The sequence below is a fragment of the Culex quinquefasciatus genome, chromosome 2, assembly GCF_015732765.1.
Source record: "Culex quinquefasciatus strain JHB chromosome 2, VPISU_Cqui_1.0_pri_paternal, whole genome shotgun sequence".
Lineage (NCBI taxonomy): Eukaryota > Metazoa > Arthropoda > Insecta > Diptera > Culicidae > Culex > Culex quinquefasciatus.
This window is the reverse complement of record NC_051862.1, coordinates 188,076,005-188,209,587: the sequence shown is the minus strand read 5'-3', so window position 1 is coordinate 188,209,587 and position 133,583 is coordinate 188,076,005. Positions and strand designations below refer to the sequence as shown.

The 133,583-nt window shown below is 35.6% G+C and overlaps 4 protein-coding genes and 1 long non-coding RNA gene across 6 annotated transcripts in view; 3 read left to right on the top strand and 2 right to left on the bottom strand.

Annotated features, from left to right (window-relative positions):
* LOC6035239 overlaps nt 1–1,367 on the top strand; it is a 16,077-nt gene extending 14,710 nt beyond the window's left edge. The window contains exon 5 of the mRNA XM_038250998.1: nt 1,347–1,367. Within this exon, the coding sequence (XP_038106926.1) occupies nt 1,347–1,367 (21 nt within the window). The remainder of the gene's footprint in view (nt 1–1,346) is intronic.
* A 30,402-nt stretch (nt 1,368–31,769) lies between these two features.
* On the top strand, nt 31,770–111,381 carry LOC6035234 (dnaJ protein homolog 1). 2 transcript variants are annotated; one of them, XM_038253002.1, is made up of 5 exons: nt 31,770–31,865; nt 91,186–91,503; nt 91,576–91,798; nt 91,872–92,229; nt 110,416–111,381. In XM_038253002.1, exons 2-5 carry the CDS (start codon nt 91,281–91,283, stop codon nt 110,650–110,652), a joined length of 1,041 nt encoding a protein of 346 aa, XP_038108930.1. In that variant the 5' UTR covers nt 31,770–31,865; nt 91,186–91,280; the 3' UTR covers nt 110,653–111,381. The 2 variants fall into 2 exon arrangements, with proteins under 2 accessions (XP_038108930.1, XP_038108929.1); XM_038253001.1 differs by lacking the exon at nt 31,770–31,865 and adding an exon at nt 84,359–84,617.
* LOC119766842 lies at nt 94,128–94,752 on the top strand. The gene is made up of 2 exons (XR_005277169.1): nt 94,128–94,372; nt 94,468–94,752. It is a non-coding gene; the product is annotated as an uncharacterized LOC119766842 (long non-coding RNA).
* Nucleotides 102,152–103,116, bottom strand: LOC6035237 (collagenase). The gene has a single exon (XM_001845410.2). It carries the CDS (start codon nt 103,078–103,080, stop codon nt 102,259–102,261), a length of 822 nt encoding a protein of 273 aa, XP_001845462.2. The 5' UTR covers nt 103,081–103,116; the 3' UTR covers nt 102,152–102,258.
* Nucleotides 111,382–122,449: 11,068 nt separating the features above from the next.
* Nucleotides 122,450–123,057, bottom strand: LOC119767692. The gene has a single exon (XM_038256873.1). The coding sequence runs from the start codon at nt 123,037–123,039 to the stop codon at nt 122,578–122,580; it is 462 nt and encodes a 153-aa protein (XP_038112801.1). The 5' UTR covers nt 123,040–123,057; the 3' UTR covers nt 122,450–122,577.
* Nucleotides 123,058–133,583: the final 10,526 nt, after the last annotated feature.

Sequence of the window (133,583 nt, the reverse complement as noted above, 5' to 3'; positions counted from 1 at the left end):
TTATGCAATTGTATTTTCTATTCTCAAAAACAAATTTGTGGCTACAATTTGTCGGAAATACTATGAATTATATTTATAAAACTAAAAATAGACACATGTTTTCAATATCATTTCACCTTGGATCGGTGAGCCATGGTTCGTTCGCTTTTTTTAGTGAAGTGGATCTTTGAGCGACTCGCTCTTTTTTTGCCCAGCTCTATTTTTCATTTTCTTAAAACTTAATTTTTTTGTCAAGTGCAATGCAATTTATTATTACTAAGGAATCAATACTGAAAAAAAATTCATCCCATTTTTCTATTGTTTCCTCCAATCAAAATTTACTGATTACTGATCTGATAACCAAATTTTGCCAAATGGAATTCATAAACCTTGATCATAACATCCAACTTGTTCAAATGATATCTTCAACATCTGAACCACTCCATCAAACAGTACCAACGCTAAGCCCCCTGAAGATATCGAACATCAGCATCCACACTGCCTCGTAGGCGCAGCCTATTCCATCCACGTTATAGACAAAAACGGAATTATGAACCAAATTGAAACTGACAGCCTGCCTGTCAATCCGCCGAGCGGGACGGCCGCCCGAGTGTGGTGGATGGAATTTAAATGTCCGCCCGGTTTTGCGCTGCCCATAAACTACTACTTCCACATGAATATCACATCGCGCATGTGTTTCGCCTTTATTTCGGTCAAACGGCTCACCCAGAATCTGAGCCGGCGAGAGATTGTTATCAATGGTTGGCAGGGTATCTACATTATGCGATCAGGCGCACGTGAACCATTACCATGGGCAATTAGCAAGTGACCGGGCGGCGTTGAAGATTTATTTTTATTTTATACATTTTAACGTGTGTGTGTGTGTGTGTGTGTGTGTGTGTGTGTGTGTGTGTGTGTTCCCCTCGAGGGACCCCTCCTTGGGAAGGGTCGTCTGGTGTGCTAAATGGCGTTGTTGTTCCGTGGAGTCTGTTATTATGTCGGATGACTTGCTTGGCAGCAGGTTTTGCGTTCCGTCATGCCTGATTGAGGGTTCCACGGCCAAAGGGTGATGAGGTCGCGCAGGTTAAGGTGCGATAAGATGACAGGTTGTGGCGGTCTTGGATTAGGTCTTAACTTGGATAGATTTTGTTCAAGAATTGGCACGATTGCAGTTCACATAAATCATCGTTCTGCACTGTGCAATTGCGTTGAGTCATTTGAGAGCACAATTACTTTAATTCTATATTCCGTTCAATTTATAGCCATATTGTTGCGAAAACCTTGCCAAATTAATGACCGACATTGTTCGGCGTTTGAATCATACACAACTCGCGTATCCCCGTCTAACCTACAAGTCGCATTCACAGCCCGTTGAGCACCGTCGCTAACGCTCAGCTCCGATTAGCTGTCATTTGTTGACGTTTTCATAGCTCGATAGAGAGTTGGCGCAATGATATATGACCGCCAGGAACGTCACTTGACGTGTCGCGAGTGCAGGCAGGCAGTTGGTGTCACTTCATTAATCATACATCCAGCAGCATCCAGTGTCAAACGAGGGTGTGGAGTTGCAAAGGGATTCATGCAAAGCGGATGTGTCAAAGGTTTAAGTAAATTGAGTAGATTTGTGGACAACATCAACAACATGCGGGTTTCCCAAAAAAGGAATTGTTCAAAATCAGAATATGGACTTCAATGTTGTACCTATCCTAATACATAGTGATAACTGCCTTTGGTTAGCTTATTATCATTTTTTTTATCAATTACAATTCCATGAAATAAAAATTAGTCAATTATAAAATCTCAATACACGGAAAAAGTCAATTATCGAAATAGTTCATGAATTTGAGAACCACGAAGGAATATATTCACGACTTAAGTGACGTTCATAAAGTAAAATACTAAAATAAAAAAAAGCTTTTGAAAATGGCCTCCTCAACACAAAATTAAAATAAAACAGAACGATATTTTGAGAGCACATCGAACATCCCATATGAGCAATTCTCTGAGATTTCGGTCATTCGATTTATTTGTATTTTTTAATCCGGCTGAAACTTTTTTGGTGCCTTCGGTATGCCCAAAGAAGCCATTTTGCATCATTAGTTCGTTCATATAAGTTTCCATACAAATTTGGCAGCTCCAAAAATGCAGTCCATACAAAAATGATATGTGAAAATTTAAAAATCTGTATCTTTTGAAGGAATGTTTTGATCGATTTGGTGTCTTTGGCAAAGTTGTAGGTATGGATATGGACTACACTAAAAAAAACATACACGGTAAAAAAATTGGTGATTTTAAATTTCACTTTTTGTCACTAAAATTTGATTTACATAAAAACACAATTTTTTTATTTTTTTATATGATTTAGAGGACATCGAATGCCAACTTTTCAGAAATTTCCAGAATGGGCAAAAAATCTTTGACCGAGTTATGATTTTTTGAAACAATACTGATTTTTTTCAAAAAATCGAAATAGCGGTCGCAAAAAATTTTCAACTTCATTTTTCGATGTAAATTCAAATTTGAAATCAAAAAGTACTTTAGTGAAATTTTCATAAAGTGCACCGTTTTCAAGTAATAGCCATTTTTAGGTAACTTTTTTGAAAATAGTCGCAGTTTTTCATTTTTTAAATTTAGTGCCCATGTCTGCCCACCTTTGAATAAAATATTTTTGAAAAGCTGAGGAAATTCTCTATATTTTTCATTTTTGAACTTGGTTGATACGACCCTTAGTTGCTGAGATATAGCCATGCGTTTGACACACGTTCATGCCCGACTACCGTAAACAAGTTTAATTTGGCTTTAGGTATATATTTTCGATTTCTTTTCGTTTTTTTTTGCATTTTAAAAATACTTCTTGCAAGAAAAAAAAAACCATGAAAAAATATTTTTGGAATTCTGAGAAAATTTTCCTACAATTTTCTCTCTGGATAAAATGTGTTTGTTATTGTCTACATTGCATGTTCTATTTTTTGAGTATTCAAGGTCAATTATTAAAACGCGTTTTTCTCGGAACGTCAAAAAGCAACGTGCGACAAGATAACACGACAACGTTCATCTTCATGGACGCTTTTTCACACATCTTTAGTCTGAAATGCTTACAAATCCAAAATAAAATTCCTAATTTCACCCAAAGTAACCTCCAATTTCCCTGCAAATTTCCATGTCCCTTTTTTGGCCACCGGTGACCGGCCACCAGAACGAGGTGTAAGTAATTTTGCCAAAACCAATTTGCACCCCGAAAAGCCACTTAAGGCGAAACCCCAAACCAAAGCGTATATCCCCTTAAATTACGACACTAATGGGTCCCCTCCAAAATACGCGGCGCCGCTCGCTCACGTTACCGTTTCAATTATTCTGCCGATTACGACACCACGGCGAATGTGGTATACTTTTGTACCAACATGGTGCGATTTAACAAGATTTTCGCTCAGATTCGAGCAGTGGCAAATGCAGCAGCAGCAGCAGCAGCAGCAAATCAGCATAAAGTATCGACGAGTCGGCAGAATTGCATATCTCAGCATCTCTTACGTGATGCACTTTGCATTGGCGGTCGTCGGAGACGACGTCAAGAGCTGGGGCATAACGAAACGATCCGACTTTTCCGTAAATGGATCTTTTTGCATCGATATTTTATTCATGGGGTCTGGATGCTGTCTGGGTTGGGTTTTTGGAGGGAACGTTCTGGGGGTTGGTTCGGGTGGAAGGTTTAGAGTCCCGGCGAGACCCAAGGATTTGCATGTTGAAACGATGAGAGATTCTCGGAAGAGGCTCTTGATGGGATGATGTGGTTTTCTGAGAAGTGAAATAGGTCGGTGTTTCATTTCAAATATTGGAAGAATTTACGAAGAGATTTGAGGGTAGTAATTTGATATAAATCTATTGTACAAATCAGCCAAACAAAGTGCATAAATATCAACTAGTTATTGAATAAAGCGTTACAATTGGTCGAGTCGAGTTTCAGCGAAATCTATTCATTTCAGAAGCCCCGCAATCCAGCAAAAAAGCTCGAGCAAGTATTAATAAAATAATAACAATAAATCAGACCGATCGAAATTCTCGCGGGAAATTGAACAAAACTAGGAGCTTACGCGGAATGGAATCGTCCAAAATTGCGCGAGTCCTTTCAGCACAGAACCTCCCACGAGTGAATGCACTTTGAATGCAACATTGCTCCCCCCCCCCAAAAGCCGCAAATAATATTGCGAGCGAGCGAATAAAATACCGAAATTAACATAAATCGAACATGAATCGGAACATCCCCCCCCACCCCACTTCCAACTTCACAAAAAGGAGTACAACAGTACACCCTCAATTGGTTTTGGGTGAGCACAATTTGGCCGGGCCCAAAGATTTATGGCGATTGGCATCAATAAATGGCCGGTTTTATTGCCCGGCCTGGCCACCCACTACGAATTTGGTGGGGGCCAATTGTAGCCTCGGTACACAAAAGACCTCCTCGCCGGGAATAGTTTATGCCATCGGTAGTTACATACAGATATACGCGCCAGGATTACGCACACAAGAGTGAAGTGCGCACAGGAGTGATGTGAGAAATGTAGAAATTCATGATATTGGTAATTTTTCCGACTCAAGCTCAATGCTCTTTTTGAACAATTATAAAAAATATTCAAGTTTTTCAACGAGTTGCATACAATATTGTTTGCAATAGCGATAAAAAAATTGGATAAGATTTTTAAGTGAAACGTCCGTTCTCCCCGCTTTTTTTTTTTTGAAAAGTTGAACATTATAGCACGCAAATGAGTTTATGAACTTTCCAGCACTGTTGTTTTTGGTGATGATTAGTAGGTCATTTCGTCAATACAAAATGACAGTAATATTAGGTATTTCAAAAAAGAACTGCAAAAAATATTTTGAAATATGCTCAAATACTGTTTGAATAATCATAGAAATAACTCTTGAAATGGTTTTTAAATATCTTTTTTTCTTAAAATTTTGCTGAAAATATTTTTATTTTTTAATAAGTGTTCTAATTTTCTATCTGTATTTGAAAAGGAAGATATGAACTGTAATTTTTTTTATGGGGAAAATTAATAATATTTTTTTTTCAACATTTTAAGTACATTTAAGCCCTTTCAAGCTAATTTGAAATTTTCATGTCTGCAAAAAATATTAGGTATTGTTTTTTGGAGCATCTTAGAATTTTTAATATGTATATGTTAAAATTTTTAGTCAAATGAAACACTTTCAAGCTGCTTTAATTTTTTAACAGATCGGAAAAGACTCTGGAAAAAAAATAATATTTAATATTTTTCTAATTGTTGGCGTGAGCACACCTGTAATCACACCTTAAGCAAAAGCTAATGTAATGAATGTAAACATATGTTATGCATTCTACAATTCTTTAAACATCATGCTTACAAATAGTTTTGGAAATTTCTTCGTTGTCCAAATCAAGGCATAATTTAATATTTATTTTCGTTACCCCTTCTAGTGTATATGGGAATTATTCAGAGTTGAATTAATCGATTTATTATTAAATTAAGGATTATTAGCAACGACACCTTTTAATCATACAAATATTTTCAAACCCTTTTTTCCGAATTTTCTAAAATAATCTGTAATCACTTTTCCAGTGTAAACAAATGAGCAATAGGTTAAAAATAGTTTAAAATATAAATAACTTCTTTTGTGAATCTGTACAAATATTACTACAATCGTAAGCCAAAGATTTTGAAGTTTAAGCAAATAATACATTTAATGGAGCAGTGTGGTGAGCCGCGAATTACAAACTTTTTTCTATCTCACAAACTACGAGAACTACAGACATAAGTTTTTGTTTATCCGCTAAACCTTCACAGCTACACAGAAAAAAATATTTCTGTAAATTTACATTATTTATCATGTACCAAAAGGTATCATGATAAATGATGTATATTTACATTAATTTCATTGGAAATTTACATGAATTTCATTGGAAATGAGCCTTGGCCAAATCTTTCAAAAACGTGTAAATTTCCAATGAAGTCGATGTAAATCTACACGGACCAAATTTTTTTTCGCCCCGTTGAATCCAGAATCTAAAAGAATATTTAGATTCTAGATTCAACGGAGCAAAACAATAAATTGTTTTTTTTTATGGTTGACGACTTAACGCTGAACAAGTTGTAAGTCGTGCTTCACCAAGCGGTCAAATCTTTCGCGTACCAGAAGCACTCTACTATTGTCCGGACTGTTGGGCACCGACCGATTGTTTTCATGTCGTCGAATATTTACATGACGCCACCGCTGCTGGCCAGCAAGGACAAAGGGTCTTCTCGTTAAACTTGGACCGAAGATCATATGCGCGGACTGGTCGATGGGATTTGTCTTGTCTTGAAAGTTTTTGGCCAAGTCTTTCTAATGCTTTCTTTCAAGCATTCCAAGAATTCCAACTTGATCAAAACGGGGACTACGAGAGCAACGTCTTCTTTTGGAAAATTCGGCTGTGACGTTGCGATTAACTGAACCTGAAATTATTCAAATTAAATGATGTATTTGAGTTGTGAATTGGAAAACGAACTCACTGTTGTGACCTGCTCGGCGGTGGCCACAGGTGCAACTGGTTCTTTATTGATTGGTTTGACGTCGGGGACGACCTGCTGCGGAAAACGCACCGGCACCGACTTTTGCGTCTTAACTCTTCGTTGACCCAAATTTTACTTGTCGTCGTCGTCGTCAATGTACTTGAAGTTGTACCCTTTGTCGTCGTCCAGATCATCGACGATTTCATTCTCCAGATCGTTCAACTCATCATTGTCCGATCCGATTCCATCCGTTTTGTCCAGCAGAATGTTGTCCGAGTCGTAGTACTCGTTCAAGCAGTCGTTATCCTTCAGCGACAGGATCGCCTGCACCTCCCGACTTGGGCTGGCCAACATCTTCGCCGACGCATTGGCGAAACTGGAGGCGTATCCTGCATCGCCGCCACCTTCTGCTACAAATCGAACGACAAACGCACCTTGGCCTGTTTTTGCTTCTCGATAATGGTGCTGTTGACGATGTTCAACATGTACAGCGGCTATGGCTGCAGGGTGTCGTTCGGAGATCTTCCACTGGCCGCGGCTGACGCCGCCGTAGGCGCGTTCGTCTTCAGCTATTCCTGCTTGATGGTGTACGCCAGCCCAAACAGCGTACACAGCACGGATTGACGGCTTCGTTGTCTACGTTGGATATCCCGCTTGTCGCCGCAAACGAATCCGGTGTCATGAGGGTCACCTTCGATTGGGCGCTACCGGCTGAACTTCCGAATTACTTGTTGCGGAGCTGATGTTGAACAGCGAGGTCGTCACGGCGGAAAGAACGAGGTACGGCGAAGTAGGGTCGAATTCAGCCTTGAAACAGAGCGGCTGTTCAATCGACGCAATGAACTTGATCTGGAGCTCTCCCAGGTTTCGCAGCACCAGATTTAGATTTCAGTCTAGTTCTCCGCCCAGGTTATCGCGCGCTTCCAAATAGTTTGACTAAAAGAGATAATTTATGAGACTGATTCAAGGTGATTTCGAATTGAAGATCCTTACTCTGTATAATTGTCCACAAATAAGAAGCTACTGATTGTCTTGCCGCCGTGCGACTTGTACACTCGACCGCCATCGTCATTCCGTCTGCCGAGAAGATCCCCACGTTATCAGCGGCAGCGAGTTCTGGAACTTGAACCAACCCTCGAAGATGTCCTTGCCGGACATTTCCCCCGCGCGGTAGTGCTGGACGACGGTACTAAAAAAATGTATCCGCGGTTCCACACCAGCACCTAGCTGGCATAATCGTCCGCGTTGTGAGTGCTGCTCGATGTTGGTCGTGATGAGCTGAGTGTAGCGCAATTTCAAGAGATCGTGCCGCCGGCAGCATTACCGGGTGGCGATTAACTTACGGACAGAACTTACGACCAATCCACAAGTAAGTCATCGCACGACGAAAAGGCACTGAAAACATCAACATCGTTTAGAACGCTTAAAAACATAGTTTTAAACACTGCTTACCTCTTTCTCCGACAAATGCCGGATTCCTTACTCGAGCTGCTTGGCTAGTTTTGCCGAAAGCTGGCAGGTTCATCAAGGCAACGGCGGACCATTTATTCGTGCCGTTCGACAATCGCAGCCAACTGGGACTGTAATTATGAAAATACAAATAAAATACAAAATTACAATGAATTTCCAGGGAAAACTGGGAAAACTCACCAGAAAGAAAAAAGTTTCAGCGACATGAAACAACTTGTTTACTTTTGAAACAAAACATCACATTGACAACTGTTGAATCGTTGAATGCACTGACGAGGGAACGCCCACTTGCTGCGATTTCGATTGCTCAACTGCAACTCGTTGCATAAACAAAGGCGCATTCAAGTGCATTCAACATCTTACATGAGCCATTTTAAAGCGACCGCTTCCAACCAACATCACGTTCGAACTGTTTTGTTTTGATTTGCTGTCATTCATAAAAACAATGTTGTGTTACAATTTACATATGTTTCGCATTTACATTAAACATTTTTTACATGTATTTTAACTTTTACACGTTTCAGATTCAAGGATGATTGAGAAAAAAGTTTTTATTTGCATGCCATTTATCAATTACATTCAATTTAATTTTACGTTACCGTTTAATACATCATTTTCAGCGATTTACATTTGATTCAAAATTTACATTTTGAGAATTTACATGAAAAACACACTTTACATGACTTGGAAATTTACATATTTTTTTCTGTGTAAACCAAAAGCAAAAAATCCGATGGTAAAATCGCATGCAAAAACATGCACATCACCTTTGTGAGAAAAAGCATGTAATATTGTATGAGATAACGTGTACACAAAAAGCATGTATGTATTTTTTTTTCTTTCGTACATGCTTTTTGTTGTCCTCCTGGCCTTCTATCGGATGGGGAAGTAGAACGTCGGTCCATTTGCGTAAAAGAGGTTTTGGGTGACTCACCACACATAACCTTCGGATGCCTAGAAATGAGCAGAAACTTGCAACAGAGCCAACAAAAGACCCGGGGGTCGTGAAAGTGGATTGCTTTGATTTGGTTAAGTTTACTTTCAGTAAGTTTTTGTTAAATACCAATCTTTTTGCAAAACAAGAGCAGGTAAAACAAGATTTTGAATATATTGACACTGTGGGTAGTTAAAATCTTCCAAATATGAATAAAATAGGTAAACATAACTTTAAGGAGTTGAAAAATTGTTAAGATAAGCATTATTTCAAACTAAATATTTTAAAAAAGCATTTAAACAATATTTTTGTCAGTACATATTTTTTTGTTTCGAACATGAAAATATCGTTTAGAATATGAACAGTTTATTTTCAGTTTTTTTGTTGTATTAACTAACTTTTGTATTGCACGTTACTATATCCACCTTTAGGCGGTTGGTGTCTTCCTTACATGCATAAAGGGAATATACTACAAAGCCTCAAAAAAGTGTATAAATAATTATTATTTTTATCAAAATATCTGCGATCCGGCCTCAAAAGAACTGTATTCAAAACACTAGTACTTATGACTTTTGATAGGGTTGTCAGATTTTCAATCTATTGAACTCATTGGAAAGATCTCTTGATTACCCATCCAACGATAGTTCGCATGGTAAATCCAGACAACATTTTCATCAACATATCTGAGATCCGGCCTCTAAAAAGTGTATAAATAACACATAAGTGGTTATAACTTTTGATAGGGTTTTTGGATCTTCAACGTTTTGGGCTCGTTGGAAAGGTCTATTAACTACCTTTCTAAAATTGTATAGCATGACTGATTTTCTTACAAAAACCACTCTTTTTACAATCTTTCGAAGTTTAATAAAATCGTTTTTCAAGCATAACTTTTGGAGTACTTTTCTAAACTTCATAATATTAACTAGGGGCTTGTGAGACCCCAAGACGGATCGAATGAGACTAAAATGGTCCAAATCGGTTCAGCCAGCCCGGAGATAGTCGTGTACATATTTTTCGGTGCACGGCCTTAAAGACATACACACGCACAGACATTTGTTCAGAATTTGATTCTGAGTCGATAGATATACGTGAAGGTAGGTCTACGAAGTCGAAGTTCATTTTTCGAGTGATTTTATAGCTTTTCCTCATGTGTGTCGTTTTTGATTTCATTTAAAATAAAACTATTATTATTATCTTAAACAGGATTAGTGTTTAGCTGATTTCAAAAAAAAAAATGTTTTACATGATTTAATTACTCTTTATATAAAAAAACTAAAATGTTTCAGATTTTTATTTTAATATTTTTACGTAAAGTGTAATTTTAAGAACTGTTCGATTGCAAATATGAGTTTGCTTCAAAAATTATTTTTTAATAATTGTTTTTTGACCGGATTTCTGATATTAAAAAAAAACAACAATATTTTTTCAAAAAATATCAAAAATCAAAAATTGCGTATTTTGGTAGTTTTTTTTTTACCATCAAAAGATAAATTAAAAATGAGATTTTTTCCAGCAACTATGCCGAAGACACCAAATCAATCAGGAATTCCCTCTTCATGATATAGAAATCCATACATTTAAATACCCATTTTGTGTGATTAACCCCCATTGAACGGAGAATGGAATGAAAAAACTTATTTACTAAAATGACTTCTATTGATGTACGGAATGCATGGACAAAGTTTGATCCAAATAAAAATAGGCAATGAAAAAATCGGGAAAAAGCAAAATCGTAAAGAACTTCTCTTCTTCTAGTTCTTCTTTTAGTAGGTATTGGCCTTAAAATTTCTCAAAACTTTCTTCATACTTTAATTCCTCTTCAGCGTTACCATTTGTTCAGACATCCGAGCTTCCAAATAAATTACGATCAAACAGTTTCAATCCACGGGACATTGGCGGAACGACAAACGCACCGAAGAAAAAAAGTTGACCCATTCACAAAACGACCTCCCCCGTTCTGCACACACATACGCACACGCTCCACATTCAGTAGTTCTCACTAAAAATGGCTCGAAAACAACAAAACAACATTTACAACCTGTTTATGATGAATGGTCACGCGGCCCGGAGGGGGCTCAATTGTGAACTAGCGAGTGAGATGGGTTGAGGGGTTGAAGGGGGAGTTGAGGGGGTGGTACCATCCCCAATTATGCTTGTAAATGAGTGTAGCATAATCATAAATGCAATGTTCGGACACAAGGACATGCGAGCATAAAGTGAATTGAATGTTGAAAAAAAAAAGACCGGAACACGAGAGATTTTAATCGGCTTGGCTTGGTTGGTCGGGGTTGTCATTGGCATTACAATGTTGTTGTCGTCGATGGCCGATATGAGTCGCGCTCGTTCATACAAATTGTTGATTGGGTGCCAAGTGGATATTTATGCTAGTCGGGTTTTGTTACTATTTAGGGTCGTAAATCATGTCCCCTCAGCCCTCCCCTTCTTTCCTCTTGCTGGGCAAGGGCATGATTATTGGTGCTCTGGTTAAATTGATGGGCTTATTATGTTCGAATCAAATCGTTTTGCAATTTAATGAGCGAAAAGAGATAAACAGCTTTTTAAACTCGAATAAATGCATTTATTTTATGTAATTTTATAGCGTAGAACATATTTCTATTTTTTGCATAGCTATTTTATGTTTCAGCATAAAGCCTTAAATTTCACAACTAATTTATAACCGTATAGTCCGGCTCGGTATCAACCCCAAACAATCAAATCTCCATATAAGGATTTTAACGACCTCTGGTGGCGCTTCTTAAGCAACAGTTATATCTTTTACCATTTTTATCTCTGCCCAAATCCAACCAAAAAAAAAAGACCCAGACACCTCCTCGGCTATCCATAGTACCAATTTCAAGCACCCTTTCAGCGATGACCATTCAACAGTTTATCAATCCATCAATCAATGCACGGTAGCGCCAGTGTTGCCATCGGGGAGTGTCTCAACATAGCAAAAAAACTCGTCCACAGCCTTTGGGTCACCACTTCCATATGGAGAGAATCGCTAAATACCCTCACCACGATGTCACACAGCCGTCCAACTCAGTGTTATTTTTTGTCATCGGACTAAATGTTGCCCTCGGCACAAAAGTACCTGCTCTCGGAGCAAAAAAAAAAGTGAACTTCCACAATTCGACCAGGCTTAAACTTGGAAGTCGATAGAAAAAGGAAGTAGAGCGCTGCCAAATTGACATTCATTTGACAGCGGACTATTATTTGATAATTGTTTAGATAAATGATTAGATCTTGACAGCGTTTTAGAGTCGCGCGGAAACCGGGTTCTAATTTGGCTGCGGAAGGAATGCAAACCGGGCTACCGTTTCATTGAGGAATCGTTAATTTGATGAATTGGCATTTGACATACTGGCTCGATTATTTGTTGTATCCATAGCAGTGCTGGATCACAATTCATCTCTTTAAAAATGCAAAACTGTTAAAAAAAAATGACGGCTCAAATTTAAAAAAAATCCGGAAAACCAGAATTTGGCAGGAAGAAATAGCTTGGAATTATACTTCACTTGAAAAAAGTGCATAAATTGGAATGTTACAAATTGAAGATGTAAAATAAAATGGAGATGGTCCACTATATAAAACTAAAAACAATTGGGTTTTGAGCAAATTGTTTTTTAAAAAGACAATAAAAGCATTTATTATTCGATTTAATCGAATATACCAATAATAAAAGTTTCTGAAACTGTCACAATTTAAAATCAATCAAAATTTACAAAGCTTTTTCAAAAACATGTTAGAGCAATTCCATGTCAAATAGGGAATCGGTTGTACCCGACCCTCTCCGATTTTAATGAAACTTTGTAGATATGTTATTCTAGGCATATATAAGCCATTTTTGTGTATATGGAGTCAGTTACACTCGATAACGACATTTGAGAAGGGCGTAAGTGTTTTAAATATTTTTGTATTTCGTAATTTAAATATTGCTGTATCTCGAAGCCGTTGCATCGTATTAAAAAGTGATCAAAGACAAACTTGTAGGAAATTGGACGGGCTTTCCGAAAAAAAATACACTGAAAGAAAAAAACACTCCACTTTTATGAGATTTTTTGATTTTTAAGTTTAAAAGTCAAATTTAAAGAAGAGCCCACGATTTTTTTTCGTTCAAATTTTTTGTGAAAATAGCCAAAGATGTTACAAAAAGACTCACGAAAAATGCAGGATGGAGCAACTGACCTAAAAAAATACAAAAATCATTTACTGGAACTGTTTTTTTTGAAAAGTGCTCCAAACGTCAAAATTTTCAAAAACTGTATACGGGAATCGATTCTCCAGACAATTTTACATAAAAGTCTCCATATTGACCACTGTCCTTAGTCCAATCCTTGTGAAGTTACAGCGGTTTTAAAAATAAAAATGTTGAAAAAATAGGTTTTTTGGTGGTTTTTGGCAATTTCTATATGACAGACTTGATTTTTCAGTCTCGAAAATATTTTTACCGGAAAGCTCGTCCAATTTCCCATAAGTTTGTCTTTGACCACATTTCAATTGGATGTATGGGCTTACAGATATGATCACTTTTTAATACGATGCAACGGCTTCGAGATACAGCAATATTTAAATCACGAAATACAAAAATATTTAAAACACTTACGCCCTTCTCAAATGTCATTATCGAGTGTAACTGACCTATATAAACAAATATGGCTTATATATGCCTAGAATAACATATCTACAAAGTTTCATTGAAATCGGAGAGGGTCGAGAAAAAAGGACCTAAAAAATTCCTGTTTTGGGCTGGAATTGCTCGTTATAAGTTTAGGAAAAAGGGGTCCATAAACGGCAATCAAAAACATTATATAAAAAAAAGTTATTTCTCAGCATAACAGCAATCAATTCAAAAAGCAATTGTTCAAAGATTTCAGATGTTAATAAATGATAAGAAGAGTGCTAGGCGTAATCTAGCCTAAGGCACTCTCCAGGATCCCTTCGAAAGATTGGCTGCGCTAGGGTTTGATTAGATTAGATTAGATTAGTGACTGTAAAAACATAAAAAAAATAGAAAGACAAAATGTAATGAGGAAGTCGTAGAACAGGCCAAATATTATCAAAAACAAACATAAACATAACAAGATAAATTCAAATTGAGGCCGTTGGGGGTGGAGAGGACAAAAAAACAAAAAAAGTATAAAAATTGAAATAACGAGCCATGATTTTAACATTTGAATGAAAAAAAGTGTTAAAAAGTGTTTAAATGCATTTTTTTGTCCAGTTGTTTTGCTATAACTAGTTTTCAAGATATCTAAGTATTGACGAAAATTATATTTTTTGCATTAGTTTTTCGTAGAACAAAATTTGCTCAAAATGACCTCATGAACAAGGGAAAAAAATTGGGCAGCCCGAGCAGACGGAAATAACTTGGGAAGGTCAGTTTTTGATATTGTGAGAAGATCGAAATATGTTATTGGGATGATCGGATTAGTTGTTAAAATAACAAAAATCAATAACAAAGATTTGTTCGAAGAATAACTTAAACTGTTATTATGTTGTTATTGCAATAACAAACCAATAACACAGAAGGAATCATGAAGGAATAACAAGATTTGTTATTTTGTGCGGAGAGGTGGAGCAGCATAATAACAAAAAATGTTATTGCACTGGTATGTCTCCATAACAAAAAAAGTTATTGTTTTGGTTTATTTATAATTTGCAAATAAACCTGCAGTTGCCATAACTCCTCTGTACTAGTCAGGGCTGTAGAGTCGGGTACCTCCAAGCGACTTTGAATCCATACTTTGAAGACAACTCCGACACTGGATGCAGGATATGACGTCAACGACGACTTTAGCTCTCCAAAAATACCCGACTTCACAGATTCCGACTCCAAGTAAAAGTTGCTGAAAATTAGATGAATCCGATGCAGTCTCCGAGGTCACACTCCAGCTCGAACTTCAACGTCAGCTCCGACTTCCTGGCTCTGTGAAAATAATAACAGTTTTGTTATTCACACTTCAAAAATTCTCAATAAATAAATCAATTCCGTTAGCGAATATAACAAAATAAAAAAAGAACTCTCAAAAGTTAATTTATCGGATTAATTTTAGCTTGAAACCCCATTTCATGGTGAAATAATGACCCCGATGAAATTGGTCAAAATTATTTCATAGTTCTAGCCAATTTTAGTAAAATCCCTTAGGGGTATATCAAATAATTAAAAATCAACTTTCAAAATTTCAACTTTTAGAATAATTTTAGCTTAAGGACCCCATTTCATGGCCAAAATAATGACCCCGACGAAATTGGTCAAAATTATCCCATAGTTCTAACCATTTTAAACTAAGTCCTTTAGGGGATATATCAAATAATTAAAAAATCAACTTTCAAAATTTCAACTTTTATAATAATTTTAGCTTAAGGACCCCATTTCATGGCCAAAATAATGACCCCGACGAAATTGGTCAAAATTATCCCATAGTTCTAGCCAATTTTAGTAAAATCCTTAGGGGTATATCAAATAATTAAAAAATCAACTTTCAAAATTTCAACTTTTATAATAATTTTAGCTTAAGGACCCCATTTCATGGCCAAAATAATGACCCTGACGAAATTGGTCAAAATTATCCCATAGTTCTAACCATTTTAAATTAAGTCCTTTAGGGGTATATCAAATAATTAAAAAATCAACTTTCAAAATTTCAACTTTTAGAATAATTTTAGCTTAAGGACCCCATTTCATGGCCAAAATAATGACCCTGACGAAATTGGTAAAAATTATCCCATAGTTCTAACCATTTTAAACTAAGTCCTTTAGGGGTATATCAAATAATTAAAAATCAACTTTCAAAATTTCAACTTTTTAGAATAATTTTAGCTTAAGGACCCCATTTCATGGCCAAAATAATGACCCCGACGAAATTGGTAAAAATTATCCCATAGTTCTAGCCAATTTTAACAAAGTCCCTTAGGGGTATATCAAATAATTAAAAAATCAACTTTCAAAATTTCAACTTTTAGAATAATTTTAGCTTAAGGACCCCATTTCATGGCCAAAATAATGACCCTGACGAAATTGGTAAAAATTATCCCATAGTTCTAACCATTTTAAACTAAGTCCTTTAGGGGTATATCAAATAATTAAAAAATCAACTTTCAAAATTTCAACTTTTAGAATAATTTTAGCTTAAGGACCCCATTTCATGGCCAAAATAATGACCCCGACGAAATTGGTCAAAATTATCCCATAGTTCTAACCATTTTAAACTAAGTCCTTTAGGGGGTATATCAAATAATTAAAAAAATCAACTTTCAAAATTTCAACTTTTTAGAATAATTTTAGCTTAAGGACCCCATTTCATGGCCAAAATAATGACCCCGACGAAATTGGTCAAAATTATCCCATAGTTCTAGCCAATTTTAGCAAAGTCCTTAGGGGGTATATCAAATAATTTAAAAATCAACTTCCAATATTTCAACTTTTTAGAATAATTTTAGCTTAAGGACCCCATTTCATGGCCAAAATATTGACCCCGACGAAATTAGACAAAATTATCCCAAAGATCTAAACATATTTAACAAAAGAAAAATAATAACAGATTGTGTTATGGACACTTAGAAACTTTTCCATTTGTGCGATTTGTGGTAATTTTATTTCTAAGTCAGTATACCGAACGAATAACAAATTTTGTTATTAGGAGAGTTTTTGAAATGTATAACATTTCCTCTTATTGGCGTGTTATTAAACATTTTCAATATAATATCACTTCAATACCAAATATTGTTATTTTATCAGAAACTGTTATTAATTTTTCTTCTTGAAGTTGAACTTCAGGTTAAAATAATAACACTGTTTGTTATTTTAACAGGATTTGTTATTGAAATATTATGAATTTTGTTATTACCGTCTGCCCGGGAGGCTTTTAACGACTTTGAATTCGGTCCAATAGCAGCTGAAGAGCAATTCTCATCCAATTCCAGAAATGGATTTCACTTGCATTTTTTTATTCGACTCAAACATTGTTAGGCCTTCCCTATGACCAAAAAAGCTGTTTCTGTCATTGGTTCACCAACACAAGTTTCCATATAATTTACAATATATACAAAATTGATGGCCAATATTAAAAAATCTGTATCTGAAGGATTTTTTGATCAATTTGGTGTCTTCGGCAAAGTTGTAGGTATTGTTGAGGACTTTTGAGGAAAAAAATAGGTACACGGAAAAAAAATTGAGGATTTTTTTATCAACTTTTTTTTTACTAAAACTCAATTTCCCAAAATACGTATTTTTAGATTTTCGAGATTTTTTGATATGTTTTAGGGGACAAAAATCCGCAACTTTTGAGCCATAGAGAAACATGGTCAAAAAATCTGCCGCCGAGTTATGAATTTTTGAAAAAAATAGTGATTTTTGGAAAAAATCGAAGTTTCATGCAAAAACAAGTTTGACATTATTTTTAATGCAAAATTGAATTTGCAATCGAAAAGTACTGTACATATTTTTTGATAAAGAGCTCCGTTTTCTAGATATAGCCACCGAAAGTTTGATTTTAGCGAAATATTTGCAGTTTTTCAATTTTTAAAAATAGTGACCATGAGTGACCATTTCTAAAAATATTTTTTTTGAAAAGTTCAGAAAATTTGCTATAAAATTGTCTAAAAGACATTGAAGATTGGACCTCTGGTTGCTGAGATACAGCGGCTTAAAGAAAGAAACACGAAAATTGAAGTTTTCTAAGTCTCACCAAACAGCCCACCATTTTCTAATGACGATATCTCAGCAATTAATGGTCCGATTTTCAATGTTAATACATGAAACAATCGTGAAACTTTCCGATCTCTTCGAAAAAAATATTTTGAAAATTTTAAAATCAAGACTAACATTTTAAAAGGGCCAAACATTGAATATTACGCCCATTTAAAATGCTAGTCTTGATTGAACAATTTTCATAATATTTTTTTCGAAAAGATCGGAAAATTTCACGAATGTTTCATGCATTTACATTGAAAATCGGACCATTAGTTGTTGAGATATCGTCATTAGAAAATGGTGGGCTGTTTGGGTGTGACTTAGAAAACTTCAATTTTCGTGTTTCTTTTTCTTTAAGCCGCTGTATCTCAGCAACCAAAGGTCCAATCTTCAATGTCTCTTAGACAATTTTATAGCAAATTTTCTGAACTTTTCAAAAAATATATTTTTAGAAATGGTCACTCATGGTCACTATTTTTAAAAATTGAAAAACTGCAAATATTTCGCTAAAATCGAACTTTCGGTGGCTATATCTACAAAATGGAGCCCTTTATTAAAAAGTATGTACAGTACTTTTCGATTGCAAATTCAATTTTGCATTAAAAAATAATGTCAAACTTGTTTTTGCATGAAACTTCGATTTTTTCCAAAAATCACTATTTTTCCAAAAAATCATAACTCGGCGGCAGATTTTTTGATCATTTTTCTCTATGACTCAAAAGTTGCGGATTTTTGTCCCCTAAAACATATCAAAAAATCTTGAAAATCAAAAAATACGTATTTTGAGAAATTGAGTTTTAGTGAAAAAAAAAGTTGATAAAAAAATCCTCAAATTTTTTTTCCGTGTACCTATTTTTTTCTCAAAAGTCCTCAACAATACCTACAACTTTGCCGAAGACACCAAATTGATCAGAAAATTCACTCAAAAGTTACAGCTGTTTGAATATTTACATACCATTTTTGTATGGACAGCTGCCAAAATTGTATGGAGACTTGTATGGGTGAACCAATGACACAAAATAGCATATTTGGTCATAGGGAAGGCCCCCACAAAGTTTGAGTCAAATAAAAAAATACAAAAAATAAAAATGGTCGAAATCGGCCGATTTCGTAGAGAGTTGCTCATGTTCAATCAAATTGCCACCGTTTTCAAAATAAAGCCACAAAGCATGATTTTAACAAATTTTAGCTTAAATTTTTGGCTCTTTTGAAGTGCAAGTCATGTTTAAAATTTATAGAAGAAAAAATCAAAGAAATTCCATACTTTTTAACATGTTTTTTTTTTAGAATAAAATATTGCTCATTGTTGGTATAAAAATGTTTTATTTTTTAACACTGAAATTTAGATCACAAGTTGCAATGATATTGATTGGCATTAGAAAATGAAGTCTTTGGGTAAGATTGAGAAAATTTAAACTTTCCAGTTTCTTTTTCATAAAATAGAAATAGATATTGAGTATGGTTATTTTACGTAATTCAATTTTTATCTTTAAATATGAAAAAATAACTTTGCTCAAATAGTAAAATTGGATTTTTAAATAATCTCAATTTCAGAGAAATGATCAGATTTATTGGGACTGTTGGAATCTATTTCCAAAAATCGTTTATTTGCCACGTTCTGCTCCAAAGCAGTATCAAATTAAAACTCCCAGAAACCCCTCCGAACAGCGCACCATTCGCATTCGATTCGCTCCGAAAAACTCGCTTCGATTCGCTTCATGAAAACGGCACAATCGATTTATGTTTTCCAGCAATAAAATGCAATAACAAAAAAAAAGCAAGCAAGCTGCACCAAAATGCATTTGCAGCACGCTCGTATTTGTCGTGACAAAAACAGTTTTTTGCACGTTTTTAGCCCAAAAACACTGACAGTACCACGTGGCGTTCACGCGCGCAAAAGTTACGCATGGTCGGTGTGCGCGCCTCGACAAATTGAAATCGACGATGTGCTCGTTTGCCCAATTTCCGCTGGGAAGGCCTCTAGCGTTGGAGGAGGGAAAACCGCCCCTCCTGCTGGGTTGTTGGTTGATAAAAATGTGACTGACATTGTTTCAGCGGAATTCAAATTCACAACTCGAGCAGCAGTGGCAGTAGCGGATGATGCACTGGTACTGTGGTAACGTCATGATTCGAATTCCCGGACGCTTCGAAACCCGGACACCTCATCTTGTTTTATCAATTATTTGAAAATAAGTTCGCATCATAAATGTCAAAAATGGGTTATTTGATGAATTTCAACATCAACTTTCATTTAAAGTTTGTTTGAACGCTGTAGTTAATGTCAAAACAATAAAATAAAATAAAATTATTAGATTACCAAAAATGCGAAACATTTCGCGTGAAATATTTCATAGACGTCCGAAGCATCGGGAAGGCAAAGCAGAAATTTATGGTTTTGATTTCCTTAAATTCAGGCAAATTTTTGTATAAAATATCGATTGTTTTGATGTTAACAGCTTATTGGAGACCTAAAGAATGCTATACCCTAACATTTCAGTCCAAATTTGTGTGATTCATTAGCAAAAACGAGTGTCCGGAATTCGAAGCAAAAGTGTCCGGATTTCGAATCAGCTTTTATCAGTGTCCGGGATTTGAAGCACAACAAGTCATTTTAATTTTCAAATTCTGTTGAAAAATTGTTAGAAAAGACATATTTTGCATGCATTCTCTTAAAACTGACTGTCAATACTACATCCTGATGATATTTCTTCATTTCCAACTTATTACATGATTTTTTGTCAGCTATAACAAAAATGATATGCTACTAAGTGTCCGGATTTCGAATCATGACGTTACTACTGCTGGAAAAGACTATACAATTTTAATGAAGTGGAAATTTGTGCCCCTGGCAGGTTTGGGAACTGTCACCGACAAGCTCCGCAACGTCAGGCGCAGAACGCATCGTCATCAGCAATAGTGGGGACGTGGTATTGTTTATGACTTTTAAAAGGATTGTCTGGTTTAAAGTGATTTCAGAATTGTTCTGTAATTTTTTGAGACTTGGAAAATAAAAAAATAAGGCCAAATCTTGTTGCAACTTGAGCCTTCTAACAAGTTGTTCTCAACATCTGATCAGATCTCAGACATTTCAATTAGCTCACTTGACCAAATTGTTGTCCACCAACAGCACCGCCATGAACTCTCAGCTCAACTGCTACTGCAAGTCTGCTGCTAATCCCCCTGGTCAAGTCCGTTCGCGGTAGATCGCGTTAGTTGTGCGATTAAGTCGCCAGATGTCGTCGTGGCTTATATGTCAAGTTCCAGCGCGCGCGAGGGTCACCCAGAGCGGCCAGATCGCAGCGTTCCGATTGTCTTGTTTTAGAAATATGAATTAATTTGACGAATCAATTCCGTGGCAACATAATTGCGCATACCGTTTAGGGGGAGGTGAATGGAAGTGGGGAGCAGTGCAAAACGTTTTGCTGACTAGTGCTGCGTGTGCTGACCTCTTCACCACTTTGGAGGTTCTCGTGGAAGTTCATAGTGAGCTTGACAGTTGGTGAAGGGGGTTGGGAATGTGGTCAAAATTCAATTTATTTTGGTGTGGAGTTCTCTTTCGCTAAAATCAGCAAATATTTTTGCCGCTCATAATACAAATTTTTCATCAAATTCACCGGCAAACTTGTCCACTGTGAACCAATGCGGAGAGGTCTCGTGGTGAACGTGACAACCGACGAAGTCCGACGTTCAGAGACTAGGGGGCCCATTTTGGACATGTCAAGATCTGTTGCGGTCAGGAACCAACCGGCAACCTGTTTGTTGGCGGTCAACGGTGGCCAAAAAATGTGTGGAAAATGTTGTTGTACCAGCTAGCAAGCCAGTCAGAAGTGGCGTCGTGTGCAGGTGTACAAATTGGGACTGAAATTAAGACTGATTAAATCGATTAATCAACTATTGAGTCGTCGACCATTTCGGGGGGACCCCTCGGAGAAGGGGTTGCGAAAAGTTAAAAAAAAAATGCTCACCACATGGCTTTAATCTGCGCTAATTGAGTGATTAATTACGAAATAATCTATTTAGCGGTCAATTACCGCCAATCATTCAATTGATCGTGGTTTTTCGTGCGGTTGCTCTCAGAGCGTGATTTAGGGAAACAATCGGTGGCGGTTGACTTGGGTGAGATAGCTACTGTGGGGTACTTTATTGAATTTGAAGAGTTCCAACTATTTGGAGGTGTCTGAATCTTGGTGCAAGTTTGTGCATGAGGAACATTTTGCACAATATGCACCAAGGTTACGTCTTTTTGAATCGTTTGAATATTTATTTGATTTTTAAGTTAAGCTTAACACATTTTATAGTTTCTACTGTTAAACTGCTAATTAAATTCATATACAGTCATATACTATCCAATTTTGATGGTTCTTGCTACATTTGATCTCGAAGAACCTTGAGAATAATCCCCATCAAACGTTGATCCGAAATATATACATATGGGACCATCCACAAACCACGTGGACACTTTTTTGGAAATCCCAACCCCCCCCCCCCCCCTTCCCCCCTCGTGGACAATTGTCCATACAAAAAAAAAACTTTTTTGTATGGAGCATGGACAATCGCCATACACCCCCCCCCCTAAAGTGTCCACGTGGTTTATGGATGGTCCCTATGCCCAGAGTTTCAGATGAAAAAACCTTTTTTTATTTATCCTCGTGAATTTGCAAAAAAAATATGAGATGTTTTTTAGTAGCCATCTGGTGTTACAAAAGTGATTTTTTTAGATTTGTAAGCCCAATTAACAAATTTTTTAATGGCTTAAATATAAAAATGATTTCAAGGACTATTTTGTTACACAAAATATATTTGTTCTCACAAATATCGATTATTGAACATTGGTAAAAAATGGGGTTTGTAGTTTGTAAATTAATACTAGCATTATATTTTAAAAATATTGACTGGTTGCAAATATTTTATAAACGTAATATGATTTTCTATTCAACAAGTTTTACTTCATTGAGTAGTAATTTAACAGATAGTTTTCTGGTCTTCTTTGTATTTTTTTTTCATTATTCTATCGAGTAAACCGGTCTATTAAAAAAAGTAGCTGTTACAAACATGTATGTTTAAACTTTTGACAATTCTGACTAATTGTTGTTTTTCTCATGAATAAACTGAAAAATAAGTTTTTTTTAATTGGAAAAATCTAAATTATATATTATACAGAAACCTTTTTCACAAATTTAGTTTGAATTCTCAATTTCCTAAAAGTCTTTTTCATTGGACTATTAATGGTTTGGACAAAAAAAAAACATTGGAATAGTAGTTTATGCATCAAGTTGCAAAATGATGATTTTTTCAGCATGATCCAAAGAGACATTGCCTAAATCAAATTTGGCAACTAGATCATCCATTTTTTTTTTTTGAAATTTCTAAATACAATTGTGAATAGTATTTCTCAGTAAAGCGTTTGTTTTTCCAATTCAGTATGGTGTCCGCGTGTTTTACTCAAAAGACAAATTAGTGTCGAAAAGTGTATCTTTTAGTCATAAATGATATTAAGCACTGAAATGAGTGCTATAACGAACTTTTCATTAGTGTTTTGTTTGGTGATGATAAGTTGTAAAATGACAGGCAAAGCAAATATTTTCAAAACGGATTTGAGCAGTTCTCTACAGAATCGGTCTTTTTTCTTTAATTTTAATTTTTGTATTTTTTAATCAGGCTGAAACTTTTTAGGTGCTTTCGGTATGCCCAAAGAAGCCATTTTGCATCATTGTTTTGTCCATATAATTTTCCATACAAATTTGGCAGCTGTCCATACAAAAATGATATGTGAAAATTCAAAAATCTGTATCTTTTGAAGGAATTTTTTGATCGATTTGGTGTCTTCGACAAAGTTGTAGGTGTGGATATGGACTACACTGAAAAAAATGATACACGATAAAAAAAATTTGGTGATTTTTAATTTAACTTTTTGTCACTAAAACTTGATTTGCAAAAAAACACAATTTTTAATTTTTTTAATTTTTTTATATGTTTTAGAGGACATAAAATGCCATCTTTTCAGAAATTTCTAGAATGGGCAAAAAATCTTTGACCGAGTTATGATTTTTTGAATCAATACAGATTTAAAAAAAAAATTGAAATATCGGTCGCAAAAATTTTTCAACTTCATTTTTCGATGTAAAATTGAATTTGCAATCAAAAAGTACTTTATTGATTTTTTGATAAAGTGCACCGTTTTCAAGTTACAGCCATTTTTAGGTAACTTTTTTGAAAATAGTCGCAGTTTTTCATTTTCTAAAAATAGTGCCCATGTATGCCCACTTTTGAAAAAAATATTTTAGAAAAGCTGAGAAAATTCTCTATATTTTGCTTTTTCGGACTTTGTTGAAACGACGCTTAGTTGCTGAGATATTGCCATACAAAGGTTAAAAAACAGGAAAATTGATGTTTTCTAAGTCTCACCCAAACAACCCACAATTTTCTAATGTCGATATCTCAGCAACTAATGGTTCAATTTACAATGTTAAATTATGAAACATTCGTGAAATTTTCCGATCTTTTCGAAAACAATATTTTCAAACAATCTAAATCAAGACTCACATTTCAAAAGGGCGTAATATTGAATATTTGGCCCGTTTGAAATGTTAGTCCTGATTTTAAATTTTTGAAAATACTTTTTTCGAAAAGTCGGCACCAAATCGATCAAAAAATTCCTTCAAAAGAACCAGAGTTTTGAATTTCATGGCATCTTTGGGCATACTGAAAGTACCCAAAAGTTTCAGCCGGATTAAAAAATACAAACATCAAAATAAAAAAAAAGTACGTTTTCGTAGAGAACTGCTCAATACAAAACTACAAAATTTTCGAAAAAATACATGCTTTTTCTTGGAAGAATTACTCCGCTTTTTTTGTTTACTTATTAACCATTTATTCTTGAAAATTTATTCTAATCTTGACAAATTAGGTTATATGATATAAAAAATGGACGATTAATCTGAAATAACTCGAATTTCGTAATTGCACGCACTGCATATAATTTCACAAGAAATTAATGATTGTGATTTTATATTTGTTGTTTGATTTAAAAATAATAATAAAAAAAAACGATGTTTCAAAAATTGTCGTGGCGTTCAAGTGATTAAGTACTCATGTTTTACATTCAACTCTTGAACAATCGCTGGGAACGAACATTCCCAGAAGGTCTCACATAAGTTATCAATATCTGCCCGAACAACAACATCGATCGCCTAAATGGTTGGCTACTCGGATGTGTCCTCCAAGAGCGGGAGGTCCTCCGCCACCACCAGAGGAATCTCACCTCAGCATACTTGACGCAACTTGTTTGTTTTAGACCTGCTTTCAGCGCGCTCTCATACAATGTAACGAGTCATTGATAGCACAATCTACCCCCTTGGAGAGGTGGTCCTGCTGCATATAGTCAACACCGATGATGTGACCACTTCTCCCAGCAACATGTGTCAAAATATGCCACACCGCGCAAGCTGAAGTCATCGGAGGGTACTTGTGAGGCGGTCCCAACGCGATATGACATTGCCAATAAAGCATTTTTAAGGTCCCACGTCGTTGGTGGGATGCTCGGTTGTCACCATTTGAATTCTCTTCAAAATTAACAATTTTTAATCGAGTTGATTATGGCAAGCGAGCACAACTCTAACATTCCCTGTGTGGTATCGTTTGCTCGGTCGCGTAAGATATGCACGAAACATCTTTTCGAACATCGATCACCTGACTAGGGACGACTGTAACCAACAGCGGGGTGGTTGGAGGTGGGGAAGTAAAAATTAAATACCATTACCTTTAATGGTAATCAACATCGCAGCATCGGTTGGCGTTGAAGTCTCTCTGCGGTTGGTTGAGCTCGCGCGCGCTGGCGATTGTCGTCGATATGGCACTGACGGTGGTTGTGCCTCCCGATTCGCTGAATGGGTTCTCTGCGTCCCAAAGTGGTGTTGATGGTGTGGCGATGGCGATGTTTCGGTTCAGTGATCATTTTGGTGCGAGACCACCTGAAAAAAAATGGTTTGTACACATGGATGACAAAAAATCAAACCATCCACATTAACGACCCCCGGGTCTTTTGTGGTCTCTATTGCAAGTTTCTGCTCGAACCTAGGAGTCCGAAGGCTTGAATGGGGAGGGCACCCAAACCTCTTTTTACTCCAAGGAACTTTCCACCCCAGTGTTTGAACTGACGACCTTCGGATTGTGAGTCCAACCGCCGCCAGCGATTCCACCGGAGTAGGTTTGGTTTGGTGTGTTGTTTGTACTTATGGCATGGAGACGACTCCTACACCTGGAATGACTTAACGGCCTAACAACCAAGGCCGGGACCGACATTTTACTTCCTCATCCGATGGAAGGTTGCAGCAGATGGGAATCGAACCCAGAATCATCCGCTTACAAAGCGGACAGCGTAACCATTCGGCCACGCACTGCCACATGGATGACAAGACGAGCAAATAAGACTGCAAGTGACGAAAGGGACGTCTAGAATTTTCGTAGTTTTTAAAATCAATAAGAAGATATCATTGAAGTTTCGATTTGTAATCTTATACATAGGTTGGTACAAATTTTATTTAAAGTTTTTGCCTCCCCCCCCCCCTTTCAAAGTTGGCCCGAAAAATCAGGGGGCAACATAATATTGTTTTCAAAAAAACGTCAAAATTTCAATAGATATTAAAGTACTATCAACTGAAATCAATTTAAAACGAGTTTCCCTGCGTTTAGAATTACTTTTAGCATGTTTGAGATGATTTAAAAATCTTTTGATTCCCTAAAAGAGCACTCAGCTAGCAAAATCAAAACGTAGAAATATGAAGCTTCCCTGCAAAGGCTTATAAATTGATCTCAGTCGAAAGGTTCTCCAAATCTCTGAATTGCAAATATAACACCCTGGAACAGAACTGCTCAATTTTAATAAAAAACACAAATTGAATTGAAAAAATCTTTTGAATTTTGAAAATTAATGATGTTTAAGTTTTTTTCGCTAAAATTTTGTTTTCGTCCATTTTTTCATTTTTTGAAAATCAAAAATGCAAAACAATTGAACTAGTGTAAAATGCATTTTCAAACACCTTTTCCATGCAAATGCTGAAAATTTGGCTTGTTATTTCAATTTTTATAATTTTTTGCCTTTTGACATTTTTAAGGGGGCATCCTTTACGCCATAGTACATGATGGTGCAAAATCTGGTTTAGGAGATGGGTAATTCTCTACCAACTCACACGAAATCGGGAAAAGTTGCCCCGACCCCTCTTCGACATTGCGTGAAACTTTGTCTTAAGGGGTAACTTTTGTCCCTGATCACGAATCCGAGGTCCGTTTTTGATATCTCGTGACGGAGGGGCAGTACGACCCCTTCCATTTTTGAACATGTGAAAAAAGAGGTGTTTTTCAATAATTTGCAGCCTGAAACGGTGATGAGATAGAAATTTGGTGTCAAAGGGACTTTTTAAAAATTAGACGCCCGATTTGATGGCGTACTCAGAATTCCGAATAAACGTATTTTTCATCGAAAAAAACACTAAAAAAGTTTTAAAAATTCTCCCATTTTCCGTTACTCGACTGTAAAAAATTTTGGAACATGTCATTTTATGGAAAATTTAATGTACTTTTCGAATCTACATTGACCCAGAAGGGTCATTTTTAAATTTAGAACAAAATTTTTAATTTTAAAATTTCGTGTCTTCTCTAACTTTGCAGGGTTATCTTTTAGAGTGTAACAATGTTCTACAAAGTTGTAGAGCAGATAATTACAAAAAAAATGATATATAGACAAAAGGGGTTTGCTTATAAACATCACGAGTTATTGCGATTTTACCAAAAAAAGTTTTGAAAAAGTTACTTTTTGCGTTTCTCTTTGTTTCGTCGTCCGTGTCTGTCGCGGGTGACCATGAATGGCCATGATCGATGACGACCAACTTTTTCAGGCGTCTAATTTTACAAAAAAGTCCTTTTGACACCAAATTTCTATCTGATCACCGTTTAAGGCTGCAAATTATTGAAAAACACCTCTTTTTTCGCATGTTCAAAAATGGAAGGGATCGTATCACCCCTCCGTCACGAGATATCAAAAAATTGACCTCAGATTCGTGATCAGGGACAAAAGTTACCCCTTAGGACAAAGTTTCACGCAAATCGAAGAGGGGTCGGGGCAACTGCTGTGTGAGTTGGCGGAGAATTACCAAGATATGATTAAAAAAAAACTCAGGTTTTTGGAGAATTTGGACAAAAAATATTTAAAATAATTATTTCATGCAAAATTAAATTTGCAATCGAAAAATACCAAACTTTTTTTTATAAAAAAAAAACAGATGTAAATGACCAAAAATTTATTTGTTTATTTGTTAATTGTTAATTGATCATTTATTCTAAACTATGAAATTATGAAAATTTTTGATTTGTAGACCTTTTCAAGAGCAAAGCTTGGTCTTAAAATTTTGAAATAACTAACTAAAAAATAATTCGCTTTTTTAAATCAATGTTGTTTTTCAAAAATGTATTTCTCCGGTAAAACATTTGGCACAATTCTTTTTAAGTTCTCTTAAAAATTTCCCAAACATTCAAATAAAAAAAATGTTTGAACAATCGGTATTTTTTATATTTTTTTCTGAAAGTTCCTGATCAATTAATCAATAAACTTATTTATTTCTCATATCTTTTTATAACATTTGGACTCGTTGCCGTCTAGTCCTTAGCATCGATTTTTTATGTTATCGTTAACCCTCTACTAACATTTTTTTCATTTTTTTTTATTTTTCCCTTTTTTCAGCAACTTTTGTTCTCCGAAAACCTTCTCGTGTTTTCTTATTTAATTTTAAGTATTTCTATTTGCATTTATCTTGTTTGGTTTGTTTCTGATAGCATTTTGCTAGTACTACCACCTCCTATCATTACCTTTTGTTTAATTAGTTTTTCTATGTTTTTACAGTGACTTAGTTTTATCAATTTTTTTGCATGTTTCACATTTTTTACTTTATAACAAAACTATTATCATTTCAATTGTTTTAAAATGCTTATAGGCATAGTCCAGGACAAAACAAAAAAAAAATACTGCATGCTTATTTTTACACATAATAAAGAAAATATTAGTGAAAATCATATCCTTTCATTCAATTTAGAATTGATGTAAAATTACATCATAAAAGAGGTAATATTCAACCTTCAACAAAAATTACACCCTCAAAATTTACACATTTTTTACTGAGTATCTTATTATAAACTGATTTGAAATAAACTTAGTTATTTTCCCATCAGTTTGAATTTGTATTGTGGGCGAAAAAATGAAAAAAGCTTATATTTACAGAAGGTTCGTATATGCACCCATAAACAGAGCAGCTTTCTAATCCCAATGGCATGGAAATCCCAATGTCCTTTAAAAAAATAAGTCTGGTCAGTCAAGGCCTTTGTTAATATTAATTAAAGTTAATTGTGGCAAAAAATCAAGAAACTTAAAAAAATGGAATTGGAACAATCCTAACTGCATTCTTTTCTACGTTGACAATCATATTAAGCATGGTTGGGCCCATTTTGAAGAAGTTTTTTTTTTTACAACTACAGAGTTTAGCCAATTTTTAGATATTTCGGAACCTTCAGAAATTTTCATAAATTCCAAGAACTCTTCTTTCCGATGCTTTTTAAAGATCGAAAATTAGTTGAAAAACTAACTTAATCCACCTATGTGGTTGATGCCTTCCTCAATTTTTACCAAAAATGGGTATATGAGTGGTTTCATCATTTTTTTTTTAGATCCAGAAAAAAAGAACACAATGTATAACTTATGTGGTCATAACTCGAGACAGGGTTGCCAGATCTTCAATGTTTTGGACTCTTTGGAAAGGCCTTTCAATTACCTAACCAACGATGGGTCGGATGATGGATCCGGACATAGTTTACATTAATTTAAATGAGATCCGGCTTCAAAAAATTACATAAATATCACTTAAGTGGTCATAACTCGAAACAGGGTTGCCAGATCTTCAATGTTTTGTACTCATTGGAAAGGCCTTTCAATTACCTAACCAACGATGGGTCGGATGATGGATCCGGACATAGTTTACATGCATTTAAGTGAGATCCGGCTTCAAAAAAGTACATAAATATCACTTAAGTGGTCATAACTCCAGACAGGGTTGCCAGATCTTCAATGTTTTGTACTCATTGGAAAGGCCTTTTAATTACCTTACCAACGATGGGTCGGATGATGGATCCGGACATAGTTGACATACATTTCTGTGAGATCCGGCTTCAAAAAAGTACATAAATATCACTTAAGTGGTCATAACTCGAGACAGGGTTGCCAGATCTTCAATGTCTTGGACTCATTGGAAAGGCCTTTCAATTACCTAATCAACGATGGGTCGGATGATGGATCCGGACATCGTTTACATGCATATAATTGAGATCCGGGTATTTGTGAAAACACATTTTTATGCATAACTTTTGAACTACTTATCGAAACTTCAAACAATTCAATAGCGATGTATGGGACCCTAAACCAAGTCGAATGCAACTGGTTCGATCAAAATCGGTTCAGCCAGTGCTGAGAAAACTCAGTGAGAATTTTGGTCACATACATACATACACACACACATACACACACACATACACACACACATACACACACACATACACACACATACACACACACATACACACACACAGACATTTGTTCAGTTTTCGATTCTGAGTAGATATGTATACATGAAGGTGGGTCTAGGAGCTTTTAATAGAAAGTTCATTTATAGAGCAGGATTATAGCCTTACCTCAGTGAGGAAGGCAAAATTGATTTTTGACAAATTTTTAGATCGAAGCCTGTCTGAGGTTGGGGTTGGGTTGTAGAGGGTTAATTGTTATTTGAGAAAGAGAGCACTTTTTGTTATTCTTAAGGCCGATGCAAATATTAAAAAAAGTTTTTGTCCCTCGGCCCTGGCCGAGGTCAAGGGGGGGGGGGGGGCAAAAAAATAAAAAAAAATATAAAAATTTAAATAACAAGCCTTTAAATGAAAAAAGTGTTTTAAAATGCATTTTACACTAGTTCAGTTGTTTTGCAATCATTAGTTTTCAAAAAAATCTAAGATCTGACAAAAACAAAAATTGTATCGAAAAAAAAGGTATTGCATCGAAAATTTTCAAAAAATCCTAAGATTTTTTAATAAATTCAAACATGCTTAAAAATGATTTTAAACGCAGAAGAATGTATTTTAATTTGATTTTAGCTGGTTGCACTTGAATTTTCATTGAAATTTTGAAGTTTATTGTAAAAATATTTTTTTTGCCCCCTGATTTTTCGGGCCAATTTTGAAGGGGGGGTTAGACAAAAACTTTTAAAAATATTTGTACCAGCCTAAATAGAATAAAAACAAATCAATGATTATCAAGGTTTATTTACTTTTATTTCTAACCATTACCCCCTTTTTTAAGTTTATCTTTAAGTTGCACGAAATGAAAAAAAAATGCAATGGAAATCAGTTTAATGAATGATCTTAAGAAATGCTCCAAGAGACATTTTTTTACGAAGAAATTTAAAGTGTGTCCAAATGCTGAACTTTTTAGATTATGAAATTGTTATCACAAGTTTTTTTTGTTGTAATTACTTTTTTTTAATCAATTTAATTTAAATTCAATTTAATCAATTGATATGATTGAACCCCTTTAAACTTTTTAATGTTTCAATTTTTATTTTAGGTAAAATATGTTTTAAAAATTTCAAAACTGAATTAATTCTTGAAATACAACATTTATTTAATTTTTGATCATCTTCAAGCTCTTTGAATAAGTGCACTCCATTCCTGTAAATTTGCCCCATCGATCATCGATATCGTTGTTGTTGGTTATCGCCAAAAAGTGAATACTTTGTAAGCGAACAATCGCAAGGGGGTTCGGGGTTGAGGGTACTCTTGACTTTTGGCTCGTCGGTCGTTAAGTGCTTACACATCACACGGTGTGCGAGAAAAAGGTGCTTAATTTTTCATTCCCCGAAAACCACGTACGCACTTTCGGCACACAAACTGCTCGTTTGTCGCCAATTTTAATGAAGGTGTTAAAGGTTACCCATTATGGCAAGTGGTTTTTCGGGGAACTTTACCCAAATTTGTTTCGTGGACACTGAAAAAAAGCATAACCACGTCGCGTTTCATTCGCTTTTTACGCAAAGTATTGATTTATTTACGAATGTTCCTCTCCTTTTTTATTTCGTTTCAGAACCAACATAATCGATGGTGCACTGCGGTCAGTTTTAGAGGATTTTTGCTTGGTTTTTGCTCAAGTTGCTCGGGCACACACGCACGGTAGTGAAAGGTAAGTCAAGTTCACGTTTTAAGCGGTGATCGTGCTGATGATCATTGCAATGTTGCACATCTTGTCGCAGCAAGACTTCCAAAGTCGACGGGTTATTGATTGTAAATTGAGGCACGTCTGGCCAACATGACGGAATGCAGGAGGTGCCAATTGAGATATTCGATTCGGGATCGAGGAGAAGGATTGCTTTATTTCCACCGTTTTTTTTTTCTTTCTTGAAGGCTTAAGTAGAATTGAATGTTTCGATTTTAAAGCGCATTAAACTGAGCTGCAGTATGGGCATTAAGGTCACTTTTTTTGTTGAAGAACATGTAAGGTCTTAAATCGCAATTTAAGATTGCTGTTAAGAATTAAGGTAGATAAAAAGTGTCACTTGAAAGACACGGATCGTTGAAATGTCCAGATTAACGCATTAATCACCCTTTTCAAGCAATTCCCACGATAAAATACACATAACCCTGGAATTGTCCTCATTGCTTCGATACATTTTTTGTTTGCATCTCGTTTTTTTGCGTTTGTTTGTACTCAAATCTACGCGAAAACTATCGTGCCGCGAACGCTGAGACAAACAAAAAGCATAATTTACCGACAGCAAAAAATATACTGCCAAGCAGTCGAGAAGGAATTTGGAAAATCATTCCGTAAATTTTGCATTGCTCGCTTGCGTGGTTGGTTTCTGCGGTATTAAGTCGAGTCATTCATCGCTTCTGATTTGTTTGTTTGTTTAACTTTTTTTCTACGTTGATGGAACCAGTGATGCATTCTTTAGTCATTTAATATTTATAAAATAAAATGAATATTGGGGACTCAGCAAAACTCCGGTTTCAATTTATATTTTATTTGTTTTTTTTTCATTTTTTTTCACGTGAAAAAAATGTGTAATTTTACCTCTGAAAACGTGTGATTTTACCACTTTCTGGTGTAATGTATCTGTTTCATTCTAAATTGAGGTAAAATAACATCATTAAAGAGGTAATATTCATTTTGCCAAAATCACACCTTCAAAATTTACAAATTTTTTTGACTGAGTATCTAAATTTGAACTGATTTGAAATTTACATAGTTTTTTCCCCATCAGTTTGAATTTGTATTGTGGGCGAAATAATGAAAAAGCTTATGGGTCATTCCAGGTCAACTGGGTACACTTTTGGACTCGACCTTCACTGATTTGGACCAAACTTGGAAAAAACGTTCATCTATTGATAGTTAACAGAAATCTCAAGTTTGGTCCTGATTGGACCAATAGGGTGTAATATCAAAATCGATTTTCCAGCACAGCAATTTTTCAGTTCCTTTTGGGGTCCTAAACAACTCTTCAAAGTTTGGGAACGATTGGTTTAGTCCTCACTTTGCGCAAAGCGATTCAATTTTCCATATAAATTTGTATGGGGAAAATCATTTTTTTGGATTTTGGTATTTATCAAATCCACGTTTCATGCTATATCAAAACCGGACTCATATTCGGATGCTCTAGAATGTCCTCTACAACTTTCCCGAAGAGAGTATGGTGCTAGCTTGCCTCTAAAAAAAGATACAACGTGTTCAAAACTCGTCTAAAACGTGTTTTTTGCTCGAAAATCACGTTTTAGACGAGTTTTGAGGACGCTATATCTTCTTTCAGGAGCAAGTTAGCACCATACTCTCTTCGGCAAAGTTGTAGAGGACATTCTAGAGCATCCGAATATGAGTCCGGTTTTGATATAATATGAAACGTGGATTTGATAAATATCAAAATCCAAAAAAATGGTTTTTCCCTTACAAATTTATATGGAAAATTGAATCGCTTTGCGCAAAGTGAGGACTAAACCAATCGTTCCCAAACTTTGGGGAGTTGTTTAGGACCCCAAAAGGAACTGAAAAATGGATGTGCTCGCTAAATTTGGACAACTTTATTTTTTTCCATACAACCATATTACACCCTATTGGACCAACCCTCTATTTTTGGCACCGCCCCCTTTTTTGACGATTTTCTATTTTTTTTTCTTTTAACCATAACTTTGCATCTATTTGAGCAATAGACTTTCTAGAGGTTGCATTTTATATAAAATTGTCCAAAAATTTTGATAACAATATTATTTTAACCCTTAACTGCCTCGTAATATTATATTTTAACGTTTGAAGCGTTAAAATTCAGTTTTGACCAATTCCTTTTATTTTTATTTTTTATTTTATCACCATTGTGTTCCCGGACAATTTCACATAAAAAAGAATGTAAACCTCTAACTAAAATTAACTATTGGCGTGATACAGCGATTTTGCTGAAAAAAGTTTGATTTTGCGCATCACTCTATCCTATGAATTCAAATCCGAAATAAGTTTGTCCCATATAAAACCGAGCTATGCGGGATTCATCCCTTTTTGTTAAAAAGTACACCATGTACTTCCGAGTGCGGCGCAAAATCAAACTTTTTTCAGTAAAATCGCTGTATCTCGCCAATAGTTCATTTTAGTTTGAGGTTAACATTGATTTTTATGTAAAACTGTCCGGGGAACACGATGGTGATAAAATAGAAACATTAAAAATATGAGGAATCGATCAATACTGAATTTTAATGCTTAAAACGTTTAATGTAATATTAGGGGGCATTTAATGGTTAAAATTTTATTTTAATCGAAGTCTTGGACAATTTTCTATAAAATGCAATCTCTAGAAAGTCATTTGCTCAAATAGTAGCAAAATTATGATTAAAAGAAAAAAAAAGTTTTTAGAAAATCGTCAAAAAAGAGGGCGTCGCCAAAAATAGAGGGATGGTCTAATCAGGACGATACTTGGGATTACTTTTAACTATCGATGGATGAACGTTCCTTCCAAGTTTGGTCCAAATCGGTGAAGGTGGAGTCCAAAAGTGTATCCAGTTGACCTGGAATGACCCTTATACAGTTTGTAAAAAAAGTATTTACACCCCTTGGGCATTTTGCGCAATTTACAGTTTGATAGAAATCTAGTACTACGTTTTGTTCAGAAACTTATGCAAAACATTTTGCTACAAAAAGCTCATGAAAAGATGATTTCTATAAAAAATTATATAACAAATACTAATACAAAAATCGAAAAAGGTGCAAAAAAAGCTGTTGTTAATATTAAATTTTTGACACGTTTCTTGGGACTTCAAAACATCTTTTGAGGCATTTTTTGAAAAAAAAAAATGTTATTTTTATTCAACATCGAAAATGTGATGAACATAATTTTACTCCGTTTTGAAGTTTAGGTTTTATTTTTTGGAAATTTTAACATTTCTCGCATTTAAAAATACGTTATTTTTTGAGGTTAGATGTTACACCTGCAAGTGTAGTTTAGTTGATCATAATCCAGATGATGATTTTTTGAGTTTCTTTTAGCCGATCTTTCGTGTGCGAGAGAGAAGAGTCATGCTCTCCTCTGATTTTTTCCTCTTGATGAGCGTCGAAAGATTTTCTATTGATGAAGATTAATTCATCACTGCTCCAGAGTCAAGGGATATTAACTTTAAAAAGCATATTTGTATCGGCCTAAATTTGTAAACATTATTTTTCCCTGAAAATGGCAGATCTTTTCAATATTCTTTATTATCTACTGTTTAGAAGAATTGAAATTCTATTCATCCTAAGAGTCCTCCGATCTTCAATCTTCCAAAAAGCTATTAATCCCAAATAACTCAATAAATTGTCACTCTTGAACTTGCTCCGTTCGCGAGCCTTTCGTTGCCTCTACTATGTCGCATCTCCAAGGAAATCCTCCAAACTTGGCCCGTCCTGGGCAACGGTGTCCAACGGGGAATTAACCGGCCTGCATCCGCAAATGTCATCTGTCATCCGCGTGCGTTTTTGCTGCCTTGTTGTTGTTGTTGTTTTGAGCGTGAACGACTACCAAGACGAGACGGCCGCGAGGGGTTTCTTTCTATTTCCGAGCGGCGGCGTGGGCGTCGGCTCAAAGTCAGCCAAATTTAAACCCAGTAAATTATTATTAAATTGTGTGCGCGATTATATAGGTGAGCTGAGGATCTTGCTGTGTGTTTGGGGGCGACTGGTGAAATAAAAACAAACTCTCGCACACATTCATGACGGGGGTTTTGAGGTTGAGGTGGTTGTGTGAATATAAATATTTATGCGATCCGCGTGTGTATTTGGTTGTGGAGATTGATGCGAATTCACGGTAAGAACTTGAGCTTGGAAAAGGATTTCGAGGTTACCCATCGGCAATTCATGCTTGGTGACTGAGGTGAAGTCTTAAGATCAATTTGTTCGCTCTACAACTTTGTCTTGACAGTCTCCAAAACTCTTTTACACCTATCCCCCTTCCACTCCGGGATTTGAACTGACGACTATTGGATTGCGATTCCAACTGCCGACCAGCGCTTATTGACTGACACTTTTTACAGTTTTAATTGCTCCTTCTGACTTGAAGTTCCATTTTTCTCTTGTTTACCTTTCTGTCGTCTGTTGAGCGTTGACAACAGCTAAACTGTCCGGGACTTGGCCGGAAGCGTTGCTCAAATAAATTAAATCAATTTATTGGCCAGTTGCGTCTATTGCTTCTGGATTTGACCGCAAGCGATGCCACCGAGTTATATAACGTATTGAGCTAAAATATTAAGAACGATTGATTTAATTAAAAAACCGCCTGCAATTCGGTTCGTTTCAATTATTTTCTCCGTTTGTTCTGCCGCACAGCTATAAGCTTTACTATCTTTTGGTTAGAAATGGCAATCAATCCCGTAAGAGACAATAAATCTTCTAGATATTAAATCTAACACTCCACGCGATTGAGTGATTTTCGCCTTTTTCCATCTCCAAAATATGAATCACCAAAGTCTATAAAAGCAACTGTTTGCCGAAGAATGGCTTCCAGTTGGCTGCGCGAGGTTCCGGTGGAAATGTTGCTCTCGGTGCTGATACTCTTTTCGGTCGGATCGTTGTCCGTTTCGGCCAGGACCTATTTCATTCCCTCGAGCCAAAAGCTGGTCCGCGAAGAGAGAAAAAGTGATCGAGCGGGATATTACCATCAGCGTGGAAACGAAGTGTATGATGGGTTGGAAGACTACGTGGATTCGGAGGAGTATCCCAGAAGTGTGAGAAAGTTTCGTGACTCGAAGAATTACTACTCGAATGATCAGTGAGTAAAATCAACTGAAATTTTGTGAATGCTCGCCTGATCAAAATCTTCCTCTTCAGCGGCTACGTTGAAGTTCCGTTGCAACGGTACAAACCGGAAGTGAGGGACGTTCAACCAATCATCATCAAGGATCATGCCCCATCCGACCACGGATCGTCAGTGCTTGCATTGTTGAAGACCCTGGCGGTTATCCTGCTGGCAGTTGGACTTCCTACCTTGCTGTTTCTGTTTGTGGTGATTCCGTTCAAGTTGCTGGCAGGGTTGAAGATGTTCGGCATGACCCACCTCCTCACGCTCGCCGCTCTAGCTGCAACCTACTTCCTCAAGCATCACCGAGCCTTGGGAGATCACCATGGAGGATGGGGTGGTGGTGGTGGCGGTGGTGGCGGTTGGGGAGGTGTTTACAGTCCGCTTACCGCGCTCGGAGGATTGGCGGCCATTTCCACGCCAATAACTTCGTCAAACGTGAATCAACCGATTACGCAGCCAATAAGTCAAGTGATTTCCACCCCGGTCAGTCAGAATCAGAACGCGGGCAATCAACAGAGTGGTGGTGGCGGGTCCAACGGTGGTGGTGGTGGTGGCTGCAATTGTAATTGTGGGTATAATTGTGGCTGTAATTGTGGTTGCAACAAAGGTGGTCACGATTTTCCCAGTTGGGCCATTCCATTGCTGATTGAATTGATGAAGAGTTGGAATTGGAACATTCCAAAGTACCCTGGACATTTCCATCCTAACCATCACAACAATAGTCACCATGGCAATAATGGAACCGGTCATGGAAATGGGCCTGGAAACGGAAATGGACCCGGAAACGGAAACATTGCCAGAGGTCTAAGTTCACGTGGAAATAGTCGCACACCACGGAAAATATTTACACTTGAAGCGGAAGACTTTCGAAGCATGAGTGAAGACGAGATATTAACGGTGATGCGGTTTATCAAAAAGAAGATGAATAGAAGTTAAACCAGAGGGGTTTTATTTTTTTTAAGCATATATTTCACGGGTTCATGGATTCACGAAAAAGACAAAAGTCGTTATCCAAAAACTGTTTAGTAAACTAATTATTAATTACAAGTTTTTTTTCAAATTTTTAATAAGGTCGTTGCAAATATTTATATTTTATTTATAGTTTATGTCGACCCTTCAAAATGGTTCGAATAGTCAAAGTGCATAATGAAAAAATATATTCAAAAATAAAAGTCGAAATTTTGAAGGAACTTATGTTCAATCAAAGTTTCCGAGTTCAGAAAAGTAAATTTCAAAAAATATAATTGCATTTTAAGAATTTATCAAATGAGGAAGTTTTTACGAAATTTGGCGATTTTTGTGCGTTTCAATTTTTTGTATTTTTTATTTGGCTCAATCTTTGTAGAACCTTCCCTATGACCAGAGAAGCCATTTTGTGACATTGGTTCCATCATACATTGTCTGATCGATTTAGTGTCCTGAGCAAAGTTGTATTTATTGATGAGGACTATTCAGAATAAATGGATACACAGAAAAATTGCCAGTTTTCTTTGTCAAAATCAGAATTTTCCAATTTATTTTTTTTAATGAAAAACGAGTCAAAAACCCGCGTTATTTACTAAGAGCTTGAGATTGAATATTTTGCCCTATTAAAATGTTTGTCTTGATTCTAAAATCTTAAAATACTTTTTTCAAAGAGATCATAAAATTTACATGTTTTTTGTGACAATTAAAATTCTTTGATGAAATTATAGGTAATTTATTTACAGAAATTGGGACTGACAGACACTATTTAAAAAAAATCAAAAAACTTTTTTTTTTTTGTTAAAATCCAACTATTTTTGGCTTTTTTTTATATGGCTGAAAAGTTGCGAAGTTTGTCTTTGAAAACAAATAAAAATAAATATTTTTGGAGAAATTGATTGTTTTTTTTTTGTAAAAAATGTTAATTAAACCGTTAAAATCCGTAATTATATTTTCTCGAAATAGTTCTCACCAATACCTACAACTTTGCCGAAGATATAAAATCGATCATAATTTTTTCCTCATGATACTGATATTTGAATATTATTGTACCATTTTTTCATGAAAATAGCTGTTTTTTATTAAAACTTTTTTGAATGAACCAATGAAATGAAATGGCTTTTGATCATAGGGAAGGTCCCTTGAAATGCAAATCAAAACCATTTCCTGAATTTGGAAATATATTTTTTGCAATTCCGTCGTGAAACTACTTACTTTTCCTGTCATTCTTGAATAATGGAAAAGCCTACTTTTCTGTACTAAAAATAACAGAATCGAATAGAAAAACTTTTCAAAATAAATGCTGAAAAGTTCTACTTTTCAGCACTGAAATGGATGCTGAAAAGTTGAACTTTCCAGCACTTGTTTCGAAAAGTAATACTTTTCAACATTATTTTGTTTTAAACTGTTAATTGACAAAATACATGAGCATTTGACTTATAATTCCACTCAAAGGGTGTTTTAAGGAATTGCAAAAAATGTTGTATGGAACTCGTTGCAAAAATTGATTTTTTCGGCACTTGTCATATTTATCGAACTCGGTGAACCTCGTTGAATAAATGTATGACTTGTGCTGAAAAAATCTTCTTTTTGCAACTTGTTGCATAAACTACTATTACGCACTCTGTACATAAAATAAAATTATACTAAAAAAATAGGCATACAAAATACGACACACTCAAAATCAAACCAGTTCCTTACTAAGTTTAAGATATTTTTATTGAATGTTTCGAATGTTATAATAAAAGTTATGAGATTTATCATTCGCACAATGTACAATATGTGTTGAAACAGATTTAAAAAAAATCAATGAAAATATTAATAGTTTAACTCTTGCAAAACATCCTGGCATTGAATGTTCATTCAAATGATATTTCTATAAATGCTTTGATTTATGAAAAATAAATGTTGAAGACACTACTAAACACTTAATAAAATTATGTGATTTATATTTTTGCTTCATACCACCATAAAATGACATCCGAAATCCTTTCTGAAACTTAACAGCGTGTTTTTTTTTTTTTAATTTGACTTAGGGATTATCTAAACTGGGTTATGTAAATTCATTGTTTCTACAAACTTCAGTTATCTACTGTTTAACTAGAAAAAATAACCTAAACTGGGGTGATTAGGAACAGTTGTCTTAAAAGAAACAGCTATTTTGAGAGCACCTGAAGGTAATTTAGTTGTGAGACGTGCAATTTTTTTTCTGAGTTTTTTTTAAACCAGCAAGTCCCAATTCCAGTCATATGTCGATTCTCCCCAGTTTATGATGAATATCTAAAATAAACATTTTTGAAATCTGATACTTTTACTTTGTTGGATGAAAAAGTACACTGAAACCCAAACTATCCCAATCACATTCAATCAAAACCACATAAACTGCAATGATTTCTCTTACTTGCACTGACAATCTGCGGCAAACCTCAGCCCTCACCCCTTCCCCAAGAAAATACCCTTTAGCAATCTGCTCCCAGATGCGCTCCTGTCACTTATGCTACCGTCGTCGGTTGGAAAATTGATTTTTGACGAATTTCCCCGGCCATCAAACGCCGTATCGGAAAACTGTGCCCAACCAAAGACAATGTGTCTTATCGCTTGCCACCGATAAAGAGAGCACTGCTCTGGTCTTTCCTCCATGTGTGTGTGTGTGTCTGGAATGGCAAAATGATATGCTAAAATATTCATAGTCACACACTCAAGTCGTGACACCACCCCCTCCCTTGACTTTTCCGCGCGCACCGAGTGTCATGTAACAGTCCCCTCCGGTTCGCTGCCTGCCAGTTTGACAAATATTCTTCTTTGCACTTTCTCTCTGTCTCTGCTGTAGGCTCATGTGTAAGGAATCACATTCATCAAACGCCCGCTTTTCTTCGGTGCTTTACCGAGGAAAAACTGCGAGGTGATCCACCTAGTAGGGTGTGTGTGGGCTTTCATGGTTGTGGTAACTATCGTTTTTTTTTAAATTTTATCAATATTTTTTTGAATTTTTAATTGTTTTTGTTTTTTAAGAATTAATTTGTGAATAAAACTCAAATCTTTTTCTCTAAAACAAAGCGAAAATAACGTCAAACCATTTCTCACAAGGGGCATGTCATCGCGTTCATTTCTCGCAACGCAGTTGCTTCCCCTATGAACTCCTGAAGATCTAGCAACTCCGTCCACGCTCCGGAGTAGATGTCTCTTCCAGACATACGACACTACCCATACGTGGCAAACACCACCGGGTGAACCGTTTATGCAAGTTCCGCTCTGGTGTAATCATATTTGAATTATTGTATTCATGAATATTATTTTTCATCCACATCCATATTCAACCGAGCGTATAATCAGAGTGGAATTTATATCGCTGCCGCTACGCCAAACGGTGGCGGTTTTTTTTCTCTCATTGATTTATTCTTTTTCAAGATTTTCTCAATTTCCCGGCCCATCACATGCATCCATAGAGTTATCTACGTGCGCATGTATTGCGTGTACGTACACGAAAAAAAGTGAGGTTAAATTTTGTACCGACCAGCAAATCAAATGGTGTGCTAGTGTGCGTGAGAGTGGGCATAGATAACTCTATGGCTTTTCCTTACGAGAACACCCACTCACTGGAAGGAGTGTTTGAAAACAAACGGGAAAAGCAATCTTGAATGTGTGCGTTTATCAGCGGATTTTCACTACAATATCCGAGATTGTCTCAAAGTTATGAAAAATAAATATTGACTAACGATTATTTGCAACAAAAACAATTCTTAAAAAAATCTCAGAGTACAGTAGTGACAGTTATGCTTTTCTGGAGTTTTTTTTAAAAGGTCCAATAAACCAAATTTGCAGTTTTTGCGTTTTGGGTGCTTTTTAATACTCATGACTCAAGGCGGTTTCAAAAACACCCAAAAAGCAATAACTGGAAATTTGGTTTATTGGACCTTTAAAAAAAAAACTCCAGAAAAGCATTACTGCCATTGCTGTACTCAGAGATTTTTCAAGAATTGAGCATACATTTTTTGTTGTTGCAAATAATCGTTAGTCAATATTTTATTGTCATAACATTGAAACAATCTCGGATATTGTAGTGAAAATCCGCTGATAAACGCACACATTCAAGATTGCTCAAGAACTCGAGTTTGCTTGTTTTTGCTAACAAGAAACTGATATGTGTTAAAAAAATAAAAAAATTATATGATAGCATTACATTTTTATATTTTTTAAAAATCAATTTGTGTAAATTATGTTAAAGAAATTCTTAAATTCCATGCAAAAAGTTGTGACGTTAGAAAAGTGGAAAAAGCAATTGAATAACACTCAAACGCTCGGGTAGTCATTTGACCCCTATTTTTTTTCTTAGAAATCCCATAACTTTTGATAGAATTGACCAATTTGGATGCTTTCGGTTGCAAAAGATCCAGATTTGTCTATATTTTGAACTGCCAGATGGGGGACAAATGTGGTCCATTTTTACCGGAGATATTCCGGATTCTGTTGGGGTACCTCGGCCCTCCTATATGGGTATTTGGCCAATATAATAAAAACTTTTCAACAGAAAAATTTCGGAAATGATGCAAAACTACAAGGCATCATCCTAATACATCATCCTGCAAAAATAATTGACATGGTTAAGTCCTACGGGGCAGCGGAACAGGTTCTATCCGGAAACGGTTCACTGAGCTGATGTCAATTGTTGCCCGAATGGACTCCTCCGTCTGACAGTTGAAAATATAGACAAATCTGGATCTTTTGCACCCGGAAGCATCCAAATTGGTCAATTCTATCAAAAGTTATGGGATTTTTAAGAAAAAAAATAGGGGTCAAATGACTACTCGAGCGTTTGAGTGATAATTGCAACTACTTAAATGATTCTAGATTGCATACAATGATTTTTGCCTTCCTCACTTTACTGAGGAAAGGCTATAAAATCACTCGAAAAATTAACTTATTAATTTGACCTCGTAGAACCACCTTAAGTAACGTTTTTTCATTGCTTTGAAAAACTTATGACATATCAAAGTAATTATCAATAAATTCATCGTCGGGATAAACCTTAACAGATATACAGAAAATTCAATAATCTACGATACAGTTTGTTTCCCTTAAAATACGATAATGTTTTTGGAAATCATCAAAGTTAAAACTTTTAAGTTAACTTTTTTAAAATGGTCTTATTCAAACAAAATTATCCCAGACATTCGTTGACTTTAAACTTTTTTTATATTATGTGGTTTAACAAATAACTTAACAAAACTAGTCAATAAAAACACAAATTATTCTTTAAAAACCTGCAATATGGGTTTGAAATGAGGCATAATTTTTTTTACAGATTATTATTTTATTTTTGTAAATACTCAAATTTACAACTTGCAATATGCAAAATTTACAACTTGCAATATCATTCAACGTGAATTTTACAGTACCGTAAGCCGGGGTGACATTGAAAGGATTGCAATTTTTTTTAAATATTATTCAACCATTAAGACTTTCCTCAACATTTATATTTTTAAAATATTTTATTTTAGTTTTTCAAAGGTGTTTCTAAATAGTTTCGTTGAAAATTTTTATTTAAAGAATTGGGGTCTCCGAAATTTTGCAATCTCAAATGATTTGATCAAATTGACCATTATGAATGATTGTTTCATTTGAAATAAATCGTAATTAAATCATGTTTTAACTTAGTTTATTAACTTTAATTGAATTGTATAGAAACGTTAAGTAAGTAAATAGTTTCAAATTTCATTTCATATCAAATTTCATAAAATCTCCTATGAATTTGTTTTTTTTTTTTTTCATAAAAATATCATAATTTGCGCCAACAAAAACCAATTTTACTGCACGAATAAAAAATTTCTTTTTTTTTCATGTTTTCTATAACTGTTGTAGTATTGAAAATGCCTGTATTAAAGAAGATTTTTTTATTTTTTTTCAAAAAACACTAAACGTATAATTTAAGAATAAATATAATCTTTAATTGGCGGAATATTATCAAAAGAATCCAATTAAGCAGTTTGTTTTCTCGTTGAAACTAATTTTCATTGAGAAAAACATGACATGACAACTTTAGTTAACTTACTTTTTAGACTTTTCAAAATATGTTGTTACTTCTTCTTGAGATACTTAGAGCACTTGAAGTCAGTATTTGTCCATACTTCGGAAATATCACAAACCTCAAAAGCTACCCCGGCTTCAATGTAACCTTCGTTTACGGTATAATTTTTACTGTAAAACATTTTCACAAAATACTGTAGTTGTTGAAAAAGATACTTGTAATTCAATGATTCACATTGGGCAACTAAAAAATTATGAACTTTTTTTGAATTGAGTGTCTTTTTACAATAGTTTTTAATGAAAAATAACTAATCGTTATTTTTTTTCAAATTTTCATAAAAGATTGCAATTTTGCCTTAGCCGAAGTATATTGTATGAATGTTATTATTTAGATGATATTTGAATAATAGGGAAATTAAACCACTCCTCCCTGTATTACGTAGCATTATTATTTTTTTCAAAATAAAAAAAACATAGTTTTTTTGTAAATTTTGAGAATTTTACACCAAAACTCAGACAAGTGAAAATTTACACCATTTTTAACATATTTCAATGTTTTTTTAAACCCATATTGCAAATAATGAAAAAAAAAACGAATAAAAAAAATCGAAAATTTTGCAGCGAGGCTAAAACAGCTGTCCTAATAATCCCCCCCAGATGACAGAAGTCTAGGCTGAAATATCTGAAGTTCTCTCACAAATTTCACTTCGGGTAACCGAATCTTCGGATAATCTAATCACGAAAATCATATTTTTCGTTTTCTTTTGTGGATCTTTAAGGTCAAATATGACCAAAAAATGATCTAAATGGTCTGGAAATTTTAAATTAAAGATGACGTCCAAAATGGCGATTGTTCAATATGGAGGAAGTGTATTTAGTATAGAAACAGGCAGATTTGACTAAAATAGGGTCGCAGAAGCCAATTTTATTTGGAAAGATGATGAAATTAAAATAGCAAAATATCCAAAATTTCCAAGAAATCTTCAAACTTCAGTCAATCGATGTCTGGACTAAACAACAAAAAACTGCACCATTCCTACTCCAGATCGCTTGCACAATATGTTTATGGATGATGTCGATGATGCGGGTAAACATTTTTACGTGATTGGTTGTAAAAAAGTTTTCCCATTTTCCGTAGAGCTTTTCCTGGTTCTCGAGGTGAAGTTGTTGTTGATGTTGCTGTTTGCGCACACGTACCCATGATGGACAGTTGACTCAGAGGGAGGGGTTGATGACCATCCTGGCGACGTCAGTCTCTTTGTTGTGACGAGTTTGGTTGACCGAGCACAGGTGAACCCGGGGATAATCCATCATTATGATTAGTTTTTCTTCTGCTGTGATGAGATTGAGAACTTTCCACCGTGAGGGTGGTCAGTTTTTCATCGCGTTCGCAGACAAGGCAGTTCATTGTCTTGTTTAAAAATAACGACATGTTCATTGACATTCCAAGAGGCAAACGGGCCAGTTAATAGCCCTCCACTTGACCGTCGCATTGCAATTCGAAACTCGTGCGAACCTTCAGTCTCTATACTCGTAATCGATCGAGTGCGATGAGATCATATCCTCCATCCCGCCCCAGAATAAACAACAACCCAGATGTACTCGTTCAATTGATTCCTTCTTTTACTTTCTGCAGCCCCAAAGTCTCACGGCATGGCATCAGCATCAGACAGCATCTGACTCAAGTTCCTTGTGATTTGATACAGAACCCTGCTGGGTGAATGCCGGCGCACACAGTAAGAGTGTTAATTTTTTTTCCACCCACCTCCACAACTGGATGCTAAATGATCTCCGGCGCGATGATCATAAACCACCTGAATCGAGTCGGTTAATGTTGCATGCAAAACGCCACCTACTTAGGAACGGCCTCGGAGACCTTGCGCGGGTGAGCTGTCAAAGAGCGTTACGGAGTGTATCTTGATTAAGATTTGTGCTTTAAATTCTTCAATGTTTGACTTCAAATTTAGAGATTTAAGCCATATTATTGACAAATTTTAATAATCGAATTTTGATTTTACGTAGTGGTTGGGTTGCCAGATCTCCATAACCGTAAACGACCATCGCCACTCGCAAACCCTCGTGGCCCAACCAAGGACTGAAAGTGGACACTAATGGGCAAGGGCCATACTCATCAATGGAGCGACACACGCGGTTATAAATACCTTTGCAGAAATGGAGTGTGCCACCTCGTTGTTGACCTTAAGGTTCAAGACGCGTGACCGTCTCGTCGAGATGTCAATGGCGGTCGATTTGGTGGTGGCGGCGGCGGCCCTTGGCAGGGGTCAACCCCTCTTAATGGGGGAGGCCGTCATCGAAAAGGGGGTGTGTCCGGTTGATTGTGGGAAATCACTGGGTGTAGCCTTAATTGATGATTTATGGCTTTCTTTCAAGGGGTCGACACTAACTGAGATGAGCTGCGACGAACGGCGTTATTCGATCGCTTGACTAATTAATGGTGCTCAATTTTCAGTCAGTTTGTGTCCGGTAATTGGGAGGGCGAACAGATGGTTTCAGCTTTAAAGTGTTTTGTGATTAAGTAAGGTTGTAGCGAATGATAAATGGCTAAATTTGACCCACAAAATATTGCGCTACTATTTCACACACCATAAAATATGTCCAGAGACATTTCATCAACCGAATAATTGTCGATTGTCCCCGGCATAATCGATGCAATCGGGTGCAAACTGCATTCGATCAGAGTAATTGCCAATAATAGTTGCTCATCGGCCGTAATCGCTCAACAAGCTAGTTTTGTCGTCCCTGGTTTTTGTCCTCGACCCCCAGGCTCAGCAAAACCCCAATTGGACAAATCAAGTTTTGCATTTTGCATCCATAATTTGCTATCCTTTGGGGAGGTAGAACGGAACGAGCAAACCTACAGATACAGATGCAACTGCACCCGTTGAGCTTTCCACTTTTCCGGTTCACCTCACGGCACGAGAGTCAACTGATTTTTTTTCAGACTCTGGCTTGCCGTTCAGCACAAAGCCACATTAAAGAGATTCTTAGTAAAAATGCAATGTTTGATCAACAAGATGTTTTTTTTTAGAAATTATTGATATTGTCCTTTATTTTGTTTGATACATTTTTTTAATTTACCCAGAAAAAAAGTTAAATTTTGGAAGGTTAAGAATATTACTACTTTTTTGAGTAATTTTACCATTTTTTTTTTAAATTTAAGCTTGATGGAAATTCACCAGAAACTGCCGAAAATTTACCTGCTCCACATATAATATTCTACATATTTTTTCACACAACACCTGTCACCATTCCCCGATGAATATTACCTACTATCATTTTTTATGTGTTTTAAGCACATTTTTTTTATACAAACAATCATGATTTCAACTATTTAAAGTGACCAATTCAACCTTTGTTGCGAGTTTTGAAAATTGTGCTATGACAATATTCTAAAATCTGTGCCTCGAGAACACACAAATTTTTTACCGTTTTTTTTTAAGTTTAACATTTTGTTTATTCAAATCAAACAATAACACCTTTTCTACACGTTTTTTGACCATGAATCGCTGTTGGATAAGAAGAGAAATTTTCAAGCGTGATTTTGAAAAGGTTGAAGAAAAACTCTATTTGTTTCACGTATATTTTTTTCGGAATTAAAAATGCTTCAATTATTTAAATTGTGTTTATCTTTGTCGTTATTTGTAAAAAAAAAATATTTTTAGGCTGCTGCGAAAATTCACTTCAATTTATTTTTTTGGAATAATTTTGGTCCGACCTTTGGTTGAAGGTATTTGGCCTAGCATTGAATGAAAAACATTAAAAATGAATATAATTTATTTTAACCAATTCTCGATATCTTAGAAACTTTTTTATTTTTATTTATTTATTCTTAAAATATTTTTTTCAAGGAAATGAGAAAACTTATCAATGATTTTTTTAGACATTGAAAATCGGATCAAAATTTAGCAAGCCATACATGTTTACAGACCGTTTTTAAACCCTAATTTATACTAAAGGCATTCGGAAAAATTACTTCCGGTCGCATTTGGTATGGCCAAGGACCCTTGAAAATACTTAGTTTGTTATACAAAGTGAAAACATAAGTATATGGGTTATTAGGGTGTAATATCAAAATCGATTTTCCAGCACAGCAATTTTTCAGTTCCTTTTGGGGTCCTAAACAACTCCCCAAAGTTTCGGAACGATTGGTTTAGTCCTCAATTTGCGCAAAGCAATTCAATTTTCCATATAAATTTGCATGGGAAAAACTATTTTTTTGGATTTTGATATTTATAAAATCCAAGTTGCACGCTGTACTAAAACCAGATTCATATTCGAATGCTCTGGAAGGTGCTCTACAACTTTCCCAAAGAAAGTATGGTGCTAGCTTGTCCCTGAAAGAAGATACAGCGTCCTCAAAACTCGTCTAAAACGTGATTTTCGTGCAAAAAACACGTTTTAGACGAGTTTTGAACACGATGTATCTTTTTATAGGAGCAAGTTAGCACCATACTCTTTTCTGGAAAGTTGTATAGCACCTTCCAGAGCATTCGATTATGAATCCGGTTTTAGTACAGCGTGAAACGTAGATTTTATAAAAATCAAAATCCAAAAAATGGTTTTTCCCAAACAAATTTATATGAAAAATTGAATCGCTTTGCGCAAAGTGAGGACTAAACCAATCGTTCCGAAACTTTTGGGAGTTGTTTAGGACCCCAAAAGGAACTGAAAAGTTGCTGTGCTCGCTAAATTTGGACAACTTTATTTTTTTCCATACAACCATATTACACCCTAATGGGTTATTCCAGGTCAACTGAGTACACTTTTGGACTCGACCTTCATCGATTTGGACGAAACTTGGAGGGAATTTCATCTATCGATAGTTAAAAGTAATCCCAAGTTTGATCCTGATTGGACTATCCCTCTATTTTGGCATCGCCCTCTTTTTTTTACGATTTTCATAAAAAAAATTCTTTTATTCATAAATTTGCAACTATTTGAGAAAAAGACTTTCTAGAGGTTGAATTCGATAAAAATAAAATTTTAACCCTTAAATGCTCCCTTATATTATATTTTAACGTTTCAAGTTTTTAAATTCAGTTTTTACCAATTCCTCATATTATTATTTTTTTATCACTATCGTGTTCCCCGGACGATTTAACATAATAATCAATGTAAACCTCAAACTAAAATGAACTAATGGCCAGATACAGCGATTATACTGAAAAAAGTTTGATTTTGTGCAATTCAATTTCAACAAAAAGGGATGAATCCCGCATAGTTCGGTTTTTATATGTGAGAAAATTATTTCGGATTTGAGTTCATAGGACAGAGTGCTGCGCAAAATCAAACTTTTTTTCATTAAAATCGCTGTATCTCGCCAATAGTTCATTTTAGTTTGAGGTTTACGTTGATTATTATGTTAAATTGTCCGGGGAACACGATGGTGATAAAATAAAAAATAAATTAATAAAAGGAATTGGTCAAAACTGAATATAAATGCTAAAAACGTTAAAATATAATATTAGGGGGCATTTAAGGGTAAAATTTCTATTTTTATCAAATTCCTTGGACATTTTTTTTGTAAAATGCAACCTCTAGAAAGTCTTTTGCTCAAATAGTTGCAAAGTTATAATTAAAAAATAAAAATTACGAAATCGCCAAAAATGTGAGCGGTCCCGAAAATAGAGGGATGGTCCAATAAGGATCAAACATGGGATTTCTTTCAATATCGATAGATGAACGTTCCCTGCAAGTTTCATCCAAATCGGTGAAGGTCGAGTCCAAAAGTGTACCCAGTTGACCTGGAATGACCCATATACGGAAGGTGTATTTTTGGAATGTTGAATTTTTTTAATGATCTAATTTTACCTCAATTTAGACTGAAAAAGTTACATTACACCAGAATGGTGGTAAAATTATAAATTTTCAGCTTGGTTTATTGTGAGGTTTCCAATGATTGTGAAGTATATTTTTCTGGGGAACATAAATAAAAAATAAATAAATGGAAATTGGGTCTTAACTAAGTTTTAAAACATAAACTAATCAGCAGTATTTGAGAGCATTATGAGGTAAATATTAAATTTTTATCGAATTTTATGAACAATTTCATCGAAAATGTAACCTGAAAAAAATTGTTTTGGTTCAAAAGTTGTAAATTTGAGTTTTTCAACTGGATTGATAGAATAAAAAAAAGTCGTTAGAAATCGTCATAAAGGGCAAGAGGGATGGTTCAAACGACACAAATCATGACATTTCTATGAGTTATCGATTGATGAATGTTCCCTCCAAGTTTGGTTCAAAAAGATGAAGGTCGAGTCCAAAATTGTACTCAGATGACATGGAATGACTATAAACATTCCTCAAGAGATAAATAAATTAAGGAATTGTATATATCCTCGATGAAAGTCATCATTAATTTTTATTCGAAGAACAAGTTTTTAAATCCTTTGAAAAATCTTCGATGATAGGTTTGCCAAAAAGTGTACAAATTCCTAACTCTTTATTTTTCAGAAAATTTATTATGATATATTGTTTATTGATGATTTCTATTTTCACTTATTTTTGAAAACTAGTTTCAACAATATTTTGAAAAATCTATAGAAAAAGTTGATTTTTCTGCACAGAATTCCTCTCGTCTAGCAGGTCATTAACACTGGAACGCCCAACGCATGTCCAACTTACACGGACGCCCAAGCCTCCCAAAAAAGTTGGAACGGTAACTTCAACTCGCTGGTTCTCGGGCATAACTCAACCAATCGGGACGATTCTTGTTTCCAGTAATTTGTAAGAATGTCTAGATGATCCTAGAACTTTGCAGAACTTAATTTGATTAAATCTGTAATTTCTGCGACCGAAAACATCGTTCCACCTTTTTTTCAAAATGACTGCCTCCGCGGAATTTTTGGCGAATTTTTTTTTGTACGCGAAAAAAAAAGTTGGAACGATGTTTTTAATCGCAAAAATTACAGATTTGATCAAATTAAGTTCTGCAAAGTTCTAGAATCATCTAGACATCCTAACAAATCACTGGAAAGAAGAATCATCTTGATTGGTTGAGTTATGCCCGAGATCCATTGAGTTAAAGTTACCGTTCCAACTTTTTTGGAGCCTTGGGCGTTGGAATGTTAATATTCTCTTCATTCCGGAGAAAACCACACACACACACATAAACTGGAACATAGACACAAACAATGCCGGACTGTGGTTTTAGTTTTTCCTCTCTTTCTCCCTCTCTCTTTATCTTCTAGTGGTGAAATATGAAAAATCGTGCTAATCGAAAGCACGGCGTGTTTTCTGAGCAACCTTAAGGAGAAAAAATAGTCATCACTACTTTCAAAAGTGTCTTATAGGAAATTTTCTCAGCTTTCCAATGCTTCTAAGAGCGAAATGTTTCATCGGGAAATATCTGAGATATCTCTATTTAAAGTTTTTTCTTTTAAAATCCTTGATCATTTATTGGAAACTTTTAAATAACAGTCCAGGAAACTTGTCAAATGATGTGTTTCATGAGTATTTTACTGACCAAAATGTGCAAAATAAGACAAGAAACAACTTTGTAGAAGGTTGCAAACCGCTAAACATTTTGAAAATTAAGTTTTAACCGAATTTTTGAATATGTGGGATTTATTCAAATAATAAAACCGTATTGAAATATTATTTTTACAAGAACAAATAGATTATTACATAATTGTTGTGTACAAATAACACCGGTCTGCTCTGATTCAGCTTGGAATTAGCTGATACAACCGAAATTTCTACAGGTTTGAGATTGATAGGGTATTACAAGATTTTTATGAATAAATATCATATTTCCTTAATCAAACACTAACTAGTTGCATGGATACAAAACATGTCTTATACTCGAAATTATACTGCAAATTACTGTTGCTAGCTTAAGGAGAAATACTTTTCATTAGTATGAATTGATTGTTTCAGTTTTTTTTTTGTATTAAATGATCAAGGAATGAGCAATATTTTAGAAGTTTGTAAGCCTCTCATTTTCAATCTCATCTTAAATAAATATATATGTCTTGATTTTTGTTCAAAAAGTTTGGAGGGAAAGTTTCTGTTAGATTTTTTTTGTTAAAATACTATTTAATTTTTGTTCAAACAAAAATAAATATTTGTTACGGTGTTTTCGGAATTCTGAATTGGAAGACTCGAGTTTTGTTGCAACTTTTAAGTGCATTTTCTTCAGAAAACATTTCATAAAATTTTATTTTTATTTTATACTCATGAAAAAATTACTTTTGAAGCTTGCTATTAGTAATATGTAGTACATTTTCGATTTCAAATCATATTTGTATTTATGTTCCTGGTTAATGTTTGCTTAAGAAAATATCAAATTTATTCATTGAAATTCAATAATACCATTAACAATCACAAACCTGCCAAAGTTTCGGTTGAACAAGCTAAATCAGAGTAGACACGTGATATGTGTACACAAAAAATATGTAATTATCAAATAATTCTTGTAAAAAACACATTTTTACACTGTTTTATGATTTTAATTTCTGAATAAATCCCACATATTCAAAAACTTAGACAAAACATAATTTTCAAAATGTTTAGCGGTTTGCAAACTTCTACAAAGTTGTTTCTTGTCTTACTCATCAAAATGTGCAAACATTTTGATGAGTAAATGACTCATGAAACACATCATTTGATAAGTTTTCTGAACTGTTAGTATAAAGTTTCCAATAAATAATAAAGGAATTTAAAACCAAAAAACTTAAAATAGAGATATCTCAGAAATTTCCCGATGAAACATTTCGCTTTTAGAAGCATTGGAAAGCTGAGTAAATTTCCTATAAGACACTTTTGAATGTAGCGATGACTATTTTTTCCTGATAAGGTTGTTCTAGAAAACACGCCGTGAAAGCATTTTTCTGAGGTTGGAAAGTTCTGTGTGTTTGTGTGTGTGTGAGTGTGGGTAGAAAAAGTTCTCACGAGATTTTGTATTTTTTTTGCTTCCATTTAATTTTCCTCACACTCTGGTGCAGTGCAGCCCGTGAAGACGAATTTCCTGTCGAGAAGAGGAAAAAAAAAACACTAAAGTGGGTGGGGGTGAAGCTGGCAACTAGCAGCAGTTAGATAACACATAAAGTTTTATAAATTCGCCAATTTTTCAAACGAAAAACAGGTGTCGGTTATGTGTTTCTAGCGTGCGGCACGTTTTTTTTCGCAAAAGGAAAACTCGTTGGGTGCAGGGGTGGTGAAAAGCAGTGGAAACGAGAGAAAATTCCATTAAGAGTGCGCGCGATGGCAGGATTCGCATTCGTGCCGGTTTGGATTTATTTTACTTTTTTTTGTTTTCAAAAGGAAAAATCAGTGGGAAGTAGAAGGTATCATATGTTGCAGTTCATTCATTGTGGATCACACACGCGATTTCTGGAGGATCGATGTGAACCTAAGTGGTTTGGAAAATGGTGGAATTTGAAAAATTACAACTGATTACTCTTTTCTGTTGGCATCGAGTACTGCTTATTTGATAAGCATATGGGCTTGATAAATGTTTGTTTCAGGTGAACATAATCCCTTATCATGATTTATTTAAATCTGGATGTTTTTCCAGACAGTAATGTGAAAAAATATTTCTCGCTTACTTTTTCAAAAGGTCTTATGTACATAGGAAACCTATGGTGCATTGGTGGTTACTTTCTTGATTTGAGTCTCATCGAAGTTAATCTTTTTAATAAAATTTCAACTCAGTATGCATGATATCTTTTTATACCATTATTTTTTCTGCAAAAAAAAAAACAATCCTTTGACGATAATCCCTCAATCACCCATGCGAATATTTGCGTCTACCAAATCCGATAATGTGGCGGAAACAACAACCATCAGCTCAGAGTTGAAAAGAAGAAAAAATAACAACGAGTCATCCAATAAGCATTAAAATAAATTCCGTAATCCAGCCAAACGACGTGATTTACGATATAAATGGCCGAGTTGCATCGTTTTTTGTCACCATTTACGAGAAGCTTTTTGGATTGAATATGTTTAGTTTTCTAAACTTTATTCCGAAGAATATTGTATAAATATTTTTTTAAATAAATAATCATTTTTATTTTTTATTTATTCGGAATTTTAGTTATTTTGATCGTGATTTTGCAGCAATTCCACAAAAACAGCATGTTTTGACAAAAAAAATCGGGCTCATTTTTTTCTGGGGATTCCCTTGCCGAAATAATTTGACTCGTGTTTTTTGGTTTGGCAATTTTCGGCAATTTAGGAAAAACCACTTTTTTCAAAAAATCAAAACTTGACGCCATTTCAGAAGATTTTAGCTGTCTTAAACGCAAATAGAAGGCTTTTACGAAAAAAAAGTTTAAGGTTACAAATTGGGTGAAATTTGGGGTGAAGACTCTCAAGACATATCCCGTGTGCATGAAATTATGTTTTTTTTAATACAAAAATCAAAAACTGACGATTTTTTGTATGAAAAACTCAAAAATACCTTTATCATTTTTTGAAATGAGCTTTTTGAAAATCGTCCTTCGTCATGCACACAGGACCGGTGTAACGAATCTTCACCAAAATTTTGGGCCAATTTGGTCAAGGCAGTGTTTTTTTGAAACTGCTAACTTCAAATAGCTATATCTCGGAAATGCTGCAACCAAATGTCTTCAAATTTGATCTGATAATAGATGAAAATGTTTTTTTTTTTATGCCCTGAAAACAGATTTTAAATTAAATTTAGTGTTTGCTCACACCAACCTCTGACTTTTTGTCGATTTACATGTATGTAACCCCTTAATAAAAATGTTATGTCCTTTTGTCCTATTGCAAATTAAGTTTTTCATCATAGAAGAAAAATAAGATTTGCAAAAACACAATTTCAAAAATCATATGTTTTGCAAACCAATTTTTATCATCCTCTGCCATGCCATAGAGTTATCTACGTGCGCATGTATTGCGTGTACGTACATGAAGGATTTTTAGGTTAAAATTTGTACCCGCCAGCAAAAACAAATGGTAAGCTAGTGTGCGTGAGATCGGGCTTAGATAGCTCTATAGCTCAAAAAATTTGTATGTCTGGAGTTTTTTTTTTGAAAAGGTCCAATAAACCAAATTTCCAGTTTTTGCATTTTGAGTGTTTTTCAATACCCCTGACTCAAGGCGGGTTCAAAAACACCCAAAAAGCAAAAACTGGAAATTTGGTTTATTGGTCCTTTTCAAAAAAAAACTCCAGATGTTATCTAAAGGGTAATTCTCTACCAACTTACATGAAATCGGGAAAAGTTGCCCCGACCCCTCTTCGATTTGCGTGAAACTTTGTCCTAAGGGGTAACTTTTGTCCCTGATCACGAATCCGAGGTCCGTTTTTTGATATCTCGTGACGGAGGGGTGGTTCGACCCCTTCCATTTTTGAACATGCGAAAAAGAGGTGTTTTTCAATAATTTGCAGCCTTAAACGGTGATGAGATAGAAATTTGGTGTCAAAGGGACTTTTATGTAAAATTAGACGCCCGATTTGATGGCGTACTCAAAATTCCGAAAAAACGTATTTTTTATTAAAAAAAACTCTAAAAAAATTTTAAAAAATCTCCCATTTTTCGTTGATTGACTGTAAAATTTTTTGGAACATGTCATTTTATGGGAAATTTAATGTACTTTTCGAATCTACATTGACCCAGAAGGGTCATTTTTTCATTTTTTCATTTAGATAACTCGTGATGTTTATTAGCAAACCCCTTATGTCTAGAAATCAAAACTTTCGTAATTGTCTGCTCTACAACTTTGTAGAACATTGTTACACTCTAAAAAATAACCATGCAAAGTTAGAAAAAACACGAAATTTTAAAATGAAAAACTTTGTTCTAAATAAAAAAATGTTTTTTCGATGAAAAATACGTTTTTTGGAATTCTAAGTATGCCATAAAATCGGGCGTCTAATTTTACATAAAAGTCCCTTTGACACCAAATTTCTATCTCATTACCGTTTCAGGCTGCAAATTATTGAAAAACACCTCTTTTTTCGCATGTTCAATAATGGAAGGGGTCGTACCGGCCCTCCGTCACAAGATATCAAAAAACGGACCTCGGATTTGTGATCAGGGACGAAAGTTACCCCTTAGGACAAAGTTTCACGCAAATCGAGAGGGGTCGGGGCAACTGCTGTGTGAGTTGTCGGAGAATTACCCTAAAACATTTTAATTCTTATAAAAATGTATTTTTAGCAGTTTAATTATTAGTGTAAAACAAACATCAGTACGTTATGAGGAATTTCACTTATATCACATGATAAAATTTCATTGAAAAAAGAGGTAATACTCACCCATCAAATTTTTCAACCCTTCAAAATTAATTTTGTTTTATATTTTATATTACCATCTCAAAAAATCTGATTTACACTAAATGAACTCTCCCAAAAATCCGCCAATTTTGTTTTGATTGGCAAAAAAGTAAGTAAGTCCTTCCCATATTCAGAGTAATCATTTTGTATTATTGGTACGTCCATACAAGTCTCAATACAATGTTGGCAGTTTCCATTAAAATACGTGTTATAAATATTCAGTCTAAAATACACATTTTACTCTTTTCAACATTGGCGTTGATTACAAAGATGTATTTTTCTTTTTTTTCAATCGGACAATTGGATCAATAGTTGTCGAGATATCTTCAGTTTAAAAATTAATGATATGAATTTAAAAGAAAAAATAAATTTAAAATTTTAAGCCTGATTTTCATCGCAAAATACTTTATGCAGTTAAGCTACCATCAAAAATAAGCAAAATAACAATGAACAAAACAAAAAAAGAAATCAACAAATTCCAAGTTTGTTAATTTTCGTCCACCATCAATTTTTTTTTTCAAAAAAAGAAGCTTGTAAAATTGATGGTTAACAAATAAAAAATGTATAATTGTTTGAAAAGTGTTGAGTTTTGGGACCACATCGAAAAAATAAATAAAAGTTATGAAAAAAATATAGTGTTAATTTTTTCTAAAATGTTTTCAGTTTTACTTACAACTTTGCTTGAGACACCAAATTGATCAGAAAATCCCTCCAAGATAAAAAATTTCAAACGACAGCTGCCAAAATTATATGATTGCTATGGACATACCAATGATTGTTTATTTTGCCATATCACATATTAATTATAATTTTTTTTTTGTGAATGCGACTGTTGCAAATATATTTCAATGTTTATGTTCCAAGTATAGTTCCAAAATCAGAGGGCAAGCAGCCCATTACGACTCTCACAATTTTACACCCAGAGTACACGCCGACCCCAAACAGATCAAAATATTTGCTTAGTTATTCATGAGCTTGTCACGACACAGCTCCAACGACCGACGATGCGCAACAAGCCCGATCAATCGCCTCCAAAGTGACATTTCTGTGCGAGAGAGCTTTTTCAGCCAAGTGTGTGTGTCTCTTCACTGCGTGTTGTAAAATGGTTCGAAAATTGATTTTCACAGCTTGGCTCTTCTCACTCAATCTAGTTTGAAGTGTCACTGTGTATGTGTGTGTGCGCGTGGTGTCAGACACCAAAACCCGGGCACAATCCCGCACATTATTCATTCATGACCATATTGACAGAACGAGCTTGTGGCTGCTCGCATAGTTGTAACGTGTTCGGTTGGATTGATGTTTACATAGAATTTTGCGCAAATAGTTACGATTTCAAAGAGCGACTCGAAAAGTTTCACACACACGTGTGTGTGTGTTTGGTGAGCAGTGTAATGTGACAGAAGCGCCGGGACCGTGTAAATCATTGAGAAGGTTTAGCACCAATGTTCAAATTTAACAACCTGTTGCCGTTTAGTGAGTGTTGCTAATTTATCACACTTAGACAATTATGCGGGCAGGTCGTTGAACTTCTTTTTTAAATATTTTTTTAAACATTATTCTTATCGAAAAAAATACAACAAAAAATAAACGTGTAAACAATCTGCATAACAAGAAAAAAACTCGCCTCACCGGTGTTTGCGGCCACCCAAAGTCAGGAAGAATTAAGCAAAACAAGTTCCGATGATTAAGCGATTGGCGAGATTTTTTTTTAATTCTTCTGCGACTCTGCTTACATCTATGTCTGTGAGTGAAGTTTGTCTGTCCCGCGTAGACATTGTGGCCGGGGGTGACTCACGCCGATCGAATCGCCGTCCAACGCAGGGTCGTCGTTTGTGACTGACGCCGCGAACCCAGCTCAAGGTCCTTCTCTTCGAACTTTCCTTCCTCAACGCGTTCAGTGGTTTTTGCGATCGAGCAGCATCCGTGTGAGTGGGGGAAAAAAATCTTGCCGTTTAGCATAAATTAATTATAGTTTGCTGCTGTAGTGGTTCATGCACGGTTATCCCTTATAGAAATATTTTAAATTCAAATTCGTTTTTTCTTATGGCATCATTTTTGTCTTTTTGGCGAACATTAAATATCGAAGAACATAAAAAAAAATGAAAAGTGCATTTTTTTGTATTTTATGTAATCTTATATTTTAGCCTCCATTTCTTAACTATAAGAAGATGATTGAATTGATAACGAGTGGAATCGTCTGAAAGTTGAATTTGAAGGTTTTTAATCCTGTAAATTCATTTTTTTATTTGAAAAAATTTGGATACTACATTGGGATCTACATAGGGCCAGTTCAAAATTTCATTTATAGTTTGATATTATTTGTAATTTTAAAATTAGATTTATTGACACCTTGAACTTGCCAACACTAAGTAACATGAACCTTGAAAATAATTTTAAGTAACTAATTTGTGAATGTTTAAAAATTATAAATCTCCTGAAGAATTATTAAGTGGTCTCAGCTTTAGACTATTGATTATCAAAGCTGATGTGTCCCCTCCTCGTTTTCAAAGTTGACCTAAAAATCAATGCCCAAACTTTTTTTTCAGCAAAAAAAAAGAACATTCGAGCAACTCTCAACGAAATCGGCCGATTTCGACCATTTTTATTTTTTGTAATTTTTTATTTGACTCAAACTTTGTGGGGGCCTTCCCTATGACCAAATAAGCTATTTTGCGTCATTGGTTCACCCATACAAGTCTCCATACAATTTTGGCTGCTGTCCATACAAAAATAGTATGTAAATATTCAAACAGCTGTAACTTTTGACTGAATTTTCTGATCAATTTGGTGTCTTCGGCAAAGTTATAGGTATTGTTGAGGACAATTGAGAAAAAAATAGGTACACGGAAAAAAATTGCAGAATTTTAATCAACTTTTTTGTCACTAAAACTCAATTTACCAAAATATGTATTTTTTTATTTTCGAGATTTTTTTATGTGTTTTAGGGGACAAAAATCCGCAACTTTTGAGCCATAGAACAACATGGTCAAAAAATCTGCCGCCGAGTTTTGAATTTTTGAAAACATATTGATTTTTGGAAAAAAACGAAGTTTCATGCAAAAACAAGTTTGACATTATTTTTAATGCAAAATTGAATTTGCAATCAAAAAGAACTTTACAGATTTTTTGATAAAGGGGTCCGTTTTCAAGATATAGCCACCGAAAGTTTGATTTTGGCGAAATATTTGCAGTTTTTGAATTTTTTAAAAATAGTGACCATGAGTGACCATTTCTAAAAATATTTTTTTTAAAGTTCAGAAAATTTTCTATAGAATTGTCAAAGAGACATTGAATATTGGACCGTGGGTTGCTGAGTTAGAGCCGCTTTAAGAAAAGAAACACGAAAATTGAAGTTTTCAAAATCTCACCAAAACAACCCACCATTTTCTAACGTCGATATCTCAGCAATTAATGGTTCGATTTTCAATAATAGTGCATGAAACATTCGTGAAATTTTTCGATCTTTTCGAAAAAAATATTTTGAAAATTTTTAAATCAAGACTAACATTTTAAAAGGGCCAAATATTGAATAAAGCGCCCATTTAAAATGCTTGTCTTGATTGAAAAATTTTCAAAAAATTTTTTTTTCGAAAAGATCGAAAAATTTCACGAATGTTTCATGTTTTAACATTAAGAATCGGACCATTAGTTGCTGAGATATCGTCATTAGAAAATGGTTGGTTGTTTTGATGAGATTTAGAAAACTTTAATTTTCGTGTTTCTTTTTCTTAAAGCGGTTCTATCTCAGCAACCCGAGGTCCAATCTTCAATGTTTCTTAGACAATTTTATAGCAAATATCATGAACCTTTCAAAAAAAAAAAAAAAAAATTAGAAATGGTCACTCATGGTCACTATTTTTAAAAATCAAAAAACTGCATATATTTCGCTAAAATCAGACTTTTGGTTTCTATATTTTGAAAACAGAGACCTTTATCAAAAAATCTGTAAAGTTCTTTTTGATTGCAAATTCCATTTTGTCTTTAAAAAATAATGTCAAACTTGTTTTTGCATGAAGCTTCGATTTTTTTTCCAAAAATAACATTTTTTTCAAAAAATCATAACTCAGCGGCAGATTTTTTGACCATGTTTCTCTATGGCTCAAAAGTTGCGGATTTTTGTCCCCTGAAGCATATCAAAAAATCTCGAAAATAAAAAAAAATATATGATTTGGGAAATTGAGTTTTAGTGAAAAAAAGGTTGATTAAAAATCTGCAATTTTTTACCGTGTACCTATTTTTTTCTCAATAGTCTTTAACAATACCGTTAACTTTGCCGAAGACACCAATATGATCCGAAAATTCACTCAAAAGTTACAGTTGTTTGAATATTTACATACCATTTTTGCATGGACAGCAGTCAAAATTGTATGGAAACTTGTATTGGTGAACCAACGACACAAAATAGCTTATTTGGTCATAGGGAAAGTTTGAGCCAAATCAAAAAATACAAATAAAATCCACTTCCGGTTTTCACTACGGAATCGGTCTTTTTTCTTTAATTTTAATTTCTGTATTTTTTAATCCGCATGAAACTTTTTTGGTGCCTTCGGTATGCCCAAAGAAGTCATTTTGCATCATTAGTTTGTCCATATAATTTACAAATTTGGCAGCTGTCCATACAAAAATGATATGTGATAATTCAATTATCTTTTAAAGGAATTTTTTGATCGATTTAGTGTCTTCGGCAAAGTTGTAGGTATGGATATGAACTACACTGAATAAAATGATACACGGTAAAAAAATGGTGATTTTTTATTTAACTTTTTGTCACTTAAAGTTGATTTGCAAAAAAACACTATTTTTATTTTTTTATATGTTTTAGAGGACATCAAATGCCAACTTTTCAGAAATTTCCATGTTGTGTAAATTTTTTGACCGTATTATGATTTTTTTTAATGAATACTGATTTTTTTAAAAATCGAAACATTGGTCGCAAAAATTTTTCAACTACATTTTGATAAAGTGCATCGTTTTTTAGTTAAGTCCATTTTCAGGTGACTTTTTTGAAAACAGTCGTTTAGTTTTTCATTTTTTTTTTAAATTAGTGCACTTGTTTAACTTGAAAATGGTGCACATTATCAAAATTTCACTGAAGTACTTTTTGATTGCAAATTACATTTTACATCGAAAAATGAAGTTGGAAAATTTTTGCGACCAATGTTTCCATTTTTTGAAAAAATCAGTACTCATTAAAAAAATCATAACTCGGTCAAAGATTTTTTGCACTACCTGGAAATTTCTGAAAAGTTAACATCTGATGTCCTCTTAAACTTACCAGAAAATGAAAAAAATCAAAATAGTGTTTTTTGCAAATCAAGTTTTAGTGACGAAAAATTAAATAAAAAATCACCAATTTTTTTTACCATGTAGAATTTTTTTTTTCAGTGTAGTCGTTATCCATACCTACAACTTTGCCGAAGACATCAAATCGATCAAATAGTTCCTTCAAAAGATACAGATTTTTGAATTTTCATAGATCATTTTTGCATGAACAGCTGCCAAATTTGTATGGATAATTATATGGACAAACTAATGATGCAAAATGGCTTCTATTGGCATACCGAAAGCACCAAAAAAGTTTCAGTTGGATTAAAAAATACAAAAAAAATGGAATGACCGAAATCTGAGGGAACTGCTCAGCATTATTGCAAACATTTTTTTTCATTTTTTGCTTTAAGTGTGTTTTTGTAACCGCCATTTTGCCAAAAAAATAAAAAAAATTGTTTATACAGTCGACTCTCTGGCTGTCGATCTTCTCGTTATCAATAATGCTCCATGTACCGATGAATTCTTCAGTCCTTTCAAACTGCATACTTCGATTGTCTTTATTCCTCGATATTTTCTCTTGCTTGAAGGATCTCTTCCTCGACGGTACCTTGGATTCTATTTGCTTTAAATATCTATTCCGGTTGTCAATAATTTTACTTTCTCATGGCTTGCATAGACTTTTTTCTTTGAGAAACGAAGCTTTGAAAGGTGTTTGACATTTATTTGTTTTTGTTTGCTGGACGTTGCCATGATTCTCTCCTATAGCTGGTCAGCAAGAAAAAACAAATTTCAATCGAGTCTTCATTTTGCATTGTTCCTTTGGATATTGACAACCAGAGAGTCGACTGTAGGACCTAAAAAAAACATTCGATTTGATAAATTGATATTCTTTCAAAGTCGTTCCGGTTTACGATATTTTGTTTTTTTTTTGTCAAATTAAAATGTACAGTAAAGTAAAAACAATGTTTTTCGAGATTAACATTTTAACGTAGAAGCTTTCAAATGGTTTTGTTTGCCTTGGCTTGAAAGTCAAAGAACGTTCGAAATTACCTTGAAAGTTTTTTTTAAATATATGACAAACAAAAACGAATCAGTCGATGTTTGTACTGTTATCATTTAAATAATTAAAATTAGACGCGATAATTTGAAATTCTAACCAAAAAATTATTTTCGATAAATAAGTTTCGTATGTTATCAAGCAAGAAATATAAATAAAAAACCCTTTTCCATCCTGAATGCTGCGTATCACTACATAACTAGCCGCCATTAAATTGACTTACTTCAGAAGTAGCTCCCAGCACAACAAATCAATATCGTTACTGGAAACGAGCAATCTGTCTCGTCGAAAGGATACTCTTTGTGTACGATTTCCCACTCCATCCCAGCAGGGTAGCAGTCGAGCACATTTTCCACCTGTGGCTGGTTGTGACTGAGTTTTCCGAACTTTTCCATCATCTGTCTGCTGCGGGCCGGGAGCAAAGGTAAAAAATTTAATTGGAAAAAGAAGCTTATCTGGAAACGCATGACGGGGTGGTGTCCCTTTCAGTGCAAACTGACGAGGACCTGCTGCCCCCCTTCGGGGGTTTGTTGGCTTCGCAGGACAGTATCATTAAAACTTTTTCCCGCAACCTGGATCCTTTCGCATCGTGTGACGTCCCTTCTCGAGATAATTGATTTCATTTAATGTGACTTTCTCGTTGGGAGGATATAAATTCGCTCTGTTTCGGAGCTGCTTAATTAAATCTCAATTTATTATTATAAAATTTAATTTGTTTTCATTCTGTCACCCGACGGCTGCAGTTGCTCCTGCAGCAGCCAGAAAACGAAATAAAAATACACAAGACTGACATTCGTTCCGAGAAGTTCGCTGGCCAGGCCAGATGGTGGGTGGAATTAAAATTAAAGACGAAATAGAGCAGCAATGAAAGTGTACAGTTTCGGGCGTTCGCGTCTGGACGAAATTGGACGACAGGACGATTTGTAGCGTCGTTTTAAGATTCCTGCTACGAGAAAGGATAGAAGCTTGAGCTTTTTTCGCCGCCATTCAGCTAATACTTTCTGGCTATTTAATTATAGTTAGCCAGTTGGAGTGCAACCGTCGGTAGACAGCGCTAATTAAGTTTATTTTCGCTAATCATGGTAGAAATGGCTTAATTCAAAATATCTTGAAGAAAATTAAATCATGATGCATTTTATTATATTCTTATTCACTACAGATTAAATATTGAATTATTTACCAAAAATTTCTATAACTATAACGCTGTTGACTTTGCATTGTGCATAAGCTGTCAATATATCATCATAACTTAAAAACATGATCTTGAGGACGTTTCGAAAATTAATAGTAAATTGTCGCCGAAATGTCTCCTCATTTTAGTGAAGTGGAACTTTAAATAGCGAAGAGAAGGTTTATGAATTATTTTCCATAATTGCAACTATGAAATTTTCCCTTTAAGCGCCAGTAGTTATTTAAAATGTAATTAATGAATTGATAAATAACACGTAGTTCACACAAAATAAAATAAAACAGTAAGTTTGTATTAGCGGAGACAAAAAATTGGTAAAATTTTATATTTATGCAAATTCGTGTAATTCTGAACCACGAAGGGTTAATGATCAGTATCAGTTACTTGCGGTAGCGCTCAAACTCTCCACTAGGACACCCCCTCCACCCTTCCGTTGAACAAACTCATTAAGTCGAATGTAAACATGGCCGGGCAAGCTGTTTAACCGCAAGGCATTTTTTGCGTTCCAGCTCAAATTAATTATCAAAACTGTGTCCCCCGCTCCTGCCTGCGCACTTTGCGCTATTTTTTCGTCTTTTTCCGAGTTTTTGGTTAGGAATTTCGCTCGCGCTATCATATCTTACGGAAAGGAGCAAAAAAGATGGCAGCATAACCGCACGAGTCTGGTTCGTGAACCCGCAACCAACCCAGGGCTTGTGGTTCAGGACCTTTCCCCTTCTGTTGGGTTGTGTTCTTTGAAGAAAAATTTGCTTGTGAAAAGCATTGCCCACCACCAGAACGCGCTGTACTCATTTAGCTTAAATCAACTTAATTTAAAAATGCAAATTCTTTGCATCACACTCAGGCGAATCTCTGTACTCGTCAGTGTTTTACAGAACACGGTCAGCAACTGGATGCGATTGTGCAGCAGTGTTGACAAAAAGCATTCCATTTCCTTATTACAATTTTCCGGCTAGCTTTTGGGGGGTAACTGGATCAAATTTCACCTCGGACTAACTGCTCGTCCTCAAAGTAGCAGAAAAGTGCAATCAAGGTCCATCTACCCTAACTTTCAAAGAACTGAAAAGTGCGATTCACATCGAGGATGCAGCGAGATAAGCTGCTGAAAGCAGCAGCCAGAATCTTTTTTTCAAACCACTTCCCATAGAGAAAGGATTCTGAGGCTGCGGCGCTTCAACCGAGTGGAAAATTAAGCCAAATTGCATGCGCATAATCTGGATTACAGATTTGTGCACTCTGAATGGGTGAGCTAGAGAATGAAAGAGCAAGACGTGAATGAGTTGGTTGCAGTTCATGGAGGTATGTGAAGAATGGCTATAGCTATTAACCTGAATTTTTAAAAAAAGTTTTAATTTGCATTAAGTGTTTTACAAAATATTTTTCTTATGTTTATTAAACGTGATAGTTTTGCGTTATGTAATCTTTTTAGCAGTATATTATTTGAAATAACTTCCAAGAGAATTTCAGTTAGTTTCAAATCAAACCATCCACTTTAACGACCCTCAGGATTTTTGTGGTCTCTATTGCAAGTTTCTGCTCGAACCTAGGAGTCCAAAGGCTTCAATGAGCACCCAAACCTCTTTTTACCCCAAGGAACCTTCCACATCAGGGTTCGAACTGACGACCATTCCACCGGATCCGGCTTAGTTGAATGTGTTGTTTGTCTCTATAGTAGGGAGACGACTCCCACACCTTGAACGACTTAACGGCCTAACAACAACCAAGGCCGGCACCGATTTTTTACTTCCCCATTCGATGGATGGTTGGAGCAGATGGGAATCGAACCCATGCACCCAAAGGAAAAATATATCTCAAAATCTGCAACAGTGGATTTGCTGCAGAAAATGTCACATTTTATGACATTTTTTGCAGCAAGCCCGTAGGTCATTTTTGCCCGCGTGTAAAAATTTCAGCGATCTGCAGTTCTCACTAACACATATAATGCTGGCCCGTTCCCGAGCAACACTCGAGAGAGAAAAAATATGTTGGTGCTCTTTCACTCACATTTCATCAAGCGTCCATGGCGCGGTGGTAGCGTGTCAGATCAATAACCAAGAAGTTGGTGGTTCAATCCTCGTTCTGTTAAAGGTTTTTTTTGTGAAATACAACCAAAAAGCCGTCGGTAATGTCGATAATTGTCGGTAACGGGCAAAAATGTCATACCCCTATATCGCAAAAAATGCATGAGGACAGTTTTCATGCATATTCTGATATACTTTCATGCCGCCATGCATCACAATCATGCGACCGACGTTTGGGTGTGATCATGATCAGCGTAACCATTTGGCCAAGCCTGCTGCCAGTTTGCTTATAAAGTTCAAATCAACTTTCAAAAAAGTTGAAAACAAAAAATGAACAAATTAATTTTTTCTTTGCTCGTGTTTTCCTTTTTAAGTTTTTGCCAATCTTAAATAAAAACACTGGTTTCCTACTGGTATTTTTTTTACTTTGTGGGGCTTTCTCTTTGTCCAAAAACGTCATTTCGGTTCACTCATACAAGTCTCCATACAATGTTGGCAGCTGTGACAGAATTCGTAGTTTTTGATTTTTTTTATGGGACAAAAAACCTCTACTTTTGTTTTTTTTTTTATTTTTTGATAACAAATGTGTTTTTTCGATAAAATAGAAATTTAGGTAATTTTTTTTATTTCACTTTTTAATGAAAAATTAAAATTGCAACCATAAAAGAAAAAGACCCTTTTGAAATGCTAGTCTTGACTCCCACACCTTCAACATATTTTTTTCGATGATATCATGAAATTTAACAAATCAACGTCGTCGTGCTATCTTGTCGCACCCGTCATTTTGACGTTCCGAGAAAAACGCGTTCTAATGATTGACCTTGAATAAACAAAAACGAGAGCACACAATGTAAACAATAACAAACACGTTTTGTTTGGCTGACCATTAGGGTGGTCCAAATCTGGACTTTTTTGGGGCTACCCCCTGAAATCAAAGATTGACCCATCACTAGGCTAAATTCCAAATTTGAGCTCATTCTGACCACGGGAACCCCTCCCTCCAATCGCTTAAAGTTTGTATGGGAAAAATCGTCAAAATGTATGGAGAAAAGCAACTGTTTTACTTTTTTACCTGTAGAAGGCGCCATAATTATCCGATTCTTACCATTTCTTAAATGTAGAACCTTCATTAAATTTAGAACAACTTTCCCGAAGACACCATATTTTTAGGATTTTTTCCCGCGAAGTTATTAGCGCCCAAAACTGACCCTTTTTGCGCGGCCAGCTGTAAGGGGCTACCTAACAACGATGTTTATTTCCAATTCGTACACGCACGTGCTCTCTCTCAGGTTCAAACTCTCTCACGAGCTTGCCTGCCTGCCTGCCTGCCTGTTTACCTACAAGCGCGCGCTGTTTCTCTGCTTGGACTTTTGTCGTCGTCGTCGTTTTTGTTTGCTATTCGCTGCGCTGCGTTTCTTGCATGTTTATTATGATTTTCAACTAAAATAGCAGGATTGTTTTGAGATATATTCACCATATTAAGTCTTAAACTTTGTCAAAAATTAAAAAAAAACTGCGCTGAAAAAAATAGTTTAAAGAAATGACAGCTTAGGCTCAGTTAAAAAATTACAGCAAATGTCATGAGAACAGGGTTTGTTTGTTTTTCCAAGCATTACACGCAGTTTTTCGTATATGCTAAAGAAACATGATAATGATTCAATTATTTAAAAAAAATCTTCAGGTAATACGAATGTTGTTCCTTTAGGTAGTTTGCTTTAACAAAAATATACTTTAGTACAAATCAGAACAAATCAAGGCAATTTTACAATTATTGCTGCGAATTTTCATTCATACTCTCTAAAATTATTTTTTTATTCTTTCTGGAAGTTTCTTTCTGTTTTCCTAGACCACCTGCAACAAATATTGCAACTGTTTATCATTTTTTGTCAGTTTACCTGTAAATTTTTCGATTCAGGGAACATCTCTTTCTGCACAATCGTTAACTACCTTCAGATCTTGCAGTTGCGGCCTTCCTTTAAGATACTCGTTTGGATTCAGTTTAAAAAAAAATCTAAAGAAAATTCCTTCCTTTTTATCTAAAAAAAACTGCATGGTATTTCTTGTAACAAAAGCAGATAAATTTAAATCCAAAACGTTTGCAATTAGGTTTGGATCAGAACAGATAACGATTCATGGATGAACTAATTCATCAAATTTGTATTCTCTCTCACACGCTCTTATAATATGATATCTATTGCTGTGTTTTTTTTTTGTTTTGTTGATCACATATTACATTAATTTTTATATCTCAAAAGAATCCTACTATTTTAGTTTATAATAAACATGCCAGGAACGCAGCGCAGCGGATAGCAAACGAAAACGACGACGACGACAAAAGTCCAAGCAGAGAAACAGAGCGCGAGCTTGTAGGCAAACAGGCAGGCAGGCAGGCAGGCAAGCTCGTGAGAGAGTTTGAACCTGAGAGAGAGCACGTGCGTGTACGAATTGGAAATAAACATCGTTGTTAGGTAGCCCCTTACAGCTGGCCGCGCAAAAAAGGGTCAGTTTTGGGCGCTAATAACTTCGCGGGAAAAAATCCTAAAAATATGGTGTCTTCGGGAAAGTTGTTCTAAATTTAATGAAGGTTCTACATTTAAGAAATGGTAAGAATCGGATAATTATGGCGCCTTCTACAGGTAAAAAAGTAAAACAGTTGCTTTTCTCCATACATTTTGACGATTTTTCCCATACAAACTTTAAGCGATTGGAGGGAGGGGTTCCCGTGGTCAGAATGAGCTCAAATTTGGAATTTAGCCTAGTGATGGGTCAATCTTTGATTTCAGGGGGTAGCCCCAAAAAAGTCCGGATTTGGACCACCCTACTGACCATTCTGTGCATTGTCCCGAAGTTTGATTGAAGTTGGTTGCTGGAGTCCCGAGTTATAATTACAAATGTTTACGGTAATCTAGCTTGTACGTGCGTCAAACGCATCCTGACCTGAAATCCCTTTGGCCTTTTGTCGCACTTCCATCAACTTTCAGGGAGTGACAAGATAGCACGACAAGATTGAAGCTACTTTTATATGAATAGTGACAAATATTTTCGGGGCTTTTTTGGTTTTCATTGAATATCTTAGGATTGAAATCGAATGTTGGGGATCTGTGAAGGTCAAAAGATGCGGCATTGTGAGATGCACAAAATGGCGTTCTTAACTCAATTTGGCCCAAAATGCACGTACGACAAGTTAGCACGACGGCGACGAAATGTTTCATTTTTTTTTTAATTGAAAATTGGACTGTTAGATGCTAAGATATTGGGATTAAAAATGTTGGAATATTTGGATGTAACTTTCAATAACATCAATTGTTTTGTTTCTTTTTCTTTTATTCGCTGTATTTAAGCAACCAAAGGTCCAATCTTTTTTTTTAATTTAAATCATCATCCCGGTACGAGAATCGAACTCACGACCTCTGGATTGGAAACCCAGCACGCCGCTAGTCGAAACCCATCCCCTACTGGTCAGTATTCCCAGTGAGTAGAATTACTCTTTGAAGGGATCTGACTTTGCCGAGCCAGACAGGAATCGAACCCATCACCTTCCGCTTACAAGGTGAAATCCGTAACCTCACGGCCACGGAAGCTCGGCAATGCTTCAATGTCTCTTAGGCAATTTTATTGGAAGTTTTCTGAACCTTTTGTAAAAAAATGTTTTTTTTTTTTTTGAAATGGACAATCATGGACAATTATTTAAATTGAAATAAAACTTTAAGTGGCTATATCTTGAAAACGGAGCAATTTTAGAGTACTTTAAGCAAATTTGATTTTAAATTAAAAACTGAAGTTAAACTTGTTTTTGACTAATCAAAAAAATCAAATACTTTTTTGAATAAATTATTTGTCATTTCAATATAAATTTCTCACAATTGAAATATGATATACCTTGTCACATTCGATCCACATGATTTTTTCATAAAGCATGCACTCAAATACGTTACAAAAAAGTATTTTTTTTAATAATTAAGAGCCAAGACAGTGTAAAATTATTTTCTTCTAAGTTCCAAGGCCCCAATTATTAATTCAAATTATTTTGCTTGAAAATTAAGCGCGTGTTTTTTTTATGTACGAGTAAAACGCACATTAGCGAAAAAGATTTTTTTTTGCAGTCTTTAAAAAAATGTCGTCGGAAAATTTTAAATTTAAAGTTTTTTTTTTAATTCTTATCATACCAAACAAATTGGTAAACACAACAAAAGAGAAATCCTTGTTACCACATTGTCCGCCTCTACCAATGCGTCACCGCTAGTCCTTCTCAATCATCAATTTATTAATAAAAATGCTAATTATTCCTTCATGATCGTTAAAAATTGACACCCGACATACGGATTCTGTCGGCGGCATAAACAAGACTCATTTGTCTATTTTTACCCCCATTGACTCGCGCTTTATATCACAGCAGCTGCCTCTGATGGTCCCAGCTTGGCTTACACTTTTTTGCACCTTCACTTAACTCAACTTAACGTGTGCCGCCGCCGCCGCCACCGTCAGAAACATTTTTCATTCTTGGCCGCCGCGTGGTCAGCAAATGTAAATGATAAAAAGGGGTAAAACCTTTTCATATATTCAGCCAGGAAAAGGAGGGTGGTGGGGAGAGGGGGAGAGAAACTGCGTGTAAAACGAGCGGATTACGCGATTGATAAATCGCGAGCTTTCGCAACGGCGGCATTACTTCAAAAGAAGGTGGGTTGGGGGGGGGGGAGCTTTTGCCACACGCGCGATTGAGGAAAATAATGGACAATATTTTATATGGACTTCATTGTGGTGGTCTTCACGGCAAAGTGGTGGTCGCTACTGGGTTCATTTGATATTGTATGATTAGTCTTACCTGCAATTTTTATTGTTGTTTGTATTTTTTCAAATATTCTACAATATTATCAGCAAAAACACTCCGTGGAACTATTCTCAACAAATCTAGAACCATTTTCCCAAATCCGAATATTTATTTGAAAGGTGAGAATGAATAAAACTTAAATAATTAATGGAGTTGTTTGAACATGTTATATTTTTGAACCAGTCACTAGATTTATTAAAAAATGTTGAAATTTCAACATAGCTTGCCTGAAAACAATCTATTTCAAAGGGATTAAAAAAAAGTTCGACTCGTTGCAAAATAGTTGTTTATGCAACAAGTTGCAAAAAGAGGATTTTTTCAGCACGAGTCGTACATTTATCCAACGAGGTTCACCGAGTTGGATAAATACGAAGTGTGCTGAAAAAATCAAGTTTTGCAACGAGTTCCATACAACATTGTTTGCAATTCCAAAAAAAACACACACTGAGTGAAATTTTATGTCAAATTTTCATGTATTTTGTCAATAAATCGTTTAAATCAAAAAAATGTTGAAAAGTGTTACTTTTCAAAAAAAGTGCTGAAAAGTTCAACTTTTCAGCATCCATTTGAGTGCTGAAAAGTAGAACTTTTCAGCATTTATTTTGAAAAGTGTTGCAATTCGATTCTGTTATTCGTTATTCGTCGTTCAAGAATGACAGGAAAAGTTAAGTAGTTTCACGACGGAATTGCAAAAATACTATTTTGCCTTCCTCACTGAGGTAAGGCTATTATCCTGCTCTGAAAATGAACTTTTTATGAAAAGCTCCTAGACCCACCTTCATGTATACATATCGACTCAGAATCGAAAACTGAACAAATGTCTGTGTGTGTGTATGTATGTATGTGACCAAAATTCACACTGAGTTTTCTCAGCACTGGCTGAACCGATTTTGATCGAACCAGTTGCATTCGACTTGGTTTAGGGTCCCATACATCGCTATTGAATTGTTTGAAGTTTCGATAAGTAGTTCAAAAGTTATGTATAAAAATGTGTTTTCACAAATATCCGGATCTCAATTATATGCATGTAAACGATGGCCGGATCCATCATCAAACCCATCGTTGGTTAGGTAATTGAAAGGCCTTTTCAATGAGTCCAAAACATTGAAGATCTGGCAACCCTGTCTCGAGTTATGAGTTATGACCATTTAAGTGATATTTATGTACTTTTTTGAAGCCGGATCTCACTTAAATTATGTAAACTATGTCTGGATCCACCATCTGACCCATCGTTGGTTAGGTAATTGAAAGGCCTTTCCAATGAGTCCAAAACATTGAAGATCTGGCAACCCTGCCTCGAGTTATGACCACTTAAGTGATTTTTATGTACTTTTTTGATGCCGGATCTCACAGAAATGTATGTAAACTATGACCGGATCCATCATCCGACCCATCGTTGATTAGGTAATTAAAAGGCCTTTCCAAAGAGTCCAAACATGAAAGATCTGGCAACCCTGTATCAAGTTATGACCACTTATGTGATATTTATGTACTTTTTTGAAGCCGGATCTCACCTAAATGTATGTAAACTATGTCCGGATCCATCAGCCGACCCATCGTTGGTTAGGCAGTTAAAAGGCCTTTCCAATGAGTCCAAAACATTGAAGATCTGGCAACCCTGCCTCGAGTTATGACCACTTAAGTGATATTTATGAACTTTTTTGATGCCGGGTCTCACAGAAATGTATGTAAACTATGTCCGGATTCATCATCCGACCCATCGTTGATTAGTTAATTAAAAGGCCTTTCTTATGAGTGCAAAACATTGAAGATCTGATAACCTGTCTCAAATTATGACTTCTTAAGTGATATTCATGTACTTTTTGAAGCCGTATCACACTTAAATGTATGTATACGATATCCGGATCCATCATCCAACCCATCGTTGGTTAAGCAATCGAAAGAACTTTCTAACGAGTCCAAAATATTGAAGAACTGACAACCCTGTATCGAGTTATTACCACATTTTCTGGAACCCTTCGCCAAATACCTCAAACATTGTCCTGCCTCAGAACAATACCACCATTTTCATAGGACGTCGCGACGCTCCATCGGCATCATCCAAGCTCGTACCCATCGTGTGCCCATCAATTGGATCGTTTATCTTGAAAAGTCGACGCGTCAAAATGGCAAGAAAAAACTCGCTGGCAGCCATAATGGAACAGAGAAAAATCTCCCCGCGACAAAGGGTAAAGCCCGTCAATTGAATTGTAAAAAGTCGCGCGGACAAATTTATTGCTTTATTATTCTGCAAGTGTCAAGTCTGGCCCCGCGGAGGACGGCCAACGACGCGACGCACCGGAATGGGGGAAGAAGGTTCTACTACACGGGCCGCCGTTTTCATTGACATTGAATTTGAGCGGGGCACTTTCGCGAGTTATTGGTGCACGTGCGACGTTGAGGTTGTTGATGCTTTGAATAAAGATTTATATTTGATTGTGATTTAAAAAAAAATCAATATTTCTGAAAATCGTTTTTCCTCTAAATCTACGTAAGATAAACCACTGTCGTCCGCGGCTGTCAGCCCAAAGTTGACATCAGCCAGACACAAAAGGTTCCTCCGTGAAGCTGCAAATTCGTTCCGGTTTTCCAAAATAGAAAAAAGGAATCCCTCCGCCTAGAGAAAAGTCTACCCAAAGCTGTGACACTGTCAGCCAGCGCGAACAATCGAGTGACAACAGATTTGTTTGAGTGCCATTTTTCACTTAAAATGAAAAACCGTGAAGTTCTGCTCGCGTGGCAGTTGCGAGCCATCTCCGACAGTTGGTGAAAAAGCAACAACAAAAAAAGTGTAAAAAAAAACAAAAACTCAAAACAATACCAAAACCTTCTCGCGAGAGGTGTGAGAGGGAAATTGTGTGCGCGCGAATTTTCCTGCACTTTTCCGCCCTCAGTGTCAGTGTTGGCGTGTTGTCCTCGGCGTTGTCGTCATCGCAAAACTGGGTTATTGTCGGAATCCATCTTCCGGAAGAAGATGGCGCGTCGGCGTCGAAACAAATGCCAAAAAAAGAGGAAAACATTTTGAAGGGTAAGGAGGGTTGAAATGGGATTTGCACTGTGGGAAAAGTTTGTACTGTTTTTAACGCAAACAAAAATTTAGTATTTATTTCAATATTTTCAATATATTTAATATTTTCCATCGATTCTATATACTTTATCTTTTTATATTTTTGAAATTGCAAACTTTAATTACTGTAAAAAAATGATATCACACCGAAAAAATATCAAAGTTATGACAAGCATCTGACATTTTTCCCTCCTGTTTTGTTTCTGGCACTTAAAAGCGTGCACATCGAGAGAATGGAGCCAAGTGCCGTTTCAATTTGCCCTAAGTGAGTCGTAAATAAGACAAAAACCCCCAACTTGGCTCCGGAAAAAGCTGTCACAGCAAACTAAGTGCAACGAGTTCCAGATTTCTGAACTCTGTCCATTTTCCAAAAAAAAAAAAGATCTAGCACGCATTCCGAGATGAAAAATTGTAATAAACTCAGATGAGAGGGGGGGATAGAATGTTTGCCCTTGTCACATATCATCATGCAGCAAATGTTAGTGCATAGTATTGAAGTTGTGATTGCTGCAGCTGACCCAGGGATCGCTTGTCATCAGGACAGAGAGCGTTGGCCAAATTATTAAATTTGCACTGGCTTGGCAGCCGGCCAGACCGGAAAAGTGGCCAAAACCGAGAGGAAGAAGGAAGAGGGGATGCCAATTTGATGCTCCATGGATGGGAAAATGGAGCCATTTTACTAGATAATTTGAGATAAACTTTCATCGCTGGGAATTGCCCCATTCATTGCGAGCGGGGCTTTCATGTGGAAATTGGGCAGTGATGTTGGCAACAAATTGAATTCAGTCAATGTGTGTGTGATGGTGCCATTCATGTGATGGGTCAGCAAACTGGCATCGGTTCAAATGGAAACGCGTGGTGATTTGCTGCAAACTGGGGCCACCCAGTGTAAATTGAATTAGTTCAGCGAGGATTTCCGAACCGTTTGACCTCATTTGCCGACGCCAGACGCATAAAGTTGGATTATTTTGTTATTGGAATTGAATACTACTCATAAAAGAAAAATTGTTTTTTACGAAAATTTGCTAATTTGAGAAAAATATTATTAATTTTTTTATCATATTTTTTTAAAGATAGAACGATAAAATAGTTGTTAAATAATTTGAAATTCAAGACTGTTTTAAGAATAAGAGTCAATAACTTTCCATTGTGTGTATTAAGTATACTTGAGGATTACTAAAAATTTTAAAAATGTTTTTTTTAAATTAAATTCAAATCTGCAGGTTTTACCAGGTGACTTTCGATTTACGGTAATTTTTGTTGAAATACCCGTGAAATTAAACTCAATGCTGTTCTAATGATAATATCTTTTTTCTGAAAATTTGTAACAGATCTTGAAAGTCTGATTTTTTATTTTTTTTATTTTTATTGTAAATAAAAATCTAGCATTTCTTACATAAATGTTGAACTTTTCATTATTTAAATGAGTGCTTCAATTATTTTTTTAGCATTGCTATTTGTGATGATGAAACGTAGGTCTTGTTTGAATGACAGGGAATGTTAGTATTTTTAAAACGACGTTGGAGAAAAATAGTTCTGCTCAATTTTCACGATTTTGCGAAACGCGTGAAACTAGTGAATTTTTTCATTTTACTGTATCCACATTTTTTAAATATTTCTACTGGCAAGCTATCCTCTACTGAATATCTAATTGACTGATTTGCAATATAATTATGCAAATAGTGTAAAAGGTGCTAAAAACACAAGTTTCTGCAAATAATAGCTATTTTTTTAATTTTGGTAATACATTTTTCATCAAATATTTCATACTTTTTCGGTTTGTAATACATTTTTGGAGAAGTAAAAGTTTGTTGCTATTTCTCTTTTAAAGCAAATAAATGTTGCAAAACAGATTTAAATCAATTTACAAGTGTTCGATTCTGTTTTGTCTATAGAATTTTGAGATGTTGATACTGGTTATTTTGTAGCTTCTTGATTCTTTTTAACCAGGGGTGACCAAAGTATGGCCCGCGGGCCAAACGTGGGCCGCGAGGTTATTTTTTTGAGGCCGGCGGATCCATTTTGAATAGTCATGTTAAATGGCCCGTTGATCATTTGTAAAGCGGTTTTATACTTTTTCAAAATTAAGGTTTTATTTTAAAGCTTTTGATACTGTTTTTATAATTTTTGTTGATAAAAAACTAATGATTTATTAAAATGTTGATCCTTATTTTAGGACACAGTTTACATGTAAGTAAAACTAATTAATAACTTTCATCAAACATTTTTGGAAATTCAGGCTTTCAGAATTAAGCAGACAAAACGTTAAAATCGGAGGAATAAAGTTGTGACAAGTTTTTAATAAAGCTTTTTTGATAACCCTCTCCTTCCCTTATTATTAAAAATTATCTTGAAAAATTATGGGCAAATTTTTTTTTTCATAAAACTTCAAAAAAATCTATGGAAATTTTAGTGCAATCAGCTAAATCAATTAAAAACGGATTCCTCTATTCTTTTTGGACATGTTCTGGTTCTTTCAAAAATAATTTAAATTTTAGAGAATTTTCCATGAATAATATTTTTAAGCTAGAAGGCTTTTTTTATGTCGAATCTTACATTTTTTGAAAATAATGTTGACAATCCAACTTTTTGGGTTCGACACATTTTTTAAACATTTTTTTGTTGAAATGTTGAAATTCTGACTCCATTTTTTAAATATAAAAAAACTTTTAAATTTTATTGAAAACTTTTAAGTACAAAGAAAGTAAAAAAAATACATTTAGCTGAAAACATCTTTCCAAAGACCTTAAACAATATAGTCAATAATACTTATATAAAGCTGCCATTTTGTGTGTTCTATTTAAAAATATAAATTAACGCAGATGATGAAAAAATAACAGAAGTTTCATAAAAAAAAAAACTTGAGCTGATGGATGTTTTTTATAGCCTTTAAAATTAAAATAACGTATTTTTTTTGTATAAACATCTTATTTTCGAATTTGGCATGCAAGCACATTAGAGCTTCAAATTTGGCCCGGTCTCCAAAAACTTTGAGCATCCCTGTTTTAAACGAAATTTTTGAACGGACGGTTTAAACTGTTCTTAATATTTAATTAAATCATGGCATCATGAATTTTGACATGATATTACTGTTAAATATCGACTGTTTAAAAATAAATAAATAAAAAATGCTCTTGTTTGAAAGAATGAATAAACTAGTTTATATTTTCTATGGAATAGAATCAACTATTGCAATGGAATATTTTATTTTATTTGTATTTGAAAAATATCTATGCATGCTTTTTTTAATCTGCTCGTGTTTGAATGAATCAAATCAAAACTCACAAGAATATTTTTTTATATAAGATTCAGTTATTTTGAAATAATATTTAATCATGTTTGAATCTGAAAAAAATCATCATACTTTTAAAAGCACTGCTCATTTTCAAAAGAATGGAAAACTCATATAAAATCAAAATATAGAAAGAATATTATTTTTTTTTAATTGAAAAAAAAAACTCTTAAAGTTTTTGAAGAACTGCGAATATTTAAAAGAATGGCAAATCTCACAAAATTCAAATTGAGGAAAGGCTATTTCGACGGTTATTTTGTAACTTTTTTCCTTCAGTAGATTTACTAACTTCTTTAAACAATCGCAAACTCTGTTTCCAACTTTGAATTTATCAGCTGTTGAAAGGAAGTCTAAATTTCAGCTTAGGATAGTAAATCCACACAAGTAATTCTTAAACAACAAAAGAATAAGTTATATTCAAACATTGTAGAAGGCCTGATTACTATCGCTGTTATTTTTTTTAAATTGAACTGATTGTGTTAAAATAAAACTCACAACAATTTTTAATGAAACAAGAATAAAAAGTTTTGAAAGAATGTTGAAATATTTTTGAGTTCAAATTTATTCTTTTTAAACTATTCAAGGCATTGTTCATTTTTACAAAAATGAAGCAAATCTCAAAATTATAATTAATTGTTTTAAATAGAAATAATAGAGATTTTCTAGATTATTAAAACATTTTTCACGTTCCGTAAAATGTCCGTGAAATGTGTTTTGAGATTATGGTCCCCGTGAAATTGGCTATTTTGTAGCTTTAAGTGCAATTCAAATCGAAGTCTGAGTCCAAAAATTGGGAGAAGTTTGAGTAGAAGTTGCACCTATTTAATTTTCAATAGCTGGAATCGCAGTCGACTTATTTTCTACCAACTTTTTGGAACGTTTTTGTTTGAGAATGCATCAACGGAGTGATGTTTTTAGCGAGTTGTGAAATCTTCAGAGAATCAGAGCTAATGAAATTCTGACTCTCTAGCCCTGCTACTCATACCTCACCAGGGCTAGTACAATGAACTGGCGTTCCCTCGGATGTCCTCCCGAAGGAACCGCGCAGCAGCAGCAGCACCCCATGGCCATGACGGGCCAGTGGAATCCTTTTGCTAGTCTTTTTTCACCGCTCTCGTAAGCCCGACTGCTGTCACAAAAATCAAGATTTATATCTTACAATTGTGGTCTGCTGAACTGCCCAGGTTGGCACAGGTCGGTAAACCGCAAAGGGACTTGATTTGGCCAAAAGTGGGGTAAACAAGTAGCAACTTCCTCGGGCTTCCTCAGAGCGAACCTTCTGTGTGCTGTAAATGGACTTCTGTCTGCCGTCGGGCGATTCGTGGTCGTGGTGATGTGTGAAATACTGGACGCTGGCGTTAATAAATTAATAATTCGATTGCCTTCGGTTCAGCTCAGAGATCATTCTTGGCCGATGGAGGTCATCGACGTGGCTGGTTCTGTATGGTAATGGGCTTCGGAGAGGGTAGGGGAGGTTACCAGTTTGGTCTTGCGGTACAAATGAGGCACAATTTGTAGCAAGTGACGACGACCTTCGCGCCATGCCAAAGGGGTGGACTTACTGGAAATGAATATTTTTTTCATACTCTTCCAATAACAGTCTGGACAACAATTGAAAACACGGTTGATGTCCTGATCGGACAATCGAGTCGGCGATTTTTAGTTTCATTGAGGAAATTCAAACAATGACCAGCAAATCTGCCGCTGCTGCGTCTGGTGAAGGTGGCTGCCGATGAGGTGCCCTCTGGCCATAAACAGGCGAAAACGATTAATTGCGACAGCGAATGTCACAATAAATTGTGGTAATTTATTAACGCGTTGAGAGTGCGTTTCGGATTCCGTGGACCAGGAGTGGAACGTGTTTTTTTTGTTCAGTGGTACTCGGTTTGATGTGCGTAATCATTTGGGGATGATATTTTTTCTTGTTTTATGGATTGAAGGCAACAAGAGTGATGAACTTGTCAGCAAGAGTCGAATAATTTTCAGTTTGATCGATTGAGGGTCTATGGGATGCAATACATTTCAAAAGCAGTTTTTTTTATTGTGTCAAATAATTTTCATCAATATTCCAAGAAAAAATAGCTAAGAATTACTAAAAACTAAAAACTAAAAACTAAAAACTAAAAACTAAAAACTAAAAACTAAAAACTAAAAACTAAAAACTAAAAACTAAAAACTAAAAACTAAAAACTAAAAACTAAAAACTAAAAACTAAAAACTAAAAACTAAAAACTAAAAACTAAAAACTAAAAACTAAAAACTAAAAACTAAAAACTAAAAACTAAAAACTAAAAACTAAAAACTAAAAACTAAAAACTAAAAACTAAAACTAAAAACTAAAAACTAAAACTAAAAACTAAAAACTAAAAACTGAAAACTAAAAACTAAAAACTAAAAACTAAAAACTAAAAACTAAAAACTAAAAACTAAAAACTAAAAACTAAAAACTAAAAACTAAAAACTAAAAACTAAAAACTAAAAACTAAAAACTAAAAACTAAAAACTAAAAACTAAAAACTAAAAACTAAAAACTAAAAACTAAAAACTAAAAACTAAAAACTAAAAACTAAAAACTAAAAACTAAAAACTAAAAACTAAAAACTAAAAACTAAAAACTAAAAACTAAAAACTAAAAACTAAAACTAAAAACTAAAAACTAAAAACTAAAAACTAAAAACTAAAAACTAAAAACTAAAAACTAAAAACTAAAAACTAAAAACTAAAAACTAAAAACTAAAAACTAAAAACTAAAAACTAAAAACTAAAAACTAAAAACTAAAAACTAAAAACTAAAAACTAAAAACTAAAAACTAAAAACTAAAAACTAAAAACTAAAAACTAAAAACTAAAAACTAAAAACTAAAAACTAAAAACTAAAAACTAAAAACTAAAAACTAAAAACTAAAAACTAAAAACTAAAAACTAAAAACTAAAAACTAAAAACTAAAAACTAAAAACTAAAAACTAAAAACTAAAAACTAAAAACTAAAAACTAAAAACTAAAAACTAAAAACTAAAAACTAAAAACTAAAAACTAAAAACTAAAAACTAAAAACTAAAAACTAAAAACTAAAAACTAAAAACTAAAAACTAAAAACTAAAACTAAAAACTAAAAACTAAAAACTAAAAACTAAAAACTAAAAACTAAAAACTAAAAACTAAAAACTAAAAACTAAAAACTAAAAACTAAAAACTAAAACTAAAAACTAAAAACTAAAAACTAAAAACTAAAAACTAAAAACTAAAAACTAAAAACTAAAAACTAAAAACTAAAAACTAAAAACTAAAAACTAAAAACTAAAAACTAAAAACTAAAAACTAAAAACTAAAACTAAAAACTAAAAACTAAAAACTAAAAACTAAAAACTAAAAACTAAAAACTAAAAACTAAAAACTAAAAACTAAAAACTAAAAACTAAAAACTAAAAACTAAAAACTAAAAACTAAAAACTAAAAACTAAAAACTAAAAACTAAAAACTAAAAACTAAAAACTAAAAACTAAAAACTAAAAACTAAAAACTAAAAACTAAAAACTAAAAACTAAAAACTAAACAAGAAACAAGAAACAAGAAACAAGAAACAAGAAACAAGAAACAAGAAACAAGAAACAAGAAACAAGAAACAAGAAACAAGAAACAAGAAACAAGAAACAAGAAACAAGAAACAAGAAACAAGAAACAAGAAACAAGAAACAAGAAACAAGAAACAAGAAACAAGAAACAAGAAACAAGAAACAAGAAACAAGAAACAAGAAACAAGAAACAAGAAACAAGAAACAAGAAACAAGAAACAAGAAACAAGAAACAAGAAACAAGAAACAAGAAACAAGAAACAAGAAACAAGAAACAAGAAACAAGAAACAAGAAACAAGAAACAAGAAACAAGAAACAAGAAACAAGAAACAAGAAACAAGAAACAAGAAACAAGAAACAAGAAACAAGAAACAAGAAACAAGAAACAAGAAACAAGAAACAAGAAACAAGAAACAAGAAACAAGAAACAAGAAACAAGAAACAAGAAACAAGAAACAAGAAACAAGAAACAAGAAACAAGAAACAAGAAACAAGAAACAAGAAACAAGAAACAAGAAACAAGAAACAAGAAACAAGAAACAAGAAACAAGAAACAAGAAACAAGAAACAAGAAACAAGAAACAAGAAACAAGAAACAAGAAACAAGAAACAAGAAACAAGAAACAAGAAACAAGAAACAAGAAACAAGAAACAAGAAACAAGAAACAAGAAACAAGAAACAAGAAACAAGAAACAAGAAACAAGAAACAAGAAACAAGAAACAAGAAACAAGAAACAAGAAACAAGAAACAAGAAACAAGAAACAAGAAACAAGAAACAAGAAACAAGAAACAAGAGCATGAGCATGAGCATGAGAGATCACCCATGGTTGCCCCTCCGTTGCTGAACAGAACCGTAATATCCTTTCAGCACTACTGATTATAGGCTTCGACGATCTAGTGGTGTTTCCCTTATCAACAGCATGTATGAATGCGCTGAAAAGATAAAACACCATGATTGCCAAAACAAGATCAGTTGCGAATAGGTAGCAGTCATTGGCCACCAACGGCGCCCGCCATGTCAGTTTGTAGATCTCGATTTTTAGGGACGGGAATGTTAGTTAGCGCAGGTTGCTACTAGGGCAGCTGATTTACTCTGTGCTTACACCCCACAAGCGCCAGGAACCTGAAAATTGGTTAGTAGGATAGGGTGTTTGGTCAGGATTCATCATAGAAGATGATGATGCGACCCAAAATCATAGTGTTTGTTGAAAGGTATTATATTTTATTCTCAAGGCAAACAATCGGTTGCTGCGGATGAGACATTTCCCGTTTAACTGTTGTTAAATTTTAAATGAAATGGTTTAATCTTAGACAGCCGGCTGTGGAAAGATAAAACCAAATAATATTTATTTATAAAATGAGGTGTTAAACGCAATGCTGCAATGATAGCGTAGTCTGATTTTTAATTATATAATCATTTAGTTCATGAATTTGCAACGGAATAGACGCGACGAACTCAATCATCAAGTGCCTTCCGATCTTCTTTCTGTTAGCTAGATAAGGTATTGATTTTCGTTGCCTCTCAAGCTACGATGCTATGGAGAGGGCTTAACACACAAACAACCGACGTCGAGCCCTCCGAGCTACGGAGCTATGGGAAGGTCTTTTCAACACAAAAAGACTCGCGCACCACACGACGTTCTTAATGAATCAAAATAATTTTGCCGCGCGATAAACCTAACGAACTTAGATCGTTTTTATCGAAAACTATATCACCATTCACGACAAAAATGCGAAACAAAAGGCACACACAAAAAAAATCACTTTTCACTCCGAATATTTTTTTATTACGACCACGCGCTCCCTTTGCCAATTATGCTCTGATGACGCTGCATTTTCGGAGGGTAATTTTCTCCTCGCAGCGCACAATTCACGACAAAAATGCGAAACAAAAGGCACACACAAAAAAAAATCACTTTTCACTCCGAATATTTTTTTACGACCACGCGCTCCCTTTGCCAATTATGCACTGATAACGCTGCATTTTCGGAGGGTAATCTTCTCCTCGCAGCGCACAATTCACGACAAAAATGCGAAACAAAAGGCACACACAAAAAAAAAATCACTTTTCACTCCGAATATTTTTTTACGACCACGCGCTCCCTTTGCCAATTATGCACTGATAACGCTGCATTTTCGGAGGGTAATCTTCTCCTCGCAGCGCACAATTCACGACAAAAATGCGAAACAAAAGGCACACACAAAAAAAAATCACTTTTCACTCCGAATATTTTTTTTACGACCACGCGCTCCCTTTGCCAATTATGCACTCCAAGAAACAAGAAACAAGAAACAAGAAACAAGAAACAAGAAACAAGAAACAAGAAACAAGAAACAAGAAACAAGAAACAAGAAACAAGAAACAAGAAACAAGAAACAAGAAACAAGAAACAAGAAACAAGAAACAAGAAACAAGAAACAAGAAACAAGAAACAAGAAACAAGAAACAAGAAACAAGAAACAAGAAACAAGAAACAAGAAACAAGAAACAAGAAACAAGAAACAAGAAACAAGAAACAAGAAACAAGAAACAAGAAACAAGAAACAAGAAACAAGAAACAAGAAACAAGAAACAAGAAACAAGAAACAAGAAACAAGCAATATTTTGAATGAGGGGAAAAAAAGTGTTAAGTCAGTTTTTGATCTACTTTTCAAAAATTGCAAATTTAATCAAATTTTTGACCATTAAGAGTAATCGCTACAATCGTCTTGAAAATCATCTAAAAAAAATCAAGAACATTTTGTTGCCTCAGACTTTTTATTAAAAAAATGAAGGGACCAAAACTTAGATACTTGAAAATCTTTGGCGGTATTAAAAGTAATACTTTCCTTTTTCTACTTTCGAAATGTCCCCTTTTGAAATCATTTCACTTGATTCATATTCTTCGAATCGTTCAAAAGGCTGAATAACTCTCTCCAGAGATCCTTCCAAGATCTCGGGGAAAAAACTACAGCTCACCTGAGCTTCCCCGTTCCCAACCTCTACATTTCCAGCCATAAGGCTTCAACCATTCACGAAATTTTCGTTCAATATCACCGTCCCAGTCTGTGAATAGTAAGAAGATTACGATGAATGAAACGTTATTCCTCCTTTCTCCCTGCTCGGTTTTGGGTCTCGGATTTGGTTCAGCGCAACGTTGTACGATGAATGTAATCCTTTACCAGGATGTAGTGCCACCCACTTTTTGCGGTGAGCGGAAGGTAGAGCCTGGTGATTGAATGCAAAGGGAAATCCTTGGGGAGAAGCCATGCAGAAGTCGATTCGGTTCCTAGATGTTTGAAGCATTGAATGCAATTTTGCTGGAGTTGATTTGAGCGGGAAGAGTTGAAGGAGTACATTGAAATAGATTTTAAGAAATATTACAGGCAAAAATCGAGAAAGGATGCGTAAATTTTAAAATTTCTTCAAAAGCGAATAAAATTTATCAAAAACAAAAATTATTGATAAGGTATTAACAATTCTCACAAGAACCTCTCAAATTTGCTGAGTAAACGACCTTTCCTCACTTGTCACTCAGCTGCTCTCAACCCTCTCATCACCTCATTTGTTCTTCCCTCGCTCACCGCTAATGATCACTGCACGATCGTTCCTCACGAACGCTCAATTCTCGCTTACTCGCTGGACGCGACACAAACAAGCTTCCCGAAAAAGTCAAGATCATCGCGACCGCCGATCTTGTTCGCTCTCCATTTATCTCTCTCACTCTCTCCCACTCTCCTGCGCTCACGTGTGTGAGCCGCACGCGTCACGCGCTCTTGATTGAGAACACGCGCCGCCGTGAGTCGTGAACAACGGCGATTCGTTTGTGGTCTCAAGTGGGTTTGTTTTCTTCCTTCCTCTGATCATATTGCGTCGTCGCGGTGGTGGTGTTGGTGAGGAAGTGATTTTCTTACCTCACTGACTGCCAGTACTGCTTACTTTACACAGGATTTTGGCCGAGCGCGTGAAAAAGGTGTACTCCTCAGTTGAGCTCGCGATCGTGCGCGAGAAACTATTCGTTGCGAAGTGAGGTGGAGTTGTAATATGCTGGATTCAAGAAGAATTTAAGTGATTTTGTGAATAGTTGTTGATAGATTCCTGTGGTAGGTCTAACAGAACCAAACAACTCAATTAAAACAAAGGAATATGTGATTTAAACTCGATCAAGGTCGTGAAACCCCCTCATCACAGAAAAGTGAGAAAAAAGTGAAAATTCTCATTCTTCATCCACCAAATTTCCACCGAACCATGCACACGTGTGTGTCGTCGCACCAGTGTCTGTGAGGCGAACAAGAATATAAAAAAAAAACGGCGGAAAATCTTACGAAAGCGTTCTAAAATTAACGCAAAACATTTATGCTATAAATATTTCTGCAATAATAATAACAACCTCGCGCGGCGCGCTACCAACTTGGCGAGTGAGTAAGTGAGACAGCAAAATTGGCTTGTATATTTCTGCGCCACCGATGACGACGACGAAAGTGATGGTTTCTAAATGAACGTGGGAAATTTGCCTTTTGCTTGACCAAACTCGGTGCAAAACAACACGATGGAATATGAATTGAACTTGTGGTGTTAGTGACTGTGTGTGTATGTGTGCAATGAAACAATTAAATCGCAGCTGATTAGGGCGGTGGTGATTGTTTTGAATGGACGACGGGAGGAAGAAAAGATGACGGAATAGTGGCTGTTAAAGAACTGTGTCAGTTGTGATGGATTCAATTAAACTTGATTAGAGTTTGTACTGCGAAAAAAAAGAGTAAAGTGGTGGACAAAACTGTGCCATTTTTGCCCGATTGCTTATCATTTCAGTGGATAAACGATTTCAGTAACAATTTTTTGTTTTGACATTATTTGGTATTTTTTTTTTTTTGATGATTGATTAGCAACTCACCTGCAATTTATTTTTTTTAAGGCTACACGGAGAGACTGTGCCCAGAAATTTTAACAATTAAAATTGTTGATTTTACTTTCGTAAATTTTAACAAAAACGTACTAGTTACTGCCAATTTTCAGTTAAATTAACCAAAATTCAGTATTAATTTGATAACTCGTTTGTTGAAAAAGCTAGAGGCAAAAAGCTAACAGATTTCCCGAACCCGAATGAACGTGCTCGACTGTTAGCTTTGGTTTTGGAAAAATCAAGAATTTTGTTGGTTGAATAGAATTAACAATTGGTTGAATATTTAAAAGATGAACTTGGGTTTGTTTACGTCTGTCATTTGAAGTCAGGATTCGAACGAGAGCGGTCGATTTGTTGAGTTTGTGTTGTTAATTGTGAAGTAAGAGGATGTGAAAGGTGAAAATCACAAGTTGAAGTGGCAAATCGTAGTGCACACTGCTGCAACTGTGGAGGTGCAATTGGTGAGTAAGTTTGTTGATGATTTCTTTGCAGGTGATAAACTATGAAGTGCAAGACGAGGACATTCGCAATGGGGACCTCTGATGCGAGGGGACTTTATGATAATGTTTGGAGGAAAGAGAGGGGCAGTGGAAGGAAGAGGCGGGCCAACTCTTGCACGACAATACTTGCACGGGCAAATTTAACAAAATGTTGGTTAATCTAAGTAAGTATGAGTTTAATTTTACACAACATTTTATTTATTGTGATTTTAATTAGAAAACTGTATCATCAAAAACCTTCGTGCTTACGATGGATACAATTTTAATGAACCATTATTTTTTCAGAATCATCAACCATAAAATACATGAAAATGCGTACACATAATATCAAAAATTCGATGATGGGAAATGTCTAAAAAATAAAATTTTTTAAAGATATACAAAAGAAAATATTAAAATTTTAAAAATGCTGTTGAAAAAGACTGCTCAATAAACTGGTAAGTTAAACTCAAAATATTGTTTTCAGGAATCGGAGTACGTTGAACAAATTGAATGAAATGCAATGAAAGTGTGTTGCCAAAAATAGTTGTTAAATTAATGCAAGCTTGGTTAGTAGCATTATTGATATTTCTTGTTAATAATTACATTTATTGACGTTCCTTTTATCAGTTTAGAGCCGAAATTATTTTTTTTATTAAATTAATAATAAATTTCATATGTCTATTTGCAGCAAAAGGTTCGCTTTGGTGTAAATTCTGTGTCAAGAAAAATAACTAAACATGAGACCGTTGTAGATGATGACGACTTATCGGATGATTTCACAGTGATGGTAAGTGAATACAACACATAATTTTATACAACATAATAAAAATATAAGCTTAAAACTTGGTGAAAACTTTGCTCGGTTTTCTATCTTTAAGTAATTCACGAGAAATTAAAAATCTTTTTTAAATATGTTTAACAAAATTTGTAAAATGCTTTTTTATTATAATTTTTTAAAACATTAATAAAACTTTACATTTTTTATAATAATAATAAAAAAATACAAATAAGTACAAGTACAACTAATTGATTTGTGAGGCATTATTATAAAATTTACTACAAATTCAATAAAAATATTGCTAACAACAGCTAATTATCGATTACATGTACGAATATTTTTCTGTATTCAAGTAAGACATTAGTTAAAAATATAACTAAAAATTCGGCCCAGCCTGTATCGTTAAATAATTGAAGAATATATGTATATAGACACTAACATAAATTATGTTTAATTAAGAAATGTTTTGTTATAAACCACTAATAATTTGCTGCATGCAAAAATATTTCAGTTGATACAACAAAAAAAAAATGTCAAAATATAGTTGAAAAATATGATTCAGCCTGTTTTTTACAGAATATTCCACAATATTTCAGCTGAAAACAACAAAAAATTGTTAATTTTCTGAAAAAAATATTCTAGCAGTCGACTGCTAGAATTTTTTTTCGGTCATTTAACCAACAAAAATGGCAATTCTAACTATTTTTTAGTTACTTTTACCTACTGGTGGTCAGCAATTTCGGGTTAACAAAATCAACAATCGATTGTTGAAAAAAAGCTGTGTAAAAAATTAACCCATACTTTTAGTTAAATTAACCAAGATTTTCTTAGATTTGCCCTGGCCGGTCTCTCCGTGTATTAAATCTGAATATTCTTTAAAATATTGTTTTGTTTTATCCATCAACATGACAGTATTTATGTTTGTGTTTCCTCTTTTGTACCATAAATCCAATTTGATCTACTTTTGCACTGTCAGCTCTTTTAAATAAATTTTCATAACCTTGAAAAAATTTACATTTAAAAAACAAATATGAGTTCTTTTTTCAATTTACTAAGCTAATAACTAAGCTTCCAACTTCATCGCTTTTTCTTGAGAGAAGGTATTTTTCACGCAAATACTCGGTGAGGTTTAAGTGATGTTGTTATGTCTGGCATGGATATAGTTTAAAAGTGAATATAAATAGAATAAAACGTTAAATCTGGGATATTGTTAAGTAATATTTATAGCTTTCGTTGATTTAATTCAAAACATGTACACATATTAACTCAAATATTAGGAAAATCAACACACATAAAAAATAGATTTTTGGTGAGAAGAGAGTTTAATAAATGTTTGTACTAAGTTCTTTCTAAAAAGCTTCTATTTATAAAAAAAATACATGCATTTTCTCTTTTTTGCAATCATAATTTGTGCACATTTATAAACATACGAGTGAAATGCTGAATATTATAATAACAGCCAGAGATTCAAACCATGGAGACTAAATGCAACAGAAAATATGGTTCAAAAATGCCATGACAATTGCCTTGCAACCAGTTGTGTTCAAAAGTTCTCTTTGAATAGTTTTCAGTTCATTGCACTTTTATTTTCATAGAAAATTTTAAGTTTATTGAAAAGATGTTATTTGTGGCCCTGACTTTTCCAGTAATTTTTGAAGAGTGGTGGCGACATGACCTTTTAAACATATTTGTATCGGCCTAGATTAAATTTAGCTCGCATGAAAATATTTTTGAAACATTTGTTATTTATTGTTGCATCATTAAAGGCAAAAAATACATTAATTTAAAAAGAGTTTTTTTTTTGTGGTTTATAAATTTGAAATATTTCAAGATTAAAAGCTGTTACAACAAAATTTAAAATTATTTTCAAAGCGATGTTTTAAAACAATAACGAAGCAAAACGTTCATCGTTTGCGCAAACAAGTGAAAATACAGATTTTTTGAAAACAAAATCACATTAGAGAGAGAATTGAGAGAAAAATTTCAATTTCCGATCTCTTTTTCTAAATTTCTTCTACTTATAGTCAATTTTCTTGATTCCCTTTACTTTCGCATCCTGCTCGTTCCCTGTTCGTGTCTTTAAACAAGGAGCAATTCTCTGTGATTTCGGTAATTCGATTTTTTTTTGGTATTTTTAAATCCGACTGAAACTTTTTTGGTGTCTCAGTATTCCCAAAGAAGCCATTTTGCATCATTACTTTGTCCATATAATTTTCCAAACAAATTTGGCAGCTGTCTATGCATAAATGATGTATGAAAAATTCAAAAATTTGTATCTTTTGAATGAATTTTTAGATCGATTTGGTGTCTTGGGCACAGTTGTAGGTATGGATAAGGACTACACTTTGTAAAAATGATGCACGGTAAAAAAATGGTGATTTTAAATTTAACTTTTTGTCACTAAAACTTCATTTGCGAAAAAACACTATTTTTATTTTTTTTTATTTTCTGATATCTTTAGGGGACATAAAATGTCAACTTTTCAAAAATTTCCAGAATGGGCAAAAAATCTTTAATCGAGTTATGAATTTTTTATTCAATACTCATTTTTTCAAAAAATGGAAATATTTGTCGCAAAAATTTTTCAACTTCATTTTTCGATGAAGAATAAAATTTGCAATCAAAAAGTACTTTAGTGAAATTTTCATAAAGTGCACCGTTTTCAAGTTAAAGCCATTTTAGGTAACTTTTTTGAAAATAGTCGCAATTTTTCATTTCTTTAAATAAGTGCACAGGTTTGCCCACTTTTGAAAAAAATATTTTTGAAGAGCTGAAAAAATTGTCTGTATTTTGCTTTTTTTAACTTTGTTTATACGACCCTTAGTTGCTGAGATATTACCATGCAAAGGTTTAAAAACATGAAAACTGATGTTTTCCAAGTCTTATCCACACAACTCACCATTTTCTAACGTCGATATCTCAGCAACTAATGGTAATTTATGAAATTTTTCGATCTTTTCGAAAACAATATTTTCAATATGTTTAAGCCAAGATTAACATTTCTTAAGGGCCAAACATTCAATATTACGCTTTTTTGAAATGTTAGTCTTGATTTAAAAATTTTAAAAATATTTATTTTCAAAAAGATCGGAAAATTTCACGAATGTTTCATATTTTAACATTGTAAATCGGACCATTAGTTGCTGAGAAATCGACGATAGAAAATAGTGGGTTGTTTCGATGAGACCTGGAAAACATAATTTTTTTAATGTTTTTAAACCTTTGCTTTGCAATATCTCAGCAACTAACGGTCGAAGTTCAAAAAAGCAAAATATAGAAAATTTTCTCAGGTTTTCAAAAATGATTTTTTTAAGAGGGCAAACATGTGCACTAATTTTAAGAAATGAAAAACTTCGACTATTTTCAAAAAAGTTACCTAAAAATTGTTCTAACTTGAAAATGGTGCATTTATCAAAATTTCACTGAAGTACTTTTTGATTGCAAATTTGATTTTACATCGAGAAATGAAGATGAATCTTTTTTTCGACCAATATTTCGATTTTTTGAAAAAAAAAACAGTATTGATTATTCATAACTCGGTCAAAGATGTCTTGCCCATTCTGAAAATTTCTGTAAAGTTGACATTTTATGTCCCCTTAAAACATATCAGAAAATGAAAAAAAAATGTTTTTTTTTTTTGCAAATCAAGATTTAGTGACAAAAAGTGAAATTGAAAATCACAAAAAAAATTAACCGCGTATCATTTTTAAAGTGTATACCTAATTCATACCTACAACTTTTCCATAGACACCAAATCGATCTAAAAATTCCTTCAAAAAATACAGATTTTTGAATTTTCATGCATCATTTTTGTATGGACAGCTGCCAAATATGTATGGAAAATTATATGGACAAAGTAACGATGCAAAATGGCTTCTTTGGGCATACCGAGACACCAAAAAAGTTTCAGCCGGATTAAAATATACAAAAAATCGAATGACTGAAATCTCAGAGAAGTACTCACATAATAATGTCTTTAACCCCTCTAGAACATTTAACACAATTCTCAGAATTGAAGTTATTTGGCGCGCGATTACGTTATATGTAATTTGTCAATTTTTTTGTTGAACAAAATATGTTTAAAACAATCTCTAAACCAAGAGTAAAATTTGTCATGAAAAAATGTGCAGTAGAGGGTTAGTTATAACCGCCTAACAATTCGAATAAGCTGAATTTTATAGAAAATATTATATTCCAGACCACAATGATAAAAAGATTCATTTAATTCCAACATGTAGCGTAAATTTTCTATCCACCACGACAGTCCTTTTCACGGTGTTAGATGAACTTTAAAAAAAAAGAAAAAAAATCTGTGGCAAACACTTTTTCATAACCACGTCAAACAGTTTGACGTAAACGGGTGTTGTACGTGTTTTTCGCTGAGGAGAGAACCATTTCTATTTTCCCTTTTCGGATGGATATAGCTTCGAGAAAAACAAGATCTCTGATTTATCGCGTTGTACACTAATTTGCGTCCCCTTCTCTGTTTCCGTTTATTTTCTTCGCAGGGAGCCCAAGGGCCAAGAAGGAGTTCCAGGAGAGTCGGTGCCTGTATTAGTCGCTGCGCGCGCCAAGTTCCAGTCCAGCCGCCAAGATAGGTGCCATGGGGAAAGACTACTACAAAACGCTCGGCATACCGAAAGGGTCCACCGACGAGGACATCAAGAAGGCGTACCGGAAGCTGGCGCTCAAGTTCCACCCGGACAAGAACAAAAGTCCGGGCGCGGAGGAAAAGTTCAAAGAGGTAGCCGAAGCGTACGAGGTGCTATCCGACAAGAAGAAGCGCGAACTGTACGACAAATACGGCGAGGAAGGACTGAAAGGAAGTGAGTGTCTTGATCTGCGTTTGACTGGTTGACGCGTTTCTTTCTAAACCACCTTCTTTCTCTTTCACCTAGGGACGTCAAATGGCACCACAAACTCGTCACAAAACTTCACATACGAATTCCACGGCGATCCGCGGGCGACGTTTGCGCAGTTCTTCGGCTCGAGCAACCCGTTCGCGTCCTTCTTCGACATGCACAATGACAGCCTGTTCAACGACAGTTTGTTCAACGACGACGAGTTTTTCACGTCGTTCGGGGGGCTCGGCAACCGGCACGGGCTGGGGGGAGCGTTTCGGTGAGTACGATGATATTTTAAATTTTGTTACAATCAACAACATCATAAAATGTCCGCTTACTTCCATCCCCAGGTCACACTCGTTCAACGTGCACTCGCCGCTCAAGAAGGAAAAGGTGCAGGACCCGCCGATCGAGCACGACCTGTACGCGACGCTGGAGGAGATCTACCATGGCTGTGTGAAGAAGATGAAGATCTCGCGGAGGGTGCTGCAGCCGGACGGCACCTCCAAGAAGGAGGACAAATACGTCAGCATATCGATCAAACCGGGCTGGAAGTCCGGCACGAAGGTGACGTTCCAGAAAGAGGGCGACCAAAGCAAGGGGAAGATACCTGCCGACATTGTGTTTATCATCCGCGACAAGCCGCACGTCTGGTTCCGGCGGGAGGGCAGCGATCTGCGGTACACGGCGAGGTTAACGTTAAAACAGGTAAGGGGGCTTGCGAGGGGGGATTCTCTGCAAATTCAGCAGTTGCCAGTTATTTGAGGATTGCATCAAATGAATGAATTTTAAACAACAAGTCGCAAGAGAACGGCCCTAGACTGTAAAACCACTCGCCGAGCCTCGCGAATTCCCAATTTGGGCTGGGCACATAAATCTAATCACCTCATTTTAATGAGACACACTGGGCCTCACGTTTTGGGCCAGGTGAGACTGCGTGCTTTTTATTTATTGGCCCGAGTTGGTTGATCCGCGCACAATTATTAATTGCCTCCGTCCGAGCTACAAATCAATTTAATAGGAAAGCTCGATCTGCCACCGCTGACACTGGTTGGCTGGCAGCACTGCTTTTTTTGCTGTTGCTTTTGTCACTAGGCTTGGCAGCTCGCAGTTAGTGCTGAACAAATATGAAAACTGCAAATCAATTTCCATATTTGCAAGCGTGGTTTTGCGTTTTTTTTTTCTGTCGTGAAGCCTCTACTGTCCATATGCTCTGGCTGTGGCTCAGTTTGGGGTGACGGTTGGCCAAGTGTTGATGATTTTTATCGGCTTTGGAGTGTGTGCGTTTGGTCAGCAATAGAGTTATCTACGTGCGCATGTATTGCGTGTACGTACACGAAAAAGATTGAGGTTAAATTTTGTCCGGCCAGCAAAATCAAATGGTGCGCTAGTGTGTGTACGCGAAACGTCATAAAGCTCTATAGAGTTATCACGCTCTCACGCACACTAGCACACCATTTGTTTTGCTGAACGGTACAAAATTTAACCTCAATCTTTTTCGTGTACGTACACGCAATACATGCGCACGTAGATAACTCTATAGTCATCATTTGACCGGTTTGGACCGGAACAGCGGTGTACGAGTTCTAGAGCAGGGTGGTTTTTAATGTTTAGTAAAGTTTTTTCAATTGAAAGTATCGTTTTTAAATAGGTTCAATTAAGTTCAACTAGAATTTTGCCGAAGACACCTAATCAATCAGATAATCCGTTCTCATGATACAGATGTTTCGATTGCTTAGGGCGTATCCTTCCCAAAAACGGTACAAATGCAAGCAGGACATATTAGGGGATACCGTGGAGATTTTCCCTAATCCCCTTAGAAAAGTGGACCATCAACTGTCTTCCTTATTCTTTTCCATGTATCTGTGTGCGGTGTCGGCTATTATAGTGTTGAGGATCAAATTTATGTGAAATTGATGCTAAGTCCAATTATAAACTCTTAGGCAACCTGTTTCAGTAAATCATCAGTTAAACATAGCGAAATCCAGGCTGCAATTCGCTAAAATCAGCGTCTCCAAGCGAAGCGATATGATTGAACTTTAGTAAGATTTGACAAGACATTATTTAACTCGCAAGCCAACTTTTCTGTGTATTTTCTTTTTTTGGATGAAACTTTATCATTGTTGGAATTCGAGCGAGAAGAAGGAAAGCATATCCCGCCGCGAGCGCTCGCGAGCGCCTTATGGTAGCTGTTCGCCCCAAACTAGCAATTTGTTTATCAGACTTATGAATATGTACGAACCAGGCGATGGTATAGAGGTGTAACTTCAATCGCTGTGTTGTTTTTTGTTCGTTTCTAAGGGTGGATTTTCATGGATTTTTCGATGACCGACATCGAAAGCGGCTTTCGATGCTCGTGGTCGAATTTTGCCGAAAACTCCTTTTTTTCAAAGAAATAATGTTCCAAGATAATTCATATTGATGTAAAATGACTTTACAAGTAATAAAACTTACCACTCATTGCGGGAATGTCACGAAAATACGATTTTCCGACTTTTCATTTTCGATGCTCGAGCATTTTAGACCGACCGACATCGAAAGCATACTCACGATCATGCTTTGCTAAAATGTCAGTGCATCGAAACACGATGCTTGTCCGCGTCGCTTTGATGCCACCGCCGCACCCCGGACACAAACCAGAATAACGCTTGGTAACTGGCGGGAACATGTTGGAAATGAAACTCAACGAAGAAAATAATCTGACTGATCTGTCAAACTGGTTTTGGCAAAATCAAAACAGCTGATTTGTTGCTGTCAGAAAACTTCCAAGTTTTGTTTTCTGAGGCCAAAAAAACGATGTTAGATCGATTGGCCAATTATAAAGCGAACAGTTTGCTCAATCTTTGCAATGGTAAGTATTCGTTGCGTCCAGGGAAAATTTCGGATGACAATAATTTTCCAAATAAGTATTTTCATGTGTGTGTGTTTTTTTATATTCTATTGCAGAACAAAAAGCAAAAGGATGCGATGGATTTCCGGGACCGCAGAGTCTGTCCCTGGAAGGCAAGTTCCAACCATCCTCAACGAAACTATTTGGGAATTGAGGCGGAATATTTCAAAGCTGGTCCGAACCAGGATGATGCCTCCCAACTAAATCAACTCGTCAGAACCGTTCCCGGGTTGTTTGTGATTCTCCGGCGCGCTTCCGTTCAAACGTCGAAAACAATACGAGACACTGATGCAGTGTTGAAGACGCACAAATTGATTGAATAAAACCGAACATTCCAAACGTATATATGTTTCACGATACACAGAACTGGAAACGAAAACAAAACTTAAGCTTGATAAATAGACAAAAAAAACATCATTACTCTCAGTTCTGCAAGAGAGCAAAAAAAATGAAAGGGTAATCAAGTAAGAAGCGAACCAGCCGAGATATTAGGGAGCGTTCTTTATTACGTAACGCAGTTGGCGAGAGAGAGAGAGAGAGAGAGTGAGGGGGGGGGGAGGGGGTCGGTTTCTTTGATAATCTTAACCCCCCGATAGTCACTTTTTCTTTGAAACTTTTTAGTTTGTCCCCTTGAAAAGTCAAACTAATACAAACTTCTGATAATTGAAGCTTCGGATATTCGATCCCTTTACAAAGTTACTGTAGATTATACTACTCATCAGCAGTGTTGCAAAAGAGTGATAGAAAAGCTATCAATAGATTATCTCTGCACCAAAAATATCCGAGAGTATAGCGGCCGTCACTATAGCTTGTGAGATCTCTTCTTGTGTCTCGTGATTCCCAGCGATGTCATTCTCTCTCTATCACTCCTTCCCTTTTCCTCGACTATGCGCTCTCACCGCTGAGTCTCTCAACCTCTCCGAAAAATGCAATGAGAGAACGCGAGATGGCGATTATGAGCCGACCACGCATGACGCCCTTCAAACTGCGTTTGCAAAATTGGTTTTGTGGCGGCTTTTGTGGTTAAACGCTGTTGCGGTAGGATGATCGTGGAAGCGAGAATGAGAGAGAAAAGGAAAATGTCAATCGCGAGTGGATAAACACAAAAACGTGTTCGGCTATGTTCGGCGCTGAGAGTTTCAATGAAGAGAGAAGAGCAGTTGTATTTGAGGCATGAATATTCAGGCGAGATAATTGTAGTTGCTGAGAGGTGATATTTTGATATTTTAACAACCCTGCTCATCAGTTTACACCACTTTTTGTAAATGTCAAAAATGTATAAAATAACGAACACGCGAGTGGCTGGCGTAAAATTAAATAATCTATGATAAATGCAATTGAACTTAGAACAGCACGATAAAAAAGATAATAATAATAATCGTAAGACTTTAATCATAGTTATGACATTCAAAACAATACGTGAAATTTTAGAGTACTAAAAATCCTAGTATTTAAAATTTTAAAAATGCTTCAAATTCAAGTCTCTTAAGATTCTAAAATATGTATACTCAAAAATTATGAAATTCGAAAATTCTAAATAACATGAACTAAAATTCTATAATTATAGAATTGTATTATTCTTAAATTCAGAAGTTACAAAATTCAAAAATACCATAACGACATAATAACTAAAATTCTTTAATTGTAAATTACTAAACCATATGTACTTAAAATCAGTGTTAAATTTATAAAGTTCTAAAATTCTTAAATTGACAAATTGTAAAATAAAAAAATTCTTAAATATTAATTTACATGTATCCAAATTCTACAGTACCACAATATATTAAATTAACGTTCCTTATTTGGGTCCTGAAATTAAGCTGAAATTTGAGATATTATTGTTCCCAACGATAAAGCTTATTTTTCTAAGTACAATAACCCTTAGAAATTATAAATTTTATAAATTTTATAAATTTTATAAATTTCATAAATTTTATAAATTTAATAAATTTTATAAATTTTATAAATTTTATAAATTTTATAAATTTTATAAATTTTATAAATTTTATAAATTTTATAAATTTTATAAATTTTATAAATTTTATAAATTTTATAAATTTTATAAATTTTATAAATTTTATAAATTTTATAAATTTTATAAATTTTATAAATTTTATAAATTTTATAAATTTTATAAATTAAATAAATTAAATAAAACTTTAAAAATTTCATAAATTTTAAGGAATTCATAAAATTCATAAAATGTATTTAATTTCTAGAATTCTTCCTAAATTTCTTGAATTTCCTATTTTTTTTGAGTTTCTTAAATTTTAAAAAAAATCCTAAATATCTTAATTTTCCTATTTTTTTTTTAAATTTCCTAATTTTTTTGAATTTCTTAAATTTGTAAAAATTCTCGAGTTTCTTAAATTTCTTAAATTTCCTAAATTTCCTAAATTTCTCAAATTTCTCAAATTTCTTAAATTTCTTAAATTTTTAAATTTCTCAAATTTCTTAAATTTCTTAAATTTCTTAAATTTCTCAAATTTCTTAAATTTCTTAAATTTCTTAAATTTCTAAAATTTCTAAAATTTCTAAAATTTCTAAAATTTCTAAAATTTCTAAAATTTCTAAAATTTCTAAAATTTCTAAAATTTCTAAAATTTCTTAAATTTCTTAAATTTCTTAAATTTCTTAAATTTCTTAAATTTCTTAAATTTCTTAAATTTCTTAAATTTCTTAAATTTCTTAAATTTCTTAAATTTCTTAAATTTCTTAAATTACTTAAATTTCTTAAATTTCTCAAATTTCTTAAATTTCTTAAATTTCTTAAATTTCTTAAATTTCTTAAATTTCTTAAATTTTTTAAATTTCTTAAATTTTTTAATTTTTTAAATTTCTTAAATTTCTTAAATTTCTTAAATTTCTTAAATTTCTTAAATTTCTTAAATTTCTTAATTTTCTTAAATTTCTTAAATTTCTTAAATTTCTAAAATTTCTTAAATTTCTAAAATTTATAAAATGTCTTAAATTTCTTAAATTTCTTAAATTTCTAAAATTTCTTAAATTTCTAAAATTTATAAAATGTCTTAAATTTCTTAAATTTCTTAAATTTCTTAAATTTCTTAAATTTCTTAAATTTCTTAAATTTCTAAAATTTCTAAAATTTCTAAAATTTCTAAAATTTCTAAAATTTCTAAAATTTCTAAAATTTCTAAAATTTCTAAAATTTCTTAAATTTCTTAAATTTCTTAAATTTCTTAAATTTCTTAAATTTCTTAAATTTCTTAAATTTCTTAAATTTCTTAAATTTCTTAAATTTCTTAAATTTCTTAAATTTCTTAAATTTCTTAAATTTCTTAAATTTCTTAAATTTCTTAAATTTCTTAAATTTCTAAAATTTCTAAAATTTCTAAAATTTCTAAAATTTCTAAAATTTCTTAAATTTCTTAAATTTCTTAAATTTCTTAAATTTCTTAAATTTCTTAAATTTCTTAAATTTCTTAAATTTCTTAAATTTCTTAAATTTCTTAAATTTCTTAAATTTCTTAAATTTCTTAAATTTCTTAAATTTCTTAAATTTCTTAAATTTCGTAAATTTCTTATATTTCTTAAATTTCTCAAATTTCTTAAATTTCTTAAATTTTTTAAATTTCTTGGTTTTGGGGATCATAGAACTTGTCATATTCCGGGTTAAATCGGAGTACCAGGAACCGGTCCCAAGGTAGCCAGATCGTCCAAAAGTAATTTTTGGGGATCATAGATGAGCTCGATTTTGAAAATGATGAACTTTGACTCCCATATTGCCATGATAGAAATAGTTTAATTTCTGACCGTCTCTGACCGGTCCCTTTCGCCTGTCCGCCCAATCCGGAACATCCCCGGTGGTTCAAAATCTATGGTCAGCACTGTCTGTGGGTAGAACAAAGATCGTAACATGAAAAATTTTAATTTTCCAAGTTTTTTGTTAACAAAATTGTGCGGGACCCAAAAATGGAAATTTTTTATCCAGTGACCCACCGGAATATATCCGGCCACCGGGACATTTCCGGGATCTGCGGGTCATTTTTGGAAAATAGACATTTTAACGAGTCCAACCTAGAGTCCAACTAACAAAGAAGTATGCAAAAATCGGTTGAGTTTTCGCTGAGTTATGGCCATTTTAGTGATATCAGTTTCACCCATAGGACGCTAGTCTACTCATACGACCTTTTGAAAAAGATTTATTGAGCAACATCAGCTTATTTCAAAAGTTGTGCTGGAATTCCGACCGCCACGCAATGCTGCTTTGTTTATGTTTGAATATGTCATTTTCCATTCTTCGTTAACTTGCATGCAAGTGTTCCTTATTCCGGAAAGTCGATTTTGGGTTTGTGTCCAAGCTAAATGAAGTAACGCAAGCAATGAGCATCGAGTTGGTTCGATGCTCGTGCTTTCGATGTCGTTGCATAATCCATGAAAATCCAGCCTAACACGTTCAACTTCTCGCGAACGGGCAATTCTGGCTCGCGAGAAAGCCCGTTCGCGAGCGGAGGAGAGCACGGGCAATCGGTGAGTTTCTCTCGGCAGCTCGAGACTCGCGGCGAGAACTCGAGAGAGAGAAAATTTTCTCGCCAGAGCGCGATAATACCAACACTGAACATTATCCATGCTATTTTTCATCATTTTGCGGGTTCACGGCAAAAAAAGTTGAATTTTGGAATGGTGAAAATTTGGTTGGTAGAATATTACCTATTTTTTGAGTAATATTTCTAAAAAAATGTTTAAAAGTGTGAACCTGATAAATATTCATCACAAACTGATGAAAATTCACCAATTCCTGATGTAATATTACACATTTTTTTTGTGACACAAAATCTGTCATCATTTTTTGATAAATTTTACCATTTTTTTTGCTCTGCATTGGTTATAAAAAATAGCAATGTGAATGTTCGAAAAAGTTTATCTTGAAACGGATTTCCTGATCAATTTGGTGTCTTCGTGGATTTTTCTCAGAGAAATAGGACAACTCTAGTGTTTCGTTTTTTTTAAAAAAGGCTCAAAACAAAATTTTGTTTTTGCTTTTTGAGTGTTTTTGAAAGAGTCAGGGGTCAGGGACATTCAAAAACACCCGCAAAGGAAAAAAAAAAATAAAATTATTGGACCTTTGGAAAAATTCAAGATTTTCGGTCTTTGGATAATTGAACCATGAGCAATAAATTTTTATTAAGTTTTATTTATTTCTTTTTTTTACATCGAATTAGAGTTCATTTCATTTCAGTTTAATTTGAGTGGTTGATTGCTTATCACCGCCATTCTGGCCGTCATAATTGATTAAAAACTTCTAAATAGCTTAAGCGTAGTTTAGGGGTCATAGTTAACTCATCAGTCAAAAAAAAAAAAAAACAGTAATTATTTTTCGTGATTCGATTTTCCGAAGATTTTACTATTCGAAGTGAAATTTTTACAAGGCCTTCGCATAATCGAATTCATTTGCAAAATGTACACACAAAAATATTTCCGAATGTTAAATCATTTATGATGTAACACTTTTGCACGTCATTATTTTGCTCATTAAATTTCATTAAATTTGCTCATTTTGAACTCGCGATATCTCGAAAACTATTTGATCTAATTCTAATATAATAAAAATATATATTAAAAATGTTTTTAAAATTGATTCCCTTTCAAAATTATATTTTTGATTCAGACAATTTCACAAAAAAATCATGTATCACGTGACACTGAGAAACACCGGTCAACAAGTTGTAAGAACATTTCTTTAGTCTTACATTTTTTGCGGGGTTTTTTAAATGCATTTTAAAAATAATTTATTTTCAAAAAATTCGGAAAACTTCAGCTGTGACTTGAAAACGGTTCCCATTACCAAAAAAAAAACAATTGTTTGGTTACTTTCGATAGCAAATTTTATTTTTGCATCTAAAATAAAGTTTTGAAAATTGGTTGAAAATATTTTCAGTTTTCCCAAAAAAAATCATTTGTACCAGATTTAATGCCATCCTAAACTGAAGCGCCAAAGATGCCTTTTTTAGTCCTCTTAAACATGTAATAAAACGTAAAAAATAGAAATAAAACTTATTTTGAGAGATAGAAAGATTTACAAGAAAAAAATCTGAAGGTATTGTGTTGTAAATGAGTGATAGAAAAAACTATCATTTGATGATTAACGGTTCAAAAATTTCAGAAGGTATAGTAACCGCCACTATAGCTTGTGAATTATCTTTTTTATATCTCGTGATTCCCAGAATGAGCATTCTCTTTCTATCACTACTATCCTTTTTCTTGTTCACGGATAGTTGTCAAATATTGTGTTACAGCGGCTTTTGTGGCTACGCTCTGTTGACAGGGAATGATAGAGAGTGCGGGACTGAGAGAGAAAAAGATATTTGTCACATGGGTTTATGTAAACAGGAGTCAGAGCCCGGCAATTCTTTTTTTTTCTCAACTCAATTTCGCGACGGAAAGAAGGAGTGAAAGATGAGAGATGAGTTTTCGGGCATGATAATTGAATCGCTGAGAACTGAAAATAAAATATTTTAACAATCATGGTTTTGATCATAACCTACAACTTTGCCATCCCCTCTAAACAATTCAAAGTTTTGTCAAAACGATAGTTGAAAGCTAGTTTTGTTTATAAGCCAACAATATTTTTTAAGGAACGTTTTTGCAGGGTTTTATATTTTTTAAATTTAGATTGATTTTTAAAAAATTATATTTTTTTTATTTCTCGACCTACTTTATATTATTTGAATTATATGCATTAGCTGTAATTTACAGCATACTGTCGGTTTTTAAAACAAGATTTGTTTCATACCAGATTATTCCTTAACACTTGTAGCCAGAACGGGGTCAAAAAAGTTGGAAATGCAACGCCACCGGCTCATACAACCCTTGGAAAAAAGTTGGATTTGTCTTTTTTATTATAACTCAAGGTAGACGCATCTGTTTTGGATCTACCTTGTTGAAGGTGATTCTTGACATTCTTCCGGATCGAAAGTAACAAGAATCATCAATGAAGTTGCATTTCCAACTTTTTTTATCCCCTGGGTGCTTCGTTTATGTTTTGACCCCGTTGGTGTTACAAGAGACATTCAGAATTAGCTTTGACTGAGAAATCACCGATTGTGATCGGACACTCGATAATATTTAAACTTAATAAATTGTATGGAAAAAGAAAATCGGAACAGATAAGTTAAGTTATAAGACGAAATTATTTCCGATAATATCAATTTTTAATCAATTTTCATTGAATATTTTTGTTATTTTTGTAAGATTTGAAATAATGTTGAAAACGGTTGATTTAATTTAAATTGTTTAGCAACTGAGTAGATTTAAAAAAAAAAATCGGGGTGAACATCGTCCGTTTATAACATAAGTCTTGTCTTTAAAAAAAATCAGAATTTTGTCTGTGCACCATTGCATAACTTTCACATTTTCAAACATAAATAGACACACGAGTTAGCGTTTGTGGTTTACTTTTCCCCACCAGAATGCGCATAAATGTATCCCACCGATGGTTAGGCTCAGCCTAACCGACCTATGATGGGTGCAATATTTGCACTTTGCTCAACCAGCCACCAACCAATCAATAGCTATGTAGATAGTGATGCTGTTGGCCGTGACGATTGGTTGGTGGGGTGATGATAGAAGAAAAAAAAAATCGTGACTCGATTTGTTTGTGCATGCAGTTTGCGAATACACACATTCGACACGGTTTTGCGCCCAAAAAAGGAGTCACGCATGGCGATTTGTGTTGACAGGAATTGTTTCGGGGCAAATTGTCTTAAATGCTAATTTGGAAGATGTTTTTTTTTTAGTATTAAAAATTGTTTGACCGTTTATTTACACTGTAACTTATCGAAAAACACAAATCAGTCCGTTTTGAAGCATCAAATATCAACCACAGCTTAGATTCCAGTCTGCTGGTTGATCCAGGTGCGGAAGTGGGTGGTGCGCACATAGCCGGACGGGTGTCCCGAGGCACATCCGGCCGATGATACGAACGAAACCACGCCAATCTGCAGGCTCTGGCCGTTCTCCTGGATGGCCAGCGGACCGCCGGAGTCTCCGTTGCAAGTGCTCTGGGCATTGTGGTCCCAGCCGAGGCCGCACACGGTCGATCCAACGACGACGGACGGTCCGTAGGTCAGCATGCACTGGGCGTTCGAGATGATGCGGATGTTGACCCAGTTCTTGGTCGGGGACACTGGGCCTCCGTCAACGGTGCGTCCGAAACCGGACACGGTAGCCTGATTATCAACGAAGGTCTCGCCGGTGCGGTCAGCCGCTGGCAGAGCGATGGCCTGGATGTTCTGGCTGAAGGTCACCGGAGTGGCCAGCTGGATGAGGCCGATGTCGTTGTTCAGGTTGTTCGGGTTGTACTGCGGGTGGATGATGAAGTTGGTCGAGGTGCCCATCACTTCCGGAGTGGCGGACGCAATCGATCCCATCGGAATCTCGAACCGGACAACACCGGTGATGCAATGGGCAGCCGTTAGGACCCACTGGTTAGAGATGAGCGAACCTCCGCAGGCCAGGGCACCACCTCCGGCGGTGAATCCACGTAGGAACACCTGGTACGGGAACTGACCGGGGGCGGCCGGGAATCCGTTCACGATGCGGGACCGACTCTGCTGCACGGCGTCACGCACGTTCAACGGCGTCTCGAACTGGAGCTTGGCGGCCTGAGCCGCGGCCAGGCAGGCCATCACTGCTAGGAACAACTTCATCTTGCTGGAATATCCAAATCAATACTGAACACTGGACCATGGTCATTGGAGGGCCTTTTATAGTTCCAAAGTGGTTTCTAGTCGGGTTATCCCGACTTGTGTGATAAGATTAGCTCCCGAAATGACGACACCCGGCTCGAATCGGTAGCGAAAATCAGTTTTATTGCATTAAGCTTCTTCGATAAGGGGTTCAGTGGTGCGGGGGAATCAAGGTAAAAGTGGCCTCATTCTCCAAAGATACCACTCAGAAATTACTGAAATAACATGAAGCAATGGATTTACCCCAAAGATCCCGCAATAGAACGATAAGTTTAAATTGATGTCGCATGGAACAGGATGACGCGGATGATAACGGAAGTGAATTCAAGTGTGTTATCAAGTGCATAATAAACACACGTTAAACATCCTTCAAAAGATTGGCTTAAAATATCCGAGTTTAGGTAGCGGGGTGTAAACTTGACAAGTTGTATGACATTGATACAATTTTTAAACCTGAAATAAAAAAAAAACGGATTCCGTTATCAAATTTTGTGTGTGTCATTGGGGCACAGTTTCGTTTGATCAGTTGGATAAGACCAAAGTTAGACATAACAAGTCATTGTTTTATAATTGGGAAATCCATTGGATTACGGTTATCAATTTAAAAATACGCCCGAACAGGAATTTGTGTTTGTTTTGATAGCTAGAGTATTTTGAACCCATTTTCGGTTGAAATAAGGTATGCAGAAATAATGCAACACATCCTTCAGAAAAATAACATGTAAATTTACATCTTTTTATCTGTAATTTTCATTACATGGAAACGATGTAACATTCAGCCATCCAAATTTTGAAGTTAAGTTTTTTTTTCTGAGCAGTTCTAATGAATTGGTACAGATTGACTATTTTATAATGCCGTCCTGCTATTAGCATTGTGATTGAATGACAATCTAACACGCGGTTGACATAATTTTTGTTCCATTTACGGCATATCTTCACTGCCCTGCCGGCCACCTTCCTAACATTTCCAACAAATAGCCCAGCAAACCCTAGATCAGATTAAGACCCAACTAGCAGCTAGGGCCACTCCGACTCAGCCTACACCTGTTGACGAGTACCATAAATGTGTTCTCCGCTTAAGGTGTACCCACAATGGAGCGAACAAAAATCAATCACTTTGCCACGTTGTCGCGTTTGCAGCGAGGCAACATTTTCTGCGGTTCGCAAGCCGATTTTGATTCAAACAATTTAATTCTTCAATTAGTGATACTGCCACTCGATGGATGCTGGACGACGACGTTCGTAGAAGCTGTCCAGCTGGTCTCCACAGTACCATGAGCAGTCGTTGACCGTATTTGGTTGGCTTAGCCGCGTCATGTCCCCCAGGCCTGAGTCAAGTTGGAATATTGCTCATATCTCACGACTCGATGGACTCGGTGGCGCGTTGATGGAGTGAACAATTTTAATTAAATTTTGATGCAATGCCGCAGAAAAAAAAAGTTAAAATAAAGCAATCACACCATTTTGTAGCCATCATAATTGCACCATTTGAGCCACTTTTGGGCAAACAATCTGCTGTGCTGCTACTGCAACCAGATGTCAACGCGAAGCTTTGCGGTCGATCACGCATTTCGAGGGATTTCAAACTCGAACGTGAAACAAAAAATATGTTACGTGGAATTTGTTAATTGTCAGCACAAATAATTGATTCAGTCCATTTTCGGCTCCAATGACCATTAACGACTGTAAATCTTAACTTTGCATAATGGCAAAAGGGTTCTCTCTCACTTTAAAATTAATTGCGGACACACACACACACACACACACACATTTGTACCCTCAGCACGTTTGGTGTTCGGTGTCACCGGCCATCAGTGCTCTCGGTGCAGGCCAGCAGTGTTGTTCTGGTCTGAAGAGATTAATGGTTCACCAGAGGGCTAATGATCACGGCACTCCTTAATCTTGATTGCTGCTCTCCCCCTCTTAAGAGATTTATTGTTTCTTTCATACTTTGCTGTATTATTATGTCCATCACCGGCGTGTCACACTCTGTGGAAATGAAGTTTTGTTGCATTCTTTGCTTAAATTGCCTCACAATCATTTTTCAACTATTTTTTAATAAAGTAAATAAATGAGTTGCAGTAGAATTTTCAAATCAATGCAAATTTCAATAAATTTGATTAATTTTTTTTCCAAAAATGAGTTGATATAAAAATCAATACCTCAAATCCCATGCTTCGACCAGGGTTACCAGGTCTCAATTTGAAAAATCTGGCAAAGTATTTATTAAAAATCTGGCTGACGAAAATCTAACGAATTTGAATGGTGAAGGGAAGGGAGGATATAAATTAATTCAAAAGTTTGTAGATTTCTGATGGTTTAACCAATTTTAAGGCCTCATAAATGTTGAATTTTCTATTTTCAATTATAATCATTCATGTTTTCGAAAACAAATGCGCAGGAAGTGAAAAATCCGGCAAATCCTGTCAATATCTGGTACTGAGAACCCGAGCAGGGGTATATAACACGGGAATACCAAATTTTGGTATTACTTGGCAAATAACAGCGACCAAAATGTGCCCTTGGTTGCCCAGTAATAGATGGTAAAATACCATGAAATCATACCAAATTCTTGTATGTGTAAGGGCACAACAATACCAAACCATGTTATTCCAAGGGTAAAATAATACCTCAAAATAAAACCATTTCAATACCAAGTTGAGGTCTTCTGGATTTTTGAACATTGCTTGAATACCAAAACTTGGTATTGCCATGGTTTTATTTTTAGGTATTCCCTTGGAAAATCATATTTTGGTATTTCTGTGGTCTTTCACATACATGATTTTGGTATGATTTCATGGTATTTTACCATCTATTACTGGGCAACCAAGAGCACATTATGGTCGCTGGTATTTGAACAAGTAATACCAAAATTTGGTATTTTCATACCATTTTTAGTGCAGCAGTTGCAGTTAGTGAAAAAACGGAAATTATTCATATGCAACAGCCAAATCTACTCACCTGATGATTCCATGTTGTTATTAGTGATATTCTTCACCACACCGAATGCATTTGTCATTGATGAACCGCCTGTGCTTGAAGTTCTTCAAGATTCTGAAAAATAACAAGATTGAAAAATAAGTATTATTAAAATGAAACTGAATTGAAATTCACCAATATTCATTAATCTGTCGATTGACTCGTTTTTCAAAGTATTTGGTTATCCCGACTTAGAGATATTTCAACGTTTTTGAAAAAATATTAGTGATATCACACTAATTTTTTAAATCATCTTTAACATTTTTGGGTTTCAAGTCATTTTAGAGCAAAATTAATTAACTCGTAAAATTTTTTTAACAAATTTCCCATAGTTTCAGAGAAAATTGATGAAACCTTTCAATATTCAATTAATACTAAAATGTGCCATCCTGGAATTTGATAAAACACTTTTATACCAAAATAATACCAAAATGTGCCATCCTGACTTAGAATTTTTTTCACAATTTCAAGTCATTTCTGTAGGGGGTATATCAAAAATGTTTAAAATCAAGTTTGAAATTTCCGGTTTTGAATGAAAGCATTCGCTTTGAGACATCATTATAGCGCAAAATTAATTATTTTGTCAAAATTGGTCAAAATTTTCCCATAGTTGCAGAGGAATTTGATAAAATACTGTAATACCAAAAGATTACCAAAATGTGGTGTTCGATCATTGACAAATTCTGCAATTTTGCAATATCAAAACAATACCTAAAATTGGTATGATACCACATTTTGCTCTTGCATAATCCTTAAGACAAATTTTAAAGGGTCCAGGAATACCAAAATTTGGTATTGATACCAGAGAAAGGTATTATTACGCATTTCCCTTGTTATTTACCCATGCTCGGGAAGGGTGAATCTTTATTCCGGCAGGCACTTGAAAAATCTGGCATTTGTTATGATTATTCCAACACAAATTGTTGCATTCTGAAATAACCATTTTATCAAATTAATGTTTTATTAATAAAAATCTGAGTTACATAACCATAATTTTTGCTTTAGAAATAATTTTGATTTTTTCAGAAATCAAAAAATGCGTTTTCGGGCAGTAAGGACAAACGTATGATTTTTTGAAGAAATATTGATTAAAAAGAAACCCGAATTTCATGTGAACAAATTTGTCTTGCGTTATTGTTGATTTTAAATCGTGTTTGGGTTTGGGAAGTGTCCTAATTTTTTTTTTGTAGAAAGTGCCATTCCGAATTGAATTTTAAGAAAAATCATCTTTTTTTCAAATTAAAAAAAATGGTGCCTTTTTTCTATCTTTGAAACAGGAAAATTCCCTCTTAAATTTGTGTTAGAAACATTGAAGATCAATCTTTTAGCCTTTAAAGTTTTATAAACAATAAAATTGAAGTTTGAAGTTCCAAACAGCACTCAAATTTATATATATTCATTTGTTTGATTGAGAATGTATTGAATATATCTGGAGTTTTTTTTGTAAAGGTCTAATAAACCAAATTTCCAGTTTTTGCTTTTTGGGTATTTAGGAACCGCCTTGAGCCAGGGGTATTAAAAAACACCCAAAAGCCCACATATTTCGAAACTCAACTTTATTAAATTTCAAAAAAATTGAATCAATAAAGTGGCTATAACTCGAAAACGGTTCTCCTAAAAAAAATATTAGAGTTATTTCTTTTCGATTGCGAAAAAATCAAAATTTTAAAAACTCTAACACAGAAAAAAATCAATTCTCGAAACCGTGAAGTCAGTTCACGATTATAAGAATCACGAAGGAATATATTCACGTTTATGGTGCAAATGCACCATACTCATGAATAAATTCCTTCGTGGATCTCACATTCGTGAACTTAATTCACGATTACGGGAATTGATTTTTTTTCTGTGAAGAATGGTCGAAAAATGCACTTTTCATTATGGGATTTGAAATCACACAATACTTTACTGATTTTTTTTTATGAAGTGTAACGTTTTTGAGAGTTAATATTCCAACATTTTGTTTTTTTTTTAAAAGACTGAAATATTTTTTTCCAAAGATTTAGAAAATTTACTTTAAATTTGTTTGTACCTTCAATTATTAGACCTCTAGTTGCTAAAATGAAGTTTCAAAAAGAAAAACAGGAAAGATAGGTTTTTGGTTATCATCAGTGTTGCAAATGAGTGATAAAAAAGCTATCAATAGATTATCTCTGCACCAAAAATATCCGAGAGTATAGTGGCCGTCACTATAGCTTGTGAGATCTCTTCTTGTGTCTCGTAATTCCCAGCGATGTCATTCTCTCTCTATCACTCTTCCCCTTTACCCAGACTATGCGCTCTCACCGCTGAGTCTCTCAATCTCTCCAAAAACTGCAATGAGAGAACGCGAGATGGCGATTAGGATCCGACCACGCATGACGTCCCGTCAAACTGCGTTTGCGAAATTGGTTTTGTGGCGGCTTTTGTGGTTAAACGCTTTTGCAGTAGGATGATCGTGGAAGCGGGAATGAGAGAGAAAAGGAAAATGTCAATCGCGAGTGGGCAAGCACGAAAACGTGTTCGGCTATGTTCGGCGCTGAGAGTTTCAATGAAGAGAGAAGAGCAGTTGTATTTGAGGCATGAATATTCTGGCGGGATAATTGTAGTTGCTGAGAGCTGATATTTTGATATTTTAACAACCCTGGTTATCATTCAAATTTTCAAATTGAACTAAACATTCAATCAAAAACATTTTATTCCAATTTTCATTTAGAAAATTAAACATACGTGAAATCATCTTGTGGTTTGGTTGAGCGTTTTAGCAGAATGCATTACTGTGAATACAAAGAGACGAGTTGTTCCTTTTAATTCCGCTATATATTTTTAATATCTTGACAGATACGTATTTCGTCTACTACTTGCAGACTTCATCAGTGTTCTGTTCTCGACTAGAACAGAACACTGATGAAGTCTGCAAGTAGTAGACGAAATACGTATCTGTCAAGATATTAAAAATATATAGCGGAATTAAAAGGAACAACTCGTCTCTTTGTATTCACAGTGAAATTATCTATTGTTTTCAATCAAAATATAAATATTTTTATATTTTTTTCAAATATGGTTTCGATAATATAACCTTCAAAAATGTGCAAATTTACATCCTTTTATGTGCAATTCAAATTATTCCACTGAGACTGCGGAAATATTACATCAAAATGATGTCATATTTTGCCATTAAAAATGTTCAACCTTTAAATTTACTTTTTAGCAACATTAAAAAAAAATAATGTGGTATAACTTTTTGAACTAAGTCATTGCAAATTTGATTTCAGGTTTTAGTCTCCACCCTCTCCCCTCTTCAAATACCCCCCCCCCCCCCCCTAATTAATGATTCACAAAACAAAAATAATAGAAAAACAAACTTGTAAAATTGATTGTAAATTATTCATAATACACTGTAAAACTCATAAAGACCCATCATGTTTTTTTTTCAAATTTTGAACTTGGGAGCATAGATCTGTACAAAATATAAAAGCAAAGAAAAAAAAACATTTTGATAAATTAACTGATTTTCTGCAAATTTTATACAGTACCATAATTGTAATGATGTATAAAACATTTTGAGGTATTTATTGTTACAACATTTTGAAAATCTGGCTTAAAATGTGAAACTAAGATTAAATTGGCAAAATACCAACCACTCAAATTAAAATATTACATTTTAAAGTAAGACGAAATAGATGCCTCTACCCTAAGTTTTTATTTTCGACCTTGGTTGGCTTACGCCGTAAAATTCTTTTCTAAAATCATGTAGAGAACCTTTTTCTTTTTTGATTGATGCATTCTGAATTGATATTTTATTGCTTTTTCTTAACATGCCGGAACCCGTGGTGTAGGGTAAGCGTGATTGCCTCTCACTCAGTCGGCCTGGGTTCGGTCTCAGATGGTGATTACGCCTTCCGTCTGAAAGGGAAGTAAATGTTGGCCCCGGTCTAACCTAGAGGTTAGGTCGTTAGTTCAATCCAGGTGTAGGAGTCGTCTCCCTGCGTCCTGTCTCGGTGGAGTCGCTGGTAGGCGGTTGGACTCACAATCCAAAGGTCGTCAGTTTGAATCCCGGGGTAGATGGAATCTTGAATGTAAAAAGAGGTTGCCTTAACAATCAAGCCTTCGGACACCTAGTTTCAAATAGGAATCTCGCCATCGAGAACTCCAAGGCAGTGCTGTAAAGCAAAAAAAAAAAATTTCTTTATTAAACAAGCATTGCTGAAAAAATCGTTCATTTTAAGAAAAATTAACGTTCAAACAATAACTTCCTCACTGACATGGATATTTTTATGAAAATGGTGTCAGTATCAACCAGCCAATTAACACCCAATTTCTGTTTAATTCCCACAGGCCCTGTGCGGCGTGATCTTCGAGGTGCCGACGATGACGGGCGAGAAGCTGCGGATCAGCACCAAGCAGGAGATCATCAAGCCGAACACGGTCAAGCGGATCCAGGGCTACGGGCTGCCCTTCCCGAAGGAACCGTCCCGCAAGGGTGACCTGCTGGTGGCATTTGACATCAAATTCCCCGACAAGCTGACGTCGTCGGAGAAGGAACTGCTGAACGATATGCTGCCAAACTCCTAGTTTGGTGCATTTCCACACCCCAACCCCTTTCTCTCCCCAAAACAAACAAGCAAACAAAACTTAAGCGCTGTTGTAGTCTTCCTGCGATTTTTATTTTTTTACTCCTGTTGTAACTCTGTTGTCCTTTCCTGCCACGAAGCAACAACATAATACTGACACACACAAGAACACACGCACATGAAAACTCATTTTACGTTTATTTGTGTAAAATTTTAATTTTAAACTGTATGTTAATTTATTTTGCTCGTAATCAAGATGTATATGCAAGAGGCCGTATTTTATCCATTTTTATCTGTAAATATTAACAGTTCCATTTAATTTTGTTTATTGCTTGCTCACTGACGCGCGCGTTCCGTTCATACACACGCAACGAAAAAAAAACAGGAATTTATTAAAAATTGCGTTAAGCAAATCTGTACTCGAGGTCGCCGCTTCACTAAAATCCATCCCAACCCATTCTGGTTGAAACAATTTATAAATTTTTACGCTACAAAGTATGATGAAATTAAAATTCACACCCACAAAGTTGCCCTGAACCGCACGGCAGCTTGTGCCACAACTACCAGCTCCAGAGTAGGATTTTTGATACGGAGAAGATAAACAACAACAAAACAACTACCTATTTAAATAACAAAACTGATGACGAATGATGGTAATGATTGTTATTAATTAAATCAAACTCGCGTTATCTGATTCTTGGAAATATATATTCTACTATACAAACAAACATCCGCGTCGGTCCGTATTGATTTTCGAATCATTTGTTTATTTGCTTTAGATATCACACTGCCCTACTTGTGCACGCTAGGACATGCAATTTATTTATTTAATCAAAATCAGTAGAACTTAGGCAACGTGAGTGTGAGCATTTCTCTATTAATTTGGCCGATTTCTTTTTTTTTATTTTCTATGTTTTGTGATTTGGCTTAAACTTTTTGAGGACCATCCCTATGGCCAAGGAAGCCATTTTTTGTCATTGGCGTTTACCCACAAAATGCTCCGTACAATTTTGGTAGCTGCCCATACAAAAATGGTACGTAAATATTCCATAATCTATATCTTTTGAAGGAATTTTCTGATCGGTTTGGTGTCTTAAGCAATGGATACTTTTGAGCCATAAAAAAAATGTTAAAATTGTGTGTTTTTTTAAATATTATTTTTTTTCAGTTTTGATAGTGAAATAAAATTTAGGATTGAAAGATGGACTTGTTTCACGTGACTTTGTCATTGTTTTTAATATATATTTATCTCTAGCGTAAACTTTGACTATGTTTTTTTTTAAATAGGAAATGTTACTATTTTTTATGTGAAAATATGTACTAGTGATTTTTGTATTCATTCAGTGGCCTCTACGCGTTTTTCTACAATTCAAACGATATATAGAAGAAAATTTCGAAAACAAAATCAAACAATTAAAAGTACAATACTTCAACTAATCTACAAATTTCAAAGTCATTTCCATCTAAAAAATTATGACACTTTTTGAGTATAAAATAATCATTTGAATAACTTGTTGTTTATTATAGTTAACTACTTTTAAAATTATCCGGTCTTACCTGCAAATATTTTTCAAAGTTTACCCCTTCAAATTCGACCCGAAAAAGCAAGGGAAAAACAATTTGAAATGCATTTTCCTTATTTTATTAACATAGCATGTTTGAACACGTTTAAAAATATTTTTAAACTTTATGTTTCCCCCAACACCCCCCCTCCCCCTTCACAGGCGGCCCGAAAAATCAAGAAGGCAAAAACTACTTTTTCCGAAAAACCTAATTTTAATAATGAAAATAGGTGTTAAATCAAGTTTAAATGCATTTTTCTGCATTTATAATCAGATTTAGCATTTTAAAGCGCCTTTAAAAACATTCTGAGTTTTTATGAAATACCAATGTACAGTTCCCCAAAAAGTTTTTTTTGCGAAAAAAGGTGTCTACTAGGTGTTTGGATGGTCCCTTACATAAAATTAAAATATTGCAGGCAAAATTTCACTTAAATTTTCACTCTGTTCAAAATTCAACTAGTCCTGAATTATTATATTAAAGTACTTAAAATGTGATTTTTTTTTCAAAATTCACTCTATTGCAAACAGATTTAACTTATTTACTTGCTCTTCTTATAAATCTGTTTTTTTACCATACAAATAAAATATGATGAACATAAGAGCATATTATGTAATTTCAGTGTAAGTCTTGTAAAACAAGCTGCAGATGCGGTTTTTAAAATGTTTTTTTAATATATATTTTTTTCGGTGTTTTCAACACTAAAAAACACTATTGTTTCAAAAAAATATCTTTAGAACCGTATTTTACACCATCATGCACTAGGGCTCAAAAGATATTTTATCCCATAAATAATACCATGTAAATGTTTCAGAGTGTAATATTTTTTTTCTAAATAGTCCTAATTATATTCTACAACTTTGCCGAAAACACTGAATCGATGAGAAAATCCCATCTCATGTATGCATGTTTTCATATATATTTTGTAATATTAATATTTACATAACCATTTTGTATGACCAGGCTGCTAAATAGTATGAAGACCAGGATTGAAAAATTAATGTGTGTGTGTGCAACCAACCAAACGGGACCACGCGGCCGCTTCTTACAAATTGAAATGTTTCCATGCATTTTTAGATCTTCATTCCATACATGCAAATAACTCGCATTCTGCCGAGCTTCGGTGACCCATTTCTACGCTGGCTAGCCGAGCGCAAGGTACCTCAGCTTTTATCGACAAGCCCCACCCTGAAGAAAGTTTGCGTTATTTATAACTTCCGAACCCTTGCCAAATGGACAAGGACCCAGCGCGTATATGGTTGATAGTAACAGTATTCCTGATTCCAGTCGAATGTCACCTAGCCGTGAGGGCGTAGTGGTTAGCATTTTCGCTTACCAATTCAAAGGACGGGGTATTGAACCCCACCTCAAGCGACTTTGGGTTTTCGTTCTTATTCAACATTTCAAGTATTTATAAGTGTTCAACTTTCTCGTTGGGGGCAGATGGGTATCGAACCCAGCATCATTTGCTTACTAAGCGAACACTATAACCAGTTAGCCACGGCCGCTCCCACCTGGATTGAAAAATTAATGTTGCACAATTGCTTCTATTGACAAAGTTTCATTAAAAATACATAGATAAGTTGATTTGTGAAATCGTAGAGAACTTTTCTAATTTCAGAATTATACTATTTACTACTCGATATGAAAAAATGTAAGTTAAATCCCAAGTCCACACACGGTATTTATAAAAGGGACCAATATTTCTTCTATTTATAAAAGGTTCTAATACTGTTTCTTCAAATTTCTGCAAAAACCTCGCCCTTACCTTTCAACAAATCTCTTTCGCAAAATCGCATCAATTATGCATTCAGCGGAGCTTATTTCACCAAAAAGATATCAACAACCGGCTAAGAACGGTCGGAAAATCCTCCCTTCTCTTTTTTTAACCTGCCAATATCCTTCGATGCAAACAGATGGACTCCCGTCGACCTTACCTGCTCAGCGTTTTCCGCTCTTATCTCATTTTTCAAAATCCTGCCCCCTCCCCCGTCGCACCATCTGGCAGCCTGGCAGCAGCATTCTTCAAATGATGCTCGGCAAAAACGAAACGCGCCACGAGACGCCACGAACCAAGATAAGAACCGCGTGCTCGCGTGCTTGTCTGAGTTTGACTGACTGGGAGTCGAAATTGGTTGAACCCTTAGCGTAGCAGAAACAGATTTTTTTCCGTAAATTGTGCAAACATTTTCAAATGTTGGAATTTATTATTGAAGAACTAAAATTTACAAAAATAAGTGAAGAGAAGATCTGGACATTCCTTAGTAAAATAGCTAAGTAACGGTCGAAAAGCTTCTACAGAAAATGGTAATGTATCTTGGTCCAAGGGTTTTCCATGCTCGAACAAAGCGGAAAACAAAGCTAGGAACGCGGAAATGGCTTCGAGCTTACGGAAAGGTATTAAATTCAAATCAATGGAGGAAGCCCGATTTGAATGCATAATTTCATCGTTACGAAAGGTGCGTGATTTTGCCAAATCGCGTTGTTTGTCATTTTGAAGGCCTTGGCGAAAATTGTGCTGAAATTATAGCTAAATCTGTAAAGTAATCGATTTGAAATCCATTATTCAAAGGTCGAATTTATTGATGCATATAAATAATAAGCCTTGTAGATTTCATGAAATTATATCATCACACATAAAATTCCTCGGATTTCCACACAATGCTGGTTTCACCAAATGACTCAAAAGTATTTCAATTAAAACGAACCCACTAGTAAATATGGCTTTTCAGAAGCCATTTATTGCGCACATGTGCGGTGACATTTTTTGCGCTCTCATTTCACTGTTATTAATTATTTCATACGGCGGCGTGTTATTAATATGCAATGGGTGGCTTCTCATTACAAATTACACTACTCGACAAAACAAAACTTGTGTCAAGGGATTGACGATATCTCATCGGTTCCTCAGAGAAAAGGCATCCCCGAATCCGATGCAATCGACAGAATTTGATTTTATGTCCACGCGGACTGACGAGAAGCTGGTAAATTTTTTAACATAAAAAAATCGAACAATTTAAAAAAAACTTGCGTCTCCTCCCAACTATATGAGCCATCTACAAAAATATGGAGGCGCCTGGTGCATAGCCATTTCCTTTAAGCACAACGGAAACAACCAATACAAATGTATAAAAAAGTTGTCAAGTTCGGGGGGTCCACAGCTAGCATTTTTTGTACGATTATAAAAATAAATATTAAAAGTTTAAAATTAAAATATTTGAAAAACATTTTTTTTAAATATATTTGTTTACTAAAATTTTATGTTTCTCAAAGGTCTATGGGTACTTCGGGATGTCCATGGTAATCCAAGGACTCCCTAGAGTTAAGATCTATGAGTCTACCGCCGTAACAAGCAAGAGGTCGTCGGATTTTGACCCCGGATTATGTGCGTATAGCATCAGTGGATATGGTAGACTACTATATGAATGTAATGGGATGTACATGGTCATCCAAGGACTCCCTGGAGTTAAGATCTACGAGTCTACCGCCGTAACAAGCAAGAGGTCGTCGGATTTTGACCCCGGATTATGTGCGTATAGCATCAGTGGATATGGTAGACTACTATATGAATGTAATGGGATGTACATGGTCATCCAAGGACTCCCTGGAGTTAAGATCTACGAGTCTACCGCCGTAACAAGCAAGAGGTCGTCGGATTTTGACCCCGGATCATGTGCGTATAGCACCAGTGGATATGGTAAACTACTATATGAATGTAATGGGATGTCCATGGTCATCCAAGGACTCCCTGGAGTTAAGATCTATGAGTCTACCGCCGTAACAAGCAAGAGGTCGTCGGATTTTGACCCCGGATCATGTGAGTATAGCATCAGTGGATATGGTAGACTACTGTATGAATGTAATGGGATGTACATGGTCATCCAAGGACTCCCTGGAGTTAAGATCTATGAGTCTACCGCCGTAACAAGCAAGAGGTCGTCGGATTTTGACCCCGGATCATGTGCGTATAGCATCAGTGGATATGGTAGACTACTATATGAATGTAATGGGATGTACATGGTCATCCAAGGACTCCCTGGAGTTAAGATCTATGAGTCTACCGCCGTAACAAGCAAGAGGTCGTCGGATTTTGACCCCGGATTATGTGCGTATAGCATCAGTGGATATGGTAGACTACTATATGAATGTAATGGGATGTACATGGTCATCCAAGGACTCCCTGGAGTTAAGATCTACGAGTCTACCGCCGTAACAAGCAAGAGGTCGTCGGATTTTGACCCCGGATCATGTGAGTATAGCATCAGTGGATATGGTAGACTACTATATGAATGAAATGGGATGTACATGGTCATCCAAGGACTCCCTGGAGTTAAGATCTACAATCGATGTAAAGTTATAGAAATATTTAAGTTTGAACGATGAACAAAAGTCCTTGCCTACCACTTTAGCCAAACGGCGACCTCTTTTTTGTTACGGCGGTAGACTCGTAGATCTTAACTCCAGGGAGCCCAACACATTCATATAGTAGTCTACCATATCCACTGATGCTATACGCACATAATCCGGGGTCAAAATCCGACGACCTCTTGCTTGTTACGGCGGTAGACTCATAGATCTTAACTCCAGGGAGTCCTTGGATGACCATGGACATCCCATTACATTCATATAGTAGTCTACCATATCCACTGATGCTATACGCACATGATCCGGGGTCAAAATCCGACGACCTCTTGCTTGTTACGGCGGTAGACTCATAGATCTTAACTCCAGGGAGTCCTTGGATGACCATGGACATCCCATTACATTCATATAGTAGTCTACCATATCCACTGATGCTATACGCACATGATCCGGGGTCAAAATCCGACGACCTCTTGCTTGTTACGGCGGTAGACTCGTAGATCTTAACTCCAGGGAGTCCTTGGATGACCATGGACATCCCATTACATTCATATAGTAGTCTACCATATCCACTGGTGCTATACGCACATGATCCGGGGTCAAAATCCGACGACCTCTTGCTTGTTACGGCGGTAGACTCGTAGATCTTAACTCCAGGGAGTCCTTGGATGACCATGTACATCCCATTACATTCATATAGTAGTCTACCATATCCACTGGTGCTATACGCACATGATCCGGGGTCAAAATCCGACGACCTCTTGCTTGTTACGGCGGTAGACTCGTAGATCTTAACTCCAGGGAGTCCTTGGATGACCATGTACATCCCATTACATTCATATAGTAGTCTACCATATCCACTGATGCTATACGCACATAATCCGGGGTCAAAATCCGACGACCTCTTAATTGTTACGGCGGTAGACTCATATATCTTAACTCCAGGGAGTCCTTGGATGACCATGGACATCCCATTACATTCATATAGTAGTCTACCATATCCACTGGTGCTATACGCACATGATCCGGGGTCAAAATCCGACGACCTCTTGCTTGTTACGGCGGTAGACTCGTAGATCTTAACTCCAGGGAGTCCTTGGATGACCATGGACATCCCATTACATTCATATAGTAGTCTACCATATCCACTGGTGCTATACGCACATGATCCGGGGTCAAAATCCGACGACCTCTTGCTTGTTACGGCGGTAGACTCGTAGATCTTAACTCCAGGGAGTCCTTGGATGACCATGGACATCCCATTACATTCATATAGTAGTCTACCATATCCACTGATGCTATACGCACATAATCCGGGGTCAAAATCCGACGACCTCTTGCTTGTTACGGCGGTAGACTCATATATCTTAACTCCAGGGAGTCCTTGGATGACCATGTACATCCCATTACATTCATATAGTAGTCTACCATATCCACTGGTGCTATACGCACATGATCCGGGGTCAAAATCCGACGACCTCTTGCTTGTTACGGCGGTAGACTCGTAGATCTTAACTCCAGGGAGTCCTTGGATGACCATGGACATCCCATTACATTCATATAGTAGTCTACCATATCCACTGGTGCTATACGCACATGATCCGGGGTCAAAATCCGACGACCTCTTGCTTGTTACGGCGGTAGACTCGTAGATCTTAACTCCAGGGAGTCCTTGGATGACCACGTACATCCCATTACATTCATATAGTAGTCTACCATATCCACTGATGCTATACGCACATAATCCGAGGTCAAAATCCGACGACCTCTTGCTTGTTACGGCGGTAGACTCATATATCTTAACTCCAGGGAGTCCTTGGATGACCATGGACATCCCATTACATTCATATAGTAGTCTACCATATCCACTGATGCTATACGCACATAATCCGAGGTCAAAATCCGACGACCTCTTGCTTGTTACGGCGGTAGACTCATATATCTTAACTCCAGGGAGTCCTTGGATGACCATGGACATCCCATTACATTCATATAGTAGTCTACCATATCCACTGATGCTATACGCACATGATCCGGGGTCAAAATCCGACGACCTCTTGCTTGTTACGGCGGTAGACTCGTAGATCTTAACTCCAGGGAGTCCTTGGATGACCATGGACATCCCATTACATTCATATAGTAGTCTACCATATCCACTGGTGCTATACGCACATGATCCGGGGTCAAAATCCGACGACCTCTTGCTTGTTACGGCGGTAGACTCGTAGATCTTAACTCCAGTGAGTCCTTGGATGACCATGTACATCCCATTACATTCATATAGTAGTCTACCATATCCACTGATGCTATACGCACATGATCCGGGGTCAAAATCCGACGACTTTGCTTGTTACGGCGGTAGACTCGTAGATCTTAACTCCAGGGAGTCCTTGGATGACCATGTACATCCCATTACATTCATATAGTAGTCTACCATATCCACTGATGCTATACGCACATGATCCGGGGTCAAAATCCGACGACCTCTTGCTTGTTACGGCGGTAGACTCATAGATCTTAACTCCAGGGAGTCCTTGGATGACCATGGACATCCCATTACATTCATATAGTAGTCTACCATATCCACTGGTGCTATACGCACATGATCCGGGATCAAAATCCGACGACCTCTTGCTTGTTACGGCGGTAGACTCGTAGATCTTAACTCCAGGGAGTCCTTGGATGACCATGTACATCCCATTACATTCATATAGTAGTCTACCATATCCACTGATGCTATACTCACATGATCCGGGGTCAAAATCCGACGACCTCTTGCTTGTTACGGCGGTAGACTCGTAGATCTTAACTCCAGGAGTCCTTGGATGACCATGTACATCCCATTACATTCATATAGTAGTCTACCATATCCACTGATGCTATACGCACATAATCCGGGGTCAAAATCCGACGACCTCTTGCTTGTTACGGCGGTAGACTCGTAGATCTTAACTCCAGGGAGTCCTTGGATGACCATGTACATCCCATTATATTCATATAGTAGTCTACCATATCCACTGATGCTATACGCACATAATCCGGGGTCAAAATCCGACGACCTCTTGCTTGTTACGGCGGTAGACTCATAGATCTTAACTCCAGGGAGTCCTTGGATGACCATGGACATCCCATTACATTCATATAGTAGTCTACCATATCCACTGATGCTATACGCACATGATCCGAGGTCAAAATCCGACGACCTCTTGCTTGTTACGGCGGTAGACTCATATATCTTAACTCCAGGGAGTCCTTGGATGACCATGGACATCCCATTACATTCATATAGTAGTCTACCATATCCACTGATGCTATACGCACATAATCCGAGGTCAAAATCCGACGACCTCTTGCTTGTTACGGCGGTAGACTCATATATCTTAACTCCAGGGAGTCCTTGGATGACCATGGACATCCCATTACATTCATATAGTAGTCTACCATATCCACTGATGCTATACGCACATGATCCGGGGTCAAAATCCGACGACCTCTTGCTTGTTACGGCGGTAGACTCGTAGATCTTAACTCCAGGGAGTCCTTGGATGACCATGGACATCCCATTACATTCATATAGTAGTCTACCATATCCACTGGTGCTATACGCACATGATCCGGGGTCAAAATCCGACGACCTCTTGCTTGTTACGGCGGTAGACTCGTAGATCTTAACTCCAGTGAGTCCTTGGATGACCATGTACATCCCATTACATTCATATAGTAGTCTACCATATCCACTGATGCTATACTCACATGATCCGGGGTCAAAATCCGACGACTTTTTGCTTGTTACGGCGGTAGACTCGTAGATCTTAACTCCAGGGAGTCCTTGGATGACCATGTACATCCCATTACATTCATATAGTAGTCTACCATATCCACTGATGCTATACGCACATGATCCGGGGTCAAAATCCGACGACCTCTTGCTTGTTACGGCGGTAGACTCATAGATCTTAACTCCAGGGAGTCCTTGGATGACCATGGACATCCCATTACATTCATATAGTAGTCTACCATATCCACTGGTGCTATACGCACATGATCCGGGATCAAAATCCGACGACCTCTTGCTTGTTACGGCGGTAGACTCGTAGATCTTAACTCCAGGGAGTCCTTGGATGACCATGTACATCCCATTACATTCATATAGTAGTCTACCATATCCACTGATGCTATACTCACATGATCCGGGGTCAAAATCCGACGACCTCTTGCTTGTTACGGCGGTAGACTCGTAGATCTTAACTCCAGGGAGTCCTTGGATGACCATGTACATCCCATTACATTCATATAGTAGTCTACCATATCCACTGATGCTATACGCACATAATCCGGGGTCAAAATCCGACGACCTCTTGCTTGTTACGGCGGTAGACTCGTAGATCTTAACTCCAGGGAGTCCTTGGATGACCATGTACATCCCATTATATTCATATAGTAGTCTACCATATCCACTGATGCTATACGCACATAATCCGGGGTCAAAATCCGACGACCTCTTGCTTGTTACGGCGGTAGACTCATAGATCTTAACTCCAGGGAGTCCTTGGATGACCATGGACATCCCATTACATTCATATAGTAGTCTACCATATCCACTGATGCTATACGCACATGATCCGGGGTCAAAATCCGACGACCTCTTGCTTGTTACGGCGGTAGACTCATAGATCTTAACTCCAGGGAGTCCTTGGATGACCATGTACATCCCATTACATTCATATAGTAGTCTACCATAACCACTGATGCTATACGCACATGATCCGGGGTCAAAATCCGACGACCTCTTGCTTGTTACGGCGGTAGACTCATAGATCTTAACTCCAGGGAGTCCTTGGATGACCATGTACATCCCATTACATTCATACAGTAGTCTACCATATCCACTGATGCTATACTCACATGATCCGGGGTCAAAATCCGACGACCTCTTGCTTGTTACGGCGGTAGACTCATAGATCTTAACTCCAGGGAGTCCTTGGATGACCATGGACATCCCATTACATTCATATAGTAGTTTACCATATCCACTGGTGCTATACGCACATGATCCGGGGTCAAAATCCGACGACCTCTTGCTTGTTACGGCGGTAGACTCGTAGATCTTAACTCCAGGGAGTCCTTGGATGACCATGTACATCCCATTACATTCATATAGTAGTCTACCATATCCACTGATGCTATACGCACATAATCCGGGGTCAAAATCCGACGACCTCTTGCTTGTTACGGCGGTAGACTCGTAGATCTTAACTCCAGGGAGTCCTTGGATGACCATGTACATCCCATTACATTCATATAGTAGTCTACCATATCCACTGATGCTATACGCACATAATCCGGGGTCAAAATCCGACGACCTCTTGCTTGTTACGGCGGTAGACTCATAGATCTTAACTCTAGGGAGTCCTTGGATTACCATGGACATCCCGAAGTACCCATAGACCTTTGAGAAACATAAAATTTTAGTAAACAAATATATTTAAAAAAATGTTTTTCAAATATTTTAATTTTAAACTTTTAATATTTATTTTTATAATCGTACAAAAAATGCTAGCTGTGGACCCCCCGAACTTGACAACTTTTTTATACATTTGTATTGGTTGTTTCCGTTGTGCTTAAAGGAAATGGCTATGCACCAGGCGCCTCCATATTTTTGTAGATGGCTCATATAGTTGGGAGGAGACGCAAGTTTTTTTTAAATTGTTCGATTTTTTTATGTTAAAAAATTTACCAGCTTCTCGTCAGTCCGCGTGGACATAAAATCAAATTCTGTCGATTGCATCGGATTCGGGGATGCCTTTTCTCTGAGGAACCGATGAGATATCGTCAATCCCTTGACACAAGTTTTGTTTTGTCGAGTAGTGTTATGAAATAATTAGCGCAATTTAATTATTCCGGGAGTACGATTGATAGCCTGCTGTAACTGCTGCTGCACCATATGGGTTCTCAGCACTAAATGAGCTTGATTTAACAAATCGCTAATAGCTAACTTTTTTTTCTAGCAAGAGCTGATGCTCCACAAGAACTCGGGCCCGAAGTTTTTAGATTTCTTCCCTTTCCTGGTGAACACTTGCCCTGTAACACTGTTTTGAGGTTCCCCCGCGAACAAGTATTCCTTCAAGTTGACGTTCTTGATGGTAAAATATCCGCTTTTTTCCATCTTCAACCTCGATCGCCATAAAACTGTGAACAAAAATGCCGGCTCCAGCTGACCCAAGTACGTTCGAAACCGGAACTCCTTTCCAACCTTCTCGAGCATCCAATTCCTTGCGCCAATAGCCAATCCAAACTGTACCAACCTCTCCCGAGGAAGATACGGCCAAGTTCCGTTGGCCGGCATCAAGAATCGATGGTGAGCGACGTTTTCAACCTGGACGCAGCCCAAAGGTGGGTCGTTCTTGGCCACGGACAAGGTTACCGTCATCAATGTCAATAAGAGTACTTTCGCGGCTGTTTCCATGGCAAATAAAAGCTGGAGTTGTGAATCGAATGCTTTCACTGTGAATGTTATCAAAACGTCGTTTTATCATGGTTATGGAGGCATTTCTTCCAACGAGGGGGTTTCTCTTATCATAAGCAATCACTGTTGTTACACGTGTTTGAGATAACTTTTGAATGATAGTTCGAAAGAATTGAGCTGTTGATATAAATATGAAATGAATTATGAAGTCACACAACGCAGCGAAAAATGAGCTAGGTAATTCAAAACAAGTCTGAACATTTTTGAAGCGACTCCGGTTCATTAGGGTGCCTCTGGCTCGATTCCTAAGGCAATATTAAGCATCTGTTCCAATTTTGAACCCAATCGGTAAAAGTTTGAGGGTTGCTAAAGAACGTTTAATTTGATGAAAACTTATCATACAAATCGTCTTTTTTTAAATCGCTAATAGCTTTTTAGAATCAACTAGAATCCTGCATTCATAGACAAAATTAAAGGGCTTTAAATTTTACACTAGGATCTTGTGTTCTCTTCTTGACAAAAATTGCACAAAATCGGAAATACCAAAGATTTTTTTTTTCTCAATAGCGGCCCGAATCCTTAACCGATTTAGCTCAAAATTGGCACAGATGCAAATTTTTGGCTAGGGAATTGAGCCAGGAGGATTGTCCAAACTTCACACATTTTTTGTAAGGATCGTGAACAATTGCCAACATTAAAAAACGCAGAGAATGTTCAAGAAAAAAATTGTGCTGGGTTTAATAACTTTTAATATTTTGAATATAATCGTTAAAAATAAAAGAAAAATCAAGCAAGATGCAAGATCATTCGAAAATGTTTTATTTAAATAAAAAAAAATCAATTTTGGTGACTAACCCAATTTTGTAGAATGAATAAAAAAATCCAAAATTTTCTTTGAAACATTCCTACAGAAAGAGCAAATAAATCAATAAATATTTTTGCACTCTATTTCAATAACACTTAATACTTATTGCTTAGAATCTAAATTTTCCTGTTTTTGGAGAGCAGTTAAAAACAAGACATTTTCAGATTTAAACTCATTTGCGTTGAAAAAATACAATTATCATTATTATAGTATACTCACATTAAAAACTTTTCAAATTTTGTTAGTTTTTGTGAGCTTTGAGCACTTCTCTACTAAGGTCAGTGTCATACGACGACGAAGTTGACTTTATAGCTGTCGGCCACTATTGCTAGTACCAACCACTAGTGTCTTCCTTTTGTCTACAAGGACTTCGCCGCCCTGGGCTCCTAAGTGTATGAGAGTATGGCACGGAGCGACGGCGCCGAATACCCATATGTACACAAAGAATTTTAGAGCGCCCGCCGCGGGATTCGAACCGGCAACCCCTGGATTGTGAGTCCAGTGCGCGGTCCGATTGATCCACACGGGCGGGAATGATTTCACGTCGTACACAGAAAAAAAAATCATGGTAATTTTACATTTGGGAAGGGGTACATCTTTTATGTCAGAAAAAGGTGTAATTTTACCTATTAACATGTTTAATTTTACCACTTTTCTTGTCACTTTTTCAGTCTAAATTGAGGTAAAATTAAATCATAAAAGAGGTAATATTCAACCTTCCAAAATTACAGCTTCCAAATTTACATTATTTTTTTTCTGTGTACCCAAGAGCAGGGTCGGTAAACCATCACCATCGCACTATCATTGATGCATATTTCGGTGCGTTCCTCGTCTCTTAAAACTTCTCTTCTCTTTCGCAGCCGAGTGATGGTCGGCTTGCTATCGCGAATATCGAAAGCCCATCACATCGACGAGAAATACCCTATCGCTGGCTCCGATGGAACTATCGTTCCAACCGGAGAGACACGCACACGAAATTGCTGTATACATACACTGGAGCTCACGCACACAAATGAACTCATTTCTACAGGGCCTACGGGCGAGAGAATTTCACGATAGCTCTTTCTCTTGCTTTTTGAGCGAGGGGACTGGCTGTGTGAGAGATTTTTTTCCGTCTAACGCATCGGTTTGTTCGTTGCTCGCAATTTCATCGGCGTCGTTTTTGCTTCGCTCTCTTGATGAAGTTTTGGGAGAACGCCGAAAATTTGATGATTTGAACGAGGGACGATATCTAAAAGCCCTCGCCATCGGCGAGGAAACGAGATAATACCATCCCTGCCCAAGAGTGGTTACTTGACGTGCAAGTCAAATTTACATTTTCAGTATGGTTCCAAATCATTTTGTTTGTATTTTATTTATTGTTTTATTTGTCAAAAAAACTTTCAATCAATCAATGTTCCCCGGTTTACGGTACCACACAGCTAAACAAGTAGTAATCCAGCTGCGTGTAAAAGGCCTGGGTGTAAAATAAATATTGCACTATTTTATACAATTTTATGTGATTTTACACCCTGAAATATGTAGTCCATCAGTATAGGGGGATGGCGTCGCTATTTTTAGACCACGTTTTCCACTTTTTCTCATCGAAACCGACTACTTTATCGACTTAATTTTGCTGGGCGAGATAGGACGCCGTCTATTTTTAGACGATGACTCAGCACTTTTCCACTCTTGCACCTCAAAAAACCAGGTGGCAGCACGATGTAACGCCACGTCCCTATGGGAAACCTATTTGACCGATAGTCAAGCTCATATATGTGTTTATCCTTACAACTTTCTTCGGTCTGATGGCCGAGTGGGCTAAGGCGCCAGTCCTTACTATTGGTGCTGGGTTTGAATCCCGTCGGTTGCAACTTTTTTTTTGTGTTTGCAAAAATTGTACATGCAGTGTGTAATATTAGGTGTTTATTTTGACGAAGGTGATGTGCATGCTTTTGCATGCGATTTTACCATCGGATTTTTTGCTGTGCAAGTAAGCATGGAATTGGCCACCAAAAAGCGCTATCTAACTTCAAACACGTAGATCCAATATCGGATGTTCCGGAGACAGGCTCTGGTGGTGCAGGAATCTGGAAAGAATTTAGCAATAAACCTGATCGGAACATTATCGAAACACCCTGAATATTGGGGTTGGGGTGAGATCGGATCTTACACATTTCAGCATTTTTGTATGACCGGATCTCACTACGCAGACTCATCGTCATCCCTGTTGACGATAATCCATGAGGCAATTTTTCAGAACCACTCAAAATAGCCATAGGACACATTTGGAATTAGCTAGATATTTGCTCTTCAACTCATCGTCGCCGTCATACTAACTTGTCGTACGTGCATTTTGGGCCAAATTGGGTTAAGAACGCCATTTTGTGCAGCTCACAATGCCTCACCTTTTGATATTCACAGATCACCAAAATTCTATTTCAATCTTGAGACATTTCATATCATCTTGTCATGCTATCTTGTCACTCTTTGAAAATTGATGTTAGTGCGACAACTGGACAAAGGGATTTCAGGTCAGAACGCGTTTGACGCACGTACAAGTTAGACTATCGTAAACATTTGTAATTATAACTCGGGATTCCAGCAACCAACTTCAACCAAACTTCGGGACAATGCACAGAATGGTCAGCCAAACAAATCGTGTTTGTTATTGTTTACATTGCGTGCTTTCGTTTTTGTTTATTCAAGGTCAAACATTAAAACGCGTTTTTCTCGAAACGTCGAAATGGCGAGTGCGACAAGATAGCACGACGACGTCAAAATGTCGATTCTAAGGCAATTTTATTAAATCTCAAACTTAAGAAAAAATCAGGAATGAACAATCATGAACACAATTAAAAAAAAAACAAAACTGGATTCCTCAGTTAAAATTAACCTTTCATTGCCTATATCATGATAAAAAATATATAAAGTACTTTTTGACTGCAAATTAGATCTTTCATTAAAAACTGAAGTCGAAACATGTTTTTTAGTAAAATTCATATTTCCAAAATTTAAAAAAAAAATGTTCAAAAAAACATGGCGGCCAAATTTTTGTCATGCATTTCTAAGGCTCAAAAGTTGCAACAAAATAAAAAAAATGTGTGGATTTTTAAATATTTTTTTTTTTGTGAAAATCGGATTGTGAAGACGAATTGCAAAGAGATTTGCCCACGTGTCATTTGAATACTCAAAGAGAATCTGAATTAAATTTGAATAGTAATTTTGAGTTTGGGTCGCATTTGGGTCGAGGTGTTCAGTATTCACCCAATGACCCTAATGAACAACGACACAAATGCTTCTAAAAATATACTTGATCCACAAGGATCTCGGAGAGCCACTGGAAAGAGAGAGAAATTGACATAATAGAAGAGCGAAAGAATTGGTGTTATGGTTGCGTCGGAGACATGGAACAAATGTCATACGATTACCCAGTAGAAACAGATCACGTTCTAAGAGGTCGCCTCTCAGCACGGTGGTTTGGTTCCGTTGGCAGATCGGTGATGCGTTCTCACGGTATGAGATAGAACGGGGTTCAATTCCCCGGCGGAATACAGTGCACAATTTTTTCGCTAATCAACTTCTTTATTCAATGTTTATCACTTTCCAATGTTTCTCACCATGAGACATGTGTTGCTCTAAATTTGAATAAATTATTTAAGCATAAGCATAAGCATAGGTGCCCACCCGCAGTTGCTACTCCGTTATTGGCCAGGACCTCCAGAAATTACATCCACGGGCCGTGGAAGATGAGTGGAAGTAATCTTTCCTCGTTTCGCAACTTCTCAAACGCCCCTATCATGCTGATCAATACCGACGCCGGCCACGACCAGTGGTAGGGTCACGGGGTCTATCCTAAATGTCAGCGTGTCTTTCGATCAACAATTCAATAGAAATGAGTTTTTCATCGTTAAAATTCAACACATTTTTTGAAAAATAATTACATAATTTACCAGACACCGTACCTTCTAATCAACGGTGATATAGGCTTTTAAAATAATAAAACAATTAGGCAATACTATTAACACTATTCACTGGCCAAAAATGACGCTCGAAACACGAATATTCCTGCAAAGTTGTAGGTATGGATATGGACTACATTGTTAAAAAAATGATACACGGTAAAAAGATTTTTTTTGATTTTTTATTTAACTTTTTGTCACTAAAACTTAATTTGTAAAAAACACTATTTTTATTTTTTTTTATATGTTTTAGAGGACATCAAATGCCAACTTTTCAGAAATTTCCAGGTTGTGCAAAAAATCTTTGAACGAGTTATGAATTTTTGAATCAATTTTGATTTTTTTCAAAAAATCGAAAAATTGGTCACAAACATTTTTCAACTTCATTTTTCGATGTGAAATCAAATTTGCAATCAAAAATTACTTTAGAGAAATTTTGATAAAGTGCACCGTTTTCATGTTAAATCCATTTTTAGGTGACTTTTTTGAAAATAGTCGCAGTTTTTCATTTTTTTAAATTAGTGCACATGTTTGCCCACCTTTGAAAAAAATATTTTTGAAAAGCTGAGAAAATTTTCTATATTTTGCATTTTTAAACTTTGTTGATGCGACGTTTAGTTGCTGAGATATTGCCATGCAAAGGTAAAAAAACAGGAAAATTGATGTTTTCTAAGTCCCACCCAAACAACACACAATTTTCTAATGTCGATATCTCAGCAACTTATGGTCCGATTTTCAATGTTAAACTATGAAATATTCGTGAAATTATCCGATCTTTTCGAGAAAAATATTTTCAAATTTTATTAACCAAGACTTACATTTTAAAAGGACGTAATATTGAATGTTTGGCCCTTTTGAAATGTTAGTCTTGGTTTAAAAAAATTGAAAATATTTTTTTCGAAAAGATCGGAAAATTTCACGAATGTTTTACAAAATATAGAGAATTTTCTCAGATTTTCAAAAATATTTTTTTCAAAAGTGGGCAAACATGTGCACTAATTTTAAAAATTAAAAACTGCGACTATTTTCAAAAAATTCACCTAAAAATGGATTTAACTTGAAAACGGTGCACTTTTTCAAAATTTCACTAAAGTACTTTTTGATTGCAAATGTGATTTTACAGCGAAAAAAGAAGTTGAAATATTTTTGCGACCAATTTTTCGATTTTTTGAAAAAATCTGTAATGATTCAAACATTTATAACTCGCTCAGAGATTTTTTACACAACCTGGAAATTTCTGAAAAGATTTTTGAATTTTCATTCATCATTTTTGTATGGACAGCTGCCAAATTTGTATGGAAAATTATATGAACGAACTAATGATGCAAAATGGCTTCTTTGGGCATATCGAAGGCACCAAAAAAGTTTCAGTCGGATTAAAAAATACAAAAAAAAAATCGAATGACCGAAATCTGAGAGAACTGCTCAATTATCTGATTGTAAAAGATATACTTTGTTATAACTAGCTTTGTAGACTGTAATACTAAAATGTCTATAATAAAAACTCTGGATTCTTCAATCTTCTAGCAAAACATCTTTGCAAGAATTTCTTCAAAATTTTCTTCACTAGCTGATCTATTCTCACCAACTTGCTTCCATTGCCATCTTCAAGCAAATTCTCCACAAGGGGGCATCGACTGCGCTGCCAAAGACGACGTCAACCTCATACATAATGCATTAATTTGTAAAAGTGGAAAATAGGATATCCAAGTGGAGGAAAGATATTGAGTTTTGCGCCTTGGTTTTATTGGATTTTGGGTGGCGGGTAAACCAAAGGACGAACGCAAGGAAGCTGCATACTCAATGACGGGGTAGTGCAACAACGCCCACTCGATGCTGGGTTTGGAGAAAAAATCGACTAACGAGATTTCGCCGTGCCAGCGTGTGGTCCTTGAGGGTAAGTGTCGCTTTGGGTTTTGGGGGGATATTTATTTCTATTCAATTATTTCCTCCAGCGCCTGTTCTGGCGTTTTCGGCTGCCGCCTTGATTTGATAAGTGGTTTGTGATATATATTCATTACCCATTAATTTGAATGACATTTTGGGTTCTCTGCGACTCAATGTTCTGACTCTGATCGAAAAAAAAAAAAACTTTTCCGAGGGGTGCCAAATTTTGATGTTTACTCTTCAACGGTCTCCCTGTTTACGATTGATGGACGAGAGATTTGTTTGTGGAATTTCCAAAAGAAGAAAGAAAGAGGGGACCTTTTCAAGCTGTTGATGCCTGTCCAAACCAGTAGCGGAACATGTTTCGGCGATAAAGTTAATTCGTAGGTTGTTTGGTGTGTGATTTTTTCTCTGCGATAGACAATTTCCACTCTGATCACGCAAAACATTAGCTCTGATTTGGGGCGAACGATGAACGCGCAATATTGGGGGCGGTTTACGGTTATTGCAAAAGATGTAAATTATAATCGATTTCGGTTTATCTGGAGGGATTTGTTTTTGGTAACGGCTTTTGAAAAATGACAGAAACGTGCATAGAAATCGAACAAGGAAATAGAAACATGGAAAACAGACTAAAAGAAAAACAAAATGCCAAAACAACAGAACAAACAGCACAATGAATGAATTAAAACGTTAAAGATTTAATTTCAAGTTTATCAACCGTAAGTGTGGCAACTTAAGTTGGGGCTCTTACAATCTTACTCTAAGACCACCTCCCAGACACGCCATAGACAATAAGCACAAACGGACCGGCAACATTGTTTATCGCTCCCATATCTAGTTTAAAGGAAACAAATGACTCCTTATACGACCGGGACGACACACACACACACACACACCGTCACAGTCACAAGACGGAGCAAATTATCCCACACAAAGGGACACTAAAACGTTCTACGCCCAATTTAGTGCGGAATTTATGCCGAGCCGAACACCCTGGTTTCTTTGCCGTCACTCCCCCCAACCCAGGAAAATCCCGTGTCCAAAGGACCTTCTTTGCAAAAAGGGGTTTCAAGCCCGAGCAGGGATCTATTTGTTTGGTTCCCTCACACATGGGTGGGAAATGAGCAGCCCAGAAACATGTATGTTTATTGCCGGCTTGTCTGTTTTTACAATGTTCCGGTTCCAGGAGGATCATGCTCACATCAACAAGGCAACATTTTCGAGTGGTTCATGATGTGTTCGTTCTCAACGCACACAAATATAGAGAAATTGAAGACAAAATGTTCCAGTTGTGGTGCATGGGAGGGAAATTCTACATTTCAGTCTTCCCTCACAGCAGAGGAGCACAATGCTTCTGGATGATGTAGAATTTCATGCTCGTGTTCACTGTGATCGTTATGTTGGGTGACATGTTCTTTGAGCTGCACGTTTGAGTTTTGGTTGTGGGATTACCACTTTTGAGCCAAGCCAGAAGAATGAACGCGCGCACTGTAAATGTTACAAAAATAATTAGATAGGGCGGATTGGTTGTTCTCCAAAGTTTGTGTGGAGAATTAGCTTGTATGTTGCATGCAATTTATGCTTGTATGCAACAACGACGAGACACCCTAACTCTCCATACAAAATTTAGAGGAAAATCATTTGGCCCTGTATAAATAGTTTTGTCAATTTTTGTTGGCCAGTGTTATTTCTGATTTTTTCTGATTAAACGATACTAAAACTATAAATGAGCAATTCTCTACCACAACCGAAAAAATCCAAGGGGAAAACCACTCTCATCAAAGAGCCCTGGGCACCATCGGGCACGTTCTCGGGCACCTTCGGGCACCTTCAGGAACATGCTCGGCACCTTTCATTCTGACTTTGACAGTTAGAAAATCCAATTCAAAATATCAAAGTAATCAGGATTCTGTCCCAAATATTTTAAGTTGTCAGAAGAACTGTTTCTGGTTGCAAGTGCATTTTGTTAAATTGATTTGTGAGCTAAAAATGTATTTGCCGTGAAATCTTTTTGTTGCTGATCTTTTTATTTTTATAACGTAAGGAAAGTAATTTTTAAATCATAAATAACGAACCTATTTTTCTTTTGTAGATGTTGCAAAAAAACTCGATATTTTGATTGAAGCACAATTTCAAGATAATAAATACGGCATGCAAGAGCTTAATTTTGAAATTTGATAATATTTTAAAATGTATTTAAATTCTTCAGGAATAAAAGCAATGTTATATGCTTCTGGTGTACTTTTATGTGAAACAGAAAAACAGAATAACGTTTATGGTCTAGAAATTAGTTTTGTCACTGTGAATCGTTTCACTATTCAGCATTTGGGCACATCGAATTCAAAGTTTAAACGACGACGTTTAAACATGGATAACGTCGAATGGTTACGCTGTCCGCTTTGTAAGCGCATGATCATGGGTTCGATTCCCATCTGCTTCAGCCTTCCTTCGGATGAAAAGTAAAACCTCGGTCCCGACCTTAGTTGTTGTCAGGCCGTTAAGTCATCCCAGGTGTAGGATTCGCCTCGTCGTTGATTTGTGTACATTAAATGGCTATGTATGTGATTGTTGTTGAAATAGACCTCAATATTATTGAAATGCCTAATAAAAAGATTTTTAATCTTCCGTAAAATTTTATTGAATTTTTATTGATAATGTTCATTTTGTCGAAACATACAATAAGCAAGATTAACTATTCATCCACATGGATCAGCTCTTGAACCAGCTAGGGACATCGCCGTGATTTTTGAAAACAGGGGAAGCTGGGTAGGACCAGTTCGGTGTTCGGCGGACCAGGTGTTCGGTGTAGGACCAGGTTCAGTGTTCGGTGATGACCACTTCCGACTACAACGCTGGACCGAGACGATTGCCACAGCTTTTCGTGCTGACGGCTGTCGATCACCGAGGATCGAGCCACTGAAACGACATTAGGGGGAGCGGTTCTCTATCCCGAACCTCTCTGGGAGAATCACACGACCCGTTTTAGCAGGACGCACCCAGCTCGAAGGCCACATACGCATCACCCATTCAGTTTGGATTGGAAAATTAATGGATGCATTCCGTTTGTGTTTGATTTTATAATTATTTTTTTCAATCGTTTTTTCCCTAAAAGAGAAAAGTATTTGAACAAATTACATTCTATTGTTTGATTAAACACATCTTACCAACAATCAAAACTCTGCAACAATAGATTTCATACAGCAGAATAAAAAAAACTTGATAATCAAATATTTGAAAACCCGAAAGCTCAACGCTGACAGGACTGTAAAAACAATATAAACAAATATTGTAACACGGTTGCTATTGTCGTGATCGGGGACTTTCTTTTATAATAAAAACACAGATATTTTGCAATTAACAAACAACACGTCTTATTCCACAGAAATTAACCACAAAACTGATTTGACAATCTTCATTCTCTCTTTCGCCAGCCGCGCGCATCTCGTTGTTTTCTCGCTTGTTGTTCTCTCTCGCAGCTCGCTAGCGCGCTCTCGCACTCCATCCGCAATCAGCTAACAAGGCAATATTCATGAAGGTTTGCACTTTTGTTGCGCTCTTAACTATTATTTATGAATTATATCAATGTTATAATAAATACTCATTTAATAATTTATTACATATTCAATCCTGCAACCCATAATCCCTACATTCTCCTCTTTTCTACTCTCAAGATGACGAATATCAATCATAATTCCTAACAGAAAAATTGCATGAATGCTAAATCAATCAATTTTTTTTTTTAAATTTCCTAAAAGATTTTCGTCGGGTTCCTCGACTTTGTTTTCATGCTGATCTAAATACGAAAGCGCAGTCTTCGAAATGTTTCATCTATGTTGTCCAAGAGACTG

What these genes read in the sequence shown, in the direction of transcription:
- LOC6035234 (XM_038253002.1), top strand. Translation starts at nt 91,281, where the DNA reads ATGGGGAAAGACTACTACAAAACGCTCGGCATACCGAAAGGGTCCACC. An exon ending in GGGCTGGGGGGAGCGTTTCG is followed by an intron (nt 91,799 to 91,871) that starts GTGAGTACGATG and finishes TTCCATCCCCAG; the next exon opens with GTCACACTCGTTCAACGTGC. An exon ending in CGAGGTTAACGTTAAAACAG is followed by an intron (nt 92,230 to 110,415) that starts GTAAGGGGGCTT and finishes TAATTCCCACAG; the next exon opens with GCCCTGTGCGGCGTGATCTT.
- LOC6035237 (XM_001845410.2), bottom strand. Translation starts at nt 103,080, where the DNA reads ATGAAGTTGTTCCTAGCAGTGATGGCCTGCCTGGCCGCGGCTCAGGCC.
- LOC119767692 (XM_038256873.1), bottom strand. Translation starts at nt 123,039, where the DNA reads ATGGAAACAGCCGCGAAAGTACTCTTATTGACATTGATGACGGTAACC.